This window comes from Cervus canadensis, chromosome 1, assembly GCF_019320065.1.
Source record: "Cervus canadensis isolate Bull #8, Minnesota chromosome 1, ASM1932006v1, whole genome shotgun sequence".
In the NCBI taxonomy this organism is placed as follows: Eukaryota; Metazoa; Chordata; class Mammalia; order Artiodactyla; family Cervidae; genus Cervus; species Cervus canadensis.
Window position 1 is genome coordinate 6,060,715 of NC_057386.1, and position 138,803 is coordinate 6,199,517.

The following is a 138,803-nucleotide window of genomic DNA, read 5'->3' on the forward strand; positions in this document are numbered from 1 at the left end:
CAGCCCCCTCCCCTGACCCCCGGCCCTGGCACAGAGTACGCTTGGCAGCATCCTGGCTGGAGCACCGTGGTGAGCCAAGGAGTGCGAAGGAAGGGCCTGGAACAGGAGGAGGCAGCAGCCCAGGCCCCGCCCTCCTCCTCCCGATTTGGGGTGGGCTAGCACCCCAGAAAAGAGGACAGGGCTCTAAGGAGGGGCCGTGGGGTAGCTGATGTCACTTTGATGTCCTGCGTTGAAAAATGTTCCTGGCGTGCTCTGAGGAGGGTGATGGGCCTTAGGGACATGGGGACTGTGGCCATCACACCCGCCCCCCCCAGGTCAAGGTGAGCTAGGATGGCAGGGCCGGGCATAGAGCAGCTGCACCCCAGCCTTTGCACCCCTGCCCCGGAGCACCCCCACCCAGAACCGGGCTGGCTGCCTCACTTGAGGCTGGTCCCCCGCAGGCATCCCACCCGCTGTCTGACCAGGAGCTGCCCTGGCACCTTCCTCTAATTCACCTTCTCAAGTGGCCTCAGGTCTCTTGGTTCACCTCCGTGGAAGCTTTCTCTTACCAGCTTCAGTCCAGCTTCCTACGGTAATTTTTCACATCTCAAAGTTCCAAGGAGGGGGCTTCCCTGGTGGTCCAGTGCTTAAGACTCCGTGCTCCCAAGGCAGGGGGGCTGGGTTCCATCTCTGATCAGGCAACTAAGATCTGGCTTGCTGCGACTAAGACCTGGTGCGGTCAAATAATAATAATAATAAAAGCTGCAAGGAGACACACACAGAGCCCGGATCCACCCTGGCAGTCGGAGACGCCGAGGCAGACAGCTAGGGGACAGTGTCGGCTGGGTTAGTTCAGGGGAGAGCTCCTCTAAGGACAAAGGAATGGAGAGAAGGTGGGGTCTGGAGCCCAGGGGGGTGGGTGGGCGGCACTGGTGGGGCCTCACCTTTTCCAGGAGCAGGTAGGGCCTGGCCCAGATCCTCACTGGAGGGAGTGCTTCCAAGTTGATAAACTGAAATGGTGTGTGTGTGTGGTGGGTGTTGGGGGGGGTGGGCGGTGCTCCAGGGAGATCCAGCTTAGCGTTTCTCCCGAGGCCGGGTCCTTCACTAGGACTGGGTCAGAGCCCGCCCTCCCTTGCTCTCTGAATCCCAGGGACCGGCTCAATGGATTGATCTCTGCCCCGGGCTGGCACAGAGAAACCCAACAGCTCCACCCCCCACCCCTCTCTGGAGCCACAGAGAGAGCTGGAATTGGGTCTGGCACCTGCTTCGTCCGGGTTGGCAGAGGCGCAGCTGTGCGGCCCAGCGGAAACCCCTTCCGGCTGTCCTGACCTTCACGCCCGGCTCCCTTCATCCAGATTCGCCACCCCCTGCCCACTGGCGGCGCGCCTGCCCTTCCTGGGGGCCGTACCACCTCCCTGACCCAATCCAACAAGACGGAGCCTCAGTGTGAAGGCGGGGGGGTGGGGGGTCAGAGCCAGTGCTGTTCAATAGGATGTTATTGATGATTTTTTACAAAGATGATGCTGAGAAAACCCACTAGTCAGAAAATGGTCTTTCAGTAAGAAAGTCTCCTTGAGGCTCAGAAGTGTGACCCACTGCGCTGGAATCTCCCACCCTCCACGTAGAAGCCAGGGCACCTGTGTCCTGTTAGTATCTTGACGATGGTTGTGTACACCCCCCAGCTAAGCTCCACCCGCTAGACTTAGATGGACGGCATTTCAAGTGTGCAGGAACTGGGGAGGGCCCAGGTTACCCAGAAGACCCAAGAGAGTCCCCTCTGACTCCCCATCTCTGAGAGGCCTTGCCTCTTCTAGCTCTAACTTGTCATCTCTGAAACTCCTCTACTAATTTAAAAACTGACTTTTCAGGCCACTGCCCTGCTGATCCAGTGGCCAAGACTCCAAGCTCCCAGTGAAGAGAGCCTGGGTGCGATCCCTGGTCAGGGAATTAGATCCCATATGCTGCAACTGAGAGTTTGCATGCCGAAACTAAAGAGCTTGCATGCCGCAACTAAGATCCAGTTCAGCCAAACAAATTTTTAAAAACAAACAAAAAAACCTGGCTTTCCAGGAATATGCATTCTCTGTTTTCGTTTTCTTAGTCTGAGGATTTCTGGAGTGTATGCGTGCATGTGTGTGTGTGCTGTGCATGTGTGTCCTCATATGTACGTATGTTCGGTCTGTAAGTATGTATGCATGTGTTTGTAGGTGTGTGTGTGTGTGGTGTGTGTGAGAGTCTTGGAGCTGGAGAGAGGAAGCGGGGTGTCCGCCCTGACCAATCTTGCAAATGGAAGGTCAGAGACAATCCATTTTATCTTGCCCTGTGCATCTGGAAGCTCCGTAATTCCTCGAGAGCAAGTCTGAGCTAGAACAATTCCCGGAGACCAGTGTAACTTCCCACCTGAGACAAGAGCATCCATGACCCAAGGGGCTTGTCTGAGGTCTCCTGGCCCAGAAGGGGCCGAGCCTGGATTCAGGTGTCATTTTTCTGCTTTTCTTTCCGCGCCTCCATACTGTCTCTTCTGGGAAGCTATTTCAGTAGCCACACGCGAGGCAAGGAATCGCTAGTGGTGGTAGAGCCTCTTGGGGCAGGATGCAGAGTGAATCTGCGGCAAGGGTGAGCAGACACGGGAGAATGGAGGGGTGGGCTTCCAGCACCGCCCCCCCCCGGCTGCAGCCTCCCTTGTACCTGTGATGTCTCACTTCCTGAGCTAGGGTGCCCCAGAACACTTAGACTGGGGACCAAGGAATAGAGTCTAGGTTCCAGGCCACTCGGGGTTGGGGGGGTAGGCACAACAGTGATAAACAGGAAAGAATCGCTCTTCAAAGTAACTGGCGTGACATGGAAAGCTTCGCCTGAAGCCAGGCTGACCCGCGGTGGCACCGACCTTCCAGCCTCAGCACCCTGCATCATGCTGCCCACCCACCCCCAGCTGGAGGGCCTTGTGCATCCGAGGGGTGAGTCTACCTGACCCACTTCCCCTCCCGGTAAAGCCTGCGCTCATGGGGGACTTGCGCTACCTGAGCGCCTGCTCTTCCAGTGGGAGGGAGTGGCCAGTAACGGCTCTGGAGGAGGGACAAGGCCAAGTTCAAATTCCACCTGCCGCCACTGACATGCTCTGTGGCCTTAGCCTACTTGCTGGACTTCTCTGAGCTTCGGTCCCCTCTCGCGTGAAATTGAGGTGTCCCATGTTAGCTTGCAGGGCTGCAGGGAGGGCCACCCGTGCGGATGGGGTGGGTCCTCAGGAGATGTCAGCAGGGACATTTACGCCTGGCTCTAAGTGGCCCCCTGCTCACCCACAGCCTCCTGGTGCCGGGAGTTGGTGGCCTGGGGACTTATCTCTGCCACTTGCACCCTCTGTTGCTGGAGTCCCGGACACTCTGCCTGGGGACCTGAGTGCCTACTGTGCCACCCACGGGACCTGGCCAAAGCCAGTGGACTCTTGGAGGCATGCAGTGCCGGACCTGGCCACCAGGGAGCAGCAAGGCTTCTGTGAGTTCCGCGGCTGGGTGTGAAGGTGAGGCTGGGGGTGGGCATCTTGGTACTTCCAGGCCCAGAGTGGGATTTAATTTTGTTGTTGTTCAGTCACTAAGTTGTGTCCGACTCTTTGCAACCCCACCAACTGCAGCACACCAGTCTTCCCTTTTGCTCAAACTCATGTCCATTGAGTCGGTGATGCCATCCAACCATCTCATCCTCCGTCGTCCCCTTCTCTTCTTGCCCTCAATCTTTCGCAGCATCGGTGTCTTTTCCAACGAGTCAGCTCTTCCCATCAGGTGGCCGAAGTTTTGGAGCTTCAGCATCAGTCCTTCAGTGAATGTTCAGGGTTGATTTCTTTAGGATGGACTGGTTTGATCTCCTTGCAGTCCAAGGGGCTCAGGTCTAACTCAGGGAGCCCAGAGACAGGCTCTTCAGCATTCCCAGAGGGTGAGCGTGGGAGGCAATTCCAGGCTGGGCCTCCGCTCGCCCCTGACTCAATCCGCACATGTCCCAGGAGCCCACTACGGGCTGCACTGGTGACTGTTCCCCACGTGGGATGGGAGAGCTGGCCAGGCTCAAATTCCAGTCTCTCCAGACTGCAAGCCACGCCGGATGGTGTTTATTTGCTAGTGACTGCTTGAAGGATGGTTCATTTCACCAGGGCTAGGAAAACAAGGGCTTGCGGGGTGCCGCTGGGTCTGGGTTTCCCAGAGCTGCTGGCAACTGGGTTCGGCTCCTCCTGTGGTCCCTGGCCAGCCCTGGGCATGGCTTCCTGCCATCCTTCCAGGCCAGCAGCCCCCCACCCCACCCCGGGGTAGCCTCCTTCTCGGTCCAACACCCGCAGCCACTGCACGACCGATTCCTTCCAGCCTGGCCCGGGGGCTCCTCTCCAGATCCGTGTCTGGCCCCGGGCAGCCTCAGCGCTCCCTCCCCAGCGCAGGTTGCCCCCCACTCCTCTCTGAGTCAGCTCCTGGGACCCTTCTGCCTTTCTTCAGAATCCTCGCCCCCACGGTTTCTGACAGCCAGACTGAGCCCAGGCCGGTTCCCAGTGCCCTTGGAGCATGGGGCAGGCCATCTAGAGTGCCAGTGCTGCCCTCCAGCCTCGCCCCTTCCCTTCCCAGGCTCCCTCGTAATCTTGCTTTGCTCCAGACGGTATCACTGCTCAGGCTCATCCTCCTGGGCCTCCAGTCTCCCCCTCCCCCTCCTCCCCCTCCCTCCTCCCACCACCCGCTGCCTCACAGCACGTACTGATCTCAGGCTCAGTGCTGCTGGAAGAATCGTCAGGCAAACAACTAAGAGGGAGCTGCAGGCACCCCCGGAAAAAGCCACACGGTGACCCAGGACCCAGGAGCATGCAGCTGGCAGGAGGAGAGACAGGTAAGGCGCCTCAGACCCAGGGTGGGCAGGGAGAGTGAGGTGGCAAGGCCAGCAAGGAATCCGGAGGTGCGGTGGGAATGGGGAGCTTGAAGGGGCAAAAATCAAAAGCTGGAAGGTGAGACCTAACATCCGAAAGTGTAGACTAGGCGGGGAGCGACCAGAGCATGTGTGTGGTCCTCATCCCAGACTGGCCACCAGCCAGATGTGTATGACGGCAGGCAGGTCACACCTGAGCCCTCTGGACCCAGTCTCCCCATCTGAAAACCAGGGCCTTTCCAGCTCCAGTGGTACTAGGAGACAGAGAGAGAGAGATGCTCTTTGGAGTAGAAAGGAGAGAACTTGGTTGCATCTCTCCTTGAAGAGGAGGCAGCTGTTTGCTACAGCAGCGGGGTTGCCGTGAGTCACGGTGGGTCCAGGCCCGTCACCCAGGATGCCTTAAGGACAAAGCGCTCAAGCCCCAGTTCAGACGGTCTGACTCAGGCTGCCTGGGAACAAGGTGATTCAGACATGATCACTAAGATGGCGAGAAAGGCCACCGAGTACTTCTTCCCATTGATAGGGGAGCCAGGCCCCTGAGCGGGTGGGCTGGGGTGGAGCAGACGTGGCCATCGGGCCACGTTTGGCTGGACCTGACTAGGGGCTCTGTACGGAGCCAAAATGAGTAAAGACCTCAGGGCCAAGGTCAGGGTGGGGCTGCTCCAGGCCAGGCTGGAAAGAGACCAACAGTTCTAACCTGCCATTCCATACTTCCTAGCTGGCCAGCTACGGGTGACCCTGCTGCCCACACCCAACAGCAGTGGGCTGAGCCAGGAGTTTGAAGGCCGTTGGCCCGAGAGCCCCGCGATGTCCCCATGTGTGGCTGGGGTCATCCCTGTCATCTACTACAGCGTCCTCCTGGGCCTGGGGCTGCCTGGTGAGTGGGGAGTGGGGTCTGGGGTCCAGGGCTGGGCCAGAAATTGGGGTGCTCCTTCGATGGGTGCCAATCCTCTGTGCTGACCCCTGAGACCCAGGGTCATAGAGTCCTTCCCCTTGCCTTGTGGGGGTGCTCTGGACCACTGCAGAGCCAAGCATAGTGGGGAGTAAAAGTGAGGGTGCTCAGTGGCCCACCAAGCTCCTCTGTCCATGAGATCTTCCAGGAAAGAATCCTGGAGTGGGTTGCCATTTCCTCCTCCAGGGGATCTTCCCGACCAAGGGATCGAACACACAACTCCTGGATCTCCGGCATTGCAAGCAGATTCTTTACCGCTGAGCCATTGCAGAAGCTTGGCGTGCTCAAGAGCTAAACCCGAGTTTTCACTAGAGCAGACAGCCCCCTTCTTTCCCCAGAAATGGGCATCTCCTAGAACAAGTTCATGCAGAACGGCCCAGAGCCTCACACTGAGAGCTTCTTGCACCATGCGCTGCCTTCAGAGAGCAGAGCAGGGGTGTGGTGGGATGCAGGAGACGACGGGTGGGATTAGAGAATGGCTCCTCCCTGCCTGTCGTCTGGTAAGGCAGTGGCCTGTGGTGCCATGGCTGGACAAGGCAAGGCTGATCTGGTTAACCTTCCCAACAAAGGGAGCTTTAAGAAGGTTCCGGAAAGAGGAAAAGAGAAGCAAGAAGCAGCAGGTGGGGAGGGATGATGAGAAAGCAAATCCAGGCAGCCCTTCTAACCTCTGACCTCTCCCCTCCCTGACCTCGGTGACCATCAGTCAATCTCCTGACCACAGTGGCCCTGGCCCGCCTCGCCGCCAGGACCCGGAAGCCCTCCTACTACTACCTTCTGGCGCTCACGGCCTCGGACATCGTCACGCAGGTGGTCATCGTGTTCGTGGGCTTCCTGCTGCAGGGAGCCGTGCTGGCCCGCCAGGTCCCCCAGGCCGTGGTACGCACAGCTAACGTCCTGGAGTTCGCTGCCAACCACGCCTCGGTCTGGATCGCCGTGCTGCTCACGGTGGACAGGTACAGCGCCCTGTGCCACCCCCTGCGCCACCGGGCCACCTCGTCCCCAGGCCGGGCCCGCCGGGCCGTCGCCGCTGTCCTTGGAGCTGCCCTGCTCACTGGCATCCCCTTCTACTGGTGGCTGGAAGTGTGGAGGGATGCGGACCCGCCCAGCACGCTGGACGAGGTGCTCAAGTGGGCTCACTGCCTCATTGTCTATTTCATCCCCTGTGGCGTTTTCCTGGTGGCCAACCTGGCCATCGTCCGCCGGCTGCAGCGGAGGGGCCGGAGCGGGCCGCGGCCCCAGGTGGGCAAGAGCACCGCCATCCTCCTGGGCGTGACCACGCTCTTCGCCCTCCTCTGGGCACCCCGCACCTTCGTCATGCTCTATCACCTGTATGTGGCCCCCGTCTATCACAACTGGAGGGTCCACCTGGCCCTGGACGTGGCCAACATGGTGGCCATGCTCAACACTGCCGTCAACTTCGGCCTCTACTGTTTCGTCAGCAAGACGTTCCGGGCCACTGTCCGAGAGGTCTTCCGGGACGCCCACCTGCCCTGGCCCCTGGGGTCACAGTCGACGGGCATGGTGGCAGAGCCTATGCTGAAGCCTCCGGGACGCCCCAGGGGGGCAGGGTTGTAAAAAGGAGCGCACGCAGGGAGCTTGGGATGGCTCACGCTCGGATTACCGGGGTCTCTGTGGTTGTGCCCACAAACCTTATCGACACCCTCCATGGCAACCTGCGGGTGAGGAGAGAGAGTTCTTGCTTCAGGCGTGGCTCCCCAGGAAGCCAAATTAATGCTGGTGGGCTGAATGAATGAATAGATGGATGAATGGATGAATATGAACTGTTCTATCCTGCCCCTTCCTGGAGCCCACCTCTCATTCTCTGCGTCAATTGCTTCTCTGGCTTCTGCTGGCAATACCAGGGAGACAGAGATGTCCCCAGGATTCCAGGCCTTTCCTGGGCTGGGGGAACCATGTGGGGGGCTGAACAATGAGAGAGAGCTGTCTGGGAAAGTGGTCTTAAGCAGACTCAATGTCCCAGCTCTGGGGCGACATAAAGACCTTGGGGTCTTGAGTGTCCTGGACTGATTTTGATTGACTCCCTGCCCTGGAGCCAGAACAGGTTCAGGGGCCCCAGACAGCCCGCGGCTGCAGTCTTCATGGTTGCCGAGGAACAGGACTAAGCAACAAAAGGCCCTCTGAGCGCAGAGGCCAGGAGAGGGGAGAGGCGGCCCCCGCCACGCTGCTGACCTCTGCACTTGGGGAAGAAGATTCTTTCTCCACCAAGGGGAGGAAGGGAGATGGCTCCGCTGACGTGAGGCCCAGGGGTCTCTGCCCGGCCCGCCCAGACTCTCTCCTTTCGGTGGTGCCAGCCTGGAAAGGCAGCTGGGAGAGACAGTAGACGGACCTCCCACCTGCTCCAGGCATCGGGTAAACACATTAGCAGTCTGCTTTCTGCTTCTTGATCAGGCTGAACTGACCTTTCCCCTGAACGGGAGGTCCAGGCAGGCCCTCACCAGCACCCAACCCTTAGTGGGATCACAGAAGTGAAGAAGGCAGATGTGCGCGGGGCAAACAGTCAGTGCAAAATAAATGCACTTGGCCTTCTCCCTTCCCGCCCTACTTCCCTCCCCACAGCAGGAATGTCCAGGAAGGCACTTTCAGCTGCACCCATAAGGAAGAAAAGACAGGTCCCCAATCCGTTATCCACAGTTCTCAATTCCAAAAAGCTCTGAAAACCAAGACCATGACCTGAGTTTGCCACAAACACATCGAGTGACGAAACCTGACTGGAACAGGCGCAGGTTCAGGTATGTCTTGGTGCCGGGAGCTGCAGAGACTGCATTTCAGACTCAGCGGGTTTAGTTCTGGGCGGACGCCCCACACCCTGCTAGACTGGAGATCTGTTACTTTGTCTAAGCCACACATTACCTTCCTCTATTCTGAAAAATTCTGAGACACCTCTGGTCCCAAGAGTTGAGAGAGAGGACGGAGGACCTCTCAGCAAAGTCTCAGCCTGCCCTGAGTCGGTCGGGGGCATGGCGGATTCCCCCATCATTACTGAACCAAACGCGGGTCCCCTCTCCCCAGCACAGTATAGCCAATCCACTGACTCCGTTGTGGTGAAGGAAAGCGTGGTGTTTATTGCAGGTGCCAAGACAGGAGTCCAGGCAGCTAATGCTCAGAAGGCTGCAACCCCTGATGGCTTTTAGGGAAAGTGTTTTGCTTTTTTTTAACATAATCTTATTTATTTATTTATTTATTTTTGGCGTGCTGGGTCTCTGGCTGTTGATGCGTGGGTTTTTTTCTCCAGTTGCAGGGAGCGGGAGCTACTCTCTAGTTGCAGTACGTGGGCTTCTCATTGCGGGGGCTTCTCTTGTTGTGGAGTACAGTTTCTAGCACAGGTTCAATAGTTGTGGGGTACGGGCTTAGTTGCTCCACGGCATATGGGATGTTTCTGGACCAAGGGTCGAACCTGTGTCTCCTCCCATGGCAGGCAGATTCTTTGCTACTGAGCCACCAGGGAAGCCCTGGGGAAAGGCTTTTAGACAGAGTGAGGGAGACGGTTGCAGGGTGAGTGATCAGCTCATGGACACTCTTCTGATTGGTGGGTAGTGAGGTAATCAGGAGTCAACATCATCAACCTTCCTGTTTGCAACCCATCTGGTGTCTACGTGCCCGCCGACCGCACACAGTTAACGTGTTCCACCTGGCGGGGGGTTTCAGTAGCTGCAGAAATAGCTCAAAGGACTTTGCACAGAATATTACCTATAGCTCTTGAAGAGGAATTGAAGTCTTTGACTTGGTTTAATGACTAAACTATTATGATTTTATCTTGTTTGACTGTTTTCCTTTCGTCCAACAAATGTATTTCCATGTAATTTAACATACCAAATGAGGAGTTCGGGCTTTTAGAGCACTAGGTGCCTGGACTTGTCGCTTGGCACCCTGCAATAAATGCTGCCCTTTCCTTCACCACGACCTGGTGTCAGTAGATTGGCTTTGCGTGCAGGCGAACAGGACCCAGTTCTTGTTCATTCACACTGTATGCACAAAGATGCGTCCGTGGGAAGAGCTGATGAACCAGAGCTTCATTCCTTGCTTAAGGAGGAAGGGGGTGCAAGTGCAGATTCCCCAAGAAGGGACACAAAACGTGATGCCTCCTCCAGCCCATCCCAGGGGCCAAGTCCACCCTACAGAGCAAAGTGCTGGGAAGAAGGGCATCTTTTGATGCAGAATCAAATGAAACATTGTGAGGGAGAGACCCCCCCTTCCCACTTTATAGGGAACCTGCAGGGTCCTGCAGGAGAGCTGTCCAGTATCAGGGGAGACCCTGGCCATGGAAGGCAGCTGCAGTGGGGTAAGAGAAGAAGCCTCTTTCAACTGGCTGGTGGGCTGTCCTCAAGGAGACAGAAAAGGACTTCGCTGATGGTCCAGTGGTTAAGAATTCATCTGCCAATGCAAGGGACATGGGTTTGATCCCTGGTCTGGGAACTGAGGGGCTTCCCTGGGGGCTCAGACTGTAAAGAATCTGCCTGCAGTATGGGAAACCTGGGTTCAATCTCTGAATTGGGAAGATCCCCTGGACAAGGGAACTGCTACCCATTCCAGTATTCTTACTTAGGAGAACTCCACGGACAGAGGAGCCAGGCAGGCTACAGTCCCTGGGGTCACAAGGAGTTGGACATGACAGAGACTAACTTACCACCACCATCATATTTGCCTACAAAGCTTTAGGTAGCAGTTCCTTTTTGATATCTTTATACCCTTTAATGACAGCAAGAGATCATCACTGTAATAAACAAGTCACTGAAATGGGAATGAAAAGTATTCTTAAAGTTGCTCATGTTTCCTTTGTGAATTTTTGTCATTAAACTGTCAGTGGCTTCTGCAGAACTACACTTCCTTCTGGGGTGTGGGTTGCCCTGCTCATTTCCACCCCACCTGCTGAAATACCTTGGCAGATGGAAATCCTTTTTGAAATTCCAAGCTTTTCCCTTACAGGTTCCCCCCATCCCACCCCACATTTTCCATCTTATCAGTTGATCTTATCTCCTATCTTTAACCCTTTGTTAATACCTGAGGACAGTTGTTTTTCATGTATTTCCCAGTCTCTCTATATATATATGATTTCTGCTAGTCTGGAAGTTGGTCAACAACTTGTTTTCTGATCTCTGTGTCCAAGTGTATTCATTCCCTAGATCTGCCATAACAAAATACCATAGTCTGGGAGGCTTAAGCAACAGAAATTAATTTTCTTAAGGTTCCGTGAGCTGAAGTCCAAGATTAAGGTGTCGGGCAAGTTGGTTGCTTCCGAGGCCTTAGCCTTTGGCTGCAGATGGCTCTCCTCTTTGTCTTCCAAAGCTCTTTCCTCTTTGCGGGCACATCCCTAGTGTCTCTATGTGTGTCCTAATCTTTTTTTCTTTAAGATTTTTTGATGTGGACCATTTTTATGGTCTTTATTGAATTTGTTATATTACTTCTGTTTTATGTTTTGGCTTTTTGGTTGCAAGGCACGTGGGATCTTAGTTCCCTGACCAAGGACCGAACCTGCACCCCCTGCATTGAATGGCAAAGTCTTAACCACTTGGTCCTCCGGGAGAAGTCCTCTAATCTCTTCTTAAAAGGACACCAGTCATATTAGATGTGTGGCCACCCTAATGGCCTCATTTTAACTCAATCATCTCTTTAAATTCACATTCTGATGTACAGGGGGGTTAAGGCTTCAATCTACCAATTTAGGGAGACACAATTTGGCCCATAGCACTGTGGTTATTTCAAAAAGAAATGTTCGTTTGGCTGCATGTCCAGTTTTTGATGAGAAGAATTTTTCCCTTAGCTCTTTAGGGAATGTCCCCCCACCTTTTTTTCTGGTTGGTGTAGCAGGATTTAACATCAGTCTTGAATCCTTAAATGTGACCTCCCCTTTCTTCCTGGATTCTTAGAAGATCTTGATGTTTTGGTTAAACCGTAATGAAGAAAGATGTGAGGGCAAGTGTCTTCCCTCAAGAAGTTTCCAGAAGTCGGCTATAGAGCTCTGAAATTCCACACTGAGAATATCTCCTTCTCGTTCAGAAGAATTCTCTACATTTTCTTAATTGTGACGGAGTTGCTGGCCCCCTTTTCCAGCTGCCGCTCTGATTTGTTCTCAGACAGGAGAATAAATTCGTTGTTTGCCATGTTTCCTGGGTTCCCTTTAATGCTCTCACCTCCAACAGCATTTTTTGGTTTTTGTTTTTTCCCATTCTGCAACGGGCTTAAAGTTTGCACAGGCTTCCCTTGTGGCTCAGCTGGTAAAGAATCCACCTGCAATGTGGCAGACCTGGGTTCAATCCCTAGGTTGGGAAGATCCCCTGGAGAAGGGAAAGGCTACCCACTCTAGTATTCTGGCCTGGAGAATTCCATGGACTATATAGTCCATGGGGTTACAAAGAGTTGGACACGACTGAGCGCCTTTCACTGAAGTTTGCACGGCTTCCCAATGCTGCCAAAGGTTCCCTCTTACCTGCATTCACTGCCTCTGCTCCCTCGCGTGGTTGTCAGTGGTCCCAGGGGCTTCTGCGGCGACCTCACTCCCCTAATCCCGCCATTGCCTCCTCCACCTCCCAGCTCCCACATCCACCCCCAGTCCCCCAGCCTCCACCCCATTCATGTCCATTGGGTAAAGGGCCCCACGGCTGTCCACGTGCTCCTGGGATGAGGAAGGGTGGGAGGGGGCATGCTGGAGACAAGGAACCAGCCTTCTAGAGGGTCTGCTATTTTCAGCAACCATGCCCAGGGGAGGGGGTCGCCTCCTGAGAGCAAAACTTTACTTATTTACCGGATTAAATGTTGAGCCCCTTGGTCTGCCAGGTTATAGATCTGTAGGCAGGGACAATGGGATGGTCTTTGGCATGAGGGTATGTTGGGGATCTTGGCGTCCCCCGCCCCCCACCATCCCCATCAAGGCCCTGATTCCTTTGTGAGCCATGAAGCTTGGGTTCCCTTAGAGGGTCTTGCAACCCAACTTCCCGCTTTGTCCCGTCACCATGGGCTCAGACAGCAGGGGGCGCTGCAGGATAGGCCGGAGGCGCAGACTGGCCTGGTAGCCAGGGGGCGGGCCTTTAAAGTAGATTTCCAGGCAGATCTAAGTTATTGCCAAGAAACTGCGCCTGCCCACCTCCACCCCCACCCCCCACCCCTCCACCCCAATCCACGCCCCCATCCCCATCACGTCCACCGCCAGCAGGGAGCAGTTGGGCAGCAGGGCTCAGCCGGTGCCCTAGTCACTCTTCTCCACGCTGAGGCCACGGAGTCACGACCTTCCTCCAAGCCGGGAGGTGGCGGAGACGGGCGGGTGTCACTGTCGCGGCGGTTTCCCCAGGTCCTCCTGGCGGCTGGGAAGGCTTGCTGCGCGGGGCAGTGTGCGAAGGGCCCGGTCCTCACCCTCGTCCCTCCCGCCTGGTCCGGGCAGCCCCTCCCGCTGATCCCACACTGGCTGCCTGCCCTCCCCGCGGTGGGCACCGGCCTACCCCCCGCCGCAGCCGCAGGGCCTCGGTCAGTGCCTCTAGGGTCCCAGGCTCCCCCAACAGCTCCTGCCCAGGGCACGGTGCCCACTCAGGGAGTGTGAGCCTCGGCTTCAGCCCCACACCGCCAGGATGAAGGGAGGGGGCAGGAAGGCAGGCCTGGCTGAGGGGTGCCCGCAGGGGAGGGAAGAAGGGAAGGGGGGTGGGGGGCTCGTCCAGAGCCTCCTCCTGTCTGATCACATCTCCCCTCAAGGAGCCGGAAAGGGGACGCCCCCGGGGAGCTGGACCGCCACCTGGCCCTCCCTCACCTTTTCCTGGAAAGGGAGCTCAGGCCACTGTCTAGGTGCCCCTGGAGAAAGCGGGCGGGCCTGACTCTGCCTTGTGGCCGTCAGGGGGTTTCCCGCCCAGGGCCCCCACCTGCCCTCCACCTTGGGGTCCTCTGGGCGGGGGCAGGGAGGGGGTGATGAGGACACTGTTGGTCCCCTTCCCACGATCACCCCTGACCTCTGACCCCAGGTCCCATCCCCCTGGCCAGGCCTGAGGGATCGGCTGGGGCCTCCCACCCCTCCAGCTGAGCCTGGGCAAGGGGTCCTCTGGTCTTGGGCATCCCTTCCACCAGTTTGCCGACCTGGCCCTGCTTCGCCCTGCGCGCCCCCCACCCCCCACCAACTCTCTCCATGGCTGCTGGAAGTGAAAGAGTTAACAAGATCTGTGGCGTTTCCCTCCCAGACTCCTCCTAGATGTATATTTAGCAGACAGGGCAAAGCCAGGGAGAGGAATGCCCAGCTGCCCTGGCACTGGGGCTCCTGATGGCCACACCACTCCCGGGAAGGTGGGGGCGGCTCTAAATGGAAGACTGTGGTCTCAGGCAGGACTTGGAGGCCCCTGTGGAGGAGGGCAGGGCATTGCTTATTTTCCAGGGAGAAGGACTGAGTGACTGAGTCTCCCAGGGCCAGAGGAAGCGGGACTGTGGGAAGGGGGCTGACATCAGAGGGCTCACTGTCGAGGGGCCCTGGGGCAGGGCTGGCTGGGAGGGTTCCTTTCACCTGCTGAGCCCGATGCTGGCCTGGGCCAGGGACCATGGGAACTGAGGGTCTCAGGCGGGGTGCCCCAACTGGTTCAGGTGCCCACCTGGCTGGCTGGACGTGTCTGGAGGGGATACGGCTGGGGAGCCCTGTGCCAGCAGTCACCTGTCCACTTTGGGACAGCGGGCATGGCCAGCAGACATCACGTGGGGTGGGCTAGAGCAGGAGTTTTTCTAAGTTCTCCATTGAGAGCGCTTCCAGGGGCCTGACTGCTGAGAAGTGACTGACAGGTGGGGTGATGGCACAGTAGTTTGGCTTTAATGGTGGGGAGGGGCTGGCACCAGGGCACCTGGGTTCTGGAACTTTCTCTGACACCAAAGCACTGCATGACCTTAGGAGAGTCATTTCCGGCCCCAGGGGTCTCAGTTAGCTCCCCTGTAAGACGTGGAGGTTGGACAAGACGGGACCTATGGTCAAGTCCGTTGGCAAACTCCCGAGTCCTGGATGAACCTCAGTTCAGAGTAGAAGGGTGAGACACAACCTGTTGGTTGGGAGGCATCTCACAGAATAAGCAGCAGCTTCTGAGAGTCTACCATGGACCAGTGTGTGTGTGTGTGTGTGTGTGTGTGCCCCTCCTGGCCTTCTGAGACCTCTGACCTCCCTCTTAGACCTGCTGTCTCCCCTCCAGGGATCTCCTCTGTGATGAAATAAAAGTGGACTCCCATCGAGTGAAAGCGTTAGTCGCTCAGTCGTGTCCGACTCTTTGCGACCCCATGGACTGTAGAAGACTGCCAGGCTTCTCTGTCCATGGAATTTTCCAGGCAAGAATACTAGAGTGGGTTATCATTTCCTTCTCCAGGGGATCTTCCTGACCCAGGAATCAAACCCGCATCTGCATCTCCTGCATTGGCAGGCAGATCCTTTACCTCTGAGCCACCTGGGAAGCCGCAGGACCAGACACTAGACTTAATATTTTGTTTGCTCCATCTCAGAGACTCTTCACAATAACCCTCAGGAGGTAAGAATTATTGCCGTTGTTCTTCTAGATGGACATGAAAAAAAATGGAAGAGTTAGTTGCTCAGTCATGTCTGACTCTTTGCCGCCCCGTGGACCTTCCCGACGGAGGAATCGAAACAGGGTGTGGATGAACCTTAGTCTTGATGAACGTTAGTCTTGATGAACCATGCATTGCCGGCAGATTCTTTACCATCTGAGCCACCAGGGAAGCCCAGAGATGGACATACACTGAGGGTCAAAGAGTTAAAGCAATTGGCCTGCGAAACATACCTAGTTGGTGGTGAGGCAGGACTCGGTCTGTCCATGCCTGGGTCCAGTGCATCTCACACTTGCGCACGGCTCAGGGGGGTGCTTGAGTGAGCGTGGAGCCCAGATCCGGGAGGGACGCAGAGGGCACACGTCGCTTTGCTTTCTTCTCGCTCTTGGAGTCAGGGAAGAGCAGAGAGCACTTTGCTGAAGCCTGGTGGGTGGGGCGGGAGCCGACGCCCGTGGGAAATGAATGAAGGCGGTCAGGTGGGCGGTGCCGGCTTGGAGGCCTCTCTTGGAGGCTGAGTTTCTTCCGATGGTTCTTAAGATCACGTTCCGGAAGGATCCCTCCAACTGCATTATAGACGAGGGGTTGATGAGGCTGGAGACCCCTTAGGAGACCATTGGGAGGGTCCAAGCATCATAGAAAAGGTGAGTCCAGGAAGGAGGGCCCAGATGCCCCTGCAGGGTATGCTGAGTTTGGAGGAGACCCGGGGACAGAGAGAGGGAAGGCTCACCCTCTCTGTGGCCCCTGGAGCCCTTCCGGAGGGAAGGGAGGTTTCGGAAGAGGCTGCACATGGAGACAGAGGAGGATGTTTGCCTGTGTTGTGACATAATTCCAGATAGGAACATCCCAGGACTTCACTGGCGGTCCAGTGACTAAGACTCTGCGCTCCTGATGCAGGGGGCCCAGGTTCAACTCCTGGTCAGGAAACGAAGATCCTGTAAACCCCACGGTGTAGCAAAAAAAAAAAAAAAAACTATTTATTAATATTGTTTAAATCAGTGTATATTAATAAATATTAATATATTTAACAATATTAATGATTAGCATTAATAAAGTGAAAACAATAATAGAAGTAGAGTGTGGGCTTCCATGGTGGTCCAGTGGGTTAAGACTCTGAGCTTCCAAGGCAGGGGGCACAGCTTCGATTCCTAGTTAGAGAACTAAGATCCCACATGTCACATGACATGGCCAAGAATAAATAAATTAATGTTTTTTAAAAAGTAGAGTGTCCTATGTGAGAGGTTAGAAGTGCATACCTGGTTTTCTCTGATTGGTCCTAAGCTGGAAGCAGGGATGCGAGCTAGGGCAACTGTCAATCATTAATCAAGCCCTGCCCACATGGGATGATTGCTGCAGGGGTTACTGTTTGGCTTTCTGGACCACTTGTTCAGGATAGCGGTCTTATTTCCTACAAGTCTGACTTACGGCAAGCAGGCCGGCTTCCTGGCATGGTTGCCGCAGATTGCGGGTCAGAGATCTATTTTTATAGATGCCCTGGCCATGATCCATCTGTCTATTTAGTGTCTCAACAACAACCCATGAGTATCACCCGTTTTTCAGGCAAGCAAACGAGGAATTGAAAAGGCTAACTACTTGCCGAAGTCATAGGGCCAGTACATTTCAGAACCTGGACAGGAAGCCACTGGTTTTGAGCTTATATTTCTTTTCATTTCAGTCTTCCGAAGGCAAGGGTCCTGACCCCTAGCCTCCAGCCCCTGTGCCAGTACATTGAGCTTGCTCTCAATAAATATTTACTAAAGTTAAGGTGTAGTAAAGTTTGAGGGAACCAGGTAGAAATGCAAAAAGAAAGTGTGTGTGTGGTGGGGTTGGGTAGTTCCCTGGTGGCCCAGTGGTTATGATTCTGGGCTTTCACTGCAGTGGCCCAGGTTCAATACCTCGTCAGGAAACTGAGATCCCACAGGCCACGTGACATGGCCAAATAAAATAACAGAATAGAATGAGATGCTGGGGGATCCTGGCCGGAAAGTCACCTGCAGTTAGAGCTGTCAAGCGTTTGACCATCTTCCCTCTCGGAATCCCACTGGCATCCCACGGGCGTCTCCACACTCCGGGCTTGGAAGCCAAAACCACAGGCTGAGACATGCGGGTCTGGGCCAGCTGGGTGGGAGGGAACTTGCCTCTGGGAGACAAAAGCCGTCCGCCCACCCGCCTGTCCACCACCCTGTTGTAATCGATGTATTGGGAGATCTGGTCCAACCTCGCTGAGTAATTAGGAGCAGTCAAGAGCTGAGAAGGACACTTCCTCCCAGGAGCTGGCCTGGGGGTCAGGTCAGGTGAGGGGGACGGGAGCCTCCAGCCCTGTTGAAGGTGGAATTCTCAGGTGGCCACGTGATCTCTGTCCTTGGGAGTTAACCGTGATTATATTATGTTACACAGTAAACGAGATTTCCAAAGGAGAGAACCACACTGCAGGGGAGGGCAGTGACCTGAGGTCAGGTGATGGGGTGGTCAGACAACCCCCACCCCGGGGTGGAGGCGGGGGCGTCAGGTGATCTGGCTGCCAGCGTGTTCTGTATTCGCCCTGAGATTCCACAAGCCCTAGTTTGTGTATCTCTGAAGGGAGCGGTTGGCCTGAGCAATCTAACGCTGCCAACTGTGATCTGGATTCCTCTGAGGCCAAGAGAGGCCAGGACGGAGGCCAGCTCCCCTGGGTGATGCTGGTCCGGTGGATGTCAGTGGCTGCTCGGTCCTGGGAGAAACCACATCCGGATGTGGGTGCAGTGTCCCTGAACCCTTGGGGTTCCCACCCCGCCCCCTGCAGCCTCAGTTCCTCTACGACCTCAGGTCGGAAGGGCTGCACCTAGAAGAACCAAAAAGCGTGGCTGTTGATCTTTCCCAGTCCTCAGTTCTGCTTTCTCCCCGGGGCCTTACAGGAGGGTGTGGTCACAACTGATAAAGACCTGAGCGTCCAGCCAGCCGGCTCAGTACACACAAAGGTTGGGCATCGGGAGCCTGAGCCAGGGCTGGGGAGGGGACTGGCCCCTCGCCACCGCCACTCACGGCCCTTCTGACTCTGCGTGGACGAAACTCACTGCAGGAGAAAGGCAGTGGGCAGGGAGTGCACGCCGCTGTGAGGCGCTTCAGTGGCTCTGCCTCCGTCAGCCTCTCTCTTTCTTCTTTTCCCCAGAAAGGCATCCACCAGAGGGCTTGGTTCCCTGAAAAACTCAGGGACGAGAAAAGCAACTAGGGATGATCACACCAAGGGAAGTAAGTCAGAAAGACAAACACCATATGATATCACTCACATGTGGAATCTGAAATATGACACAGATGAGCTTATCTTCAAAGCGGAAACAGACTCACAGACGCAGAGCCCAGACTTGTGGTTGCCAAGGGGGAGGCAGGTAGGGGAGGGATGGAGAGGGAGGTTGGGATTGGGAGATGCAAATTATGACATATAGAGTGGTTAAAGAACAGGGTCCTAGTGTATATTCAGTGTCCTGGGATAAGCCATAAAGAATGGATGCATGCTCAGTCACATCAGTCGTGCCTGACTCTGACACTATGGACTGTAAACCACCAGGCTCCTCTGTCCATGGGATTCTCCAGGCAAGAATACTGGAGTGAACTGCCATGGCCTTCTCCAGGGGATGTTTCAGACCCAGGGATGGAACCCATGTCTCTTACGTCTCCTGCACTGGCAGGTGGGTTCTTTACCACTAGTGCCACCCGGGAAGCCCACACAAAGCCCTCTGGTGGCTTCCTATTGCCTCGGGTAGGATCCCGCCCTTTGAGGTACCAGCTCCCAGGCTCTCAGCCTGTCTCTGCCCATGTCCCCCTCCCAACCATGCTCCAGCCAAGCTTTCAGATTCTCGGCACCTACTCAGTGCCTGACAAATGGATGTTATTCTCCATTAAATTGGTACCAAGTGCCTGAGTGATAACAGGCAGTCTGGCCAATCAGAGAGTTTCCTTTTAGCTTTGAAGTTCTGAGCGGAGCCGCCGGCACCTGCGTGCACACCAGTCTCAGCTCCCTTGCTATGCAGTGCTGTCCAGCGGCTCTGCAGAGAGATTCTGGGTCCCCTTGAACTGGGGGGACAACCTGGGCCTTTATCGTCCCCACCCCTTGCTGCCTGCCTGCCACTGGCTGCCCTCCGTGGGGCTCCAGGGGAAAGGAAGGGCTGCAGGCGGGGCAGAGGGCCCCTGGCGGGGGCTCTGGATCAAACTGTTTTGCCAGCAGCACAGGGGCCCCTTCCAGTCCTCCAGGCCCTGAAACTCACCCACAGGAGGGGAGAGCAAGGTCGAAGCTGAGGTGGGGCTGAGATGCCAGCTCCTGGGCGAGGAGGAGGAGGAATCTGCACAAAGGGTCCTTCTGCATCGAGGGGCCCCAGTGGGCAGGCCTGCAGCTAAGAAAACATCTTTAGTGGTTTTTACTGCAGGCACCTACATTCCTGAATAGCTGAAGGGGAGAAGGCCCCAGAAGGGGGTGGAGGGAGGCTCCCCACCTGGCCTTGCTACAAGGAACAAGCATTGAAGGGAGCTGGAAATGTGGTACATAAAGTTCTGGGAGCTTGTTAAGGGCAGACCCTCAAGGAAGCCAGGAGCCAACCAACAGACAAGGCCTGGCTTTCTTTCTCTCGGGGCCAGAGTGCTCAGTGCAGTGTTGAGCTTCTCAGGGGAGTCCTGTGTCCATGAGGCTTTCAGAGAAAGGAGTTTTCTCCGAGGGAGAGGAATGCCTGTTTTTCCTCTATTTGTAGATCTCCAGAGTGTATCTGGTAAGAGTTGGGGCCAGGGCTGCTGGTCACCCACCCACACGGGGTGGAACCAAGTGGGACAACTCTTCGGCCAGAAGACAAAAGAGTCTCTTTAGCTCCAAAGGACACCACTCTGGGTCTCAGACTCACAGTCCCAGGCACTGGGAAAGGCAGAATTCTAAGTGCGCCCTGAGAATTGCTCCTGTGATTGCGTGCTTAGTCGCTCAGTCGTGTCTGACTCTGAGACCTCATGGACTGTAGCCCGCTTGTCTCTTCTGTCCATGGGATTCTCAGGCAGGAATACTGGAGTGCGTTGCTGCTTCCTTCTCCAGGGGATCTTCCCGACCCAGGAATCAAACCCACGTCTCCTACATTGACAAGTGGATTCTTTACCACTGCACCACCTGAAAAGCCCCTAAGATTATTTTTTCATTAAATGGCAAAAGGGATTCACAATGGAATAAATTTACTAATCAGCAGACCTTCAAATAGAGTGGTTCTCTGGATGGGCCTGACCTAAACTGAAAGAGCCCTTTAAAAGCAGAGTTTCTCTGATGGCAAAAGGAGAATCAGCGACTCCAAGCACAAGAAGGATTTGATGCACCATCAGTGGCTTTGAAGGAGGGGGCAGGGTCGCCAGGGGGTGGGGGCTGCAGGGAAAGGATTTGAGAGCTGCCTCCAAATGGCAACCCACTCCAGTATGCTTTTGCCTGGAGAATCCCATGGATGGATGAGCCTGGTAGGCTACAGTCCATGGGGTCGCCAAGAGTCAGACACGACTGAGCGACTTCAATTTCCCTCACTTCACTTCCAGGAACGGAGACCAGCCAGCAGCCAGCAAGAACACAGAGGCCTCAGTCCTACAGCCGCGGGGAACTGGTTCTGCCGACAACCTAAATAAACTTGGGGGCAAATTCTCCCCCAGAACCTTCGGTAAGAGCTCAGCCTGGCCACCGCCTTGATTTTGGCCTCCAGTTCTTAAGCAGGGACCCAGTCAAGCCCATCCCAGACCTCTGACCTACAAAGCAGGGAGCTAATAGATCAGGCTTGTTAAGCCTCTAAGCTTGTGGTGACTTGTTACTTGGCAGCAGGGAACTATTGTGCCTACACAGTGAAGGGTTCTGGTCATCATGCATGTTGACCCAAGTGAGAAGGAAAAGGCATGATTCTGACTCACCCACAACCTGGAGGTGACAGGCTCCTCCTACCCTCTGTTTATGTCCCTCCTCCACACCGTAGCATCCAAATCTTTGTCCATTAGCCTCTGCCAGAAGCCCCAGGCTTCCCAGCTGATGCAGTGGGTAAAGAATCCACCGGCAGTGCAGGAGACACAGGAGACCCGGGTTTGATCCCTGGGTCGGGAAGATCCCCTGGAGAAGGGAATGGCAACCCACTCCAGTAATTCTGTCTGGAGAACCCCATAGACAAAGGAGCCTGGTGGGCTACAGTCCATGGGGTCGCAAAGAGTCCGACAGGACTAAAGCAACTAAGCGCGCAAGCACTCAGAGGCTCCAAGCTCCAATCACCCGACTAGGAAGTTTGGGCACAAACCACTTATCAATAGACTAACTGCAGGTGAATAGTATGGCTTCTTAGGCCTAATTACCCATGTTTCTTATATGGTCGCTTCTCTGTTAACTTTTCCTGTATTTCTGCCGAAACTATTGGATCACTCAGTCCTTGACAAAAGCTAAATCCCTTCCGGCAAGTTATCTAGGACTCCCTGATCCAGGACCCAGACTGTTCTTCCAGAGAGTTCCTTAAAGCTCAGAATGGATTGCTTTCTCTGTTGGTCCCATGATCTACGTGACTTGATTTCATTCTTTGGCACAGACGGTGAGCTGTTCATCAAAATCCCTGCTCCCCTTTCACAGCATAGCGCCGTCGCTGAGGAGCTGAGACTACATTTCCCAGCTGCCCTTGCAACCAGGTGTGGTCATGTGACTAGTTCCCACCAATAGTATGCGAGCCAAAGAGATACGTACCAATGCTTTAGGAGGCAGGGAAAGAAGCAGGTGTGCCTCCCCCATCCATCTTCTCTCCGGCCAGCCGGATGGAGGTGACAGAACAGCGGAGCCTTGAGATGGAGAGAGCCTGGGTCCCTGGATCACCGTATGGAGAAAACCCACTGGCCAATCAAGAATCCCGGCCTTGGTGTGTTAAGAGAGTAAGAAATAAATTTCTAAGATATTTAGACCATTATGCTTTTGGGGTGTATTTGTTGCTGCTTTTTAGCCCCCTTTTTATGATATGGATCCCTCTACTTGGCCCTCGGCCTGAATCAGATTGCTCAAGGTGCTGACTAAACTCCTGGTATGAAAACCTCCAAACATTCCCTGCATTTCACTGCCCTTGGCTGGCTCCAGTCCCCATCCTGGTTTATGCTGTCTGCTTGCTCCAGAGTCTGGCTGACTCAGCTGGCCTGGGCCACCATCCATCCGCTGTCGATGAGTGCCTGGCTCACAGAAAAATGCACGTTTATTCCTCCAAAACATAGGGCTCTTTTTTTTCAGCAAAGGTGGCAATATATTTGGAGAAGAGAGCACCCAGGCCTCTGGTACCCTGGGACACAGCCAGGAACACACGTCTTCAGGCTCAGCTCTCTGAGCCAGAGCTGCCAGCGCTGGGAGCAGAGGCGGCCCAGGCTGATGGGGGGAAGGGAGGAGACCAGAAGGAGGTGACAACTCTCTCGGAAAGCAATTAAGCGCTTCTTGGTGGCCTCAGGGACAACCTCAACTTTTTTGGACTTTCCCCCCTGGGACGGCTGAGGCATGGGGGAGGAGAGCCTCTATAACTGCAGTTCTGAAGGCTCTGCTTAGTGATGTGGCGTGCAGAAGACTCCGAGGAGTCTTGGCCACCCGCCTGCCGGGGGTGGCCTCTCCTGCGCCCGTGGCGGTCTCTGGTGTAAAGAACCCATCCTCTTGTCTGAAGCAGCCACGTGGGGAGCCTGGGAAGGGACTGGCGTAGGCACCAGGATCGAGAGCCCCAACCAGCTGTCCACACCTGGAGTACAGCTCCGGGTCTGCAGCCTCAGCAGAGAGAGGACAGGCTTGATTATGGATGGTCAAGCCACCTAGAACAGGTCCAGCAGGCCCAGGGCAGGCCCCGGTGGTGGCTCATGAATACCACAGCCCAGCTCCGGCTGGAATCAGGATGCCCTGGAGGGCATAGACTTAACACGGCAGTCCCTTGTTCAGACGGCTCCAGGAAGATGCCTCTGCCTCAGCAATTTCCAGGGCAAATTTGCTTTTGATTGAAGCCTGGAAGAAACAGTGGCAGACTCCCCAGGGCCCAGCAGTCTAGCCACTGGCTCCTGCTGGTTTTTCCAGTCTGTGAGCAAAAAATCCAACCAAATGCATAGGCTGTCTTGGAGGTTGCTTGGTCGCTCAGTCGTTTCCGACTCTTTGTGACCCCACGGACTGCAGCCCACCAGGCTCCTCTGTCCGTGGGGATTCTCCAGGCCAGAATACTGGAGTGGGTAGCCTATCCCTTCTCCAGGGGATCTTCCCAACCCAGGAATCGAACCCAGAATTCTCCTGCATTGCAGGAGGATTCTTTACTAGCTGAGCTAATGACAACAAGCTGACCTGGGCTGTCCCACAGATGCCCAGAACCCACTCAGAGAGGGTCAGGAAAGGTCTCTGGGCCTCCCCACACGTATAGGTGGCCACACAAGAGCCCTGAATCCTCCATGTGTAGCCAAGGGGGCACCCCCACTTCCCATCGGGGCAGATCTCAGCACTAACCCTGCAGTGGTGATGAGCTGAGGAACCGGTGGTGAGTGCATCTCGTTCAGGATGCATCTATAGAGATTTCATTCCTTTTTTTTTTTTTCATTCTTGGCCACACAGCATGCAAAATCTCAGTTCCTCGACCAGTGATCGAACCTGCACTCCCTGACGTGGAAGCCTGGAGTCTTAACCACTGGACCACCAGGGAGGTCCCCGTTTAGAGATTTCAAGTGAGAATCTTTTCCCAACATCCGCCCAATTCCTTCACCGTGGCTCACCACCCTTTCTGCCCCAAATCCTTTCCAACAGCTTAAGTCCTTCCCTCTGTACACCCAGCGTGGTTCCTCTCATTCCGCCACTTGTAACTTAGGACTTCGCTCTCATTACCTCCTTCCAGACGTCCCCTTTCTGAATCTAGCTGGGTCCTCTGCATGCCCACTTGGCACGCACATCTGACCTGATCCCCACCTACAAACCCCATCTCTCCCAGGGGATCCAGAGGTCTGCAGTTTGCCAGATGCAATAATCCAGTGCATGGTGCTGGGCACCCACAGTAATACCAGAGCCTGAGGTCCTCCCAGGACTGGCGGCTCAGATGGCTCCCAGAGCAGAATAACCTGAGCCGGCTGCCCTTTCCTCCTCGTGAGTGACTCAGCGGGAGGCTGGCCGACAGAAAACAAACCAAGTCCTGGATCTTGCAGAAGGGATAGCGAGCAAGGCCAAGGCCTTAGGCTGCGCGGGGCGAGCTACTGAGGCTAGCAGCAGAGCTGGACGCCGAAAAGATGCTCACCCTCACTTAGAACAAGAGTCGCGTGAAAACTGTACCCAGGTCCCATGTTCCACCAAGCTGACTGGCAAACATCAAAGGTTTGATCACGCACTGAGTTGGCAAGGGTGGAGAAAGGCTTTTTCATGCTTTGCTAGCAGGATTGTAAACCCACACAATGTCTCTGGAGAGTAATTTGGCACTGTCTACTAAATGCACAAATTCCTTGACCCAGCAATTCCACTTCTGGACATACAGCTTCTAGTTATGCCTGCACATCGGTGAAGCGACAGGTGGCATTGCTTACAAGAAGGACGAGACTTGGAGGTGTTCTCCGTAGGTCCCCCCTCATGGTATGCCCAGGTGATGGAATACAGCAGCCAGACAAAGAATCAGAACCATGGATGGACATGGAAACACAGCTCAGACACATGGTAACGTGGGAAGACACAAGAAAAGCAAAGCAGAAGAGCAGGTTATGGGGCTCACTGGTTTCCAGTCTCGATGAATGAATGAAACGGCATGCTACCATTTGGGTGAAAAGGGTAAGAAAAAACCATATATCTGCTTGTCTGGTTGAATGTGCTGAAGAATCTCTCTGGATGGATACCCAAAGAAACTGGTTTCATTGGTTTTGTTTTTTTTTAGGAACAAGCATTTTCATTATAGACCCTGTTTTATAACTTTAACCTTGTGAATTGTGTGAATATATTACATATAGAGGAAGAAAATATAGTGTTTAGAATATGTGCTCCCCACCTCCATAATGGAAAGGAATAACTCCCAGTGCTTGAGAGGCAAGCACTAGCTCCTGGATAACATGAGGTGATGGAGGTCTTACGTTCACATGGTGTGTTAGCTTCTAGTTTTTTAAAACATCTTTTGTCCATGCTGCCGGGCCTGTGGAATCTTAAGTCCCCTGGCCAGGGAACAAATCCACACCCCCCACAGTGAAAGCACAGAGTCTCACCCACTGGAGCGCCCAGGAAGTCCTGTATTCATTCACTCTCTGACAGCAAAATGATCACAGCACTTCTGACTTACCCCACATAGTATTACCCCTTGCAAACATGTTTTTCATCAAGGTCAAATAACCTTTGATGAAAGGTCATATCTTTTCTTCTAAAGGTGGAGAGGGAACCTGTGTGGTCTTGTTCTGTGATTGTCAAGTCTGCATACACTGCCCTCCAATGCCCTGGTTTCTAGAACAGACAAAGCTGTGACTCAACACGGAAGCTAAGAGCAGAGTTGATGTGGGAGTGGATTCCCCCGGCTCCCGCTGGTCCCTCCAGAGCCTGGAGTGGGGACCACCCTCTCCCCACAGCCTACCTGGGACCGGAGACCGTCCTGGGACTGGGGACCTCACTGTCCTTCAGCCTCATCCACTCCCAGGTCCTCTGCTCTTGATGCCAGACCTGGGGCCCCCACGTTGCTCCCCTGTAAACTGGCGACTTCGCTCTCAGACCTGCCCATCTCGTGGAATTGTGGCGAGGCTCCAACGAGCAAGCACAGAAAACATCTGGACAGATACAACCCAGACTGGCTTCTGTGGGGAGTGGCATGGGGACAGCGGAGAAGAGGGGTCGGAGCACATGTCTTATCTTCAGCCAACTCTGATCTTACTTTGAATGTTTTAACAAGTATGAATTCCTTTGTGTGATTGGAAAAAAAAAAAGTTTGTAAAGGTTCACAGTAACTAAATATGGTAATGCAATAATTTCAGCCCTGATAAGCTCTCCTATGCCTATGTGTGGGTCGCTTGGCCCAGCTATGGATGCTTTTAGTTCAAGGATGCCAATGAAATCGGCTGGGATGGAGACCTGGGTTCCAGGGGAGGTGGGAGACAGAGGCATGGCTCCAGGTGGCTGGCCGGCTCCTCCCTTCCCCCTCTGAGCCCCCACGTATGAGACATATGCTTCTCCCTTGCTCTCTGGCCAGACCAGCTTGCAGGAAGGAGCCCTGGTTCCAGAGAGAGGGATGCTACGGAAAGAGTGGAGTCAGCACAGAGCACATTTTCAAAAAATCAATCGCCAGGGCAGCAGCCCACCAGAGTAAGAGGGCTGGGCGCCGGGGCCATCGTCCCAAGAAGCCAGCTTGCAGCTGGGGGTTCTGGGCATTCTGATAGCTCAGCAGACACTGGGGCCAGCCTTGGCCAACTGTATTCAGTGCCCAAGGGCACAGCGCGGGCCGGCACACCTTTACCAGGCGGCGAGGAGGAATGGGGCTGTGCGCATTTGTACTTGTTTATTTGCTGTTTGGAGCTCCTTGCACGTGGGTGGGGGTGCACACGTCCCCATGGGGTTGGAGTCTGCCCAGGACAAACCCTCCCTTGCTCACAGCCCCTCCCAGGTCTGAGAAAGCAGCTGGGGGCACAGTCCATGGAGGAGAACCCAGGAGACCTCTGGAGCAAGAAAAGGGACCAAATAAGGAGACCGCTGTTGTTCCTAACAGGGGGTCTCCACACCCACTGTTTTCCCATGATGGGAGGGCGGGTCCCCAGGATGACTGAAGAAGGGGGAGATGGGATGGCGGAGATCCGGAGCTCCTGAGTGCACCAGGTCACAGCTGAGCTCACATTTCAGTGCCTCTCACCCTTCTGGAATTTACCTCCTGCCCCCAGGCTCCGGCCGCAGTTATTCTGGGGCAAGGGGCCGGAAATTCTTGGTGTGCTGGGAACAAGTTCTGTCTTTTCCTCCTGAGCTGCCCAGGCCCTGGTGGACCAAGGGAACCGGTGGTTCTCTGCTGGGGTCTGCAGCTGCCCAGTGGCCAATGACAGCCTGAGGGCAGGAGTGAAAAATGACCCGGGGCCTGAGTCAGCACGGCTGAGACCTCTACCCACTCTCACCCTGAACAAGTCCAGCCCATCAGATTGGAGAGACACCCACACGCCACCTCCGACAGACAGCCTCCTACTCAAAACCTGAATCTCCTCTATCAGCCCAAACAGAGATCATCATGCAGAGGGCAGGGAGAGGCCTTCCCTAATTCAGAGGCCAATGGGTTTTTTTTGGTAAAGGGCCAAAGAGCACAGATTTTTGACTTAAAAAAAATTATGTATTTTAATTGGCTGTGCCGGGTCTTAGTTTCAGCACTCAGGATCTATAGTTGCAGCATGTGAACTCTTAGTTGCAGCATATGGGATCTAGTTCCTGACCAGGGATCGAACCCAGGCCCATTGGGAGCTCAGAGTCTTAGCCTCTGGACCCCCAGGGAAGTCCCAAAGGTTTTTGACTTTTTGGCTACGTGGTCTCCATCACTGCCATTGCAGCATGAACACAGACAGACAATAATACATCAACACATGGGCGCAGCTGTGTTCCAATAAAACTGTATTTATAAAAACAGGCAGAGGGCCAGCCTTTGGCCTGTATGGTTTACTGACCCCTGTTGTAATTCACCAGACTCCTGCCCAGGCAGTTCAGAGCAGCCTTTAGGGCTAGCCGTCCTTCCTAAACCCTGGACCTGCTGTGGCTATCTTGAGTTCCCCAAGGGCCTGACTGTCCATCATTGCAGAGAGGACAGTTTTTGGTTTTTTTTTTTCAACACTTATTTACTTGACTGTGCCCAGTCTGAGTTGAAGCATGCAGGACCTTTAGTCGTGGCACGCAAACTCTTGGTTGCAGCGTGTGGGATCTAGTCCCCTGACTAGAGATCGAACCCAGGCCCCCTGCACTGTGTGCCGAGTCCTAGCCCCTGGACTACGAGGGACGTCCCGAGGAAAGTGTGTAAGCGGGGAGAGGAAGCAGATTTTTGCTGAACTGAGCCCCCCACGCTGACCCTGGGAAATCGCTTCCCCTTTGCTCAGTTTAATTCGACCTGATCAGATGCCTCCCCTGTGAACACGTGTTTGTGGCTCCATAAATCTCCAAGGTAGGCCACTGAAAAAGATGAACACGGAGTGACCCATCTTCAGGGGCATGTGAGTCTAGAGAAAAAGCGGGAAGCCTGGGGAGAGGCCATGGGGCTTAGGATCAGCCTGCTGTGGGGAAAAAATGGGTTCAAGTCTCCGAGCTGCCGTCACTTACTAACCGAATGACCTTGGGCAAGTTACTTAATCTCTCTAAGCTTTATAGTTTCTTTGCTTTATAAAATAGAGATAAAAATAGTCCTTGGTTCCTGGAGCCCTGAGGTTTAGATCAGATTACCCATGTAAAGCATTTAACACCTAGTATGTTTGGGGGGCAGGGCTGCGACTGTGGCTATGACTGTTAGCTTACTTCTTCCATGTATCAGACCTGTGCTAGAGACCGCCAGGTTAAATCTTTTCTTTTTTTTTTTTGGCTGCTCCAGGTCTCTGTTGCAGCATGCAGGCTTTCCTTGTTACAGAGCACAGGCTGTGGAGCACAAGGGTTTAGCTGCCCCGAGGCGTGAGGGATGCCAGTTCCCCGACCAGGGATCAAACCTGCGTCTCCTGCATTGGAAGGTGGATTCTTAACCTACTTATGGGACCATCAGGGAGGCCCCTCTATGAGATAGCTCTTATTATTTCTGCGTTACAGGTGAGGAAACTGGGGGTTGAGAGAAGCAATGACTCCCCCAGGGCGTACAGAGTTAGTTACAGTCAAAAGGGAAGGGTGAAAAAAAATCTGAAAAAATAAAGGTATATATGTAGAATAACTGAATCACTGGGCTGAACACCTGAAAGCTAACACAACGTTGTAAACAAACTATCTTTTTCTGTGTGTGCTCAGTGGCTCAGTCGTGTCTGACTCTTTGCGACCCCAGGGACTGTAGCCCGCCAGGCTCCCCTGTCCATGGGATTCTCCAGGCAAGAATACTGGAATGGGTTGCCATTTCCTTCTCCAGGGGATCGTCCCGACCCAGGAAACGAACCTGTGTCTGCTACATTGGTAGGCGGATTCTTTACCAGTGAGCCCCAGGGAAGCCCCAAGACCTTCATTACTCTGAACCTCACCATTTACCCTAAGACCATGAGACCCAGGCTATGTAAAGTCTCTCGGTTCCCCTAGGAGTGGAGCGCACAGTTCTTGAGGTGGTAGCCTATTCTGTTCTACCCTCTCCTGGCAGAGGATTAAAGCCTCTTCCTCTTTCTTCCAAACTCTGTCTCCGTATTTTTTATTCGCTGGGCAGAGAAAGCGGAGATTTTGGTGGCAACCAAAGGACCCAGGATGGGAGAAATCCGCTGGTGGACGAGCGTGGGTTGGGAAAGCTGGGGGATGTCATAGAGTTTAACACGAGCCACCGTGAGGACCAGGAATAGGGGTGGAGTCAGGAAATAAACAAGAGGAGAGGCTGGCCGAGCAGGGCTCCATTGCCTGAGAAGTGCACATACACGATGCCTGGTGACAAACTTTTTATTTAAGAGAGACAGGCCACTCGATGACGCATGGTTTGGTCGGCTTCTCCCTTCCACTTCAAGCTGCCCTCTCCGCCCCCACGCAGGAGTTTTGCCCGCACGGCTGTCCAGCGGACAAGCAGAAGCCACCCCAAGAAGCCATTCAACAGCTAGGTCAGGGCTGTGGTCAGACAAGGGCATGCGGCCAGGCTGGATGGTGGCCTCGTACAGGCCTCCGAACTGTGGCCCTGACCTTGCTGCCCCAGGGCCGAGCTCTACAGGATTCCCGTGGCCCAGGGCAAGCCAGCAGCACCCGGGGGACAGGTGCAGGGGCCTAAGGCTCCCCAGTAGGTTCTCCATTGAGGGGTTTCCCCCTGCCCCCCGACACTCCTCCAAAGGAGGAGTTGTCATAGCAACAGCCGATCGAAGCCAGGCAGCTCAGGAGTCTGAGTCGTGAGGACTGCCCCTTATTCTGGGTAGTAGCTTGTGTCAGAGACGGTGGCTGTCAATTCCCGCCCTCCTTATAGGTACACACCGCTCCCCTCTCAAGAGCTAGAGTCCATTTCTCCACGGGCTTGTGGCCACACTGCCTTGTGGCTGCTTTGACTGACAGGATATGGCACAAGCGATGCTGAGCCAACTCTCGAGAGGACTGGCCATTTCTTTTTTCTTTAAAAAAAAAAAATTATTTATCTGCCACACCTGGTTTTAACTTCGAGGTCTTCAATCTTTGTTGTGGCATGCTGGATCTTTAGTTGTGGGCATGTAGGATCTACTTCTCAGATCAAGGATGGGACCTGGGCCCCCTGTGTTGGGAGCATAGAGTCTTAGCCACTGGAACAGCATGGAAGTTCCAAGACTGGGTATTTCCACCTGCTTTTGGAGTTGTGAAAGTGAAGTGAAAAGTGTTAGTCGCTCAGTCGTGTCTGACTTTGCAGCCCCATGGCCTATAGCCCCCCAGGCTCCTTTATCCATCGGAGTCTCCAGGCAAGAATACTGGAGTGGGTTGCCATGCCCTTCTCCAGGGGATCTTCCCACTCCGGGGATCGAACCTGGGTCTCCTGCTTTGCAGGCCGAGTCTTTACTGTCTGAGCCGCCAGGGAAGCCCCTTGGAGCTGTGAGCTGCCACTTAAGAAGCTGGGCCGTCCCCCTGGACAGAGAGGCTACGTGGGGGTGGGCCCTGACCACCCGACATCCCGTCCAGGGGGGCCTTCAGACGACCGCGGCCCCGGCTGCTCCCTCATTACAGCTGCACAGAGGCCCCCACCCCATGGTCGAGTGAGAACGGGCCAGCGGAACCCTGTCAAGCCGCACAACGTTGAGAGATCAAAAGACTGCTTTAAAGCTACTACATTTGGGGGTAGCTTGTTTACAAAGCTCTCAGTGGTAGGAATACCCTGAAAGAGTCACCCAGTCTTATTCACTGGCTACTTCAGGGCAAAAGAAAGCCCCTCCAAAACACCCAGACTCCAAGCCCACGGTCCCTCACTGATGATTCCACCCACCCAATGGGCTCCCTTGGTGGTAACTGGCCTTGGGAACAGGGCTGAGTTGATGGGAGGTGCTGCTCTTTCTAGGGTTGGTAGGAAACCTTTACATTAAAATCAACAAATATTTGTCAAGCAGCTAGGAGGTTCATGGCACTCTGAAGAGCTCAGAGAGACATACGACACTGCTTATTTGAAGAGCATTAAACAGCTTAGCGAGCAAGCTACCTTATTGAACCTCATTTCACCCGTGACGACGGTGAAAGGAGAGAGGCTGGCATGATTCATTCTGTTATTGAACAAGAAAACACACACAAGACCACACAGATAGAAGTGGCAGGGCCAGGGCTGGGAGCCAGGGCACCTGACTGCCCATCCCCAGGCCGCCTTTGCACAGCACGTTATTGTCTGTGAACCTTTTGGATAGCGGTCTGGGGTGGGTCAGGCCCTTCTCAGGTCAAAAGAACAAAACACTGGAGAAGAGAAAGTGACCCCAGGTTCCCTGTTCATGTTATGATTACAGACCCTGAAGTCACTTTCCTGGGTTCTGCCCTTGGACTGCCCAGGTGGCGCTGGTGGTAAAGAACCCACCTGCCAAATACAGGAGACATAAGAGATGCGGGCTGCATCCCTGGGTCAGGTAGATCCCCTGAAGAAGGGAATGGCAGCCCACTCTGGTATTCTTGCCTGGAGAATCCCATGGACAGAGGAGCCTGGTTTGCTACAGTCCATGGGTTCGCAAAGAGTCAGACAGGACTGAAGCTGACTTAGCCTGCTCGCACATCCTTGGTTGTAACAATGTGGCAGTTGCTTACCTTGCTCAGCCTATCTCTCTGTGAAGGGGAATGCTCTCTCTCTTCTGCAGAGAGCTGCTGTGAGCCCGGGGAGAGGGCGAGCATTTGTGAATGGCAGAGCAGGAGGAAGCGGCCCCTGTAATGCTGGAAACTAAGTCACAAACCACAAGCTCTCTGCCTCACTCTGCATGAATGCACTGACCTCCCCCGGCAGCCATGCTGTGAGGAAGCCCAAACCAGCCCACAGAGGGGGAACTGCCCAGACAAGCCCTTCCTGAATTCCTAACCCAGAAGAAACACAGGAGATGCTTGTTGCTTGAAGTCACTATATTTAGGGGTTATTTGCTGCATAGCAACAGATAACCAGAACCGGTGGGGTTGGGGCTGGGGGAGTTAGTGGGTTGAATGGCATTTATCTCTCCCCTTCTCCTCTACTGGAAAAAAAAAAAAAAGATACGTCCATTTGGAACTTTTGGAATAAGGATCTTTGCAGATTTAATTAAGATAAACATCTTGAGGGAGTCCCCTAGAGGTCCAGTGGTTCCGACTTGGTGCTTTCACTCTGCCGTGACCAGAGTTCAATCCCTGGTTGGGTAACTGAGACCTCGGAAGCCCTACCGAATGGGCAGGAAAAAAAAGATAAAGATCTTGAAACGAGATCATCCTGAATTGGGATGGGCCCTCCATCCAGTGACAAGTGTCCTTCTAAGAGACAGAAAAGAAGACACAGAGAGTCAGGTCATGTGAAGCCAGAGTCAGAGACTAGAATGAGGCTGTCACCAGCCAAGGAGTGCCTGGAGCCCCCCGGAGCTATAAAAGGAAAGGGAAGAAAGAAAGATAAATAAAAATAAGAGTCAAGGAGGGATCCTCTCCCAGGAGCCGTCAGCGGGTGCCTGAGCCACAAGGGGTTACTTGTTGCTTTCTGAACCCACCAAGACCCCACAGCCTCCAGGTCTCCTCTCATGCTTGGAATTCCTTTCCATCCTGCCCTTGCATTCCTTTCATTGTTCCCAGTCCAGCTCAGATCTCACCTCTTCTCTTACTCTCTCCTGGATTCCCGCACCCTCGTCCCCAGCATCCGTGGAGTCCCCTGGCTTCATCCCCAAGGTCCTGGTGCACTTCTGTGACTATCACCCCGCATCTCAGTGACTGTTGTCATTGATCTCATTGATTAGATTATGCGTGTCTGAAGGCAGAGACTGACTCGGTTTCCTTTACACCCTGCCTCTTGCACACACTTATCCAGCGTGTATCTGAAGACACGTGCCTGAGGAATCAGGAGGCTAGGGCAGAAAGGGTCCTGAAGGGATTTGCTGGAGGAGACTAATCAGAGGCAGGGCTGTGACGGGAAAGCCCTTCCCTCCTGGCGTTTTTCTTGCACGTTGACCAGCGGTGGGTTTGGCTTCAGAGTCGGTGAGCCCAGGAATGAGGGACTGAGCTGTGTTTCTTGAGGGGCGCCGGGACTCTGCCAGGAGACAATTTTTAGAGACACAGTGGCTTCAGAAACAGAGGGAGGAGACGTGGGCTGCGGAGATGTGTGGGGAAGTCAGGAGAGAAGGTTCTGGAGTAGAAGCAGCCTCTGGGAAACGTTAGACACAAAGTCTGTGGCCAGAATCTAGAATCCACTGGAATCCATGAGGAAGTTCCAATGACAGGACCTGGGAAAATGGCCAAGACATCAGGGACTTTTAAAGTGACCTTGAGACTTCCCTGGTAATACAGTGGTTAAAAATCTGAGCTACCAATGCAGGAGATGTGAGTTTGATCCCTGCTCAGGGAACTAAGATCCCACATGCCATGCGATGCAGCCAAAAAAGTAAAATAAAATAAAAAATAAAGTGCCCTAAAGAATTGTCCCTGTGCTGACATCACAATGCTGACTAGGCTGGCCATTCTAACCACTGGCTCCCATCACTGTTACTCCCACCAGCACCACTGTGATCTAAGACGATGCTTATTCCTATGTACAGGGTTTTACACATTACATAGCATGTGCCGGGGGTTGAATTAAGCCCCTCCACACCCCAAAAAGAGATATAGTGAAGTCCTAATACCTGGCAGCTGTCAAGGTGACCCTCTTTGGAAACAGAATTTTGCAGATGTTATCAAGTTAAGATGAAGTTATATTGGATGAGATTCCATCCAATCTGGGCTTCCCTGATGGCTCAGTCAGTAAAGAATCCTCCTGCAATGCAGGAGATCCGGATTTGATCTCTGGGTCGGGAGGATCTCCTGGAGAAGGAAATGGCAACCCACTCGAGTATTCTTGCCTGGGAAATCTCATGGACAGAGGAGCCTGGCAAGCTATAGTCCACGTGGTCGCAAAGAGTCAGACATGACTGAAGTAACTAGATCACTACCACGTGTCAATCCAGTGTGACAATGTCCTTATAAGAAAACCATGTGGGGACTTTCCTGGTGGTCTAATGGGTACAACTCCATGTTCTCAATGCAGGGGTACAGGTTTGATCCCTGGTGGGGCATGGCATGCCCCAGCATGCCATGGGGCAGCCAAAACAAAAAAAAAAACTTCCAAAGATTGCCAGCGACCACCAGTTGCTGGAAGAGACACGGACGACTCTGTCCCGGGAGCCACAGAGAGCCCAGGGCTCACCTGACTTTGGACTTCCAGCCCCAGGACTGTGAGAAGACACACTCCTGTGTGTGAAGCCACTGTCTCTGTGATTCAGCAGCCCTGGGAAACTCACTCCGCACGTTGACATCAGTCTCTTAATTTGATCCTCCCAACCACCCAGTTCCTTCCTATATGTTACTATCTGTGATAGCCAGCCTCCAAGATGGCCCCAGTGGTCCTGCTGCAGCAGAGGGAACTCTTTCCAGGGCCTGAGAGTGGGCTCTGGTCTACCACTTGGAAATGAATTGTCTAAGGAGACACATGAGCTGACAAGAAAGAGACTTTATTGGGAAGGGGCCTGGGGCAGAGAGCAGCAGGGTAAAGGAACCCAGGAGAACTGCTCTGCCTCGTGGCTCACAGTCGTGGGTTTTATGGTGATGGGATTCGTTTCTGGGTTTTCTTTGGCCAATCATTCTGACTTAGAGTCCTTCCTGGTGGTGCATGCATTGCTCAACCAGATGGATACCATCGAGAGGGACTCTGGGAGGTGGCAGGACATGTGGCAGATAGGTCAGATGTAAAGAATGCCTGAAATGCGGGAGACCTGGGTTCGATCCCTGAGTTGGAAAGATCCCCTGGAAGAGGGGATGGCAACCCACTCCCGTATTCTTGCCTGGGAAATCCCATGGACAGAGGAGCCTGGTGGGCTACAGTCCGTGGGGAGGCAAAGAGTCGGACAGGACTGCGACTAACACACAGGACATGTATTATCTCCTGACCTTTCCTGAACTCTTCTGGTTGTTGGTGACTTATTAGTTCTGTGGTCCTTATCAGGACCTCAGGCAGTAAAATAACTCATGCAAATGATTACTCTGGTGCCTGGCCAGGGTAAGCAGTTTCAGTGACTGTGTTTCCCCAAACAGTCCCACCCCCTGACAGTCACCTGTCTGGGTAGTTCCCTTCCACACTGAATAAGGCTGACCTGCATACCTGTAAGCAGATAGTGTTAGGGTCCCTGGAGAAAGAGAACCAGGCCCAGCTTTCTCGATGGAAGTCTTTTTTTTTTTTCTTGGCTGGGCCGCCTGATATGGGATGTGGGATCTTAATTCCCTGACCAGGGATTGAACCAAACCTGTGTCCCCTGCAGTGGAAACGTGGAATCTTAACCACTGGACCACCAGGGAAATCCCAAAAAGTCATTTTTGGCCTAACCCATTTTGTGATCTACGCCTGGTCACAGTCCTTGCCTCTGAGCAGGTCTCAGTAATTAATGGTCTTCAGGGAACAAAGGAAAGCAGAAACAAAGGACTATTTTCAAGCAAGAGAATTAATAATAACAAAGATAATGCATCAGTTGTAAAGACTCCCAGTTCTCTTTCAATGGTAAAGATTAGTCTGAAGTATTCACAGATCAAGGGCCCTGAACTGAACTGAAGGGGCGACAATGACTTTTTTCTGACTGTCGTGACTTCAATCAACTAAAGCCTGGACTCTGTCCTCTGCTGCCCAAGCCCCTTCATGAATATGCATGTTCAGTTCAGTCACTCGGTCACGTCCCACTCTTTGCGACCCCATGAACCGCAGCCCGCCAGGCCTCCCTGTCCATCACCAACTCCCAGAGTCCACCCAAACCCATGTCAGTCGAGTCGGTGATGCCATCCAACCGTCTCATCCTCTGTTGTCCCCTTCTCCTCCTGCCCTCAATCTTTCCCAGCATCAGGGTCTTTTCCAATGAGTCAGCTCTTTGCATCAGGTGGCCAAAGTATTGGAGTTTCAGCTTCAACATCAGTCCTTCCAATGAACACCCAGCACTGATTTCCTTGAGGATTGACAGGTTGGATCTCCTTGCAGTCCAAGGGACTCTCAAGAGTCTTCTCCAACACCACAGTTCAAAAGCATCAATTCTTCTGCGTTCATGTACCCTTAGCTTAAAAAAAAAAAAAAAAACAAAAACCCTGTCACTAAGTCCTGTCTGACTCTTTGTGATCCCATGGACTGTAGCCTGCCAGGCTCCTCTGTCCATGGGATTTCCCGGGCAAGAATACTGGAGTGTGTTGCCATTTCCTTCTCCAGGTGATCTTACCTGGCCTAGTGATAGAACCCCTGTCTCCTATGTCTCCTGCATTGCAGGCAGATTCTTTACCCACTGAGCCATCACGGGAAGCCCACTTAGCTTAAAACTTCTACAGATTTGTTGTTCAGAGAGACACTGCTTTGGGAAAGATCCCAGGTGTTCTCTTTACCTGCTGCAAGTAATAAATTCTTTCTTCTTTGGCTTGGTTGTGTCTTTTGGCTCAAACACCCACCAAGAGGCGAACTCAGTTTTTGGATAACATAACCAATAAGATCTTGCAGAAATAACAGTGCATGCCTTCTCTGGATCAGTCACTGGGTTCAGTTTCTGCCTTGCTCTCTCTTGGAACGCTGGCACTGGGAAAAGCCCAGAGCCCAAGGCCACTCGGTCTGTGGCGAGTTCATGTGATAAGGAACTGAGACCTCCAGCCAACAATCAGCCCCACATGAGGGCACTGTCGTGGGAGCAGATCCCGCAGCCCCAGTTCTGCTGTGATGAAATAGGAAGGAAGGGGGCAGGGCACAACCTTTGAAAGAATGACAGAGCCCGAGGACACAACACAATACAGACTGTACACTGTCACCCTGCTTATTTAACTTGTGTGTAGAGCACATCACGAGAAATGTCGGGCTGGATGAAGCACAGCTGGAATCAAGTTTGCTGGGAGAAGTATCAATCACCTCAGATACCCAGATGACACCACCCTCATGGCAGAAAGCAAAGAGGAACTGAGGAGCCTCTTGACAAAAGTGAAAGAGGAGGGAGGAAAAGCCGGCTTAAAACTCAACATTCAAAAAGCTAAGATCATGGCATCCTGTCCCATCACTTCATGCAAATAGATGGGGACAGAATGGAAACAGTGACAGACTTTATTTTCTTAGGCTCCAAAATCACTGCAGATGGTGACTGCAGCCCCGAAGTTAAAAGACACTTGCTCCTTGGAGGAAAAGCTGAAACTGTTTACCGCAGATTGGGACTCGAACCCATGTGCTAGGATTGAACCTAGCCAAAACCCTGCTTGGGACTCAAACCCAGACAAAACCCACAGTACCTGGTTTCAGAACCTAATGAAGCTCAGGTACTTGATGTCTCATCATAGAAGGAATTTAGTGGGAGACAAAGTGATAGGGAAGAAATGGATTTATTCAGATACAGCGAGAAACACACTCCACAGACAGAGTGTGGGCCATCGCAGAGGGCGAATGCGGCCGTGAAATTTGCCGTGGTTAGTTTTTATAGGCTGGGAAAGATTGAAGGCAGGAGGAGAAGGGGACGACAGAGGATGAGATGGTTGGATGGCATCACCGACTCAATGAGTTTGAGTAAGCTCCAGGAGTTGGTGATGGACCGGGAGGCCTGGAGTGCTGCAGTCCATGGGATTGCGAAGAGTCAGACACAACTGAGTGACTGAACTGAACTGAATTTCATATGCTAATGAGCAGGCATGTGCCCCGACCAGTAACGCTGAAGAAGCTGACGTTGAATGGTTCTATGAAGACCTACAAGACCTTTTAGAACTAACACCCAAAAAAGATGTCCTTTTCATTACAGGGGACTGGAATGCAAAAGTAGGAAGTCAAGAGACACCTGGAAGAACAGGCAGATTTGGCCTTGGAGTATGGAATGAAGCAGGGCAAAGGCTAATAGAGTTTTACCAAGAGAACACACTGGTCATAGCAAACACCCTCTTCCAACAACAGAAGAGAAGACTCTACACATGGACATCACCAGATGGTCAACACCAAAATCAGAGTGATTATATTCTTTGCAGCCAAAGATGGAGAAGCTCTATACAGTCAGCAAAAACACGACCGGGAGCTGACTGTGGCTCAGATCATGAACTCCTTATTGCCAAATTCGGACTTAAATTGGAGAAAGTAGGGAAAACCACTAGACCATTCAGGTAGACCCAAATCGAATCCCTTATGACTATACAGTGGAAGTGAGAAATAGATTTAAGGGACTAAATCTGATAGACAGAGTGCCTGATGAACTATGGACGGAGGTTCATGACACTGTACAGGCGACAGGGATCAAGACCATCCCCATGGAAAAGAAATGCAAAAAAGCAAAATGGCTGTCTGAGGAGGCCTTACAAATAGCTGTGAAAAGAAAGGAAGCAAAAAGCAAAGGAGAAAAGGAAAGATATTCCCATTTGAATGCTGAGTTCCAAAGAAGAGCAAGGAGAGATAAGAAAGCCTTCCTCAGCGATCAATGCAAAGAAATAGAGGAAAACAACAGAATGGGAAAGACTAAAGATCTCTTCAAGAAAATTAGAGATACCAAGGGAACATTTCCTGCAAAGATGAGCTCGATAAAGGACAGAAATGGTATGGACCTAACAGAAACAGAAGATATTAAGAAGAGATGGCAAGAATACACAGAAGAACTGTACAAAAAAGATCTTCACGATCCAGATAATCATGATGGTGTGATCACTCTCCTAGAGTCAGACATCCTGGAATGTGAAGTCAAGTGGGCCTTAGAAAGCATCACTACGAACAAAGCTAGTGGAGGTGATGGAATTCCAGTTGAGCTATTTCAAATCCTGAAAGATGATGCTGTGAAAGTGCTGCACTGAATATGCCAGCAAATTTGGAAAACTCAGCAGTGGCCACTGGACTGGAAAAGGTCAGTGTTCATTCCAATCCCAAAGAATGATCAAACTATTGCAAAATTGCACTCATCTCACACGCTAGTAAAGTAATGCTCAAAATTCTCCAAGTCAGGCTTCAACAATACGTGAACTGTGAACTTCCAGATGTTCAAGCTCATTTTAGAAAAGGCAGAGGAACCAGAGATCAAATTGCCAACATCTGCTGGATCATCGAAAAAGCAAGAGAGTTTCAGAAAAACATCTATTTTTGAGTTATTGACTATGCCAAAGCCGTTGACTGTGTGGATCACAATAAACTGTGGAAAATTCTGAAAGAGATGGGAATACCAGACCACCTGATCTGCCTCTTGAGAAACCTATATGCAGGTCAGGAAGCAACAGTTAGAAATGGACATGGAACAACAGACTGGTTCCAAATAGGAAAAGGAGTATGTCAAGGCTGTATATTGTCTCGCTGCTTATTTAACTTATATGCAGAGTACATCATGAGAAATGCTGGGCTGGAAGAAGCACAAGCTGGAATCAAGATCGCCGAGAGAAATATAAATAACCTCAGATATGCAGATGACACCACCCTTATGGCAGAAAATGAAGAGGAACTAAAAAGCCTCTTGATGAAAGTGTAAGAGGAGAGTGAAAAAGTTGGCTTAAAGCTCAACGTTCAGAAAACAAAGATCATGGCATCTGGTCCCATCACTTCATGGGAAATAGATGGGGAAACAGTGGAAACAGTGTCAGACTTTATTTTTCTGGGCTCCAAAATCACTGCAGATGGTGATTGCAGCCATGAAATTAAAAGATGCTTACTCCTTGGAAGGAAAGTTATGACCAACCTCAATAGCATATTAAAAAGCAGAGATATTACTTTGTCAACAAAGGTCTGTCCAGTCAAAGCTATGGTTTTTCCAGCGGTCATGTATGGATGTGAGAGTTGGACTGTGAAGAAAGCTGAGTACCAAAGAATACTCTTTGAGAGTCCCCTGGACTGCAAGGAGATCCAACCAGTCCATCCTAAAGGAGATCAGCCCTGGGTGTTCATTGGAAGGACTGATGCTGAAGCTGCAGCTCCAATACTTTGGCCATCTGATGGGAAGAACTGACTCACTGGAAAAGACCCTGATGCTGGGAAAGACTGAAGGCAGGAGGAGAAGGGGACAACAGAGGATGAAACGGTGGGATGGCATCACCAAGCCAATGGACATGAGTTGGAGCAAACTCCGGGAGCTGGTGATCGACAGGGAAGCTTGGCATGCTGCAGTCCACGGGGTGGCAAAGAGTTGGACACGACTGAGCAACTGAACTGAACTGACCCGAGGGCACAACAGAAACTGATTAGAATCATATGAGTCCCAAGATGGCAGACAAGTCAACTTCAACTAGACCTCGATCCTCAATATATGCTCATCATAATGCATCAGCAAGCCAAATGACACACCCAAAGTCGCTTTGATAGTTCCAAGGCCAGCCATCAAAGACCAAAAGGTGGGCGGCGGCGCAATTCCCTGGAAATCTCCACCCCTTCCCTAAAATAGTTGGAATAATCCTCCCACTCATTAGCTTATGAGATTACCCAGACCATAACAGCTAACCACACCACATTTCAAGGCCACACTAACTCTCTGCAATGGCCCACACTCTGGCTGCTTCTCACTAAATAAATCCACTTCTTACCTATCACTCTGTCTCTTACTGAATTCTTTCTGCGATGAGATATCAAGAATCTGAGCTTCATTAGGTACCAAAATGTGGTCTGTGATCTCAGTCAGAAGACTGTAGGTTCTGGCTGGGTTCAAGTACCAGCCTCATGGGTTTGAGTCCCAAACCAGGTTTTGGCTGAGATCGAGACCCAGCATGTGGGTTCAAGCCTTAATCTGCGGTGAACGATTTCAACCAGATGAATCTGCCGCCCCAGCCAACATCTTGGCTGCAGTCTCATGAGAAACTCCAGACCAGATCTCCTAGGTAATCCATTCCTTGATCCCTGACTCCTGGATACAGAGCCATAACAAATACTTATTGCTTTTAAGCCACTAGATTTCACAGGACAGCAAATACGCCAGGCTCCTCTATCCATGGGATTTCCCAGGCAAGAATACTGGAGTGGATTGTCATTTCCTTCTCCAGGGGATCTTCTGGACCCAGAGATCCAACCCGCAGCTCCTTCGTTGGCAGGCAGGTTCTTTACCACAGAGCAGCCAGAGTAAGCATTAGCTATTGTTATTATCGAGTCTTCATGGCTGTACCACCAGCTACTCAGTGATCAGGCTGAGTCCTGGACCCGGGTTTCCTGACTCCCTGCCTAGCGCTCATAGTTTAACTGAAGGGCTGGGGAAGTCAGATGCTCTGTGAGTCTGTAATTTCTATCCCTCTCTCCCCCAGCAGCCGGTTGTTTCAGCTGCAAGCACCATCAACAGCTGGCTGCACACGTTGTGCGAGGGGTGGGAGACAGCCCGTGGGGGCCAGGCTGTAGCTCTTGTCCGGGGCCCTGGGGAGACCCCCTCAGTCTTTGCAGGAGAAGCATCAGAAACGCAGCGGCAGACTGGGCCCCCCTCTGAGGGGCTGTTCGAGGCCACATTTCACTGCCAGGGTGGGTCTAAGAACTGGAACGAGTCTTTGTTTTCAGCCCTGGTTAGGAATGGCCCGAGAGCGAGCAGGACAACTGTTTTGAAATGCAATACAGTATTAGGGCGAAAGGGCTGTCGGGAGGAAATCTCGGTGCCCGGCTGCTTTCGTTCAAGCAGATCAAAATGACCTTGGACGAGCAGAGGTCCGGGAACCACGGGCTCCCTCTAGGAGAAGTCCCCACTCCCCTTCTTCCCCCTTAAGTTAGTGGCTCCTACCTCCACCTGAGAGCAGCAAACAGCAAATGCTTGTAGTGAAATGAGGCAATGGGGGAAAAAAAAGAAATAAGAAAAAGCAGTGGCATTTGAAATTTCCTTCTGAATGAGCAGTATCATCTATGAAAATTGGATGCAAAGAATCTGCAGGTGTGCCTCCTCATGGCAAGTGGAGCCCTCTGGGAAACATCAAGGGAGGTTACTGGGCGTGGTTTCCCCAAGAATTTCACTAAAGAGTGGTAGAATATACCCCAAAATACGCCTCTCAGGCACAGGGACTATTCTGAGAAACAGCACACGCAGGAGAAACTCTGAAGGCAGAGCCACAATTACCCTTTGGCAAGGGAAATTCCTATTTATGAAAGAAATCGCCATTTGCAGAGGCGTCTTCCTCTCCCTGCCAGGAAGAAGATGGCAACTCTAAATCCTGACAGTCTTATCAATGGAGGAGGTGTTGACAGAAAACTGCGTAACCTTCCTCTTGTGGATCCTGCCTTTCTTGGTTACGTCCCCCTAAGCAGTCTCCCTCACACCGCTCTTTTGTCTTAAGCGGAAGACAGCAAGTCAGAATTCTGAGCTACCTCTTTGAGTTACTCACTTTCCCCTCTGGTTATGCCCACATGTGTGAGCTTCCCCGATGGCTCAGTAGGTAAAGAATTGGCCTGCAAAGCAGGAGATTTAGGAGAAGACGCAGGAGACCAAGGTTTGATTCCTGGGTTGGGAAGCTCCCCTGGAGAAGGAAACGGAAACCCACTCTAGGATTCTTGCCTGGAGAAATCCTATGGACAGAGGAGTCTGGTGGGCGACAGTCCATGCGGGTCCCAAAGAGTGGGACACCACTGAGCATGGACACATCCCCCGTGTGGACACAAGCTGTGCTGCTGCTGCTGCTAAGTCGCTTCAAAGTCGTGTCTGACTCTTAGCGACCCCATGGACCGCAGCTTACCAGGCTCCTCCGTCCGTGGGATTCTCCAGGCAAGAGTACTGGAGTGGGTTGCCATTGCCTTCTCCAGTACACAAGGTGTACATGTTAATAAATGTGTCCCGTGTGTGTGTCTTTCGTTACAGAGTTTACAGCAGAACTTAGGAGAGCGGAGGGAAACTTACTCTTTCCTCCTCTCTTTCACTTTGACCTAAGATGTCCCATGACAGCATCCAAGGCCTTCACTTGAGCTGCTTGCTTTTTCTCTGAAGCTCTACCAGGTCCAAAAGGAGGAGTCTAGGTGAGAATGTTACTGAATCCAAGCTCAGGGCAGGAGATGAGGTGTTGAGGCAAGAAATAGCGAATCCATTCGACTTTATTCAGAAAGCCAGGCATCCGAGAAGATGGCAGATTCGTGTCCTAGAGTACCATCTTATCGGAGTCTTTGATGCCAGTTTCTTTTATAAAACAGAGAGGGGGAGGAGATGAGGAAGTAAACAGGCTGTAAGTCTTGCAGAATATCTGCTGGCTTGGTCAGCATCGGGGACAGGATGTGTTAATTTCTTCTTTTCTGCAGTCATTCACAGGTGGGCAGGGTTCCCCAGGCAGGCCATTATGTATGGTGACAGCTATAGACAGCATCCTATCTAACAAAAGCCATCGAGAGCAAAAGTAAAGTGAAAGAAACGGATCCAACATGAAGTCAGATTCCATTCTCCCCTGTTTACAAGAAGGGGCAAGACCAGACACCAACAGAAAATAATTCAACCATAACTGCCTCTGATCTCCAGGGAAAGGAAGCCCTGAAAAGTATTTCTTTGGGGGCTGGCTCACATTTTCTTGCCTTCTGCTCCCTTCCCACCTCTGGGATCCTCATCTTTCAACAGGCAAGAGTCCAGGGGCTTCCGTTTATGGGTCAGGCCAATGCCCGTCATGACAACATCATCCCCCCAAGGGCTCCACGCCTTAACGCACTCTCCTCACTTCACTCCCCAAGAAAACTCAGCTCCCAGGAGGGCGTGCATTTAATCAGGCAGCTCTGCGATCATTTACTCTCCAGTCATCTGCTTCTCCACTCCTGAGCCCCAGTTCTGCTCATCGCTTATGTTCCTGGGAAGTATTTGCTTGTCTCCAAGACAGATTTGTATTTCAGTGGCTCTCAAATTCTATTAGACACAACAATCACTTGGAGAACTTCCTAAAATCAGAGTCTGAAAAAAAAAAAACACACAGAAAAATAAAATACAGAGTCTGAAAAAGAAAATACAGAGCCTGGGTAGATTCATAAGACCTACCTTTTTTTTTTTATATTAGAATATAGTTGATTAATGTTGTGATAGTTTCAACGGCAGAGCAAAGTGATCCTATACAAATACAAGTATCCATTCTTTTTCAAATTCTTTTCTCATTTGTTTAGTTGTTAAGTCCCACCCGACCCTCTGCGACCCTATGAACCACAGCACTCCTGGCTCCTCCGCCCTCCGCTATCTCCCGGAGTTTGCTCAAATTCTTGTCCATTGAGTCAGTGATGCTATCTAACCCTTACAGAATGTTAAGCGGAGTTCCCCGTGTTATAGAAAATGTATAGTCTTGATAGTACGCCTCAGGCTATGATCAACTCCAGGATAACTTTAGGTTATCTTAAACGCAGGAACCATGCCTCTAATTGGAATGATCTCAGACCTGGCTGGAAAATATTCGGGACAGGAGCACCAAACAAAGCGAGAGAAGCCCAGCAGTGACTTCCGGACCCTCGGTCACGCCTTCAGCACAGGAGAGCCAAAGCGTGGACGCGCCACAGCGGGACAGGAAGCTGCACCACTCTCCTTTTCTGGAACGCATCCCTCCTGGATGCCCTCTGCGCTTCCCACTCTGGCCCCAGCCTCCTGTTGCAGGAGGGGGACTCCTTCCAGAGCTGGGCTCCTGTCTATAATACTTGGAAATGACTTGCCCGAGCAGACCACACGCTGACAAAGCAAGAGACGTTACTGGGAAGGGGCGCCTGGGTGGAGAGCTGGCGGGTCAGGGAACCCCGAAGAACTGCTCTGCTCTTGGAGTCTTGGGTTTTATGGTGATGGGATTAGTTTGGGGGTTGTCTCAGGCCAATCACTCTGACACAGGGGCCTTCCTGGTGGCGTGTGCCCCGCTCAGCCAAGACGGACCCCATCCAGAAGGGTTCGGGGAGGTCGGTAGGACATATGGACTGGTGTCTCTTCTCTCCTTTTGACCTTTCCCGAATTCTTCCAGTGGTAGCTTGTGAGTTCCGCATTGCTTACCAGGACCTCCTGTTTTAAGGTAACTCATGCAAAGTGATTCTATCTTGCCTGGCCAGCGTGGGTGGTGTCGGTCAGTGGTTCCTCTAACACTTATGCTCATCTTCCAATGACCCTCATCCCCTGAAAGCAGGGAACCTGCCCCCCTGGCTGTGGCAACACAGAAGCCTCCACGGACCATCTGTGCTGTTTGCGTTTGGCCTCTATTCCACTTTCCTCTCCTCATAGCTGACTTGAACAATTCTTGACTTAACCTTGGTTCTCAAAGGCAGTGTGCATCATTAATCATATTTGGGGGTGGGGAGCAGAGATTTTTTAAAAACAGGCATTTAGTCTTCTTCTTGGTTAGAGACCAAAATTCCAGAGTTCAGAATGGGGCCCAGAAATCTGCTTTTTAAACAAACACAACAAACTCTGAAGCTGCGCGCTTAAGTTTGGGAAAGCCTAAAGAGCTTTGCCTCCATTTTCATGAGCTGCTTTCTCCTTACACAGACGGGCAGAGGAGGGAGATGAGCCTGGGACAAGAAGGTCCCAAATCACCGGACCCTCTGGCCAGGGGTGCTTAAATCTGTGGTTTCCTGTCATCTCTACAGCAAAGAGCAGGGGAGTAGGGGCAGGAATTGTGACCCCATTTTACATATGAGCAAGTTCTTGCTCTTTGGACAACTCTGATGGGAAAAATCTCCCTGCAAGGCGGGAGACTCAGGTTCAATCTCTGGGTCGGGAAGATTTGGAGAAGGGAATGACAACCCATTCCAGTATTTTTGCCTGGAGAATCCCATGGGCAGAGGAACCTGGTGGGCTACAGTCCACAGGGTCACAAAGAGTCAGACACGACCAAGTGATTAACACACACACTCATACATACTGCTCCTTCCAGCTCTAAAACTCTATGATCCCATGGCAGGAAGTCAGAGAGCCAAGCTTAAGCTGTATGTCCCTCACTTGTGACCTTAGGGAGGCTCCCCCAGCCTGGCCTCCAGTTCCCACACGGAGGCTGGGCATTGTTTCAGGAGGCTTCTCGGAGGGCTCTCCCCAGACAGGTTAATCACGGGGGCTTAACTTTGTGGTAAATTGGTTTCGATTATGACTCTAATCTGTTGTCAGCCAAACTCAGTCTTCATACTTGATTGTTTTACACTATATAAGCAAGTCTTCCAGGGTCAACTCAAGAAAGAAGGAAGGAAGGAAAGGAAGGAGGAGGAAGGGAGGGCAGGAGGGAAGGAAGGAAGGCGGCTTTCAGAGACCTACCACTGGGTTTAACCTGAGCCACTGCATCAGAATGCAGGGATGGGTTAACGTCGCGGGGTGGGTGGTTACATCGCGGACAAAAAAACTAACGGAAAACGACCACGGGTCGTGGGTGTGAGTGACAGCAAGAATGAAGGCCGTCGTCTCGGAGGGCTGAAGAATAGATCGTGTACGCCAGGCCCCACTTTAGCAAAACCACAGCTGCTATTAAGACCCTCAAATGCACCATCAGTGGTTCTGAACTTGGCGTCCTGACCGAACTCTGCCTTGTCATCAGAGGGGAGGCCAAGAGCGCCCAGACCAAAGGGGCTGAAATTCCAGCCGCTGCCAGGCGTCCCGGAGCTCCATCACCGTCCCAGAATAGCACAGCGCGGTTCCCAGAGGCCTTGGCGCACCGCGGCTGGGCTTCCGGCGAGCGAGCCGGAGTCAAGCCTCAAGCGGCGCCAGCAACAGCTGGGCCCAAGCTCCACCCAGATGCCAGCTGGCCGGCCCTGCCCCGGCAGCAGAGGCGCCGGCTCTGGTGAGTGCGGGCACATCTGGCTCTCCTGTGGCACTCTGGTTCTCTACCCCCACCCCGTCCCCTCAGGGTCCTGGCTGACTTTAAGAGTCAAGGGGCCCTCAAATCCCAGGCAAGGGGGTGCAGGCTGAGGCTGGGTCTTTGGAATGCTGGTAGGTGATCCAAGCTGGTGGCTGGGGAGGCTGGTGAACCTGGGCCCTGAAGGCGGGGCGGGCTGCAGCGCATGCAGAGAGGATGTGCCCACAGTGGGCCGGAGGCCACGGGAGAACAGGCCTGAAGAAGGGAGACGGGGCAGAGAGGCAGACCCAGCGCCCTGCTGCAGGCCGGGCACTTGCCTAGGGCAGCGCCCTTACGAGGCCGGCTTCTGAAGGTGACAGTTTTGTTGGGAGATGGGAGGATGGCTAAGAAGGGAGGCTGCAGGCTAGAGAGCAGGCCGGCTCTGTTGCCAGCGTCCCTCTTGTGATGGCCCATGCAGGTGCTTCGCTTCATCTGTTTATTCCCTCGCAAATACTGATCGAGGCCCTACAAGGGGCAAGGCACCAAGGGACGCAAGGAGGCTTGGGCACACATCTTTCAGGAGAACAGCTTACATCCTGGTGGAGGAAGGAAGACATATACGTAAATGAACGTTCAGAGCTCAGAAAATGAGCTACAGAGAGATACGGCAAAAGTGCTTTGGGGCACAGAACAGTGAAGAGCCAGTTCAGTGGAGTTAAAACCAGTGGATTCTAATCCAGGGCTAGTCACTTAGCCTATATGAACCTCAGTTTTAAATCTCTAATATGGAGATAATGTCTACCTTTTGAACTCCTAGGGTTGTTAAGATCAAATATATACAGAAGATTCTTGGGAAATTGTACAGTTGGAAGATCCCCTGGAGGAGGAAATGGCAACCCATTCCAGTATTGCCTGGGAAATCCCAAGGACAGAGGAGCCTGGTGGGCTACAGTCCATGGGGTCGCAAAGAGTTAAACATGACTTAGAGACTAAACAACAACAACACAGAAATAAACTATTATGGGTGTTGGGTTACCAGACCAGCTAGTGTTTGTCTGAGTATCTTGGCCTGGGATTCTGGGAGCCAGAGAGAGCCAGGGATCTGAGTGTGGGGCTCAGGGCAGCAGCAAGTCCAAGTCTAGACCCGGAGTCTGCCCCTTCCCCCGAGAGAAGGCCCCCAGCAACCCTCAGGTCTTGGCCAATCATTCCAATCATTCCACCCAATTTACTGTATGTACAGAGCCTTATTCCAGGGCTGCAGGGCAGCTAGGCATGAAATCCGTTCCCCACTGAGCCTATCACAGAATGAGGGAAGCCAGGTATCTATATATAAAACAATTAACCGTGCAAAGCAGGGCAGAATCGTTCAATTCGTGCTAGAGGGGAAGCTTTGGGAGAGCAGGGTGGGGTGGTCTATGCTATGGAGTGGGGTCACCGGCCAAAGTTTCTGGGAGAAGCAGGGGGCTTTAAAGGGGGATTGGTTCAGAGAGGACAGGCGTCAGTGTCCTGGATTGAGAGTGGGGGACAGCGTGAGTGAAGCCACAGGAAGGCCTGTCCCGTGGCCAGACTCAGAACTGACCTCAGGCTGGGATGGCTATTTCCTGTGGGGAATAGGAGGGATGGGACGTTGCAAGGGCCTTGAATGCCGCTGAGCAAAGGAGTTTGGTCTTAGTTTAGGGGCAGTGGGAGCCAGTGAAGTCTTTCCAGGTGGCCCGAGTGGTAAAGAACCCACCTGCCCGTGCAGGAGACATAAGAGACATAGGTTCGATCCCTGGGTCTCCCCTTGAGGAGGGCATGGCAACCCACTCCAGTATTCTTGCCTGGAGAATCCCATGGACAGAGGGGCCTGGCAGGCTACTGTCCATAGGGTCGCAAAGAGTCGGACACAACTGAAGCGACTTAGCACGCACGTCCGGGAGTCAGGGAGAGTTTGAGGAGCCAAGAACGCCAGGGAGACGTCAGTGACTGTCCCACAGCAGATGGGGGTTTGCAGGTGACTGGAGGTGTCCGGGAGTGGAAGGAAGGCTGCAAGCGGGGTGATCAGGTTGGGTGCATGTAACCCCAATGGGCGGGTTGCTCCCACCCTGAAATATTCTCACAACAGTGACGGGATTGGGGGGTGGAACGGGGGACGATGGGAGACTCTTTCTGAAGGAGGGAAGGGGGACAAAACACTGTGTACATTTCTTTTCTGTTTGGGGGACGAGTGGGGTGGGTTTGAGGGCTCTGAATGCCTGGACTCTTGGCCGCGACCCTGGTTCCTTGATTCACGCAGTCTCTCGGTGGGGGCTCTTCAGACCCGGGCAGCTCAGAAAACCTAGCTCTCTCTTTCCACCGGGAGCTGGTCAGTGGCCACTGAGCCGTGGGCAGGGAAGCGGGGAGAGCAGATTTCGCAGCCGCCGTGGATGGGCTCAGGACCACGTGATGTTCCAGCAGGTTCTGCCCAAGGCCCACTTCCAGGTCATCCACGGGCAGCGGGCTGTGGCAAACCCGTGTTTACCTGGCCTGTTCCCTGGCCCCCGGCTTCCTGCTTCTCAAAGGGCCATCTTGGTACGTGGGTCCTCTCAAAATAAAATACCAGGTGGTACCAGACTTTCCAAGCAGGCATTCTGAAGAGTTGGAGAGAAGAGGAAACTTGGCCAGACACAGCAGCTTGGGCAGTAACCGGTCAGCGTGAGCCCGGGAGCAAGGAGGGGTCAAATGTAAAATCTGTTTGCCAGCCAGCTGCGGGCACTCGGTCTCCAAGCACAAGATTCCAGGCACCTGCCTGTCAGGGAGCCCAGGGCCCAACCCTCAGCTCAGTGGGGACCAGGGGATGTTGGAGAAGCAGCTTCTGCAGGAGTTTGAGTGAAACACTCTTGTACTGTGCTGTACTTAGTCGCTCGGCCGTGTCCAGCTCTGCAATCCCAAGGACTGTAGCCCGCCAGGCTCCTCTGCGCATGGGATTTCCCAGGCAAGAACAGTGGAGAGGATTGCCATGCCCTCCTCCAGGAGATCTTCCCAACCCGGGGATCGAACCCAGTCTCCCGCACTGCAGGTGGATTCTTTACCATCCAAGCCACCAGGGGAGCCCTGGGCCTCTTTTTTGTTGTTGTTGCAAAGCAAGACTTGTGGGATCTTAATTCCCCAACTAGGGTCGGATCCAGACCCTCGGCAGTGGAAGCACAGAGTCCTAATCAATGGACTGCTGGGGAATTTCCACTGCTAGGCTTCTTTAACCAGCAGGGCTGAGATTGAAAGAGGATGGACTAGGAATGGAGAGGCTGACCTCTGAGCACCTGTGAGTGCCCGGCTTGTGTGAGGAACATTCTAGACGTGGCTTTATCTGGATGTGACAGCAAGATGGGGGGTGGTATTATCATGCCCCCTTTCCAGTAAAGCGGGGCTCAGAGAGGGGAAGTGGCTTGTCCACGTCATACAATTGGCAGGTGGCAAAGCTGCACTCCATCCTGGGCCTTGTCAGTAGCTTAGACTCATATGGCTCAAAAAAGGAAGTACTCCAGTGAATAAAGGTAGTTTCAGTTGGCCAGCGGCCAGCAGGAATTTGTGAACCATACTAAGAGGGAGGGATTACAGACACCACCCAGACAACCCATTCATCCAAGATCTCTCGGAACAGCCAGTGGGTAGTATCCTTACGAGCTATTGTTGTTCAGTCGTCCAGTCGTGTCCGATTCTTTTCGACCCCATGGGCTGCAGCACACCTGGCCTCCCTGTCCCTCACCACCTCCCGGAGTTTGCCCAACTTCACATTGCATTGGTGATGTCATCCAGCCATCTCATCCTCTGACGCCCTCTGCTCCTTCTGCCCTCAATCTTTCCCAGCATCAGGGACTTTTCCAATGAGTTATCTGTTCGCCTCAGATGACCAAAATACTAGATATATGGGACCACTTGTCAGAGTGTTATCTCTTGGTGAAGGCGGGTGTCCATAAAGGCTTACACGCCTGAAAGTGAAAGCGTTAGTCGCTCAGTTGTGTTGGACTCTCTTTTTTCTTAAATTTATTTATTTTCTGTCAGACTCTTTGCGACCCCATGGACTATAGTCTGCCAGGCTCCTCTGTCCATGGGATTCTCCAGACAAGAATACTGGAGTGGCTAGCCATCTCGTTCTCCAGGGGATCTTCCCGACCCAGGGAGCAAACCCAGGCCTCCTGCCTTCCAGGCAGATTCTCTCCTATCTGAGCCACCAGGGAAGCTGCTGTGGGTTGTTAAATTGAGTAAAGGGTATTTGGGGGCACTGATGGGCCTGTGGTCGGGGTCTCTGAGGCCACGGCACCTCCCGCAGAGGAATGTCTCTTCTGCTCACTGGCTGTGTCCAGCAGCGCCCACGTGGTCTGGCTCTCAGGGCCGGGGTGGAGTTCTCAGGATTTCCACTCCTGAGCTCTGCCCAGGGACAGGCCCTCAGGCCCTGGGGAACTAAAGCCAAGGGCATCAGGGACCCAGCAGCCTCAGAAGCCCCAGGACATCTGCCTCTGGGGCCTTGCTTTGTTCTGAAGGCAGATCCTGTTCCAGATGAGATGGGGTGGGAAGGACCTGAACAAACCGTTCTCAGAAACCGCCCCGCGTATCCACCACTGTGGCAGGCCCGGCTGAGGGCGGGGTTCAGCCGCTGAGGTGTCCAGCCAGTTTCCAGACCACCGTCAGCCGGTGGCCAGGCACCACCTACGCCAGCCTGACCCCTCCCTGTGCCCAGAGAGACCGAGGTAGACTTGCTTCATAGGAGAGGTCTCTGGAGGGTGAAGAGGTTCCCCAAATTCGGAAGCAATTGAGACAAATCTAGAATTCACCTGTGTCTCCCTGAAGTCACTTGTCTCCCAGCCTCCCTACTACTCCACCCCCACCCCTTTCCCAGACTCCTTAGACTGGCTTTTTAAAAAAATTTATTTTTTGGCTACCCCTCCCAGCATGCAGAATCTTATTCCCCCAATCAGGATCAAACCTGCTCTGCCTGCAACAGAAACACATGGATTCTTAAGCATTGGACCATCAGGGAAGCCCCAATAGTATATATATTATTTATATAAGACCCTGATGCTGGGAAAGATTGAAGGCAGGAGAAGGGGATGACAGAGGGTGAGATGGTTGGATGGCATCACTGACTCAACGGACATGAGTTTGAGCAAGCTCCCGGAGTTGGTGATGAACAGGGAGGCCTGGTGTGCTATGGGGTCGCAAACAGTAGGGCATGACTGAGGGACAGAACTGCACTATTTATATATACATATATGTATATGTAGTATGGCATATATTGGTGTTAATATAATGGTGTATGGTATATAATATATATATATATACATATTTGACTGCACCATGTGACATTGGTACCTTTGTTCCTCCCCCAGGATTGAAATCTGTGCCCCCTGAATATTAAGAGCCAAATCTTAACCACTCAGCTGCCAGGGAAGTCCTGAACTGGCTTTGTTGTTCAGCTGTTCAGTCGTGTTGAACTCTTTGTGACCCCATGGACTGTAGCCAGACTCCTTGGTGCATGGGATTTTCTAGGCAAGAATACTGGAGTGGGTCGCCATTTCCTTCTCTGAACCGGCTTTAAACATATGCTAATGAGGGACCCCTCCCAGCAAACTGGTTTCAGCACTGGTTGCCTAGTTAATGAAAACTTGCCAGAGCAAAAGGAGGAGGGGACCACGGAGGAGGAGATGGTTAGATAGCATCGCCAACTCAATAGACAAGAATCTAAGCAAAGTCCAGGAGATAGTGAAGGACAGACAAGCCTGGTGGGCTACAGCACACAGGGTCACAGAGTCCAACTGAACAACAACAAGGTCGGAGGCCAGAGAGGGAGCTCTGACTTTCAGCTCCCCGTTTCAGGCTGGTCCCCACTGTCTGGCCCTTACAAGCGGCTGCACACCCTCACTTTTGGGGTCCCTGAAAGGTGGGGTGGGAGAGGGAGCTGGGGAAAGGAGACTTAAGTCACAACTCCGCAGCCCAAATCCCTCTTCCTCTTCATACTGGAAAGAACTGAAACAATTCAGTGTTCACCCCATTCCCCAGGTCGGCCAGCGAAGGCCAGGCACAGAAAGAGACAGAATTCTAGAAAACCGGGGCCCCAACGCCAGCCCAGGCGGCAGGGCAAACCTAGGCTTTATCCCTCGGGGTGTTTCAGGGAGTTTGACTTCTGGCTGTCATAGATTGAGGCAGGCAAACAAACAGCCCGGGAGGTACCTCCCTTCTCCCTGCGCCCTCCCCTATCTTGCTACCCCCTGGCCCGCGACCAGCCGCCTCCCCTTCCCTCCCCGCCCCCTTCCCAGGCGCTCCGGGCAGAACCCACACGCCAAGCCAACCGCCCTGCCACCGGCTGGCTCCGACCCCGCTCTGCTGGCGATCCTCCAGGCAACTCGGCGTCAGGAGAACTAGCACCCCGGAGACCCGGCGCCCAGCCTTGCCTCCGCGGTCCCCTGGGCTCCGGCCAGGCCCAACAACCACTCCCTTCTCGGTGCGCCGTGGCCCCTCTGGGCCTCCCGCGCTTGCCAACTGGGCCCCACTGCGGCAGCCCACCTCCCGTGCCGCCCGTAGCCCCAGCGGGAAGGCGGCCGGGAAATCTCTTGTTTACTGGGCCGTGGCGATCCCAGATTGGATTCGCTTCCCCGTTTCTACAGTTCCCTTTCGCCCGATCCCTGACGCCGGAGGGGAAAGGGTGGCCACCAGCTGATCGGTGGATTGGGAGTCGGGTGGGGTACGGGGAGGGGAGGTGCTCGAACTCTCGGAAAAGTCCCCGGGCGGCGGGAGGGGAAGGACTCCGCGGTCAGGCTGGCGTGTCCCGGAGCGCAGAGGCCGCGGGGGCCGGGTGAAACACTGTACCTTGGGGAACTGAGCCGTGACGGCTAATGGGGACAGGTTGGGACGGGAACCGGGACGCAGGGAGGGGAGCGCGCGCTAAGGTGGACCGTGTCCGGAACGATCCCAGGAGACCAGGGGCGCGGGGCACTCGGACCCACGAATACTTCTGCCCGCTGTCCCCAGTGGTTCTGGGCCCGGCCCACCGCGCTTAGGGGCGCGCGGGGTGGAGCTCCCACGTACAGTAGGTGACCCAGGTGCGGGGGAAGGATCGCGCGTGCAAGACACTCGGTGTGTGTTGTGTCCACATGTGCAAGCTCGGATAGGGCAGGGGGCGCAGAAGGCGTGACAAAGACATCGACTTTGCGACTGAGTGTGCCCCTCGTTCTAGTCCGGGGCGGCGAAATGTGCCCCGCGCGCGTCTCCCGGGAGAGCCAGGAGGAAGGTGACAAAGGCTAGGTGTCCGCCCCAGAGAGACGCACCAAGGTGGCCCCCGCGCGTCGCTCGTGTGTGCGCGCGCTGGGACTCACGGAGACCGAGAGCCCTCGGGCGAACTGTGTGGGGCCGCTCCCCAAGCCGCTTTCCGGAGCGAAAGCCGAGTCTTCCAAGTGTGTGCGCGTGAGTGCGCGCGCGCCCGCGTGCGGGGGCGTGGCAGTAAACAGCAACAACCCACCCGCCAGCTGGGCCAGAAACTCCGATCTCGCTCCGGAGCCGGAAGGGGCGTCTAGTCGGAGCCCGGAGGTGAGTCGGGGATGGGCTGGGGGGAGGGCCGGCAGGGCTTTGTTACCTTGTGAGCGGACAGCCCGCACCTGGAGCCCCGCGGGCGCCCGATAAGCGCCTGAATGGAGGTGATGTCACGGCGATGCAGGCGTCGGCCCACCCCCGCCGAGAGAAAGGAGTCGAGCGCCCGGAGAGGCCAGCGCGAGAGCGAGCGCAGGAGCGCAGCCAGCGCCGGGTCCCGCTGAGGCAGGCCCTGCGCCCCGATCCCCCGCCGGTGCCCCGCCACCTCAGGCCAGGGTTGGGCCTGGCCCCGCGCCCTGCGCCGAGTCCCTCCCCGCCCGGCTCGCGCCCCGCCTGGAGTTGGCCCCAAACGCCGCGCCGGAGCTGGGCCGGCGGCGCGTCCCAGGTAAGGGCTGCTGCCCGCTCGCTCCGCCCTCCCGCCCGCCGCTGGGAAGAGTAGGGTCGGGTCGGGCTGGTGGGGAGTGGGCGAGGGTAGAGGCCCGGGGTTGGGAGAACCGGGGGACGGAGGGCGCCGCTCCGACTCCACTCGATCGCAGAAACTTTCCAGACCCAGCCGGCTGGGGACTGGGGGGTGCGGGAAGCCCGGCCCCGCGGCTCCGAGTTGGCGGCGAGGGCGAACTCCACGGTCGGGGTCTCCCAGGACCGCCCCCTCCGCCCTCGCAGCCTCGCTGCGCGGGGCCGCGGCCAACAGTGACCTGCGGGCCGGCGTCCTCTCCGCTGCCCGCGACCGTGGATCGGGAGGGCAGGTTTCTGGGGACCGGAGGGAACGGGAGAGAGGCTGCACCCTGCTCTTTCGGTTCCGCCATCCCGGGGAGTGTGGGTGTAGACCCCGGGGCCGGGGAGGATCAGGGAGGGGAGCGCTCGGAATCTTCCTGCGCCAAGTTCGGGATTTCGGTCCGTCGTTAAACTCTCGCATTTTGGCATCGTGGCTTCTAGAACCTTTCCCTTCGCCCGCCCCTCCCCCACCCGGGGGCTCTTCTGCGCCCTTCCCCGCCGCGGAGGTGGAGTTGCGGCGCTCCTGCCCCGACCCACAGTTTTAAACCCCGCCAAACGCGATCATTTGAAAACTCCACGCTCTCGGTCCTAAAACTCAGGGACCGGCCTGTGTTCAAATTGGGTTTTGTGCTCCTGGAAGGTCCCTCCTGGAGCCTTTTTGTGTGGCTGGGGGAGGGCGTGCCGCTGGGGGTGGGGCGCATTCCGGAGTGGCTCTCTAGAGCGGACCCTTGGGTTGTGGACTCACGTGTTTCTGAACGCTCAGGCAGTTGGGGGCCAGATGCTCACCCTCGAGTGTGAGGGTGTAGGCTGGGGTTCCCGGAAGCCCTCTAACCCCCCCTCTTCACTCCCCGCAGCAACTTGGGCGCAGAGGTAGCTCCTTACAGGCCTCTCTGACTCCTCCTCCGATTGGTTGGTTTAAACGCCAGAGCCCCCAGAGCAGAGGAGGAAGATGGCAGGACCTAACCTGGAGCGGGGAGGCGGTGGGAGGCTGTCAGCGGGCCATCCGTCCCTCTCCCTGGGCTGCTCAGTGGCTCTCTGCGCGGAGCCTCTACCTGGCCATGGTACTCTTGAAGGTAACCGCTGGCTGTGGGTCTGTATCTTCCTCTGCCCCCTTGAGCGGGGGAGACAGACCAGGCCGGCAAGGTGAGAGGCTCCGGTGCCTCTTTTCAGGATGTTTCTCGGGCTTGCTTGTGGCTGGCTGCCTCATCCTTGCCCAGTGAAGCCCACTCGGGGCTGGCTGGGCCTCGGAGCCCACCAGTCTGCGGAGGGAAAGAGGGAGGAGGGGTTTCCGGAACCCGACTGGGCCAACTCAGACCCGAGATGGGGGCAGAGTGACTGAGCCTGGGGAAAGGCCGATTTCAGAGGTGATTAAAAATATTTGTACAACTGATTCCAGGGAGGTGAAGCAAAAGGGCTCCTTTGTCCTGAAAATAATCTGCAGCGTGACTGGGCTGCAGCCATGGTCTGGGGAGCACTCACGGGGTGGAAGGGGGTCCCCCTCCTTGGTCCTACTGAGAACCTTAGAGCAGAGGCAGTCACTCTAAGAGGAGGAGGCAGGGCTGGGATGGGGGAGAAATGAGCACCCACTGTGTTCAGTGAACGATTTTCCAATGCCTCCTATGTTCAGTGCAAGACTCGATGTTGCAGGGGATGCTAAGATAAACACATCTTGCTCACTCTGGTAGACCTTAAAGCCAGGTGAAGGAGACACCGCACACACACGATTCTAACCATAGAGGCTCAGAAGATGGGCTAGAAATGCAGGCTCTAGGGACCCGCAGGGTGGAGAGTCTGGAGACGGAGCTGGTTCGTTTCATCCAAATCCTTTCCCCCTTGCCACCATCTTCAAAAATGGCATCCCTTAACTGGCTTAATCTGCATTCCTGGATGTTGAAGGACCCTGGGCCGAGCTCCTGAAGTCTCCCACTGGCCTCCAGGGGTCGCTGTCCCAGGCAGTGGACAAGAGCCAGGCCCAGCTGGCCCAGTCTTCCCACCTGAGCTGGTGCGAGCCTCTCTCCCCACTCACCCACATCCAGGTTCCCATGTTGCTGGGTCCAGCGGGCTTAAAGCATAAGATCGGGACCAACAACGAAGTGAGAAGGAAACTGGGGTGAGGGCTGTGAAGCTGCTCTGGCCCTGGCCCAAGTTCCTTTGAGGTGCTGGATTCTGGTGGGGTACCAGCAGGTATGGGCTCTAAGAGCAAGACAGACCGAGAAGAAGGGTTGACATAGGAGTCCCAGGACTAAATGGGAGCTGGCTTGGGTTTTGGTAATGAAATGACCGTTAGGAGATTTGAACTTGTAGCATGGGCTTAGTATCCTTTCCCCTGAATCCAACCAGGATTTAGATTTTTTTTTTAATCTTTATTTATTTATGTGGGTGCGTCGGGTCTTAGTTGCATGAGGGCTCTTCCATTGCGGTGCACGACTCTCGACTTACGGCTCACGGGCTCAGTAGTGGTGACGCCTGAGCACCAGAGTGCAGGCTTAGTTGCTCCGTGGCATGTGGGATCTTAGTTCCCTGACCAGGGATCGAACCTGCACCCCTGCATTGCAAGGCGGAGTCTGAACCACTGGCTCACCAGCAAAGTCCCCAGGCCTTGGGTTTTATTTGGGTAAGAACCTCCATTAGGCCTTACCTTTGGCCTCTGTCTTTAACTAGGGATGAATGTGTCCTCAGCAAATGGATTGCCAATGCTTTTTTCCAGACTCAGATCTTAAAGCACAACCCTGGTAATGCCCTCACTGTGCGAAAAACAGCCTTCAGTGGCCCCCACTGCCTTTAGAGTCATGCCCCGAACTCCTAATCTGTTCCTAATTAGAGCGTCTCTAATCTGTCGCCAGCCAGCTGCAACCTCCCTTTACAAACTCGGTTCATACGTACAAATTGGTGAATTTGATTAGAATCTGAATAAAGTGCTGTTGAGAGGTGTCTCCACCCTGGATCCTCCTCTGTGTTCCTGTATCACTTTTCCCTCTCCGGAGGTCGATTCTTTTGTGTGGCTCTTTACCTGATTCCTCCTTGGGTGGTTTGCTTATGGACCTATCTTTTCTCTCTTTTCGATTTGAAATAACATTATGGCAGGGATTGTGTGTGTTCATCTTTGTATTTTTTCACTGTGCATCTCAGAGAACTACTGGGCTTGGTCCCCGCAAGACGCACAGTGAATTGCTGATTTGGAATAATTGTTGTAAACTGGAACCTGGAGGAGGGAGGTGGGATGAGCAGTTCTCGAAGATGCACAGATTGCTGGAGGCTAAGTCTGAGTGACCGTTTTCAGGGTTCAGTACCACAGCTTCACCCCAAGTTCTAGCTGCTTGGCTGTGAGACAGAAACACCCAAGATGGGCTTGAGTGCTTAGAATCCCTTAGCATGTTATCCATAAATTATCTCCTGGAATGGTTCAATACACCTTATCCATTAGCCCGCTCCGATTCCTTTTTTCTCTTCCGAGTCATTGTAAATAAAGTACAGTGTGTGCCTTATTGATTTACGATTACGCAAACTCCCCTACAGAAGCTTATTTAAGTCATGATGTAGGGAAAACATGCTTTTGTGTTGAAGTCGAGCGAAACTAGCTGCGTTATGGTACCATTTATTTAGGAAAACAATATGGTAAATTCACATAAGATTGTTAATTTATTAAAAATTAATGGTCAGGGTTGTTTGGGGAAAAGCAAGCTTTAATTGACAGATGAGGTGGGAGCCAGGAACACTGAGAGACCTAAACTATTTTCAAAGGGCATGTAGGATATCTTGAAGGACTTTGAAAGTTGATGATCTTTTTATTATATGAGTCTCAATTTGTGAGTTTTATTTTCCCTGACTTAGTAGCAGTGTCCTTCCCCTTATCAATTATGGAGAGTCAGTTTTCTCTGCCTGTTAGACATTAATCAGCCAGGAACAGTGGAAACATTAAAGGGTTTTGTTGTTGTTTAGTCAATAAGTCATGTCCGACTCCTTTGTGACCCTGTGGGCTGTAGCCTGCTAGGCTCCTCTGTCCATGGGATTTCCCAGGCAAGAACACTGGAGCAGGTTGCCATTTCCTTTTCCAAAGGGTTGTGGTGTGTTAGTTGCTCAGTCGTGTCCAATTCTTTGCAACCTTGCAGACTATAACCTGCCAGGCTCCTCTGTCCATGGGATTCTCCAGGCAAGAATACTGGAGTGGGTAGCCATTCTTCTCCAGGGGATCTTCCCAACCCAGGGTTCGAACCCAGGTCTCCTGCATTGCAGGCAGATTCTTTACCGTCTGAGCCACCAGGAAAACTCCAAAGGGTTACTGAGGTACAAACCTACCCTCCACCTTCAAAGCAGAAGAAAGGTAGGGAGTAGGATCATGCCATTCCCCTCCCAGCCACTAGTAGTCACTATAGCCCAGGAAAGCTTGGTTGCTGTCCTGGAAAGTTCCTGGGTCGAAGAGGCAGGTTTACCAACCATATACTTGAGTACAGTACAAATAAAAGACAGCCTTCTTGCCTTCTAGCTACAGGGTCTTGATGTCTTCCATTACAGATTAATTCCTTTGGTTTTTGCTTTGCCCTTGCGTTGTTCTTGCTTTTAAAATGTTAATGCCTCATAGGAGGATTTTTGCGTTAAGTCATTAACTCCCTAACTGGGAAATTTGTTAAATTTTATCCTTGAGACTCTTTAACAACTTGAGCTTCCAAGGAACTTGAATTCCGAAGAGAAGTGTTGAAGAGACGCATTGGAACTAAAAGTGGGAAAGTGAAGGGCAAAAAGGGTCAGTGGTAGGAAGACATCGGGGCAAAGTGTTGATACATACAACCTTTCAGTCATCTCTTCACTTTCTGGTAGCAGTTTGTACCTGTTCCTGGCGCTTGTTAAATACTCACTGAATGAATGAATGCATGGCTGCTTCTCTGTGGACTTGGGTATCACAGGGACAGGGTGGAGGGGCAAGTGGCTGGCCATCTGAACTCTGGAAGTCCCGGGGCAGAGAGGAGCTGAGTGCTTAGCGAACATGCTTATAAACCTCACCCCCATCCTAGCTGCAAGAGCTTAGGGAATATTTGGGTCCAGGTTACAATTGGTGGAGGGAGGTGAAAATTTAGTACAGTTTCCTCCTCTTCCATGCCTGGGAAGAGGAATGACAGCTGAGCTTCATCTCGTTTGTCTCTCTGGTTAGTTGACATGAGTCCTGGGAGTCGTGTGTTAAGAAGGATTCTGGGAACTTCTTGGTGGTCCAGTGGCTAAGATTCTGTGCTCCCAATGCACGGAGCCCAGGTTTGATCCCTCGTCCGGGAACTAGATCCCACACGCTGCAATTAAGTGCCACAGCAAAGATCGAAGACCCCCGCACGCCCCAACTGGTGCAGTCAAATGAATACGTACATAAATAAATAAGAATAAAATAAAGAAGGATTCCGGGAAGTTGCCCAGTGGTCCAGTGGTTAAGACTCCACACTTCCACTGCAGGGGCCTTGAGTTCGATCCTTAGCCAGGGAGCTAAGATTTCACGTGGCGCTTGGCACGGCCATAAAACAGAGAGAAAAAAAGGATTCGGCAGCTCAGAGGGACAGACCCAAGATCAATGCGCCCTGGTCCAGGACTGGGGGGGAGCAGCACCCTGTGTGTCGGGGTCTGGCCCCAGGGACTGATTTTGCCTTTTCTCCCCTCTGCCTCTAGGGACCCAGCTGGAGCCTGGCCTGGCATCCAGGATGGCCATCCACAGAGCGGTGCTGACGTGTCTGGGACTGCCCCTCTTCCTGCTCCCAGGGGCCCGGGCCCAGGGGCAGGCCCCGCCCGGCTGCAGCCCCGACCTCAACCCCCTCTATTACAACCTGTGTGACCGCTCTGAGGCTTGGGGCATCATCCTGGAAGCCGTGGCGGGGGCGGGCGTCGTCACCACCTTCGTCCTCACCATCATCCTCGTGGCCAGCCTCCCCTTCGTGCAGGACACCAAGAAGCGGAGTCTGCTGGGAACCCAGGTGTTCTTCCTGCTGGGGACCCTGGGCCTGTTCTGCCTCGTCTTCGCCTGCGTGGTGAAGCCCGACTTCTCCACCTGTGCCTCCCGGCGCTTCCTCTTCGGGGTCCTGTTCGCCATCTGCTTCTCCTGCCTGGTGGCCCACGTCTTGGCCCTCCACTTCCTGGTCCGGAAGAACCATGGGCCCCGGGGCTGGGTGATCTTCCTGGTGGCCCTGCTGCTGAGCCTTGTGGAGGTGATCATCAACACGGAGTGGCTAATCATCACACTGGTGCGGGGAGCCAGCACCGAGGGTGATGCCCCGGGCAACGGCAGCGCGGGCTGGGTGGCCATCTCCCCCTGCGCCATCGCCAACGCGGACTTTGTCATGGCGCTCATCTACGTGATGCTGCTGCTGCTCTGCGCCTTCACGGGGGCCTGGTCGGCCCTGTGCGGCCGCTTCAAGCGCTGGCGGAAGCACGGGGTCTTTGTGCTGCTCACCACGACCACCTCCATCGCCATCTGGGTGGTGTGGATCGTCATGTACACCTACGGCAACCGGCAGCACAACAGCCCCACGTGGGATGACCCCACGCTGGCCATCGCCCTCGCCGCGAATGCCTGGGCCTTTGTCCTCTTCTACGTCATCCCTGAGGTCTCCCAGGTGACCAGGTCCAGCCCGGAGCAGAGCTACCAGGGGGATCTGTACCCCACCCGAGGCGTGGGCTACGAGACCATTCTGAAAGAGCAGAAGGGCCAGAGCATGTTTGTGGAAAACAAGGCCTTTTCCATGGATGAGCCAGCCTCAGGTGGGTCACGGGACACCCTCCTCGGGTCCCCTCTTGGTGGTGGCTTAGTCGCTCAGTTGTATTTGACTCTTGTGACCTTATGGACCGTAGGCCGCCAGGCTCCTCTGTCCGTGGGATTTCTCAGGCAAGAATATGGGAGTGGGTTGCCATTTCCTTCTCTAAGAAGCTTCCCTTTATTTCTCAAAAAAATCTTTTGAAGCTTTTTATTTTATATTGGGGGATATTCGATTAACAGTGTTGTGATACTAATGGTTTCAGGTGAAGCAAACGGACTCAACCATGCCTGTTTTCATGATTATTTGGCCATGCCATGTGGCTTGTGGGATCTTAGTTCCCCAACCAGGGATTGAACCCCAGGCCATGGTAGTGAAAGCCCAAGTCCTAACCCCTGGACCGCTGGGGAATCCCTGCCAGGTCCTCTTTTATTCCAGGTGACTTATTGCAGGACTGGGGACTAGTCTCCTGAGCAAAATGGGAGGTACCTGAGAATATCCAGAGTTCTCTGCCATCAAGTTCCTAAATTCCATTTTTTAGAAGATTTTTTTCTCTATACTCATGTAATTCATCAGTGTATTTTCATTGTAAAATCTGACACATTAGGGATAAAATTACCCTCCACTGTCTCCCTAATTCTACCCTGTTCCTTCCTCTTCTGTCCACAGAACTGGTCACTATTAACTGATATTTTCACTAGGTGCCTCAGTTTCCTCATCTGTAAAATGGGGATAATAGTGCTTCCTGTTTCATAAGATTCTTTTGAGGATTCAGTTAATGCATCTTTTTTTTTTTTTGAGCCATGCTTCGTGGCATGGGAGATCTTAGTTCCCCAACCAAGCATCAAACCCTTGCCCCGTGCAGTGAAAACACAAAGTTCTAACCACTGGAACTCCAGGGGATTCCCCAACTACTGCATCTTCCTGGCCCTTGGAAAATACTCCAGAAGTATCAGCCATCAGTTCTGTATTAGCTCTATCAACTTTGTGTATTACTGTTATTTTTCTGTCATTATTTTCCATCCAGAGCTTGTTCTTCTATTACATACATATCCATAGCCTTAGCTTCCTTTAAAAGCTTTTTCAGTTAAAAATTTTCCCTTTTTCATGAAAGTGTGTGTGCCACATGCTGACCTAAGCAGCACCCACTATTCCCATCACCAGCTTGTCCCCAAGCTCCTGCCCCGGCTCTTTGTTAATGGGATGGGGTTCTCCTCCAGAACCAGCACTCAGGGTGCCAGGCAGGAACAGAGCCTTGGGTTTTGGAGTTAAGGGCGCCCCGGAGGTGGAAGTGGGGGAGAGAAGCCCCCGCAGCCTGCGGCCAGGCCCCCCTCAGGAGCAGCCTGGGAGGCAGGAACAGTGGGTGGCCGTTCTCCGAGAGACGTGTCTGGACATGCTCCCCGCTCCCCGCAGAAGGAGCCTTCTGCGGTTCACCGTCAGGACCACTAGCGTTTACTGAGCACCAACCAAGCGCCAGGGCTGAGCCTTTACGGACGCGCCCTGTAGCCTGCGTCTTGTGTGCTTTCTTAGCTGGCTGGCTGCAGCCCCTTCATCCGCTGTGACCCGGAAAGCCTGGACTCTGACCCTGGCCTGTGCTGATCAAGGCGTTTGGGGGCTTCAGACTTGACCTGCCTGATTGGAGCACCGACCAGCTCTGGGGCTTCTGCCAGGGGTCAGAGGCCAGGGAGGTTGCAGAGTCAGAGCCCGCTGCCTTTTCTGTGCAAGCTGAGGTCCCTGTGATCCCAGCTTTGAGGAAAGGCTAGATCCTCACCCTGCCAAGCGCTGATCTTTGACCTGCCCGCCCCGGGGTGGCCCTGGCACATGCACAGTCTGGGGCCACGTCTGGGAGCGGGGCAGGGGGTGGTGGGTGAGGCTCACAGACCAGTGTTGGGAGGAGCCTTGGCCGCCCCCACCTCACCTCCCGCCCGCTGCCTGACTGTCAGGCCCAGGGTTCTCAGCCTTTGTCCTCAAGGTAAACACTTCTGGGGCTGTGAGAGGTTTTTTTCCTTTTATTTTTGTTTTTTTTTCCTAAATGGAAAAATCAATTGAGTGAGCCCGGCACTTAGGAGGCCCTATAGAACTGTGGTCCCTACGAGCCGCGGGGCCATCAGCTGGCCGGAGACTGGCAACCGCTGGCCCGGCCCCCAGGGCCCAGCCTGCTCCCCGGACCCCAGGAATGGTCAGCAGTTTTCCGCAGCCGCAGCGCCCAGGACAGGACAGATCGGGAAATTGACAGCCCCGATGGCACAGGGGAGTGTTTCTGAGGCTGGAAATAGTTCTGGAAACTTGCCAAGGGGCCATGGGGCTTGGATGTGCCTTCTGTCCCCTGGGGTGTGGGGGGCAGGCAGTGGCTCTGGGTCCTGGGTGGTCAGCACCCAGCTCTGCCCCATGGAGACTCTCGGGCGGTGGGGTCCCTGCTGTATTTACCCCGGTGCCTGGCAGCTGGCCCGCAGCGGGAGAGGCCAGAGCTGGAGGCTGGCCATCTTGGAAGGCCGCCGAAGGTCCATGTGCCCGTCTTGGCCTCTGGCCCCGGAGGGCAGACGGGGATGTGAAGGGTGCTGACGGAGCGTTTTTCGGTAGGAAGGGGTCTCGCGCTACGGGAAAACCCAAGAGGAAGGCAAACATCATGCTCTCTGTGCATCGAAACAAAGGGATGCTGGGCTGCAGTGGCGGGGGGGCCCACACCTATGGCCTCACCCCCAGGGCTGGCCCAGCCCTCTTGTCCCTCTTCCTGCTCCCTGGGGAGCCTCCCTTGAGAGCCGGAAAGGGAGCTGAGAGCCCAGCCCTGGAACAGCACCTATGTCTCCTTGCAGCTAAGAGACCGGTGTCACCATACAGCGGGTACAACGGGCAGCTGCTGACCAGCATGTACCAGCCCACTGAGATGACCCTGATGCACAAAACCCCGGTGAGTGGGGTCCCCGGGTCCCCCTGACCCTGCCGGAGCCGGGAGGCCAGTGCTGGCAGGGTGGGTGGAGGTGGTGGGGAGGAGGCTGACTCTGCGTCCGATGGGTCAGCCTTGGGGAACCCAGGGCCCCCGATGCCGTTTAACTGGGAGTGACAATCCCACTGCCTTCAGCCACACTGCGGTGGGGCCTACCTGCCCCGCATCATCAGGGTATCACACAACCCCCTGAGGCCAGATGCTCAGAGCGGTCTCTCTTCATGCTGGTGGGAGCCGCCCGCTGTCCCCCACGCAGGGACAAGGGGGCCTCAGCCAGGTATGTGCGTTCCTGGTGGACAGAGGCGCACATGGCGGGTCTGGGTGGATCCTGACTCCACAGCCACAGCTGTCCCAGGAGGGCCCCCCGCTCCCCTTCCCCCACCAGCAGGCAGCCACTCGCAGCTTCACACCTCCCCTGGGTTCTGGAAGCCAGATGCTCCGTTAGCCAAGGGAGGGGGGTGGGAACAGGAAGCCGTTGGGTTAGAGTCTTACTCACTCCATTTGTGTTCCTCCTCCCGGCTGGCTGGCAGTCACTGTGCGCAGAGGTCAGTGACCCCCCCTTGGCAGGAGGCTGGGAACAGGAAACAGGGAGGTCAGTGGGGTGGCGTCCTCATCCTCTCCCCGCCTGGAGCCGTGGGGGCTGGGTGCAGCCAGTGCACCCCACACTTCCAGGCCCGGGCCTGAACCTGTGGCCTGCAAGAGCGGGCTGTGGCCAGGAGCTGGGAGGGCAGAGGAATCTCAGAAGGGTGGGAGCAGGGTCTGCCAGCCCCCAGCCGCCCAGGGTCCCCCGCCTGGCCGCCCCACTCTACCCATGTGCATTGAGCACTGCTCCTTCAGGAAGGCTCTGGACGAACAGATGTTTTATCTAGCAGTGACTCCAAAACCATGGTCCCTCGGCCCCCACCACTCCCATCAGCTGTGTGTGTGTTCAGTTGGGTCCCCACTCTGCGACCCAATGAACTGTAACCTGCCAGGCTCCTGTACTGCACCTGGAACTTACTAAAAATACAAGGGCCGGTGGTGTGCTGGAGCCAATGGTTAGCATCGCTTCGGTGACGTCACCTTGATTACATGGAGTTATCCAAGTCACAGTGGGAGTGACCGACCATGGAAATCTGCTGACGTCACAGATCAGGGTCACTGAACAGCCACCAGCTCACCTGGGGTGGGGCTCAACAGTCCAGGTGATTGTGACCCACAGCCAGGCTTGAGAACCGAGGGTCTCGATTCTCTATTCCAGGAGCTACAAGGGAGGGGGGGGCAGACAGTAAACGGGTGGGGGGACCCACCCCACACCCCACACCCCAGGTTCAAGTACATGGAAGAGCTCCTGGCCCCCGAGCTACAGGGCTCTGGTGGCAGCTCTCTGCCTGGGGATGAGGCTGGTGGGGCTCAAGTTGCCCGCAGGGTGGGCCCTGGGACCAAAGCCTCAGCCTCACCCACCCAGGAACACCCACCCAGAACCACCGCAGCTCTGACCAGGATCCAGGCCACGAATTTGGGTTTTTACGTCTCCAAAACTTAAAACTCTCCAGCCCCAAACTATCTGGGTTCTAAGTCTCTAAATTAGACTGCTAAACACGTGACACCTGGGGCCAGAGAGAAGCGCATCCCGGGCCCTGCACACCAGCTGCGATGCCGTGGGGGATGTGGCCTCATTGGTGGGGCTCGGGAAAGACCCCCCAGAGGAACGGAGCCTGGGAGCAGAGCCGGACGGGTCACAGGAGCTCAGCCTGGCCCACCCTCCTTTGGGCCCCGCGGTCTAGGGAGCGAGATGGGGCTTGAGAGGAGGAGCCTCCCCCTGAGCGAAGCCCCCGACCTCATTTCCAAGCCCAGAGGCGTGGCGCGGCCCTCTGCAGGGTGAGATAAGGGGCTGGACGTCAGAGGGCAGCCCCTCCGGCTCCAGACTTAAGAGTCACCATCCCTGGCCCGGCTGGGGGTGGGGGCGGGCGGTGATGGGGAGGGGCGGGGGAGCTGGCAGGCACAGCCCCGCAGGAAGCAGACTGTTTGCGCATCCGCCCCGGCGGAACCCGGCTGTGAGACCGCCTGTTCTTCCTTGCAGTCCGATGGAGCGTACGACGTCATCCTCCCGCGGGCCACCGCCAACAGCCAGGTGACGGGCAGTGCCAACTCCACCCTGCGGGCCGAGGACATCTACGCGGCCCAGAGCCGCCAGGAGGCCACGCTGCCCAAGGAAGGCAAAAACTCTCAGGTGTTTAGAAACCCCTACGTGTGGGACTGAGCCGGCCCCGGAAGAGGCGGGCGGATGGGAGGACCTGGCCCCTGGAGAGGGTCTTCTCCCCCACCCCACCCGGAGCTCGCTCTCCCCATCCCCTCCCTCCTTGCTGGCCCTGGGCGGGGCGTGGGTCTCAGCCGGGAGACCCTCCCCGTCTGCCCGTGTTCGGATGGGCGTCCCGGCGCCCCCGCCGGCTCCTCGGTGTTTGCGGAGTCCAGGAGCCAGCTCCAGCTTCCTGCCAGGGTCACCTCCGGTGGCCACGCTCCAGCCAAATAGTGTTGTTCTTCTTGGGGTGGCGGCCGGCCAGCACCTACGTTCTCTGGAGTCTTCAGAGAGATTCCTGCAACCTCGAGAGACGTCGCAGGCGCTTCTGTCCTGCGCCGTGTTCCTCCGTGAGGAGCACGGATGCCTAATAAACACGTTTCTGCTTTGTTAACCCTTCCTCCGGGAATGTCGTGTCTGATCTGGGCTCACCGTCTCGGATGCCCCGCTCTTCTGCCCTGGCTAGTGGGTGTCCCCTCTTTCTCCTCCTCCCTCTGAGTCCAGGTCCCAGGAAAGCCACTGCCCATCTCTCCTGTCGAGGGGTGAAGGGGCTGACGCCTCCCTCCAGGGAATGGATCTTCAGCTGAGCCTGGGTCTGTGTCCTGTGTGATCGGGATGGCTCTCGGCCCGGCTCCCGTCTCGGGTCTCATCCGGCATCTGGGCTTGTCTGAAACCAGGCCGCTTTCCTCTGGACCCCGTCTACTGGGATGGAGGCCAGGGAAGGCCGGCCCAGCAGCAGCCGGTTCTATGGAGTGTTATGTGTAGGGGAAGACGGGCGACTTCAGCCCTTCTTCGTGGAAACAGTGGTGAAGCTGTCAGGGGATAAGGTGGAGAACCACTGCTCCATCTCTCAGGTCACTAGGTGTGTGTGTGCTGGGGAGTGACTCAGAGGACCAGCCCTTGTTTAGGAAGGTGGAGGGGGCGGGCCAGGTTCTGGTTGGTTTCACTCCTGGGCGGGAATTTAAATCCCCATTTGCTCAGTCCTTTGCGGTAAAGCTTGTCCACAGCAGTGTGTTTTAATCCTTGGAGCTGACCCTGAGAGATGGGTAGGATGGTACTTTCCCTTTTCCACAGTCAAATCCCAGAACCAGACTATCTTACGGTTACACAGGGTCTTGGGCCTGAGTGACCAACGTAGCTCTCCCGCCCCCTCCCCCGACAGGTAAGCAGACTGGCCCAGAGAGACCGCAGAGCCTCTAGAAGCGGCCATGCCTTCAGCTCTCAGGACTTTTAGCGGGTCCCAGTGGCCTGGGTTCAGACAAGCAGCGGTGCCCTGACTCTTGGACACCAGTTCAAGGCTTTGCAAGGGGTCTGCTAAGCGAACCCCTCCTGGGCTTGGGAATATTTCTCCCCAACTCCCCAGAAACTATTTTCTGACACCGACTGTAGGGAAAAAAATGTTTCTGTTGGAAGGGGGAGAAAGGTTTCCAGAAGAAAAAATAAATCAGACTTCTTCAATGTCAGATTATACCATCCCCCTGGGGACGCGTTTTTTTTGTTGTTCTTGTTCTTTCTTTAGTTCAAACACGTGTTCTTTCTGGTCATTTTAGGCTCAGTCCCCACAAAATAGCACGAGATGGTAGACGCCCTCTTCCCTGGACCGCACGGCGTTCAGAGGTCCTCTTCCCTGTGTGGGCTGGGCAGGGCCTTTCTCATTGGAGCTGGGAGGGCCCCGAGGTCACCCATCTGGAGTGGTGGAGTCGGGGGCCGTGTGAAGCTCTGAGGATGTGGCTGGGGCTCAGGGCACCCCCCCCCACCCCAATTCCGGCCTCTCCTGGTCTGGTCCCCGAGGGACTTGAGACGCAGGAGCAGTCTGCAGACACCCAGCCTGCCTCTGGACGCCCTCCCCCCACACACTGCTCCTGCGTCCCCCTGCTATGGCTCTCCAGATGACCATCCTTCAGGGCCACCTTTCTGTGTCCGTCCCGCTCTGCTCCAAGGTGAAGACAAACTACGGTGAAGCTGGCCCTGGCCTTTCTCACCAGAACCTCCTGCCACCTCCTGGCCCGCGGAAGGCCGTTGAGTTGGGCACAGCTCCCTCAAGGCCTGGACAGACTGTGCCTTTAAATGGCCTCTGAGCCCCTCAGCATCATCACCCCACACCTTCCACGAACTGGGTCCCGTCAAGACACAAGGTGGGGGTGGGGCTGCATTCTCAGGGATGAACTGGGGGCCCAGGACTCAGACTTGTGGGACTTGGGACAGTCCCTTAGATAAGTGACATCCACGACCGAAGATTGTGCCACTTCCCGATGAGCAGATGGCAGGGTGTCTACCTCACCTTGGGCACCTGGAAGGGCTGGTGCTACCGTCTTCACCTACAACTTGCTCCATCAGGGCCTGACGGCCACCGAGGGGAGTGGGAGCATCCTTGGGACCTGAAAGGGGCTGGCACCACCGACAAGGATGTGCACACAGCTTCAGACTCGGGGGAAGGAGATCTCCGTCGTGTCGTCTCCGTGGTTTCCTCCTGCCCTTGGGTACCGCCGCTGGCTCATCCAAGGAGCCCACGCCAGGTGTACCCGTGGAGCTCACCTCTGTGTGCGGAGATGGAGGGTGAGCCCGAGGCAGGTGCTGACTCCGAGGGCAGTCCCACAGCCCCCTGGTGCCACCCTCCTGCCCCCAGCATCTCTGCTTTCGTCACTGGGGTGTTTCTCCAGGGCTAAGTTGGGTGAACAGACCCTGCAGAGAGCAGGTCTGTACCCCAAGTGTGACAACCCCCTCGCCATCCACTGATCCTTGCACTGGGCTTTCCGGTTCCACGAAGGGAGTATAACTTACTCTGATGAAAAGGAAGAGGGGAGCTCTGTGCACCTAACGCCTCGCTATCTAGGTTAGTGGCCCCAAAACCCCTCGCCATGAATAAAGGCTCTGTCTTGCATTTCGACCTGATAGCCTTATGTGTGAGTCCTGGCAGCGCTAAGCGACCATGGGGAGCCGCCGGCAGTGAATGTGGGTTTGTTCAGAGTCTGCGTCCCCTGGGGGCTGGCGGCGGGTGAGGCTTGAGCAGGGATGGGCTCCTGATGGATTCAGACCTGCCTGGATTCGAGAGTACCCCATGACCCTGCTTCTTCCAGTCTTGGGCCAGGTGATCCAGCTGCATCACACACAAACCTCCAATGGAAAAAACCAGCATCGGCCCAAACCAGGTGGAGGGGACACCTATGTAAATTGCACACCCATCTCTGTCAAACCGTGTGGAGCAGTTATGGCTTCATCACTGTTCAGGATTAAATGAACTTATTCTCCGTTTGGGGACCGAACCCAGGTCTCCCGCATTGCAGGCAGATTCCTTACCAGCTGAGTTACCAGGGAAGCCCAATACTGCAGAATCCCTGTATGTTCATTGAGAATTTTTCTGGGACTTCCCTGGCAGTTCAGTGGTTAGGACTCTGTGCTCGCATTGCAGGGGGCGTGGGTTCAAACCCAGTCAGGGAACTAGGATCCCACATGCCTCGAGGCGGGCCCCCCAAAAAATAATTTTTCTGGGATTTGTTAATATTTTGAATTCAACTCCTTGCCTTCTAGACTAACAAAGACAGCTTGATTCTAATTGAATTTTTTTCTTGGTTGGGGATTTATTCTAAGGAGAGACCGGGCCTCCCAAACCAGCCAGGCCCAAGATCACTCTCTCCCTGCTCTCCCCTTCTCCCCCTAAACACAACAGGCAAGGCCTGGCGATGCAAGGATAGGGCAAGAGAGGGGACCCACCTTTGTCTTAATTCCTGCTACTCCTTGATGAGCTGCGGGGAGGGGGAAGCACTGGGTGAAATTCTGGGCTCATGGAAAAACAAGCTGGAGCCGGGGACGATCAAAACCTCCCCTGAGCCAGGAGGACCTGCCAAGCCCGACCGCCCGCAGTTACACACGTGGTCCCCAAACTCTTTCAGGGCACCTCACAGTTTCTGTTCGAGAAAGGCACAGGTTAAGTGACTCGCCCGTGGTCACGCGGCCAGTAAGGGTCCATCGGCCCTCCAATCCATTCTCACCCAGCCTAGCACTTCCAGCCCCAGGGGGACCCGGATGCTCAGCCACAGATGAGAGTGACCAGACTGTTTCCTGCTTGCCGTCTGCACTCTGGGCCCTCCCGGAAGCTGCAGCCCCGCTCACAGCAGTGCATGAATTATTTAGCACCTGCATCAGCCCGGTAATGCTCTGACCTCATCCTCCCCAGGCTCAGGGCGGGGCTCTGACCTTGGTCTCCTTGAGGGAAGGCGGCTGATGGGCAGAGGCTGGGGCGGTGGGTCCCTCTGGGATGTGGGTGACAGACAGGGGCATCAGTACCCTCCGGGAAGGGGTGGGGGCCAGGGGCCAGTTGCTCACTTGTAGCAGGAGACAACTGCAGAGGAGAGAAGCGTCCCAGGAGATCAGACGGCCATGGGTTTAGATCCGGGATCTTGCTCGCTGTGTGACGCTGCAGCTCTCCTGACCCTCCCTCGGTTTCCTCATCTGTAAAATGGAAGCGTAAACTCTGAGTTCGTATTTAGTGTTGAGCTCAAGTTCACTCCATGGAAGTCATGGCCATGTACGCTGGTCTAGTGTTCCCTGCCCAGACAGGCCGCTCTCTAGGCCAGATTTTGCCATCTTCTACCCTCAGGACGGTGCCTCTGCTGTCCCTCGTGGGCGCCCAGGGGGCGGGACAGCAGGCTGCTGAGAGTGGAGAGAGCCAGACCCCGGCAGGGCCCTGGGCACAGGAAGTCAAGAAGCCAGGTTGAAGAACTACGACTGAACAGCTTTCAGTCCGTAAGCAAATGCTTATTAAGCTCCTGAGGACCTCGAAAGATCTGGTCCCTGCCCGCTGGGGGCTCACAGCCTCACTCCTCTGTTCCCAGGTCAGACCCAGGGGCTGGCGTGGGCACGGGGACGGTGGTTCCATCCTGGCTCCATGCTGGTCTTAGCCGGGGAGATTACACTTCCGCCAAGCAGCGCCCTCCTGCCAGCCCCCCAAGTCGGCGCCTCTGTGGTCAACGAGGCTCCTCCTGGGGTGGGATGGGTTCTTCCTAGCTCCCCAACCTCGGGCAGCTCCCCTGACCCTGGTTGGTTCCCCTCATTTGTAAAATAGACCCCGAGTCTCCAGCTCTGCCTAAGCCCTGGCTGAGGGGACCCCAGCTGTTGAATTAGAGGACCCCGAAATCACAGGCTGCGCTGAAGGGGAGCCCTGGGACCTCGACTCAAGTCTGGAAACTGAAACCGAAGTCACTCCGTCGTATCCGCCTCTGCGACCCCGTGGACTGCGGCCCGCCAGGCTCCTCTGTCCATGGGGATTCTCAGGCAAGAGCACTGGAGCGGGATGCCATGCCATCCTCCAGGGGACCTTCCCGACCCAGGGATCGAACCTGGGTCTCCCGCATTGCAGGCAGCCGCTTTACCGTCTGAGCCACCAGGGAAGCCCTCAAGGTCTGGAGGACTGTTCAGATTCAGGGCCACCACTGCCTGGCCCTGCCTGGAGCGGAGGCCCTGGGTGCGGGGGGCGGGGGCGCTGTTGGAGGGTGCCCCTGGAATTCCAGCCGGCTCTCTGCCCCCTTGCCCCGCCTCTCCGGCCCTGCCCCCCTGGGGAAGGTACGGGGGTAGGGGGGCGCAGGGAGGCCGGCCCCCTAATTCCGCAGACGCCCCGCTGTCTCCCACGCACCTGGGGAGGCTGGCGGAGTGGGTGGGGACGAGCCTCGGGCGTGCCGACGTCACTCTCCGTGTGGGCCCGCCCCCCGCCCCCAGCCAACCCGGGGCGCCTCCGGTTCCCCACCCCCAGCCCCGCCCCGACACCCCTGCAACGCGATCGCCGCCGCGGGGGCAGCAGGCCCGGACCTGCTGTCTCCACCGGTGTCGTCGGCTGGGCGGACAGCCCGCCCGTCCGGGGCCGGCGGGTCCTGCCCCCTCCCCGCCTTCAGGGCCCGGCCAAGATCCGGGCGTTCCACTCAGCCTCCCCCGCTGGGCACCTTTTCTCCGTCCCCTCCCTGACTGCGAGCCCGTCACCCAGCCCGGCATCTGTGAGATACAGCGTTCATGCCTCTGTCTTTGGGCCCAGCGCGACGCGGGGGCTTGTTCCCTAGAGAAGAAGTCGCCTTCCTGGGCTCAGGAAGCTCGGACGGGTGGGTGTGATGAGGCCCGGGGAGCCTCGCCTCGCGCCCGCCTTGCCTCTGGGGCAGGATTTCTCAGACTGCCAGGACTACCGTTTGGGCCAGGTCATTCTCCGCGGTGGGGGCAGTGCTATCCAGGGAGGACTCGGGGCGCATCCCTGGCCTCCGCGTCAAGACGCCCGCCCCTCACCCCCCACCCCTCCCTCACCCCCACCTCCCACCTCCGCTAATGTCTCCAGACATTGCCCAGTATCCCCTGGAGGCAGACTCCTGGGTGGAGAAGCGCTCCTCTGGGGTGCCGCAGTGGGCGTCCAGCCAGGCTCCCGGGCACTGGCTTTGGAACTGGGGGTCTTCTCCTCCCCTCCCCCGCCCCCCAAGTCCAGGACTCTGTGAGTCTGCTGGGCTTCCCCTCCCCCATCTGGTTTACAGGCACTTCAGGCCAGCCCGGGGACCGGGACCCTCAGCTGACAGCGTTCAGGCAGCATGTGACCAGCCAGCTCTGCTTGCTCTGCGAGCCCTTCTCCTCTCCTCCCCTGAACGGGTGCTGAGCAGAGGGCGCTGGGGCCCGGGGTGCGGGAGACCCAGATGTTTTTTGGTCACCGGCAGTCAGTGTAGTCAGGGCACCAGGAGACTTAGGGGGCACGTCCATCGGGCAGCTTCTGGCTCAAGAGAGGAGCTGGGGAGGCTGAGCCCAGCTGTCCGGAGGGGGCGTCCCCGTTGGCAGGGACTTTGCTGTGGACCCCAGTCTTTAGGGTCAACCAGACGTGGCCGGGCTCAGCCTCTGTTCTCCTTCCACGTGTGTGCGCGTGTGTACTCAATTGCTCAGTCGTGTCTGACTCTTGGCGACCTGTAGCCTGCCAGGCTCCTCTGTCCATGGAATTTTCCAGGCAGGTATACTGAAACAGGTTGCCATTTCCTTCTCCAGGGGATCTTCCCCACCCAGGGATCAAACCCGTGTCTCCTGCACCTCCTGAGTTGGCAGGCGGGTTCTTTCCCACTGTGCCACCTGGGGAGCCCCTCCCTCCACAGGCAAAAAATAGGGCAACCTCTTATGCACGCCTGTTGACACACACACATGCACACACGCACACAGACACATGTGGAGGTAGAGGGTTGGGGAAAGGGGTTTTCAGGGGACAAAAAGGGGTTCAGTCCCGGCTGGAGGAGACTCTATTGGGCCCCTTAAGCAGGCCCCTTTGGGGCTGGTCGCACAAACAGAGGAAGGACAGAGAAGGGCGGGGACGACGCTCCTGGCCCGTCTCCCCCCTTCCCTCCCCACCCCGCCCACATGCAAAGTAGAATTTTCAAAAGGCTCCAGCCCCAGGCTGCAGAGGGGAGTTTTATTGGTCCCCGGGCTTCCCTGCTGGCTCAGCTGGTAAAGAACCGGCCTGCAATGCGGGAGACCTGTCTCTAGTATAGGCTACCCTCTCCAGGATTCTGGCCTGGAGAATTCCATGGACTTCTCCATGGGGTTGCAAAAGAGTCGGACACGACTGAGCGACTTTCACTTTTTTTCTTTCCCTGTATCCATATTTTCCTGTATTTGCATAAAGAGACAAAAGACATCATAGCAGATTAAAGAGGAGGAGTTGGGTCCCTGGGACCCGGCAGACGAAGGACAGGAAGACTTTCACTGTTTTCCTCTCTCTCCTCCCTGTCCTTCCTTTCCTCCTTTCCTCTCATTCTTTCCTTCCCCATGAAAATAAACTACATATTTTTATTTTTTAATTAAAATATTTATTATTTTATTTATTTGACTTCATGCAGCATGTGGGATCTTGTTCCCTGACCAGGGATCCAACCCGGGCCCCCTGCATTGGGAGCGCAGAGTCTTAGCCACCAGACCTCCAGGGAAGTTCTGAAAATAAATTGCATATTTTTAAAAAAATTGATCTGAAAGAAAGAAAAGATGTCCCAAAGTGAACTTCCCCTGCAGCAGCCTCTCTTCCCATGGGTCTGTGTGGTCCCTGCCCTGCCCTTCACGGAGGCCAGACTCTGCGATCCTTGGTTACACCCCAGAAAGATAAGCTTCTCTCACCCTGCCTACTTTTTCCATTACATTCTTCCCTGGGGAGGTTTTTTTTGAGGAGGCTGAGGCCCTGGGGAAGACTGCGTGTGTTCTTTGCATGTAGGGGCACGGGACCCCCCATGCCACCCACCCCTCCTTGCTAAATAATTGCAATTCTGAGAACTCAGGGTGAGATATTCATGGCACAGTTGATGTGCTCCCGCCCTTTGCAGTTTCTCTGCGTGCAGCTAGCTCATCATTATAAAACATGCCGTGTCCAGAGGGGAGACAGTTCAGACTTGGGAACAACATTTAGCGGGTTCATTCATTCATTCATTTTTTTTCAAAAATATTTTTATTGATTTATTTGGCTGTTCCAGGTCTTAGCTGTGGCACGCAGGATTTTTAGTTGTGGCATGTGAACTCTTAGTTAGGGCACATGGGATCTGGTTCCCCGACCAGGGATCCAACCCGGGCCCCCTGCACTGGGAGCGTGGAGTCTTGTCACTGGACCACCAGGAAGTCCCTCATTCATTCTTCAGTTCTTCATCAGTATTTGTGAAAGGCTCTCCCCTGCCATCAGGCTCACTGCCATCAGTTTCTGAACTGAACTCCGTCGTGTACACGATCCTCCTAACACCCCAGACCTCTGAACTCCGTCTCCGGGTGTCACTTCGGCTCCGAATCAGATGTCTCTGGGAGTTAAGCTATGGCCCACCACCTGTGTGATTTCTACAGCCGCCTTACCGTTTCTATAAGGTGCTACCAAACTCTTGGGCTGCAAGGATGGTTACCCGTAAGTGCGCAAGTGTCCGAGTACCTGTGTTGGGGGTGAGGGCTTCCCTGGGGGAGGTTGTCAGACCGGAAAGTGGAGCCCAGGGGACCAGCCTGGGTGGGGCGAGGGGGTCTCTTCCTTGGTCAATCACCAAGGCCAACAGGGGAGTTTGTGAGTCATCGGAAGGTCCCTCCTCCACGGGGACCAGTGACTAGCGAATCTGATATATTTGCTGCTTTGCCATCTGCTAAAGTAGCACAGACTGGGCAACTTAACAGAAATGTAACATCTCATGGTTCTGGAGCCTGGAAGTCCAAAATCACAGTGACGAGGGGCTTCCCTGGTGGTCCAGCAGTTAAGACTTCGAGACGCTACTGCAGGGAGTGCAAGTTCCATCCCTGGCGGAGGAATTAAAATCCAACGTGCTGTGTGTGTGTGCGTGTATGCTAACTCGCTTCAGCTGTGTCCTACTCTTTGTGACCCCATGGACTGTACCCACCAGGCTCCTCTGCTCAGGGGATTGTCCCGGCAAGAACACTGGAGTGGGTAGCCATTCCCTTCTCCAGGGGATCTTCCCGACCCAGGGATCAAACCTGTGTCTCTGGCGGCTCCTGCATTGCAGACGGATTCTTTACCCCTGAGCCACCAGGGAAGGCGACGCTGTGCAGGGCAACCAGAGGAAAATGAAGGTCGTCAGGAGGCCGGGTCCCACCTGAAGCTGCGGGAAGGGCCTGTTCCAGGCTCCCCTTGGCGGGCCGGCGGCCGTCTCCTCTCTGTCTCGTCATGTGTTCCCTCTGTGTGTGTCTGTGAGTCCAAATGTCCCCTCTTCAAGGGGGCGCCAGTCATACTGGGCCGGGGGTCACCCTCTCGACTTCATGTCAACTTGATCGCTCCTGTAAGGAGCATCTCTCCAAATCATGTCTCCTCCTGAGCCATGAGGACTTCCTTCACCATATGGATCCGGGGGTGGGGAGATGCAATCCTTCCCATACCCTCCTGGACCAGTCTTGGGTGAGGTTGAGGAGGGTGGGCTGTACACTGGGGCGGCTTGATGAGAAGGACCCCAGAAAGGGCCTGGGTGCATAATGAAGCCTTTTTGGTTTCGGATTCTAGTATGTTTTATTTGTAATCAACCATATGCAAATCAGTTATCCATAAAATAATGCCTAACAGCTATTCTCTAATTCACAAATATAGCACGAAACCAAAATTCTTCCCAAGAAAACCTCTTCATAAACCAAGACATTACTACTATTTAGCTTTAGGCTTTAACTCAAAGGTTGGCAATGAAAATCAGAGAATGCGTCTTTTATGAGTCAGTGTGGTCTTGCAGACACGACTACTGTTCTGTTTCAAGCACCCCCGTGCGTACTTCGCTTGGTTCTCTCTGGGATGGGTACCCCTGCCTGGAGGTTGAGACTCCCTGGCACCACCCTGCTGAGATTTTTTTCCCTCCTCCAGGAAAGCAGATGGCATTAATAAATAAAGGAAGACAATTATCTCTCTTGTCCGTGAGCCAAGAATGTTGAGATCCGTGTGCCTCTTCCCAGATACGGGCTACAGATCTGGGTCAAGGGAGGGCAGGCACTGAACACATCACATGGAAAGTCTCTGTTTAGGAAGCTGCATCCTTGCCCTTCATGTGTCAATAAAAGAACAGGGAAGGGGCTGCCTACCCACACCCCCCAAAGCATCCCAAGTGAGGTAAGAGAGCTGTGATTGGATACACCAGTGATCCACTGTAGCCTACAAGGAAAGCCGTAAAAGCCACGGGCATCTCCCCATCCAGAGCCCAGAGAACCTCGGTCAAGTGTGTCCCTCCCACACCAGGAGGGAGCATCATCCACCGGGCTCAGCCCGAGACCACCGGGGCGGGTAGTTAAAGACCCCGTCCTCCAAGGAGGTGAAACGTGTACACAGGGTCGTATTCCAACCAGAGGCCACAAGGGACCATGGTCCTCTTGACCGATTTGGGCTCATTGAGATTAGGAAGGAAGTTCCACCTTGCCTGGCAGGAGGGAGATCCCCCACCCTGGCATTTCCAGGGTGCAAGGCAGGGAGGAGGGGTCTTTTCGGACGAGATTGGGCGTGCTCAGGGTGGTATGGCTGTAGACAGGGGAGGGATCTTTTCAGATGACCATCCTGCCCCCAGTCTTCGCGGTGACCAGGGGAAGGTTTTCTGGCCACCCTTGGACCAGCAGGGAAGGGGGGCTCCAGGGACTGAATCAGGACCTCCTGGAGGAATCTTGTGTAGTTTGCTGCTGACCTTGGAAGTTCCAGGTTTTATCTTCCTAAGGGTCCTGAGTTTCGTTACAGACTCCCTCCTCTTCCAAGTTTCAAATCCTGAAATCCTTTCTGCCGCCATACGTTCCCTCCTTCCCCCTCCCCTGCCACCTCCTCTTGGGACTTAATTTCCTTCCCCTGGGGTCTCCCATCTCCAGCCCCCTCCTCCTCCCAATGCACCAGGACCCAGTTCCCCAAGTGCCCCTGGGCAAGCCCATCCCAGGCTGTATCTTATCTTCATGTATTTTTTTTTTTTGCATTTTTTTGCATTTTTGATAAACAGATTATATGAGTTTCTTTGCCTTTAAGTGACTTATATTTGATTTTGAGATCTCTGGTTACTTTGACTAAGGAATAAGTATTGTCCAATTTCTTTATCAATTTATCAGATATTTAACCATGACTTTTAAGTCTTTTGTCATTTATAGATACTTTTGTACTGTGGTGCTCTTACAAAAAAGGACTTTACAAGTCTCTGACCTTCAGAAGACAATACTGAACTGCGTAAAAAAAATTGAAGAATTCTATTGAGAAACCAGAGAAGGAAATGGCAACTCACTCCAGTATTCTTGCCTGGAGAATTTCATGAACAGAGGAGCCTGACAGGCTACAGTCCACGGGATCGCAAAAAGTCAGACAGGACTGAGTGACTAACCTTACTTACCCCCGTCTTTGGACCCAGCGCTTGGCATAGCATGGATCTCAGTTGAATAGTTGTCAAACAGACCAATAAAAAGTGCCTGGGCATAGAGCGCCCCCTGGTGGAGACGGATAGTACGGCAGGTTCTTGGCTCCTGGCTGGAATAGTTAAACCTGGAGGGACATGTCCTGGCACGCGGGTTCAGGGCAGCCTGTCCAAGCGCAAGGTCATGTGGCTAGGGAAGGGGTGGGGGTCCCTGGACAAAGTCTGAAGGGAAGGGATGGGCTGGGCCTTTGAAAGGCATGGGTCTCCTAGGATAGGCAGGGCTAGCCAGGTAGCGAGACCCAGAGTCTAAGCTCCTAAGCGCTTTCAGTATCCGTCCACCCATCCATCCATCCTTTTATCTGTCCATTCATGTTCAGCACCACCCCTGTGGATCTGACCCCGTGGAAGGATTGCGGTGGGACACCAGATCCCTCGGTCCCAGGTTTCACTGTCACGCTGAGTGCCCCGTTTGAGTCCCCTCCTTCCCAGGAGAGCTGTTGGGTGGTGGTCTAGGGGTCAGAGAGTGGCTCCTTGAACTGAGTCCCTGGCGGACTTCTGCGCTGCCTGCACTGGCTCCAGGGTGCATCCAGGGTCTGCCCGGGACCTCTTCTCTCTCTTGGCGGCATGCTCCCTCCTCCCACGTCCTTGGGGGCATGAATGCCCTGCCAGGACTCCACGCAGATCAACAAAGTCAGGATCTTGGGGCCCAGCTGGCTAGGGAAAACAGGGAGGGAGATGAAGGAGGTGGCTTAGGCATTTAGGCGTGGGTGTTTTCTTGAAAGCTCCCTGGGAGAGTGTAATACGCGTCCAGGGTGTAGACTCCCGCCAGCTTCTGTGTAAATGAACTGGTGAGTGGGACGGAGGAGCCCACTCAGGTTTATGCTTCTTTCTGCTTCTCCCCTCGCCCCAGGCCCCACAGTGCTCTGCTGGTTCTTCTACCCTCTCCCCTCCCTCCCCGAGCCATACATACATGCACTCTGACCCCTGAAATTGCCCATGACGGGAGCTGGGCCTCCTGCTCTCTAGAGCTAGAAACCTCAATGGTGTTTAAGGTCTCATGCTCTGGTCCCTGTGGCCAAAACACATACTCAGAAAACGGTTGCTGTCAGCAGGGAGCCCTGGGTGTCACCGCCTTGAATGCAGAGCCTGGTGGTGGAGAGCATTACCAGGAGAGCAGAGCGTGTGGGGGGCGGGGGGCTGAGACTAGATTCCCTGTCTCTGCTTCCCAACCTGCTACCCTCTACCACCCGCAGCCTCAGCGCCACCCCTCTTCTAGAACAGTCCATAGGTAGCTGGAAGTGGAGCACCAGCCTGCCCACCTTAATGGGGCAGCTGGACCACCCCTGGCTGACCTCAGAGGTGAGGATCTAGTTGGGTGTCTGAGTCGCTCCTGGTCTCACTGGCTGCAGACCAAGAGCCCAGGAGACCCCAGAGCCTGAGCTCCAGTGTCTGCCACCCCTCCTGGTCTGAGAGCCGGGCACTGTTCTCTTTCTAGCTCCATCCCTTCTGCTTTCATCTCCTACTCCTCCACCACCTCTCTGAAGGCCCTACATCCTCTTTTCAAGGGCGTGGAGCCTTCTTGTTGTTCCTGGGCTCCTGGCTGGGGGATCAGGAAGGATCAGTGCCACACCCCTGCATGCCTGGACAGAAGCCTCTGTCTGCACTTCCTGACTTGCAGAGACAGAAACAAAGTTCAGTTCAGTTCAGTCGCTCAGTCGTGTCCGACTCTCTGTGACCACATGGACCACAGCACGCCAGGCCTCCCCGTCCATCACCAACTCCCAGAGTTTACTCAAACTCATGTCCATCGAGTCGGTGATGCCATCCAACCATCTCATCCTCTGTCATCCCCTTCTCCTCCAGCCTTCAATCTTTCCCAGCATCAGGGTCTTTTCAAATGAGTCAGTTCTTTGCATCAGGTGGCCAAAGTATTGGAGTTTCAGCTTCAGCATCGGTCCTTCCAATGAATATTCAGGACTGATTTCCTTTAGGATGGACTGGTTGGATCTCCTTGCAGTCCAAGGGACTCTCAAGAGTCTTCTCCAACACCACAGTTCAAAAGCATCAAGAAACAGTTACCTGCCCCAGAGAGCCGGCAGTTCTGGCGACCACCGCCAGATGGCGACAGGGACCGCTCATGGCTGGCCCATTGCATCCTTGCAGGGGTGCTAAGGAAGCCTCTTTATTTGTCCCTGAGCGGGTCAGGCATGCTCAGCACTCTGCCGTGTCCGTCTCTTTGCGACCCTCTGGACTGTAGCCCGCCAGGCTCCTCTGTCTCTAGCCCCTGCTACACCGCTTCTCGGCTGCCTGACTAGTATTCCCCGGCTCTGGCCACCTTGGGAATTAGGCCCAGGCCTGTGGGACCTCCCAGCACTGCCCCACAGCCTGCCTGGTCCAAGGCGAGGCTTGGCCATCTGGTCCACCCCAGCTCGCCTGTCCAGCCCCTGCTCACTCCTTTCCCTGTCACCCTGAACCCCTGGGGCTCTCATGTGTCCCCTTGGGGCCGACCAAGGGGGCAGACAGGCAAGGGTGGAGCCCAGACACAGCCAGGAATCTGGAGCCAGGTGGGCAGATGGGAGCTGAAGCACAGAAGGTGCTGGACTTCAGAGCGTGATGGAGCAGATAGGCGTGCTTCGGGCACATGAAGTGGATGCCAGGCCAGGGCAGCAAGCCATCTTGCCTTCAGCTCTGCTGACAAGCGGCGCCCACACCGCAGCCCTTAATGAACTGTCTCTCCCCGATCCCCAGGAAGAGACAGGTAGACACCCATCCCCTCTGCTGAAAGTTTCTGATGACTTTGTCCGGGCCTGTTGACAGCCTCCCTTGTTTTCCTCTCACTTGGCAGGAAGGAGGCAATCAGCCCTCTGGCATAGGGACATTTGATCAGGAAGGGTCTGGTGGCGAGGGGCAGTTGAGGGGACAAAACCCAAGGAGAAAGACCTGCAGGGCCCAGGGCGGTGGATGGGGTGGGGTGGGGTGGAGGGAGGGTCTTTTGGTTCATTTTCACAACGGGCTTCAACTTTGCTTTTTTTTTTTCCCCTCCAGCAATCCACCCGTCCAGAGCATGAAGAAGGCAAGCCTGTGTGTTCAGTCGCTCAGTCGTGTCTGACTCTTTGTGACCCCATGGACTGTATCCTGCTAGGCTCCCCTGTCCACAGGATTTCCCGGGCAAGAATACTGGAGTGGGTTACCATTTCCTTCTGCAGGGAATCTTCCCGACCCAGAAGACTGAACCCACATTTCCTGCTTGGCAGGTGGATTCTTTACCTCTGAAGCTCCAGAAGTATCTGTATAATTTAGTAATTTCTAGTCCATTTACAGAGTTGTACAGCCATCACCAGAACCCAATTTCAGAACATTTCCTCAAACTTAGTATTGACATTATTTTCAGTGAGTTTCTCCATAAAGGCTCATAAATTATGGGACTTCCCAGAAGAGAGAGGGTGAGGGAGCCTTTCCCATAACTCTACACCTGGGGCCCATGACCAGCCTGCACCATGAATTAATATTTTTATAAATCTTGCCAAAGTCTAAAGAATAGTCCAATTTCTTGCTCTGTGTGTTTTGCAAAAACTCTGATTTGTTAAATTACCCAATTTTCACTTGTCCTTTTTTGTGTCTCTTCACGTTGTAATGTGCTAAGAGGCTCAGAAAACAGAAGTGGGCTAATTTCTCTGGGTATCAGGGTGGCACAGGAAACCAGAAAGAGATAAAGGGAAGACAAAAGACGCAGGGTCAGGTAAGTCAGCACGGCTGGCTCTTGCCTAACCGGCAGGATGTACAATACTCAACACGATGCCTGGGAACGTGAATGGAGACACATCCTTGTCTATAATTACTTCTTCTTTTTGCTAAGTCGCTTCGGTTGTATCCGGCTCTCTGGGACCCCATGGACTGTAGCCTGCCAGGTTCCTCTGTCCAGGGGATTCTCCAGGCAAGAATACTGGAGTGGGTTGCCATGCCCTCCTCCAGGGGATCTTCCCGACCCAGGGACTGAACCCGCGTCTCTTAGGTCTCCTACGCTGGCAGGCGGGTGCATTACTTCTTGCTCCACCTGGGAAGCTCTTATCTATAGCTCAGTTCGGTTCAGTCGCTCAGTCGTGTCCGACTCTTTGTGACCGCATGGACCGCAGCACGCCAGGCCTCCCTATCCATTACCAGCTCCCGTAGTTTATTCAAACTCCTGTCCATGGAGCCGGTGATGCCGTCTGTGTCTATAGTTACTGCTCTCCTAGGACAAAGCCCTGTAGCCTGCACTGGCCCTTTGAAACATACACATTCTCTCAGCTTCTGAAAAACGTCTGCAGGAAGGCTGCTGTGGTGTGAGGCAGATGAGCAGTGGGGTCAGGATGCATTTTTAAAATAAGTATTTACTTATTTTTAATTCATTACTTTGGCTGTGCTGGGCCTGAGTTGCGTCATGCAGGGTCTTTAGCTGTGGCATGTGGGATCTAGCTCCCTGACCAGGAATCCAGCCTGGGATTGGGAGCAGGGAGTCTTAGCCATTGGACCATCAGGGAAGGCCCAGGATCTGGATGCTTAGAGGAGTGCTGGGGGTGGGGAGAAAGCTTCTGACCTTCCTGAGGTCAGCCTTGGGAGCTAGGGTCACCCTCAGCATGAAACTCACACATTCAGGCTCAGGGCGAAGTGGGCCTCTCAAAGCCAAAGAACGGAAGTTTGTAAGTGGACCACTTCCTGGTTGATCCCTCAGTAGCACAAGGGAAGGTGTCCCCGTCTGGCACCCAGGCCTTCCCCTGCAGGCACAGGTGTGCCTCTGCCCGGGGCGGCCCGAGAAAGAGAAGGAGACAGAGGGAGGTGGTGATGATGGGGGCAGGGCCGGGGGGCGGGGACCCCCTGGCAAAGCCGTCAGTTTGGTTCCTGTGGCCTCAACAGCCTCTTCCCCACCCTGCTCCCGAGTCAGCAGTGTGGGCGCCCTCCAGGCCTTCCGGAAGCGCCCTCTCCCCGCCTGGTCCTGTGTGCTCACTGCCCTCTGAGTCACGGTCTGGTGGGCTGACGTTTCGGGTTCACCACGGACAGATGTGGGTTCTCACAAGTGCGTGGTCTCACCTTCCTGCCGGAGCAGAAATGAACACAGGTATACGGCGGATGTTGAGGAAGATGGATTCACATCTCTGAGCCCATTGTACGCCTCCCCGCCAAAGGGGCAGGGTGAGGAGTAGGGTTCCCGTTTCACAAAAGGAGAAGCCGACTGAACAAGGACATACAAAAAGCCGGAAAGCCGCTCAGGTCCCCGACACAAAGGCTGGCTCCTCCCCACTGTGCCACCCCCATCCTCACAATCCAGGGTCCTGGGGAGGCCAGCTCCCCTCTCCCACCCCTCAGCCTCCGCCCAGCTCCCTGCAGAGATCTCAGGCGATTCGGCAGAGACGCTGGAGGCCAGAGCCGGGAGAAGGCTGCCTACTTAGACACCAGCCGCTCGGTGGTCCCGGGTGCTTGGGAGGGGCTGCTGCTTCCCCCTTCCAGGCATCAGGCCGCTGGCGTCTGCTTGAACCTCATTTGCCAAGTAACCTAGGTGACACGCACACGCCTTAAGGGCTCGGTTGGACAGATTTAACAGTCCATTTTAAGTTCTGTCCCTTTCTTCTCCCTGGCGGTGCAGTTTGGCAAGAAGACAAGAGAGACCTCGGTGGCCCGGCCTTCTCTGGACCCACCTCCAATCTGGTTTTCCTTCCCCGGGAAGTGCGGAGATGGGGCGTGGGTGTGTGTAAGCCTGGAGTTGTTGGTGGTCCCTGCTTTTGTGAGATCTTCCAGCCTTTCCATGAAACGGAGGCACGCAGTGACACCTGGGCGGAGGTGATCTCATCAGAAAGAGGCATTGCGGGGCTCAGAGGGGCCGGGAGAAGGAAGGAGGGGGTCTTCTGAGCAGACGGCTGAGCCTGGCTGGGGGAGAGTGAGTGACAGGCATGGTGGTGGGGGGGTTCTGAGGATGAAGGAACGTCTGTGAAGAGCCAGCCACAGCCCTCCGGTTCGAGGAGCCCCATCCCTGCATCCGACCCTGGGGAGCGCTTGACCACCTGCGCAGAGGGGCAGGAGCGGTCACAGGTGGACGCCCCCCCTGCTGACCACCCCGCACCCACGGTTGGGGTGCGGGGTGAGCTCCACAGGCCCCTGCCGGACCAGGTGCAGCCCCAGCTCCCTCCCCGGGGTGGAGAGAGTGTCCCTGGGGCCAGGCCCCACGAGCGCTGGCTCTGCACGTGACAGGGAGCCTGGAGGGCCCCTCGGGGGCCGTGAGGGCTCTCAGGCCTCGGCTGGCACGGTCACCTGTCCGTCTGCCCGCCCACAGCTTCCTCTTTCTCTCGGCCTGGACCACAGCGCATCCAGACCCAGGCAGGAGAGCGTGTTGACGGCCCTCACATTGATCATGGACGTTGGCCCTGGAACACGGACTGGTCAAGCCGCCTGGGCCCCTGGAGGGTCAGGTCACGCTGGGGGAGTTTCCCTAGAGAAGGGAAAGAAGGTGAGGTGTGGCGGCCCCAGGGACGCTGGCAGGGCCAGGCGGAAACCATGGAGTCAGCAGACGCTGGTCTCACCCAGGCTCTGGCCGGAGGGAAACCAGATGCTCCCAGTTCTCCGTCTGTCCCTCCCAGTCCTCCGTCTGTCCTCCCAGTCTTCCGTCCATCCTCCGCTCCCGGTCCCCCTCCATCCTCCCGGTCCCCCGTCCGTCCTCCCAGCCCTCCGTCTGTCCTCCCAGTCTTCTGTCCATTCTTCTGCTCCCGGTCCCCCGTCCGTCCTCCCGGCCCTCCGTCTGTCCTCCCAGTCTCCCGTCTCTCCCTCCCAGCCCTCCAGACAGAAGCTGTGGAGTCAGCAGACGCTGGTCTCACCCAGGCTCTGGCCGAAGGGAAACCAGATGCTCCCAGTCCTCTGTCCCTCCCTGCTGCCCCTCCCCTGGCTGTTCCTCATTCGGAGTCCCTCCCCTTGCCCTGTGGATCCTGCGGTGATGAACCCCCGGTGGCGCATCCCACCACCACACACACCTCCGGAACATAGTAGGTGCTCAGTGGCTGTCAGAGGCATCGCCCTCAGCCCCGTCCCCCACTGCGAGCTCGCCCAGATGTCAAGCTCTCCTTCTCACCTCCCACCACAGGCACCAGCCGCTTCCTGCTTCTCATCAGCCTCTGGGCCGCATCTGACCCGCCATGGATGAAACACGCCGTCCCTGAGGCCCCCTTAGGTTTCCTTCCTGGGCAGGAGGAGGAAGAAGCAAGGCTGAGGGAGCCTCACCTCCCTGGGGCAAGGGTGGCGGCCCTGAGATTGTGATGCCCCAGGGAGAGAAGTTCTGCAGGGTCCCATCCCCAAATCTGGGTTCTCAGAGCTCAACAGGTGGCTGCAGGTCTGCCCAGGAACCCTCTACCCATCACCACCACATCACTCCCGCCCACTGGCCTCCGAGCACAGGCGTCCACACTGGAAAGAAGATCCAAGAGCCTGGGAAGAGACCACCAGAGCCTATGATGAGGGGCTCTCTGATTGCAAGACCCCCCCCACCACCACCACTCGGAGGAAGGGGATTCAGGCCTGCAGCTGGCTGGTTTCATTTTCCCCTACATCTCACGCACTAATGGTCTTTGAAAACCAGTGGGGAAAGTACCTCTTTCTTAATTTTCTGACATCATGGGGTAATTTTGCATCAATCTGTCTCTTGCTTGGGGTTTGTGGGCAGGTTAGGGTGAACAGGATGGGTGTGGTGGGGATCAATTGCCCTGGCCTTTCCTCTTTGCTGGCAGGAGGAGAAGGGGACAGCAGAGGATGAGGCAGTTGGATGTCATCACTGACTCAATGGACATGAATTTGGGCAAGCTCTGGGAGTTGGTGATGGACAGAAAAGCCTGGTGTGCTACAGTCCAAGGGGTCGCAAAGAGTCGGACATGACTGAACGACTGAACTGAACTGAAGTTCCTCTTTGCTGTAGTTTAAGTGTTTCTCTAGGTGTCTAAAGACAGGCGCATCTGGCAGACTATTTGTAAAGCATATGCCTTCCTATCAAACCCTATTTTCTGGGACGTCCCTGGTTCTCCAGCGGTGAAGACGCCATGCTTCCGGTATAGGGGACATAGGTTTGATCCTTATGTGCACGACAGGGCCAAAAAATAAATGAAAGAAAATCCTATTTTCCTATTGCCTTTCATTAGAGGAATGATATATTTCCTTGGGGAAAAAACTGGCTTGAGGACACTATTATCTCATCTTCAAGTGTTTGTATAATTATGATACTATTCTATTCCCTCCAATTAGCTATTGTTACTGACATTTTACAGGAGCTTCGGGTTTTGGTCAAGGCCACACCAGTGGTACGAAGGGTGGTTGAGGATGAGCCACAACCCAGCCTCCTGCTTCTTCTCTGGCCAGTGCCTCCCGCCTCTTGACCTTGACATTCAAGACCTTGACTTTTGGTGGTTGAAAAATACACATTTCTGGAAATGTTATAGGCAGAGCAGGAAGGGAAGGGCATTCAGGGGACTCCGGATGGTGGCATTTAGAGTTAACTATCTACAAGCTCTCAGGTGGCAGGTTAGGAGTAGTTTCCGATGCTCATGAGGCTGTTCTGTGCAACCCAGGGGCACATGTCACAAGGAGCATGTGTGTGTGTATCTGGAGCCTGAGCTCCACGTGGATTGGCAAAGGAGAGGTCCACACGGGCTTGCTGAGTCCCGCTGTGTGCTCGGCCCTAGGCTGGGTCCGGTGGGGGCTGCCTGGGAAGGGAGGTCACAGCCCAAGGACCTTCTGGCCCAGTGGAGGACAGGATTCCAAGGTGAGAAATCACTCAGGGACTCTGGGGGTCATGGTGCCACCTGGGGGTGCGGGCCTTGAGCCGGGGGGCTTGTGGAAGGGCTGCTCCCTGGGGCGGTCACACTATGGGACACACCCTGGGGCCTTGCTCCTCCCCAGGGCTCTCACCCCGACCACAGGGAAACCAAGGAGCTGGGCTAGACGGGAACTTCAGCCTATGGTCTGGGGGTGGGAGGGAAGGGGAGGTGAGCTGGGGGCTTGGGAGGGTCTCCTCACCGGAAGTACCTACAGAACCCGGCCCCGGGGGTCTTAGGCACCACCAGTAGGCTTGCTCCTCGGCCACCCCCATCTTCTCAGCAGCTCCAGGAACAGAACCGAAAAGAAGCCGAACAAGGAAGCAGCAAGGCTTGAAGAAAAGCGGAAGTGGGAGCCTGCAGCCCTGACTGTCCTCCTGGGGGGGGACTGAGACCTCAGGACCAGCTGGGCCGGCGCTGTTGCAGGCAACGTCCGTGCTGGAGCGATGGCCCAGCCGCACCGGGCTACGTGGCTGCCCCCTGCTCTGCTGCTTCTCTGGGTCCCAGGTGGGGACTGCCAGGGAATGGGGAGGGGGGAGAGAATGGGGAAGGTGGAGGGTGGGGATGGAAGCAGGGAGGGTGACTCAGACTGGGGCACGGTCCGTCCACCGCTTAAGATGGACCTCATCCTTGGAGGGCAGGGGTGAGTGTCCGTCTCTCCTTCTGCATCTGTCTAGCCTTGCAGGAGCCACAGTGGGACACGGAGGAGGGGCTTTGCCGAAGGTTTGGGGATGAATTATTAGAGGAAGGAGGGCAAAAGGCAGGGCGTACCAGAGTGGGTGGCAGGGTGACCGCCGGGCACACCCAGGACACGCTCGTTGACAGGAGGCGCCCTCTGGATCATGGGTCCAGGGGGTGGAGGAAGCATGGGGATGAGGCAGGGGCTGGCCCTGGTCTCAGGGTCATGGAGGTGAATGAATAGCCAGGGTGGCTCGGGGGACCAGAACCTAAGGACCACGGGGCTGGTGGTCTCCAAGGAAGGGAGACGGGGATTCCCAACCCATCGGGGAAGGCGAGGTGGAGGGGACAGGAGGTGGGAGGGCAGAGCAGCTTCAGGAAAGGGAGGAGGAGGCTTTGCTCCCTGGAGGAGAGGGCTTCCTTGTGACGATTTCTCTCCTGGGCCTCCAGAAGCGTTCTCGGCTCTCAGACAGCTCTTGCAATCTTGTTTCATCCTTGCACGCTTATTCAGTCGTGCCTGACTCTTTGGACCCCATAGACTGTAGCCCGCCAGGCTCCTCTGTCCATGGGGATTCTCCAGACAAGAATATTGGAGTGGGTTGCCATTTCCTCCTCCAGAGGATCTTCCTGACCCAGGGATCGAACCCATGTCTCCTGCGTCTCCTGTGTAGGCAGGTTCATTACCGCAGAGAAACTGGTCACCTTCTCATGACTCATTTTTCTACTGTCTCTCTCCGGGGTTCTCGTGTGTTCACAGGCTCTGCCTGGGTGGAGGGTTCACTGTTTCTCTGGTTTCCTCTCTCACTGGTCACGGGCTCGTCCCACGAGGCCCAGGACCGCGGCGGCGGTGGTCATGCCTGCCTGGTCCCTTCCTGGGCAGACGTGCAGTGTTTCTGTTTAGTGTAAAGGGGGCATCGCCTGTGTTTTTAAAAACAGCAGCAGCAGGAGCCAGGTGCTTTTTCGTGATCTATTTAGACGATTCTTTACTGTCTGAGCCTCCAGGGAAAGCATCCTCCTGCAATGTGGGAGACCTGGGTTCGATCCCTAGGTTGGGAAGATCCCCTGGAGGAGGGCATGGCAACCCACTCCAGTGTTCTTGTCTGGAGAATCCCACGGACAGAGGAGATTGGGGTCCTACAGCCCACGGGGTCACAGAGAGTCGGACACGACTGAGCGAATGAGCACTCACTGCAGCCCTGAGACGGTTACAGCCACACCTCGTCTTGCGCTTTGCTTTGTTGAGCTTCACAGACACTGCCTTTTCCCAGTTGAATTTTGAGGTAGCCCTGCTTCGACCAAGTCTATTGGCTCCATTTTTCCAACAGCATTTCCTCCCCTTGTGTCTCTGTCACATTTTGGTAATTCCTGCAAAATTTCAAACTCTCCACCAGAAAAAGATTATGACTCACTGAAGACTCAGATGATGCATAGCATTTTTTTTAGCGATAGAGTATAATATTTTTAAATTAAGGTATGTAAATTGTTTGTAAGACGTAATGCTATTTGTTGCACACTTCATAGACCGGAGTATAACGTAAGCATCGCTTTTTTCTTTCGGCTGTGCAGCATGTGGGATCTTAGTTCCCCAACCATGGATTGAACCCACACCCCATGCGTTGAAGCAGAGTCTTCCCCCTTAACCACCAGGGAAGTCCCCAACATAGCTTTTATATGTGCTGGGAAACCAAAAACTTCTTGTGACTTTCTTTATCGCGATATTCGCTTTATTATGATTGTCTGGATGGAGGAGGAGATGGCAACCCGCTCCAGTGTTCTTGCCTGGAGAATCCCACGGACAGAGGAGCCTGGTGGGCTCTAGTCCAGGGGGTCACAGAGAGTCAGACGAGACTGAAGTGGCTGAGGGTGCACAGTTGTCTGGAATCAAATCCACAATATTGCCACAGTGTGACTATAGTTTTCTTTTTCCTTTGAACTATTCAAGAGGTGAATTATATTAAGATATTTGGCCAGATTTTAGTCTTTGATATACATTATACTGACTTCATGATAAGAATGGGCTTCTCTGAAGACTCAGATGGTAAAGAATTTGTCTGCAATGCAGGAGACCTGAGTTTGATCCCTGAGAGAAGGGAATGGCTACCCACTCCAGCATTCTTGCCTGGAAAATCCTATTGACAGAGGAGCCTGGCAGGCTTTAGTCCATAGCGTCACAAAGAGTCAGATACAGCTGAGTGACTAAGCATGTATGATAAGAATTAGGACGTTTTTCCTGTTTTCTTATTCTCTGTAGATGTTTAAATAAAATTGGGATTGTTTGGTCTTTGAAAGTTTTGAGAGAATTAACTTGTGAAACTGAGTTTTGCTCCTCAATTTTTGGAACAGAAAGAAAAAAGAACTTCTTTCTTCTCTTTTCTTTCCAGTTTTATTGAGGCATAATTAACAAGTAAAAATTGTGTATATATATATGGTGTACAATTATAGTAATGTTTTGATACATGTACACACAGTGAAATAATTGCCATATCACTTCACATAGTTGTCTTTGGGAAAGGACTCCTTGCTGACACTTATAGGTACTGGTCTACATTTTTAAAAAATCTATTCTGGATTAATATCGGTAATGTATACTTTCCTAGAAAATCACCAGTCTGGGGGACTTCCCTGATGGTCCAGTGGCTAAGACTCCATGCTCCCAATTCAGGAGGCCCAGGTCCAATTCCTGGTCAGGGAACTAGATCCCACATGCCGCAACTAAAGATCCCAAGTGTGGCAACTAAGACCCAGCTGAACTACACAAATAAATAAATGTTTTTTTTTTAAATGAAGAGAAAATCACCAGTTTTGTCCAAGTGTACAGACATTTTTGTAGAGGCTTGCGGTTTACCCTATTTTTCTTTTCAATTGTTTATGTGTATCTTTTTATTTTTTCTTGATCTGGTTACACACAAGAATGTCTATTTTGTTGTTTGTTTCTCCCAAATGAAAAATCAGCTTTCCGGCGTATACACTAGTCCCATTGTTCTTCTGTGTCCTGGTTCAGTAACTTCGGCTCTGGTTCTCCTCTCTCTCCTGGGTGGGGTGTGAATGCGCCGGTTCCTCTCCACTTCTTGTGCTGGATGGTTCACTCGTTTGTCTGGGATTTAGGGGGATGAGATTTTGTGATTCTGAAGTAAAACACTAAGAAAACAGAGGAACATCCTGTTAGAAGAGACAGAGACAGATAAAGAGGCAGACAGACAGAGATAGTCACGTAGACAGAGGGACAGAGAGAGATAATGAGAGACAGAGAGACAGAAAGTGAGAGAGACAGATGGAGAGAGAGAAGGGCAGACGGACAGACACACACAGAGAGGGATAAGGTGAGATAGACAAAGACAGAGACAGAGGAACAGAGAGACACGGGGAGAAGGAGACAGACACGGTGCGAGGGGAAGGCAGACCCCGGACGCAGAGGGCTGGGTCCCGAGGGTGGAGGAGTGAAGGGGGGACCCGGGCCAGGCAGGGGAGCCGAGAGCCAGGCTGGAAAGATGAGGATTCACAGTCGAGGGGACACAGGGCCTGGAGTCTGGATGTGGGCAGCAGGAGCGACGTCTTAAACGAAGGAAGGGCTGGGACATTTATCTGTTGAGCACTCGGTATGTGTCGATTTTACTGATTTTTTGTTTTCTAGAAAACCACACATTCATCCAGATTTACACACTTCTCTGTAGAGAATGTCTTTTTTCTTTTTTTGGCTACACTGCATGGCTTGTGGGATCATAGTTCTCTGACCATGGATTGAACCTGGACCCTTAACAGTGAAAAAGCAGAGTCCTTACCACTGGACCTCCAGGGAATTCTCTGTACAGAATTTCTACAAAGGGCCATTTTTTTTTAATTTTCATTTTCTCTGTCTCTGTGATTATTTTATTTTCATGTCTTAATTCAGGTGGACAGAGGGTTATCTATTTTCATTAGACTGAATTTTCTGAAATGTCGGTTTTCTTGGTCAGAAACAGAGGAATACCAGCAACTTCATGTGGTTCAATCTGATATTATTCTCCAGGCTTTTCATGCCCATTATCTCATTCAATACTCCCAAATGTCCTGTGAGGCTTACCAATCATCACCACGTTACCAATGAGGCCTCTGAAGCTCAGAGAAGTTAAGTAACTGGTCTCAGAACACACAGCAGACTTGTCATAGAACTGAGACTAAAACTCAGATTCTTCTGATGCCCTTTCCACGCCACCCTGGCCCTGGCTATGGAGCATCTCAGGAAACATCACACCCATGATGGGGCTGGAAAAGGCTTCTCTGCGGGGCATCTGCCACCCAGGCCAGAATAAGACCCCCTGATGGCCTCCCAGGAATGGGAGGATGGGAGCTTGTGGTCAGCTTTGGGCAACTACCAATGGAGAGCTGTGTGGGCTGGGGGAGGTGCTCACACCCAAGTGTTTGCTGAGGGCCTACTATGTTCCGGGCACGTGTAGACCTTTAAGATACAAGAAGGCCCCAGGGGCTTACATTCGAGTGTCTTCAAGTGATTTAAGAGCCTGAAAAGCCAAGTCAAATTAAAGACGTCTAACTCTAGCAAAAGACAACAAGCCACACCTCCCACCACTGTGGGGGCCCCGTCACAGAATCACAGGGCTGGTGAGGAGCGGTATCCGCAGGGGCCAGGGCCGGGGGTGGGGTGTGCTCGGCTTGGTGGCCAGCATTAATGTCACACACGTCACCCTAGTCCCCCAGCTCCATAGCGGTGGACTCTCTGGGACAATGGCAGACCCCAATCTCAGAAATAAAACATGAGCTTCCTTGAAAATTAAGTCAACAGGAGCTGGGCAGGCTGAAGTAAGGCCCAGGATGAGATGAAGGCTGTCAGTAAACTGTGTGTGTGTGCGCAGATGATTTTTCATGCACGAAATTTGCCAAGCATGGCCGGTGCTTCTGTGAACCATCTGGCAGACCTCTCTCTGCCTCGGTCCACACCCTCTTGGTGGGAACACATTGGCCTATGAGCGGTTCTTAGGTGACTGAGCTGCTCCGGGCTGGGGGCATCCTGACAAGCTGGGAAGTGGGAGTTCCCTGGTGGGTGAGAGGTTGGAAGGGCAGAGGAAAGAAAGTTGGGGTCTGGAGGAAAGTGCAGCTGTGGTCTTAGGGGTGACAAAGTGGAAGGGGCAGACTCTCAAGGTGTTTTCAGGCTGATGCGGGGCAGCTAGCGTGAGATGGGGGAACTTTTGGGGGTGACTCCCAGGGCGTCCTGACCCAGGTCCACCTGGTGGAGTTGGACTCGGTTGTGTTTTCCAGGCTGTTTGTCCCTGAGCGGCCCCAAGAGAGTGACGGGCATCTTGGGGGGATCCCTGAGCGTGGAGTGTCGGTACGGGGAGAAATTCATCAACAATTCCAAATACTGGTGCAAATCCCCATGTATGTTATTGTGGAAGATCGTGGAGACCAGAGAGTCAGAGAGAGAAGTGAGGATGGACCGCGTGTCCATCAAAGACCATCCTGGAAACCTCACCTTCACAGTGACCTTGGAGAGCCTCAGAGAGGAGGATGAGGGAAAGTATGGATGTGGGATCGATGTGCCACTTTCATTGGACCCCACCTTCCAGGTGGAGGTGTCTGTGATCCCAGGTGAGCCATGCACAGCCCTAACTCCCCCTGTAGCAGCAGCAAGGTCACCTGAACAGTCTCAGGTTGGAATTGCCACGGCAGAAATCACATCAGAGAGCAAACTCTGTGTGTGTGCACGCACACGTGTGTGTGTACGTGTGTGTAGGTGTATGTATATATATTGTGTGTGTGTGTGTGTGTGTGTGAGACAGAGAGACAGGGCGCTGGCACGTTCCCGCGGTCTTGAGCGATGAGAAGGTGCTTGTCGGGAAAGGGGAGGCGGAGAGGTGGGGTGTACAACTGAGAGAGGAGGGCGCCGTGGGCCTCCCCGCGGAAACCCAGGAAGCCGTGCGGGGGAAGGTGGGAGCTGAGTGGGGAGGCGGCGGGCGGGGCGTAGCTAATGAACACAGTGGGAGCGCTAACAAGACCTCAGTCCAGGCAGCCGTCTCTGGCAAGCCGCATGTGGCTGGGACTTGGTGGCGGGGGGTGAAGATTGGGGGTGAGGGTGACTCCGGGGCCTCCAGAGGACCCTGACCTCATCGTGGGGATGGGATCAGGGCTGTTGCGGGTGATACCCGTGTCCTGTTCAGAAACGGTCACTTGCCCCGGGAGGGTCCTGGCTGCGGGGTCCTCCATCCTGCCCCCTTCCTGAGTGAAATCAACCAAGAAGGGTATCGGGGAGGGGTGTCGTGGGAGAGTCAGAGGGGCTCCCTGAGTCTGATTTGTATTTCAGCACCATCGGCACCACCAACGCCAAGGTCAACCCGACCTGCTGTCACAGCCAAGACCTCGACAATCACAACCAAAGTTTCAACTGTGTCGTTCACCACCCTGGCCACAGAGGGCACCACCCACAGTGCCAGCAGCCAGGAGGAACAGGAGCCCACGCAGAGCTGGAGGTGAGGTGCCCTAGGCCGAGTCCTGGAGGCGGGCCTCCTCTGCCTTGGGGTCTATTTGGTCAGGAGCCCTGTGCCTGTTGACTGGGGCCTCTGAATCCCTTTGCACCAAGGCTGGAAGCTGGTCTGCGTCTCCTAGCTTGGTCTGTAGGGGCCACACTGGACCTGCCCTGGGCTCTGAGAGGGAATCAGGCCGGGCAGAAGCTGGAGGTGGATGGAGGGAAAGCGATATTTAATGAGAGCTGGTGAGATGATGTCCTACCAGGCGCGTGCTCAGAGCTTCACCTGGATGTTATCTCCCTACAATCCTTCACCACCATCACCCTCCATTTATGGATGAGTAAACGGGTGCTCCGAGAGGTTAAGTGACCAACAGGGTAATATAGTCACAGAGGCAGGCTGGCTCCTGGGCCTAGTTTATATGATTCTGAAGTTTTAGATTCTTTCTTCCAAATATGTGATTCTCGACATTTTTTTTGGCAGGGGGAGGGAAAAAACCCCAGGAGAATTTGACGACATTTATGGTTTCTCTCCCTGGAAATATACATATTGTCTGAAGCCATTTCTGGGATTCACAGACTCCCTTTTCTGTTTTAAAAAGTAATCAATATTTATTTTTGGCTGCGCTGGGTCTTCATTGCTGCACTGGGGCTTTCTCTAGTTGCAGTAAGTGGAGGCTACTCTCCAGTTCCGGCGCAAGGGCTTCTCATTGTGGTGGCTTCTCTTCTTGCAGAGCGTGGGCTCTAGAGCCTAAGCTCAGCAGTTGCGGTGTGTGTTAGCTGCTCAGTCGTGTCCAACTCTTTCCAATCCCGTGGACTGTGGCCCGCCAGGCTCCTCTGTCCATGGGATTCTCCAGGCAAGAACACTGGAGTGGGTGGCCATGCCCTTCTCCGGGGAATCTTCCCCACCCAGGGGTTGAACCTGCGTCTCTCGTGTCTTCTGCGTTGGCAGGCAGGTTCTTTACCACCGGCGCCTCCTGAGTTGTGGTGCATGGGCTTGGTTGCCCCGTGGCATGTGTGATCTTCCTGGATGAGGGATCGAACCTGTGTCCCCTGCATTGTCGGGCAGATTCTTAACCACTGGACCACCAGGGAAGCCCAAGACTCCCTATTCTGACACCACCTGGTGCCCTGCAAGTCGATTCCAGAACTGACCACCTGCGAGTCAGCACAGACTCCAGCATCCTGTGAGACTCGTGAGGCTCAGTCTTATAAGACGGCCTGATTTCAGAGCACTTGGGGGATGCTCAGATCATCACATCTCTGATCAGCTGGATACATGACCCCCTTGGCCTTGATAATTGCTTAGGTAACTCACAGAATGTAGAGAAGTGCTATACATATAGCTTTATCACAAAGTATAAAGGTCAGGGCACTTCCCAGGAGGCCCTAGTGGTAAAGAACCCACCTGCCAATGCAGGAGACATAAGAGACCTGGGTTTGTTCCCTGGGTTGGGAAGATCCCCTGGAGGAGGGCATGGCAACCCACTCCAGTATTCTTGCCTGGAGAATCCCCATGGGCAGATGAGCCTAACCATGAAGGCTACAGTCCCTGGGGTCCAGCCTACGGCTGCAGGCTACGGCCCATGGGGTTGCGAAGAGTCAGACATGATTGAAATGACTCAGCACGCATGCATAAAGGTCAGGACCAGTCAGTGAAGGGGCACGTAGGGCAAGGTCTGGGAGGGTCCTGACTACAGTTTCTGTGCCTTTTCCCAGTGAAGTTGGGGGCATCACCCTCCCGGGACTTTGATGTGTTCACCAACCAGGAAGTTCCAAGTCTTGGTGTCCGTAGTCTTTACTTGGGTTTCATTGCACAGACATGACTAATTGAATCATTGCCCACATGACTGACATCAACCCCCAACACCCCTTTCCACTTCCCTGAAGGTCAGGCTGGCTCAGAGCCCCAAATCTCTCATCACATGGCTGGTCCTTCTGGTGACCAGCTCCCAGCCTGAGTCAGGCAAAATCTCAGGCAGATCCAAGGGGCTTGTGAATCACAAAGGTGCTCCTATTACTAGGAAAACCCCAAGGATTTAGAGCCTCCCTTCCAGGAGCCAGAGGCAAAGGCCAGTCAGATTCTTTATTATCCGACACCCCAAGACCCCTTCACTGGCTTCCTGACAATCCAGGGGACAATCTTTATATCAGGCAAGGTGAGATTCAGGCCCCAAACATGCCACCTCCAGAAACGATCTGCAGATGCACAGCTGGGGAATGGAGCTGGGCTTTTTAAACAGTAATTTTCTTTGTCTGTTTATTTATTTTTTCCTGTGCTGGGTCTTTGTTGCTGCACAGGCTTTTCTCTAGTTGCAGAGAGTGCTGCTCACTCTCTAGTCTCTGTGCTCGGCTTCTCACTGCAGTGGCTTCTCCAGTCATGGAGCGCAGGCTCTAAGCACAGGCTCGGTAGTTGTGGAGCCCGGGCTTACTCCCTCCTCAGCATGTGGGATCTTCCTGGGCCAGGGACCGAACCCTGCATTGGCAGGTGGATTCTTCACTACTGAACCACCAGGGAAGCCCCAGAGCTGGGTTTTGTATAGCTGAAGCCTGTGCAATTTGCAGGGGGTGGGGTGCATCTTTAAGAAAAAAGACTAGAACATTATGGAGGCAAGTTAGATATAAAAGAAGGGGCCCAAGCAGGGGAGTTGTGTCAGTTCCCCAGGAAAGCAGCTGCTGCTGTCCAAGTGTGAACCGGTAGAGTTTCAAGGAGATGTTTTTGCAGCCATGTTTGTACTTGCAAAATACTGGGAGAAATGCCCACGGAGAGGGAAGAGTTAAATAACGTAGGGTCTGTCCAAGCAATGGAATACTATGCAACTATGAAAAGAAAAACCCACAGGGAACTTCTCTATGTAGTGACATGGAAAGATCTTCAAGATGCATTGTGAAGTAAAAAACTCGTGTTTATCACCAACTCAATGGACATGAGTTTGAGCAAGCTCCAGGAGACGGTGAAAGACTGGGAAGCCTGGCGTGCTGCGGTCCCTGGAGTCGCAAAGAGTCAGACATGGCTGAGCAGCTGAACTACAGTGTTTATAAGAGCGGTCCCCAGACTTTTTGGCACCAAGGACCGGTTTTGTGGAAGACAGCTTTTCCACGGACGGGTATGGGGGTGGATGGTTCAGGCAGTAACAAGAGAGATGTGGGGTGCTGGTGAACGGGGAGGTGCTCACCTCCTGCTGTGTGGCCAGGTTCCTAACAGTCCTCTGATGGGCACTGGTCCATGGCCCAGGGGATGGGGACCCATGGTTCACACTATGCCTCTTTTATGTGAAAAAAGGACATACACAAAAATAATGTATATTCGTATTTTCTTGTATTGAATAAAGAGGCTCTGGAAGGTTCTTAGGTGTACCGTGTGTGTCTGTGGGGGGATTTAGGTAGACAGGGGATGAAAAGGAGGCTTTACGCTGTCTGCCTTTTTTTTAGTGGGAGCTCATCTACTGAACAAGCGCGGGAAAGCAGGACCTCCTGCCCCATGCAGCCCACCCTGTCTCCCCTCAGGCTCCACGCGCTGCTGATCTCATTAGCGCTTCTGCTGCTCCTGTTGGGGGGCGTCTCGCTGCTGGCCTGGAGGATGGTTCAGAGACGGGTCAAAGGTGAGTGAGCTCCCCACACTCGCCCACACCGCACCGCACCGCTCTGGTCCTAGAGGAAATGTGTCCGGGTTTCCAGGAGGGTCATCAGCTGTTTCTCCCCTGGGACTACATGGCCCGGGCGACCCCAGAGGGCTGGCCCCGGAGGGAGTGTCCCTGGTGTGGCTGAGAGGAGGTGACTTTAAGGCAAGAGGCCTTTCCCACGGCAGAGTCGGGGTAGCTGCTCGTGAAGCAAAGTCCCTCTTCCGTCTAAACCCTTCCGAGACTTCCTACAGCCTCCAAAGTCCAGGCCTGCCCAGCACGGTCAAGGCCCTTGGCAGTCAGCCCATCCTTACACTCTGCAAGGCAGCGGTTTCTCAACTTCCTCTGCGCTTGCTCTGGGCACTTGCCCTTCGCCGGCTCACTCCTGCGGCCCTACATGCTGCTCTCAGCTTCCTTTCCTCTAGGACCTCTTCCTGGCCCCCAAAGAGCAGCTCGGGGACCCTTTCTGGGTGAACCTCTGTTCTTCCGCCCTCAAAGCCCTTGTCTCACCAGTTTGTCACACCTGCTTCCTAGGCTGCCTGCCTACCAGCCCATGCAGCTCGTTAAGATCAGAGACCCTTACCCAAGGAGACACAGGAGCAGTGTGTGTTGAGTGAATATATTATTTAATATTATTTAGTATCATCACAGTGGGGCCCGGGGAGCTCTAGGCAGCCTGTGGTCCAGCCGCTCTCCTCTGAGCTCAGATTAAAAGAGAGAAAATAAGACACCCCCAGCATCCTGTCTGGCCCTCAGTAAGTAGAGGCTCAGTAAACACTTGAGCAAATTAAATACATAGGAGAACAGAGAAACCAGTGACCCTGTGACCTTGCTGGTGGGCGTGAGAGTTGCGAGCTAGGTTTTATCTGGGGCAAAATGGGGACTGCAGCCCGGGAGACAGCACCTTAGATAGCTCTGAGAAACTGCTCCAAAGATTCAGGAGGCGGGGAAAGGTCAGCGTATCAGTGATTTTGGTGAAGGGGGAGGAACACATGCAATCAAACACACGTTTTTCCAGAAGGTTTCTATTAGTCTCGAGAAGCTTCTGCTAGTCACAGGGAACACTTGTCACCATGAAGGATGTTCGTGCTTTTCTAGATATGGGGAGAGGCAAGGACTGGGCTCATAAAAATCAGCTCCTGAGAATATCTGACTCTCTGAAGACCAGTCCTGCCCGTTTACCTGGCACGCGGGTGCCTCATTCCCGCTCCCCACCCTGAACTCCTTTCAGGGGGTGTTGAAGGTTAGCAGCTGCATCAACACTGGATTTGGTCCTTGCAGAGGTGGACGGCAGGCGCCCAGGGCGAGGGCCGGTTTGTACTTGACTCCTATAGGAGAGCAGCTTTCTGCTGAAGTGGGTGTGAGCCTCAGGGTTCCTTCCTGGACTAAGTTCTTAATTCCATTTGCGCAGAGTACCTGGGCAGAGGGGATGCTTGTTCAGAATTACCGATGCTGAGCCTCTCAGGGCTGCAGTGAGACCCCGGTGGCTCTGCTCCACACCTGCAGAGCTAGACTGGGCATTGGTTTTTCCTGGGAGCAAAAGGGGGGACCCCGCCTGACTCGTTCACCTCCAGCATCCCCGTGGGGCCCAGCTCCTCCCTCCAGCACATCTCCGGCCTTTAGCCGCAAAATCAACCTCAACATACGTATGCTTGATGGATGGAAAGAAAACCACTTCCTCTTCCCCATCTGCTGTTCCCATATCGCTTCTGGGAACCATCTCCTGAAACTTTAGCCCATACTGCTTACCACATGGGCTTTTTCCCAGCCTGGGTTGCCTCAGATCTGTGGGTCCCAGCGATCTCCAAGGTGCCCTTTCACCTAAAAAGCGCCCCTCCCCTTTAAAAATGGGGTGTGTGATTGCTGTAGAAAATGGGAAAAAGAAGTAAAACACAGAGAAGGAAGGAAATTCACCCTAATAAATAAAAAGAAGAACTTGCACCGCCCAGAGAAAACCAGCCACAGACGGCTGAGTCACATCCTTACGGTCTCTTGCAAATCTGACTCCTTAAAATGTTTGCTCCATATGTAATTTCACTTTCATTTTTTTAACTAAAATTATGTTTTTTGTTGACTTGTGCTGGGTCTTCGTTGCTGCGTGCGGGCTTTCTCTCGCGGCGGTGCACGGGCTTCTCGCTGTGGCAGTTTCTCTGGTTGGAGAACTTGGGCTCAGTAGCTGTGGCAGGTCAAGCTCAGTTGCCCAGCAACATGTGGGATCTTCCAGGACCAGGGATCGAACCCGTCTGTGTCCCCTGCATTGGCAGCTGGATTCCTAACCACTGGACCACCAGGGAAGTCCTGTAATTCCACTTTTCAACCTTATGATTTTCCCTGCTAATAATCTTCTCCAAATCCCTTGAGTGCAGAGTTGACTTGTGTGGATGGGTTACACCTCGTCAAGGGATCTTTGTTTAACGGGAGAAAGGCTTTGTGTTCATGTAGCCTCTGTCTCTCCCCTGCTTGGCATCTCAGCACCTGTCTCCCGGCTGCCTCTGGGGTTAAGGTTAGGGTTAGTGACCCCTGGTGGCCCTGCTGGCCCCAGCCTGACCCCTGCTCTGTGCTCATCCATGGTTCCTCCCCTGAGCCCACTCTCGTCATTCCCTTATTCATTCACTCGATCACACAGCGAAGCTGTCCTGAGCTCCTAGTGTGTTCCAGGCCCTGTGCTGGGCGCTTGAGGACCCCGTCATGGCCAGGGTAGACTGGCGCCTTCAGCGGGCTCCCTGTTCAGCTGTCTGCCACCCAGCTCCCTCCATGTCACCTGCCTCCCCGGGGTGGACTCCCATCTCTTCCTCACCAGCCTTTTCCCTCCTTCCCATCAAATCTGTCTGAGTCGAGGAGACAGAGGATGGTAAGGAGCTGGCCCACAGCATCTGAAAATATGTCCATATCTCAAGTGGCGCTAGTGGTAAAGAATCTGCCTGCCAATTCAGGAGACGTGAGATGTGAGTTGGATCCCTGGGTCAGGAAGATCCCCTGGAGAAGGGAATGGCCACCCACTCCAGTATTCTTGTCTGGAAAATTCCATGGACAGAGGAGCCTGGCAGGCTACAGTCTACAGGGTCACACGGAGTCGGACATGACTGAAGTGACTTAGCACACACGCACATGTTCATACCTCAGCGCCCCTGGCTGCACAGCCTGTCGAGCCAATCGGTGAGGTTCAGCAGACGCCTCTGTCGTCCATGACCTCGTGTCTCCTGACTCTGGGAATCTCACCGCTGACTTTGGGACTCCCTCCCTGAGGCTGGACAGCGTCTCCTCCTGCAGCATCCAGCAGGCTCTGGAGCTGCCTGGCGGAGATCCTAGATCAAGGGCGCTCTGGTGCGTGGGCATCACCTCCCCCACCCTCAGCTCCCGGGGCCCCGGGTGAAAGCCCCAGGGAAGCGCAGAGCCGCGCTCAGAGGCAGGACCTGGACGCCACATTGCAGGTGCCAGAAACAGGAGGCTCTGCGACCTGAGCTGGGATTCCTCAGAGCGGACAGGGCTTCCTGTCTGGGAGGGGCTGACCCCGGGCCAGGGGGTCACAGCAGATAAACTTTGCATGGTTTGATGCTCTAGGTCTCTGCAAGGTCACTTCCTTTTTATTATTTTATTTAAAAAAATTTTAGGGTTTGTTAAAACACAGCTGGACTTCATCCCCAATGTTGATAATTCAGCACGGCTGCAGTGGGGCCTGCAAAACTGCATTTTTTCAATTGGTAAAAAAAGAAATACTTATCAAATTTGTTATCTTAACCATTTCTAAGTTTACAGTTCGGTAGTGTCAAGTGTGTTTATATTGTTGAAAAAAAGATCTCCAGATCTTGTTCATCATGCAGACATTTCCTGTTAAATGAGTGCCCTTACTTTCTCATCTCTCTCACCTGGAAGCGTGGAGTCTTAACCACTGGATCACCAGGGAAATCCCTGAGGAACATTTTTATGAGTGGCTGTTTTGGGAACCACCTTTGTTTGATCCCCTTTACCCTAGCTGGAGCCTTCCTGCTTGTTCATTCATTCATTTCCTCATTCACTAATTCACCCACTCAACACACCCTTGAGTTCCCACCGTGCTGCTGGCCTGAAGCGATAGGTCCCCCGGGCTGAAGTCTCTAGGGAAAGGCTCTCCTCCACGATCCGCATCCTGCTCATTCTAGGATTCAGTCTCCTTCCTCTTCTCTTGCCTCTTTAGCTGGAGAGAAACCAGAGCCGCCCCAGAGCCGTAGTCAGGTAAGGAGGGTTCACGCAGGGGGCGCATCCGGGTGGCTGCGAGGTGCACAGGAGATGCTGGGGACCCGATCTGTCCCGTTAGCCGGTGGAGGTCCGCGTGGATCCCACACGGATAGAGCGAGGTGCTCACCTAGAGCCGGAAGAACAACGCCTGGGCGGTCTGGTCGCTGGGTCATCATGAGCTCTGGCCAGTCTGTTCCCTCCCAGGGGAGGGGGAGGGAGGGAGGGTCCTCCAGCCCAGCTGTTGACCTGACCATTCTAACACGCCCCAGAGAGGACCTGCGTGGGGGAGGCGGAAGGCAGGATGGGAAGGCTGGGGCACCCAGAGCATAGAGTGGGAGGGGAGATGCTTGCAGGGACACGGGCCTCTCTACGCTGGGCTGCGGAGGGGCCTGTGGACACCCATCCAAACCCTGCACTCCTGTCCACTCCAGGCTGCTGAGCAGACTGAGCCCTGCTATGCGAATCTGGAGCTGCAGACGAGGCCCCTTTCAGGAAAGCCCATTCAACCCACGCGGGTGGAGGTGGAATATAGCACAGTGGTGAGTGCAAGGGCCCAGCTCCCATCCTGGGGGCTGTGGGCCGTGGCAGAGGCATCGCCATGTGGGGTCTGGCAGGCAGGGAGGGGAGAGGGGCTCGATCGATCCCTTGTGCTTCTGCAGAACGAGGATACACAGAAAACCAGCCAAGCGTTGGGGACGCCTCTGCCGGTCCAGTGGCTGAGACTTGGCCTTCCAATGCAGGGGGTGCAGGTTTGATCCCTGGTTGGGGAGCGAGGATCCCACATGCCTCTCGACCAGAAAACCAAAACGTGTAACAGAAGCAATACTGTAATAAATTCAATAAGGACTGTAAAAAAGGTCCACATCAAAAAAAACCTTAAAAAAGAAAAGAAAATGAAGAAAGTGTAGATTTCGCCAGACCTTGGTGTCCTTGTGGCTGAGGGGTCAGGTGGGAGATGAAGGGGCTTTTGGAATGGCCAGTGGATAATCAAGAGTCAATAAAGTACAGCATTTATTAAGCACCTATTATGAGAAACCTGTATGCAGGTCAGGAAGCAACAGTTAGAACTGGACATGGAACAACAGACTGGTTCCAAATAGGAAAAGGAATACGTCAAGGCTGTGTATTGTCACCCTGCTTATTTAACTTATATGCAGAGTACATCATGAGAAACGCTGGGCTGGAGGAAGTACGAGCTGGAATCAAGGTTGCTGGGAGAAATATAAATAGCCTCAGATATGCAGATGACACCACCCTTATCGCAGAAAGTGAAGAAGAACTAAAATGCCTCTTGATGAAAGTGAAAGAGGAGAGTGAAAAAATTGGCTTAAAGCTCAACGTTCAGAAAACTAAGATCATGGCATCTGGTCCCATCACTTCATGGGAAATAGATGGGGAAACAGTGGAAACAGTGTCAGACTTTATTTTGGGGGGCTCCAAAATCACTGCAGATGGTGATTGCAGCCATGAAATTAAAGATGCTTACTTCTTGGAAGAAAAGCTATTACCAACCTAGACAGCATATGAAACAGCAGAGACATTACTTTGCCAACAAAGGTCTGTCTAGTCAAGGCTATGGTTTTTCCAGTGGTCATGTATGGATGTGAGAGTTGGACTGTGAAGAAAGCTGAGCACTGAAAAATTGATGCTTTTGAACTGTGGTGTTGGAGAAGACTCTTGAGAGTCCCTCGGACTGCAAGGAGATCCAACCAGTCCATCCTAAGGCAGATCAGTCCTGGGTGCTCATTGGAAGGACTGATGCTGAAGCTGAAACTCCAATACTTTGGCCACCTCACACGAAGAGTTGACTCATTGGAAAAGACCCTGATGCTGGGAGGGATTGGGGACAGGAGGAGAAGGGGACGACAGAGGATGAGATGGCTGGATGGCATCACCGACTCATGGACATGTGTTTGAGTAAATTCCGGGAGTTGGTGATGGACAGGGAGGCCTGGTGTTCATGGGGTCACAAAGAGTCGGACTCGACTGAGCGACTGAACTGAATTGAATGTACCATATGGACTTCCCTGGTGGCTCAGACGATAAAAGAATCTGCCTACAATGTGGGAGACCCGGGTTTGATCCCTGGGTCGGGAAGATCCCCTGGAGAAGGAAATGGCAACCCATTCCAGTACTGTTGCCTGGAAAATCCCATGGATGGATGGAGGAGCCTGGTGGGCTACAGTCCATGGGGTTGCAAAGAGTCATACATGACTGAGAGACTTCACTTCAGTTTCATGTACTGTATGGGCTTCCCTGGTGGCGCTAGTGGTAAAGAACCCACCTGCCAATGCTGGAGACATAAGAGACACAGGTTCCATCCCTGGGTGGGGAAGATCCCCTGGAGGAGGGCATGGCAACCTACTCCAGTGTCTTGCCTGCAGAATCCCATGGACAGAGGAGCCTGGCGGGCTACAGTCCATGTCACACAGAGTTGGACACAACTGAAGCAACTTAGCAGGCACACACACACATGTTCCATACACCCAACTTAGCAGGCATGCACACGCATGTACCATACACCCAACTTAGCAGGCATGCACACGCATGTACCATACACCCAACTTAGTAGGCACGCACACACATGTACCATACACCTAACTTAGCAGGCATGTACACACATGTACCATACACCCAACTTAGCAGGCATGCACACACATGTACCATACACCCAACTTAGCAGGCACGCACATGCATGTACCATACACCCAACTTAGCAGGCATGCACACGCATGTACCATACACCCCTTAGCAGGCACGCACATGCATGTACCATACACCCAACTTAGCAGGCATGCACACACATGTACCATACACCCAACTTAGCAGGCACGCACACACATGTTCCATACACCCAACTTAGCAGGCATGCACATGCATGTACCATACACCCAACTTAGTAGGCATGCACACACATGTACCATACACCTAACTTAGCAGGCATGCACACACATGTACCATACACCCAACTTAGCAGGCATGCACACACATGTACCATACACCCAACTTAGCAGGCACGCACATGCATGTACCATACACCCAACTTAGCAGGCATGCACACGCATGTACCATACACCCCTTAGCAGGCACGCACATGCATGTACCATACACCCAACTTAGCAGGCATGCACACACATGTACCATACACCCAACTTAGCAGGCACGCACACACATGTACCATACACCCAACTTAGCAGGCATGCACATGCATGTACCATACACCCCTTAGCAGGCACGCACACACATGTACCATACACCCCTTAGCAGGCACGCACACACATGTACCATACACCCAATGTTAAAGCCGATGGTTTTTCACTGTTTTACTGCCACCATCTCTTTGGTATGAACTCTGCTTTTTAGATTTTTACCAATGAGCCCTTGTGTGTCAAGCTGTAGGCACAGCATTGAAAAGTGGAATAATGGAAGAGGTTGCCTCCCATCCCCACCCCATGCAGGGTCATAACTCACCCTTAAGTGGAAGAATTTAGGCAGAAGTTGAGGGATTGGTTGTCAGAGAAGACGAGATGGAGGTTTAAGCATCAGACACATGGCCCTGGGACTAGCAACATCCTAGCTTTTCTAACTTGGTGACTAATGACCTCAAAGCAGATCCCAGGCACTCCCCCAGCTCTGATGCTTGGACTTTGTGCTGTGTCTTTGAAAGTGATCAGGGCTCCTGGCCTTCCCCAATCAATAGAAATTGATCAGAGGCCAGACAAGACATTCAGGCGAGGTTCTGCTGGGGCCGCTGCTGCAGCAGGAGGGAGCAGGAGGGAGCGAGAACAAGCAGCAGTCTTCCTTGCTTGCTTCCCAAGGGGTGTGGCGGCCGGTGGTTCCTTAGATGGAGTGAGGGTAGGGGTGTGTCCAGGGGTGGGGCTAGAAAGGTGGCTTAGGTGTTTTGCCCACCTCTTGGGTGGTGTTCTATGCAGGGGGCATGCACAGTACCCCACTTTTGCTCCTCAAAAGCAGCAGTCGGGGTTCTTGGTCTCTTTGTATCTCTAGTCCAGAGTATGCCCCAACTGTACATGCATGCAGGAGAAGGCAATGGCAGCCCCCTCCAGTGTCTTGCCTGGAAAATCCCATGGACGGAGGAACCTGGTGGGCTGCAGTCCATGGGGTCGCTGAGAGTCAGACACGACTGAGTGACTTCACTTTCACTTTTCACTTTCATGCATTGGAGAAGGAAATGGCAGCCCATTCCAGTGTTCTTGCCTGGAGAGTCCCAGGGACAAGGGAGCCTGGTGGGCTGCCGTCTATGGGGTCGCACAGAGTCGGACACGACTGAAGCGACTTAGCAGCAGCAGCAGCAGCAGCAGCAGTGCCCGTACGCAGTTGTGTTTAGTCCCTTCGAGTTTCTTTGGATTTTGTTGCTCAAGGAGATGTTTGTCCAGGTGCAAGCCCTGCAGCAAAGGGTCCAGGGCTGGCACATCTCATCTCCATCAGGCGGGGGCGGAGCAGGTGGGTGGGCAGGATTTTGGAGACCCGCCTTTGCAAGAGAAAGTGGCCAGGACAGTGGGGAATGGTGGAGCCTCCCTCAGGTCGCCCCTCTGATGTCTCTTCCTTAATCTGGGATTCCCACTTCCCCGGCCTCCCCCTGAGCCTCTGGTCTCTGTCTCCGCAGGGCCCGCCCAGCGACAACCTTCAATACACCTCGGTGGTGTTTGACTCCCAGAGACAGGATTCCAAGGCCTGCAGGATTCCCTCCGAGACGCCAGTGTACAGTGTGATTAAGAAGACATAAGCTCATGTTTCCAGCCTTACCAACCGGAGGACTCTGCAGGTCACAGGAGGCCCAGGGCTCGGCCTTCACCCACGAACCTCCCTCCACCTGCTTCCCTTGATGGTGACTGGCAAGGCAGCTGGGCTCCCCAAGGCTGCCCATCTTGCGCCATCAGCCAGGCTGGCTTCACTGAGGATGTCTGGGAATGCGGTTCTGGATGGTCCCATGGGAAACCTTCCATCCCACTGGCTCTCGACATCTCTTTCCTCTCTTCTCTGCTTCATCCCAGCTCTAGGTGGCTCCAGGCAAAGGTGTGATTCCTGTAGCATGGTGCCTACAAATAGCTTTGTAAACCGCAGCCCCACGGAAATGTCTGGGGTTGCTGGGAAGTTGGAACTGGTGAAGAGCCAGGAGAACACAAAGGCATTGAAGACTGAGTCCTTCTCTTCTTACAGACAAGGAGACCAAGACCCAGAGAAAGGAGAGGCTTGCCCACAGCTCCAGAACGAGTGGCTCACTTCTCTGGACTCTTGGGATTATTGTTAACCTAAGAGATATTAATAACATGGAAATTATCTTAAGAGAGAAGAAAAAAATTATTTAAACTTTGCAGCTGTATGTCTGCAAAATTGTATTAAAAGTCCTTTCTTTTGAAGCCGAATAATATTTCATTGATGTATATATCATATCATGCTTATCCATCCATTCACCTGTCAAGAGAATGCTTCTATATTTTAGCTCTTGTGAAAAATCCAAGTTACGAACTTGGTGTACAAGTATCTCTTGGAGACTCTGCTTTCAATTCTTTTGGGTGTATACTCAGAAGAGGAATTTCTGAATCATATGATAACCTATTTTTAATTTTTGAGGAACTGTTCTACTGTTACCGGCAGTAGCTATACCATGCTACATTCCCACCACGGGTCTGCAGTTTCTTCACATCCTTTCCAACACTTTTTTTTTTTTTTTTTTTTTTAGTAGCGAACCTAATGCATGTGAGGTGGTATCTCATTGCAATGTTGCATTTCCCCAGTGATTAGTGATGTTGAGCACTTTTCACGTGCTTATTGGCCATTTGTCTATCTTCACTGAAGACATGTCTATTCAGTCTTTTTGCCCATTTTCAAATTGATTTCTTTCTTGTTGTTGAGTTGTCTATGTATTCTGGATATTTCAGTCTTATCAGATATATAATTTGCAAATATTTTCTCTCATTTTGTGTGTCAAATTTTTACTCTGTTGAAGGTGTCTTTTGAGGACAAAAATTTCAACATTTCATGAAGTTTGATTTGTCCATTTTGTTGTTGCTGCTGCTTGTGCCGTTTAGATCATATTCAAGACATCATTGTCAAATCTGAGGTTCTGAAGATTTTGTCCTATGCTTTATTCTAAGAGTTTAATAGTTTTAGGTCAGACTAGCTAACTTTTAGCTAAGAAAGGCAATCCCAAAGAGTGCTCAAACTACCGCACAATTGCACTCATCTCACACACTAGTAAAGTAATGCTCAAAATTCTCCAAGCCAGGCTTCAGCAATACGTGAACCGAAAACTTCCAGATGTTCAAGCTGGTTTTAGAAAAGGCAGAGGAACCAGAGATCCGCTGGGTCATCGAAAAAGCAAGAGAGTTCCAGAAAAACATCTATTTCTGCTTTATTGACTACGCCAAAGCCTTTGACTGTGTGGATCACAATAAACTGTGGAAAAATCTGAAAGAGATGGGAATACCAGACCACTTGGCCTGCCTCTTGAGAAACCTGTATGCAGGTCAGGAAGCAACAGTTAGAACTGGACATGGAACAACAGACTGGTTCCAAATAGGGAAAGGAGTACGTAAAGGCTGTATATTGTCACCCTGCTTATTTAACTTATATGCGGAGTACATCATGAGAAACGCTGGGCTGGAAGAAGCACAAGCTGGAATCAAGATTGCCGAGAGAAATATCAATAACCTCAGATATGCAGATAACACCACCCTTATGGCAGAAAGTGAAGAGGAACTAAAAAGCCTCTGATCAAAATGAAAGAGGAGAGTGAAAAAGTTGGCTTAAAGCTCAACATTCAGAAAACTAAGATCATGGCATCTGGTCCCATCACTTCATGGCAAATAGATGGGGAGACAGTAGAAACAGTGTAGACTTTATTTCTGGGGGCTCCAAAATCACTGCAGATGGTGACTGCAGCCATGAAATTAAAATACGCTTACTCCTTAGAAGGAAAGTTATGACCAACCTAGATAGCATATTAAAAAGCAGAGACATTACTTTGCCAACAAAAGTCCATCTGGACTTCAAAAAAAAACCAAGGCTATGGTTTTTCCAGTGGTCATGTATGGATGTGAGAGTTGGACTGTGAAGGAAGCTGAGTGCCAAAAAAGTGATGCTTTTGAACTGTGGTGTTGGAGAAGACTCTTGAGAGTCCCTTGGACTGCAAGGAGATCCAACCAGTCCATCCTAAAGGAGATCAGTCCTGGGTGTTCATTGGAAGGACTGATGCTGAAGCTGAAACTCCAATACTTTGGCCACCTGATGCGAAGAGTTGACTCATTGGAAAAGACCCTGATGCTGGGAGGGATTGGGGGCAGGAGGAGAAAGGGACGACAGAAGATGAGATGGCTGGATGGCATCACCAACTCGATGGGCATGTGTTTGAGTAAACTCCGGGAGTTGGTGATGGACAGGGAGGCCTGGCGTGCTGCAATTCATGGGGTCACAAAGAGTCAGACACGACTGAGCGACTGAACTGAACTGAACTGAAGCTAACTTTTTAGGCTAGCTTTGGGTTTATCCTTCTTTTTCTAACTCCTAAAGTTGTAAAGTTAGGTTTTCTTATTTGAGATCTTTGCCCTTGTTTTTAATGTAAGCATCTAAATATCCCACTTAGCACTGTTTCCATTGTGTTCCATAAGCTTTTGTAGAAGGTGTTTATGCTTCCATTCATCTTAAGTGTTTTCTGGTTCCCTTTATGATTTCTTCTTTGATCCATTGGTTGTGTATGAGTGTGCTGTTTCATTTTCACAAGTTTGTGAATTTTCCACTTTTGCTTTTTTCCCTTTTCGAGTATTTATTGAAAGATGAATAAACTCAAATTGATTGGTTACATAATCAGTGCCAATTAGCTTTTTAAATTCCATCTTATAATACCACGTAATATCTTGTAAGAAAAAAAAAAACTTTTTAAGCCTCAAGTAATGCCTTTACAATATGAACTGGGCCAACCATCAGACATGGCTCCTCCCCATCTCAATGTGAATAAAATGCTATTAAAAAACAATGAAGAGAATCCAGTTTAACTTTTGTTATTTATTTCTAATGTCAACCTGTTCTGGTCAGAGAAGAAACTTTGTATGATGTCTGTCTTTTAAAATCTATTAAGACCTAGTTTGTGGCCTCATATTTGGTTATCCTGGAAAATGTCCCATGTGCACTTGAGAAGAATATGTGTGTTGGGTTGAAGTGTTTTGCTTATGTCTGTGAGATCTAGTTAATTTACTGTGTTGTTAAGCTCTCTATTTCCTTACTTATCTTCTGTCTGGTCGTTCTGTCCATACTGAGAGTGGGATATTGAAGGCTCCAACTATTATTGTAGAACACTATGTCTCCCTTCGATTCCATGTGTTGTTACTTTGTGTATCTTGATGGTCTGTTGTGAGGTGCCGAATGGTACCCACGTTTATGTTGTATGAGACAGATAAACCTGAAGATCTTTAGGTTTGTTGGAGTTTCTGCTACTTACAGGAAGCTACATTTCAAACTGACATAGTGCTCTAGCTCACAATCTTTTCCTATTTTGCCAGGGATGTTTGCTAAAACTTCACCATTCTCGCAGACGGAGGGGATGTTGGTTTGGAAGTCCTCCAACATGTTCTGATCAGGTCTGTATACATCCAGCTAGTCACTGGCTCAACAAAAGTTATCTGAACACTCATGAAAGTCACAGTGTTAGTCTCTCAGTCATGTCCAACTCTTTGCAACCCCACAGACTGTAATCCAGCAGGCTCCTCTGTCTTTGGAATTCTCCAGGAAAGAATATTGGAGTGGGTCACCATTCCCTTCTCCAGGGAATCTCCCCGACCCAGGGAATGAACCTGGGTCTCCTGCATGGCAGGCAGATTCTTTACCGTCTGAGCCACCAGGGAAGCCCTTGGCTACTCATTGATACTACTAAATGCAGCAGTGAAAATATAGCAACGAACACAGTAGTGAAAAAGATGCATCATACCTGTTCTCAGAGAGCTTGCAGTCTAGTAGGAGTGATATTAAATTATGAAACGATCAGAGGAATAGCCAGATGGCCTCATGCAGCTGTGAAGCCTGGTCATGGCACACGGTAGTTGGAACCCTTCATATACAACACGGTGTTGAGTGTGTTCCCTGAAGCTGGGCGACGTGGAGTCCTGGCAACGAGACTTGAAAGGTGGACGTGAAGGAGGCTATATCAGTCCTCAAGTGCCCAGTCGCTCAGTCGTGTCTGACTCTGCAACCCCATGGACTGTACCTGCCAGGCTCCTCTGTCCATGGGACTTCCCAGGCAAGAATACTGGAAAGGGTGCCATTTTCTCCTCTAAAAGATCGTCTCAACCCAGGGATGGAACCCGAGTCTCCTGCATCTCCCGCATTGGTAGGCAGATTCTTTGCCACTGAGGCACCTGGGAAGCCCCAAAGGGTATCGAGAGACCCCATAATGTGAACAGGGACTCAGTCGTGGACTGTGCAGAGTAAGCACTCCGAAACATTTGTTGACATGAACTGAATCCAGTTCAGTCATATTCCAAGTCTGATCTAAAATAACCCTTAGAGACATTCCGTTTCTAATCACAGAGTGACCCCTGCAGGGTGGTTTAAGACACAGAAGGACATGGTAGAAGATAGAATCAAAGCTCCAAGAGATTATCTGCAAGACTCTTTCTCCCCAGGTGGGCTTCCCTGGTGGCTCAGACGGTGAAGAATCTGTCTGCTATGCACGAGACCTGGGTTCGACCCCTGGGTCGGGAAGCTCCCCAGGAGAAGGAAATGGCTACCCACCCCAGTATTCTTACCTGGAGAATCCCATTGACAGAGGAACCTGGCGGACTACAGTCCATGGATCACAAAAAGTTGGACACGACTGAGCGACTTTCACTTCTCCTCAAGTGGCGTGAATTTAAAATATTTATTTAGTCTGAGTTTTCACCAATTAGAAATCTTCTGTAGGAGGCAAATCTCTGAGTGTCAGTCAAAAAAAGTGATGCTAGCTGCTGAAACAGCCACAAAAGTGAAATTCGCTCAGTCGTGTCCGGCTTTCTGCGACCCCATGGACTATACAGTATCCTCATCCATCAGAGGGCAGACAGAGTGAAAACCATAATCACAGAAAACTAAACAAACTGATCACATGGACCACAGCCTTGTCTAACTCAATGAAACTATGAGCCATGCTATGTAGGTCCACCATAGATGGATGGGTCATGGTGGAGAGTTCTGACAAAACGTGGTCCACTGGGGAAGGGAATGGCAAACCAACTCAGTATTCTTGCTTTGAGAACCCCATGAACAGTATGAAAAGGCAAAAAGATAGGACACTGAAAGATGAACTCCCCAGGCCAGTAGGTGCCCAATGAGGTGGTTGGATGGCATCACCAACTCCATGGACGTGAGTCTGAGCAAGCTCCAGGAGTTGGTGGTGGACAAGGAAGCCTGGCGTGCTGCAGTCCATGGGGTCGCAGAGAGTTGGACACGACTGAGTTACTGAACTGAACTGGACTATACAGTCCATGGAATTCTCCAGGCCAGAATACTGGAGTGGGTAGCTGTTCCCTTCTCCAGGGCATCTTCCCAACCCAGGAATCGAACCCAGGTCTCTCACATTGCAGGAGGATTCTTTTACCAGCTGAACCACCAGGGAAGCCCAAGAATACTGGAGTGGATAGCCTATCCCTTCTCCAGCGGATCTTCCGGACCCAGGAATAGAACTGGGGTCTCCTGCATTGCCAGCAGATCCTTTTCCAGCTGAGCTACCAACCACAACCACAACAGTAAAACTGTGCGGCGTGGCCAGGGGGGGCAGATCAAGATGGTATCTGCCGTAGCCACACGCTGTCCCCCCTCCCTGCCCCCACCCCGTGACTCTCTAAGGGGTGATTTTCCCAGTGTAGACTGCCCATCGGGGTGGCGACCCCCCGGGAGCCCTCAATATCATTTCCTGACAGTGGGTCTCAGCCGAGACCATCCGAGAAGGTCTAACAGGGTGAAGGAAGGGGCTGGCTCTCCACATCTTCCCCCAGGAGTCTCGTTAATCTACACACATTTGCCCAACTTCCTTCCAGGAAGCTTTGCATACCAAAGGACATTGGGAAAGGCAATTTCTGCAAGACAGATATGTTTCTAATTTCCTTTATGGCTTTCCTCCAGGGACCCCGCGAGTACATTCCTCATAATTGCATCAGGAAGAGTGGCAACCTGGTGACTTGGCTGAACAAATATCTGCTCGAGGGTGATATGTCCAGAAATGCCTCAACCTACATTTGACTGGACTTCATATTTTAAGTTGTATTAATAAAAAATTAGGCAACATATTACATAATCGAAAACTCAAAGTTTACAGGAGAATATGCAGTGAAAATCAGGGTCCTTATTCTTCCTGTCTCTAGTCATCCAGAAGTAACATTAGTATTTCTTACATTTCTTCCCTTTTGATTATATAACACACATCCGAAGTGGTTAAGAATCCACCTGCAGTGAATCAGTGGGACTTATGATGTAACAACATATCAATATTTGACGATATTGGTACTTGATATCCTGTTAAGGAAAGTTTGCTCCAAATTTTAAGCTGGAAAGTCACTGGAATAACTGTTAAGAATCACAACTACATGATATTTTAGATTTCTGGTACGTATGTGAAGAATTGTGTACAAATTGAAATGTCTGTGTAGTGATCCTCAAAACAACCAATAAAATCTCGGTTATAAAAGAAAAAAAAAGAATCCACCCGCAGTGCAGAGACACAGGTTTGATCCCTGGGTCGGGAAGATCCCCTGGAGAAGGAAATGCAACCCACTCCAGTGGGAAATCCCATGGACAGTGGAGCCTGGTGGGCTGTAGTTCATGAGGTCACAAAAGAGTCGGATACAACTGAGCAACTAAACAACAATATGTATATAGATGATACAGACAATGATGTATGACATACATATACATATACGTATGTATGACATGATTATATGTGTCTGACCTTCAATTCAGTTTTCTTATCTGTAAAATGGGGAAATAGCCCTAGAAATCTTTGTTTGTGGTGAAGATAAAATGAAATAGCAGGGTACCTAAATGACATAACACAGTAATAATCAATGCAGCTGATATAAAACCCTACCCCTGCCCATAGAGAGTTAGTCCCCTGTTACCTTTCTCTCCCCAGTCCTCCAAGACAAACCGTCATCCCCTAAACCGGCCTCTGCTCATCCTTCTTACTTTGAAGCAAGTGATGCCGAAGATGCTGAAGAATCAGAGCCTTGACCTGAAAGGAGGACTCTGTTGACACTGAGTCATCACCTCCTGGTGGAACTGGAAGAGTCTGGGGGGAATCCTTTATCCACAAGGGAGCCAACCACTGCTCTTGCCTCCGCCCGCCCCCCCCCCCCCGGCCCCATGACACAGAGAAAACAAAATTAAAGAAAAAAAAATACTTTGCTGTGGGAAAATAGTTTTGAAATGCTAATTGATGCAGTCTTGTAGTTCCTGGTAGTTCCTTCTAATCCATTAGATCCACTGGGTTTACTGCCCTTAGGAAAGCCAGGGCAACGCAAAAAAGGAAGAGGGTAAAGGTTACTTGCCTTTGTGGTTCCAAAACAGTCAAGGCTCTGTTGAAAGAGGAAGAAATGTGCCCAGACCATAGATCTGAGGGAAGAGAGAGGAGGGAGGGAAAGCTTTCCAGCCTCAGACCAGAAAAGGGAGGCCTGGATGGGGGTGGGAGCAGGAGGATTTGGCAGGGGCGAGGGCGGGAGCCCGATTTGGGGCTGTCCAGAGAACCAGCAGCTCTGCAGTTCAAACTGAGGCAGCCATGGACCCACCGAGGCAGGGAGGTATGAGCTCTTGAAACGTGCTCGTTCTAAACTGAATTGGGCTGTGAGTCTAAGAAGACGTGATGCAAATAAGAGGACGTATTTAGAATATCTCATTAATAACACAATGATTACATTTTGAAATGATAATATTTGGGGTATATTGTGTTTAAACATATTACTAAAATCAATTTCACCGGCTTCTTGCTTCTTTTCCTTCCATCTTTCCTTCTAGAGGAACGGGTGAGCTGAGGATTACTCACACAGTGGAACGTTTTGCAGAAGTGAAAGCAAATTGGCTTCTTTGTTTTAGAGAAGAGGAGCCACAGGCCAGAGAGGTTAACCTGAAGTGACAAATGCCACTCGGATAGGCAACGGAAAATCTGAATCTTGCATCCAGGACTCCTGGGATCTTAGTGCTTAGAAAACAAAACCCTATATTATTTTAAAACAATTTCAAGTTTACAGAAAAATTCTGAAAACAGTACATAGTATTCCTATACATCCTTTATCCAGATTCACCCTTAAAAAAAACCATTTTGCCACATTCATTTTGTTCTTCCGTGTACACATAACTTTCTCCTGAATAATCTGTGTGTAGGTTGCTTACATGATCTCTCTTGGACTAAGCCTGTTACAGCCAGACGCCCTTCTTGTGTCTTGGGATCCCAGTGGTGTCCGATAAAGTCCTTCCCCAGTCGTGTCTTGCCTTCGTTTTACAGTTCAGATTCCCCTTCAAAATACAGCACTGTGTTTGGCACGGGCTACCTGCATGGTAAATATTTGCAGTATTAAATGTGAGTGAAAGTGTTCAGTTGTGTCTGATTTTTTTGAGACTCTATGGACCGTAGACCACCAGGCTCCTCTGTCCATGGATTTCTCCAGGCAAGAATACTGGAGTGGGTTGCCATTCCCATCTCCAGAGGATCTTCCTGACCCAGGGATTAGAACCTGGGTCCCCTGCATTGCAGGCAGATTCTTTACCGTTTGAGCCACCAGGGAAGGGGAAGGGAAGCAGTTTTAAATCATGTCAGGTTAATCATCTATTCAGGCTTCCCAGGTGGCGCCAGTGGTAAAGGCCCCGCCTGCCAATGCAGGAAACAAGAGAGACCAATCCCTGTTCTTGCCCGGAGGATCCCATGGACAGAGGAGCCTGGCGGGCTGCAGTCCAGAGTCACAAGCAATCAGACATGACTGGAGGCACTTTAGCACACGCAGCACACAATCATATATTCACAACTGGTCTAAGGGGTTGAAAGGTATTTCTAAATTAGCCAGAGTCCTTTAGAAAGATGACCCAGGGCTGACTCACTCAGGGTTAAGAAAATGACTTTAAAACTGTTTCCCTACCCCACCCCCGCCCCCAAACCGCGTCTGTTTTTAAATGTCTCTCCCCAGCAGATTGGTTGCATAAACCCTCAGCACCGGAGCAAGGAAGGAGGACTGGACAGCTGTGTGTCTCCACCTTGTGGCCGTATTTGGAGTCACACATTCTGCACACCAAGCCCATTTTCATCGCTCCAGCCAGTCTGTCAAGGCAGAAGAAATTCTGTATTTTCCGGATCAGTGCAGCTGAGAAGGGGAAGGGCTTGAAGGAGGAGACAGGACAGGACAACTCCCACTCAGCTTCACAATGCCTCCTTTGCCACTCCCATCCCTCCGATGTCACTGTGCTGAAAGGAAAGTCGACTCCTCCTCAACTTTGGCTTCTCCTGTTTGGTACCCAACCGCCTTTTCCTAGTCCCTGGATCGTCCCCAGCCTGACTTCAGCAGGTCAAAGGGAAGGGCAGTCACAGCTCCTGTGGCTGATACAATGGATCTGGGGTCAGATGGAGCAGGTCTTAGGTCTCACCTCTGCCCAGACCCACTCCAGGATCTGGGGCTGTCACCCAGGGTCACTGAGACTGTTTTCTCATCCAACGACGGCCCAGTGGCCCTTCAGTGCTTTCACCCTCACCAGGCTCAGACGCAAGCTCTTCTTTCTTTTTTTTTTTAAATAATAATAATAATTGTTTATTTATGGCTATGTCGAGTCTTCACTGTAGCTTGCGGGATTTTAGTCCCCAGACCAGAGATCCATCCTGTGTCTCCAGTATCGGAAGGTGGAGTCTTAGCCACTGGACAGCCAGGGAAGTCCCAGCAAGCTCTTCTTAAAGGTTCATTCCACCCTGCCTGTCTGCCATCCACTTTGTTTAGTTGCCTCTGAGACTCCCTCCAGGTGGCCTTGACCTGGATTCTCAATGTCTGAAAATTGTTGTTGTTCAGTTGCCCAGTCGTGTCCAATTCTTTGCAACCCCATGGACCGCAGCACGCCAGGCCGCCCTGTCCCTCACCATCTCCCGGAGTTTGCCCGGGTTCATTTCCATTGCATGGGGGATGCCATCCAGCCATCTCACCCTCTGATGCCCTCTTATCCTTCCACCCTCAATCTTTTCCAGCATCAGGGACTTTTCCAATGAGTCATCTGTTCACATCAGATGCCCAAAATACTGGAGCTTCAGCTTCAGCATCAGTCCTTCCAGTGAGTATTCAGGGTTGATCTCCCTTAAGATTGACTGGCTTGATCTCCTTGCTGTCCAAGGGACTTCCAGGAGTATTCTCAGCGCCACAGCTGGAAGACAATTCTTTGTCGTTCTGCCTTCTTTCCGGTCTAGCTCTCACAAGAGTACGTGACCACGGGGAAGACCACAGCCTTGCCTAAGTTACTTGTCTGAAAGTTACTGGCTGCCATTCCTTTGCTATAACGCTCTTCCCAGAGCCTTTGAATTTGACCCTCAGGACTCTTGCCCTCTCTTTACAGGCTGCGAATCCAGGCCACATGGGGCAAATGAGTCACGACACACCCTGAAGCCTAAGCCGGGGGCAAACCCTGGGTTCCTGCGTGTCTGGAGGAAAAGTGTAAAAAGCAAATGACAGTGCTCCCGGGGTTGTTGAGGGCCGCCACGTGGACCCACCGCATAGAGGCCTGAACCAAAGAGCGTTCTCCCCGTAAGAGCCTTACCTTCCTCCCTCTCCCTGTCCTCCCTTCCTTTCCTTCTGTCTTCCTTTCTCTCTCTCTTTCTTCCTCCTTCCCTCCCTCCCTCCCCTTCCTTTCTCTTTATCAGTAATTGTTAAGCAAATCTGCAAGGCACCAAGACCTTTATTTTAATAGTTACAGGTGGGAGCATAGCTAGTCGCCCTTGAAAAGTAAAACCCAACAGCCCAGGTTGGTTGACTTCTATGATGAAACAGCCCAGTCAGCCTCAGCTGCCTTATGCAAGCTGTAATAACAAGTTGTGTATTTACAAGTAATACATTAAAACAAGCTGTAAGCATGCTGGCTGCACCAGCCGGACACGTAACTGTTCACTTACTAGTGACATGAAGTGAAGTGAACTGTTTAATGAACAATGTTGGCGTCGGTTTGTTAGTGCGTTGGTTCAGTTCAGTTCAGTCGCTCAGTCGTGTCCAACTCTGTGACCCCATGGACCGTAGCACGCCAGGCCTCCCTGTCCATCACCAACTCCCAGAGTTTACTCAAACTCATGTCCATCGAATCAGTGATGCCATCCAGCCATCTCACCCTCTGTCGTCCCCTTCTCCTCCCACCTTCAACCTTTCCCAGCTTCAGGCTCTTTTCCAATGAGTCAGTTCTTCACCTCAGGTAGCCAAAATATTGGAGTTTCAGCTTCAGCATCAGTCCTTCCAGTGAACACCCAGGACTGATCTCCTTTAGGATGGACTGGTTGGATCTCCTTGCAGTCCAAGGGACTCTTAAGAGTCTTCTCCAACACCACAGTTCAAAAGCGTCAATTCTTCGGGGCTCAGCTTCCTTTATAGTCCAACTCTCACATCCATACATGACCACTGGAAAAACCATAGCCTCGACTAGACGAACCTTTTTCAGCAACGCAACGTCTCTGCTTTTTAATATGCTGTCTAGGTTGGTCATAGCTTTCTTTCAAGAAGCAAGCATTTTTAAATTTCAAGGCTTTAGTCACCATCTGTAGTGATGTTTGGAGCCCCCCAAAATAAAATCCCTCACTGTTTCCATTGTTTCCCCATCTATTTGTCATTGTTAGTGTGTGCAGGTGGCTAAATCTGGAAGCAAGTGAAAAGGAGATATGACGGTTATAAAGGAGCGGGGAGCTTGGGTTGACGAGGGTCTCCAAGCATCTAACACTCAATAAACTGAACTCAAGGTGAAAGTCACCATCAGGACTCATAGACGCAGAGAACAAACAAGTGGTTACCAGTGGGGAGAGCGGAGGGGGGAGGGCAAGAAAGGGACAGGGGATTAAGAGATACAAACGTCTACGTATAAAATAAATAAGCTACAAAGACACATTATACAGCACAGAGAGCAGAGCCCCCACTTTATAATAACTATGAATGGAGTATAACCTTTAAACCTCATGAGGCACGGGTCTCGCTGGTGGCTCAGCGGTGAAGAACCTGCCTGCCAATGCAGGAGACACGGGCTCGATCCCCGATCCGGGAAATCCTGGATTCTGCTGCATGAGCGGCCGCCGCCACAAGAAGCCCGCACACCGCGAGGGGAGAGTTGTCCCCGCTCGCCGCAACCGGAGAAAAAAGCCCGCACCGCAACGATGACCCAGCACAGCCAAAGATAAATAAATGAATTTTGAAAAAAAACTTGGGAATCACTATATGGCACACCCACAACATATAATATTGTACATCAACTCTTCTCCCTAAAGAGGAAGTCACTTGCGGATAGTCAGTTTGACTAAGCAGCTCTTCACTTCCGCAGAAGCAGAACCATCCTCACAGAGTGGGGTGGGTCAGACACGGGCCACACGCCCCAGATCATCAAACTCGGGGGCTGTCAGCTGACCCAAGGGATGTGGGGTCAGGACAAAGGGCTGCCTAAAGTTCTCTACAGATGTCAGGGAAAGAGCTCTCCGGCTTTCTGTTCTTGTCACAGATGAAGTTGAAACAGTATCATCCTCACCAAGACCAGAGTTGGCCACTCAGCATCTCAGGAGCAATTTAGTGGATATGTGTGGGGGGGGTGTGAGAGAGAGACAGAAGGAGAGACAGACAGAGACAGACAGACAGACACACACAGAGGTTCAAGACGGGAGAGATCAAAAATCCAAACATCCGTCCTTGGCCATCGCAGACCACGTTTGTGTACCCACATATAAAATATATCTGTGACTAGCTGTTGGGAAAAAATCCCATCAATGGAACTTTTTTTAAGTCTTTACTGAATGTGTTACAATACTGCCTCTGTTTTATACTTTGGTTTTTTGGCCTTGAGGTACATGGGGTCTTAGCTCCCCGACCAGAGATCCAACCTGCACAGCCTGCATTGGAAGGCCAAGCCTTAATTACTGGACTGTCAGGGAAGTCCCTGGGAACTGTTTATTTCAATAGATATTGACAGGTAGACCTTCAAAAGGCCTTGCCCTCTGACTTTCCCATTAAGAATACCCAGCAGAGCCCATTTCCCTTCACTCTTGCCCATCTTAGATATTTTCAAACGTCTATTTTAATTTTACTGTGATTGGAGATAATACTATCAATTTGCATTCCCTTCCTTAGGAGTGACGTCAAACCCATTTTCCCGTGTAGGGACCGCTTTAATTTCTTTCCCTGTGGTCTTTGCACCCTGCTCCAGGGCGGCAGACCCGTGCATGCAGAGAGCAGAGCCCAAGTTCACATACCCAAGGAAACAGTCCAGTCTCCTTCGGGAGCTCTGGACAGAACCTGGCCAGGAAAGAGTGCTGATCGCAGGACTTCCTGCCTTTCTGGAGCTCTGGCTTAGGGACCAACGTCTGCCCCCACCCTTGTCACTGAAGCATCTTTGTTCCTGGGTACAGAGCTCCAGGGGGTCGACCTCAGAAGGAACCACTCTCTACCCACAGAAGTTTGAGGTACTAAGTCCTCCAATTCCAAATTCTTGCCTGGCAGAGGCAACACAGCCTGGTCAGTGATTAGAGAGGCCCAGACCAGGTGTCAGGAAATGGGCCTCCGCTCCCAGCTTGGCATCATGTGGGAAGTCGGGGTTGGCTAGGGTGGGATAGATCATGAGTCATCCATTTCACAGATGTTAAAACTGAGGCCCAAAGAGGTAAAAGGATGCACCCAAGCCTGCACTGCTTGCCTGGAGCCTGGATTCTGGACCAGGCTCTAAAGATACCTGAGTCTATTCTTTTTTTTTTTCTTTAATTGAAATACGGTTGATTTACAATGTTGTGTTAGTTTCTGGCGTACAGTATACTGAATTCCTTCATGTATGAAGTGGGGCGGAGACTGGCCTTGCCCAACAGCCAGAGTTACTGAGAAAAATGGGGCAGCGGACGTTGTAAAATGGGGTTTGCACTGTTTGCACACGCAGTGCGTGTGTGTGCCTGTGTGTGTGTGTGACAGAACGCTATCTCTGACCTGTGACGTAAGTTCCCTTCCCACCCCTGATCAGTGGGGTGGGTGCTCTCTGACCTACCTCCTTGAACTTTTCTCCTTGCTGCTGAATTTTAGGCTCAGCACAGCAATTTAGGTCCATCTAGTCAAAGGTCTGTCTGGTCAAGGCTATGGTTTTTCCAGTGGTCGTGTATGGATGTGAGAGTTGGACTATAAAGAAATCTGAACACAGAAGAATTGATGCTTTTTGAACTGTGGTGTTGAAGACCCTTGAGAGTCCCTTGGACTGCAAGGAGATCCATCTAGTCAATCCTAAAGGAAATCAATCCTGAATGTTCGTTGGAAGGACTGATGCTGAAGCTAAAGCTCCAATACTTTGGCCAGCTGATTCAAAGAACTGACTCACTGGAAAAGACCCTGATGCTTGGAAAGATTGGGAGGTGGGAGGAGAAAGGGATGGCAGAGCATGAGATGGTTGGATGGCATCACCGACTCAATGGACATGAGTTTGAGGAAACTCCGGAGATTGGTAATGGACAGGGAAGCCTGGCGTGCTGCAGTCCATGGAGTCGCAAAGAGTCAGAAACGACTGAGCAACTGAACTGAACTGACAGCAGTTTAACCGGGAAGTGTGGGAGTGATGCTGAGATGAGATCGAGGAGAATGCATGTGAGCAGCTTGAGGATCCAGACCCCAGCAGACAGAAGGACGCACCAGTCCGCTTGGGATCGCTCCACCTCATGAAGTGGGCCACGGGGACCCTGAGGTTTCGTCTGGTTGGACCAATCTCCCCACGTGCGTCTGAAGAGGATGGATGTAGGAGACAGTGAGGAGGCCTCCTCGTGTTACATCCCTTGGGTGAATTTACCCAGGCCTGGTCCTCATCCTTGCAAATCTAGAACCCAGACTCCAGCCAGACAAGCAGAGATGCTCAGACTCCACCATGACTCAGCTCAAAGGATTCATTTTGGGGATAGTCCCTTCTGGAACCTGAATGTCTTGACCCCACGTCTCCAGGCAGGCTTCAGGGCCCCTCTCCAGTTTTCTGGTCTCAGTTACCTGGGGGGTTGCCTAAATCATGAAATAGGCAGAAGGTAGTTCATAAGCCTGGGTTAGAACTGGTGTCATTCCGCTGGGGCATCTCCTCCTGCAGCCAGGGTGGCCTCAAGCGGCCCTCATCGTCTCTATCTTTCTTTGTATTCCAAATATTCTGCAGTTGGCATCACGTTCTTTGTTCAAATAGAGTTTCTCAACCTTGGGTCTGTTATTTCCTTTGAGTGACTCATTTTTTATCTGTCTCCCAGGGTTAGCCTTTCTTAGCTAGATTTTTATTATTTTTCTTTTGTTTTTCCCTACTTACAAAAGTAATAATATCATGAATTCTTTCTTATTCTTCACCTTCTTCTTCTTCATATTCTCCCGTCTCTTCCCCTCCCCCCTTTTTTTTCTTCCTTTTTTTTTTTTTTTTGGCCACACCATGCAGCATGCGGGATCTTAGTTCCCTGACCAGGGATCGAACCCTCGCTCCTTGCACTGGAAGTGTGGATTCTTAACCACTTTGGTTTTCATGACAACCAAAAGCATCTTGGACATTGACAAATGTCCCCTCATTGTCTCTGGTTGAAAACTTCTGGTTTAAAGGGTTTGCTTGATTTATTAAAGTTTGAAGTTGAGACTTCCCTGGGAGTCCAATGGTTAAGACTCCGTGCTTCCACTGCAGGGGGCCTGGGTTCGATCCCTGGTCAGGGAACTAAGAGCCCCACAAGCCGTGCGGTTTGTTTGGAAAAAAAGTGAAGTCAGATCATGACGTTGGTCCTTTGAGCCTGGCAAACATTCCATGTGTCTTTCTATACTCCTCCTCCCTGCCGTCCAACACTGAGTCTTATTTTAAATGAATTCCTCCCCACCGGGGCAGGCCCCCTCTCTCGTACTGACACCCCCTATATTGTCTGTCGTTTCCTCATTTATTGACTATTTACTAGATACCAGGGGGTGTCCACACTGGGGATGGAGAAACAGACGAGATAAGCACGGTTCCTGCTTCACGGCTTCCCTCTTCCTCATTCTGCTCATCAGCGCGGAGAACAAGCACGTGTGGGTGCTGCCGTCAGGAGGGAGGGCTCAGGCTTTCTCGGGGTTTACAATGAAAAAGCTGTTAGTATCTGCTAACAGCTGCGTCTGTATCTCCACTGCACACAGGACATTAGGAGGAGAGCGGCAGTGAAACCAGAGGCAGAAGGTCATAGCCGAGCAAGGAGCGCAGTCAACACACCCTGACCCGGCTGCGACGCCCTCTCCTTTAAAAATATTTATTTAGTTTTGACACTGTCAAGTCTTGCTTGCCACACGTGGGATCCTCGCTTCAGCGCTTGAGCTTCTCTCTAGTTGTGACTCGTGGACTCAGTAATTGTTACTCACGGACTCAGTAGTCATGGTTTGTGGACTTAGCCACTATGGCGAGTGGGTTTAGTTGCCCCAAGACGTGTGGGATCTTAGCTTCCTGACCAGGGATCAAACGTGTCTCCCCTGCATTGGCAGGCGGATTCTTAACCACTGGACCACTAGGGAAACTGCTCCCATGTTTTTTGGCCCCCATTATTCAGGATTGGATGTGTTTGTCCCTATAAGATCAACTCCCAGACTTTCTCAGGGCACCTTAGGAACCCAGGCTTATCAAATGATGTGCAAATCCAAGGTTTTGTTTTTTTTTTTTTTAAGTCTAAAATCTTTGCTTTTTAATCTGAAAGGGCCCAAAAGGGTTACCCAGGAGAGGAAAGACTAGAAAATCCTTACAGGATCCATCCTGATTTATCCTCAGAAATTCTTGTCTTCTGAGTACGATGTTTGATCATCTTAATTCTCTGACCCAACCCTGCCCCTTTATTCTCATGTCCCCTCTTCCCGCCCTCCTGAAGCCCAGCCCTCTCCATTTCCCCAAGCAGGGCTGGGGGCAGCCTCAGAATACTCCGTTTCCAGCTCTTGCGTGTCTTGATATAAAAACAGCAGCAAATTCCAATCTTATGTGGCTTTTACCCCAGGGCTATTAAAATTTTCCTATTGGCCACCTTAAAAACACTTTAAAAAGTTGAAATTAATTTTAGTAGTATTACTTGATATACTGGAGAAGACTCTTGAGAGTCCCTTGGGCTGCAAGGAGATCCAACCAGTCCATCCTAAAGGAGATCAGTCCTAGGTGTTCATTGGAAGGACTGATGTTGAAGCTGAAACTCCAGTACTTTGGCCACCACATGCAAAGAGTTGACTCACTGGAAAAGACCCTGATGCTGGGAGGGATTGAGGGCAGGAGGAGAAGGGACGACAGAGGATAAGATGGTTGGATGGCATCACCGACTCGATGGACATGGGTTTGGGTGAACTCTGGGAGTTGGTGATGGACAGGGAGGCCCGGCGTGCTGCGATTCATGGGGTTGCAAAGAGTCAGACATGACTGAGCGACTGAACTGAACTGAACTGACTCGATACACTCAAAATATTATCATTTCAGTGATATTGGAGATATTTTAAATTCTTTCTTCCATAGCAAGTCTTCAACACCTAGTGTGTATTTGACACTTGCAGCACACCTCAAGGCAGACCATTCACAACGTCACGAGCTTGGCAGCCAAATGTGTCCTGTGGCCGCCATATTGGTCTGGATGCTGGTTATCCAGCTCCCAAACCTCCAGCCCAGATCTCCTCGGTGTTTGTCTTTCCTCTACTTTTTTCTCCCACCTCCTCCAGCTGTGTCTTAATTTCAAGTATTAAAAGAGGCAGCAGTGGCAGAAAACTCCTCGTAAGGGTTAAGAGCCTGATGCACATCAGACCATGAGCTTTTGCCTTGGTAATGAAATAAACAGAATGCACGCAGAGTTGTATTTAAACTACAGAAAGTGTCAGTTCTCCCGACTCCCCATCATGGCCCCCGTCTGCCTCTGGCCAGCTGCCCTTCCCCTCTAAGATTCTCACTTTTTCTCTTTCTGATCAGGGCAATGTCCTAAATAAAAGTCCTCAAAGCGAAGATTCTAACCATCTTTCTGGTTTGATGACTAGGGTATGATTAGTGTCGGATTTTTTTTTTCTTCCCACATTCCCTTTATCGAGATTAGTTTGGGACTTCCCTGGTGGTCCAGTGGTTAAGAATCGCCTTGTAATGCAAGGGCATGCAGGTTCGATCTCTGGTCCGGGAACTAAGAGCCCACATGTTGTGGAGCAACAGAGATGACTGGCAGAGGAGGAGTGGGGGGGAGGGTAGTGCTCAGCAGCAAGGGGATGGGAGAGGGCTGCCCAGAGGGACCCAGGCTCCAGGTCCCCTCCTTGCTAACTCTCCCAGTGTGAGTGTCGGGGGAACTCAGGAAAGCCCCCAGAGGTGCATCTGCACGCCCCTTCTGGGAGGAAACTTGACTCCCAGCTTCATAGGAGGCAGGGTCCACAGATAAGGACAGAAACAAAGCCAGCCATGAGGATCTAGGAAGTTTGGGGCAGGTGGAACAAAGCCAGGCGGACAAGCCAGCTGTGGAGAACGAAGCTTCAGAGAATAGGTGAGGGAAGTGCTGAAAACTTGCTCTTTTCGCCTCATTTATTAAGAAAACAGGGCTTCCCAGTGGCTCAGATGGTAAAGAAGCTGCCTGCAATGCAGGATACCCGAGTTCCATCCCTGGGTCAGGAAGATCCCCTGGAGACAGGCATGGCTACCTGCTCCAGTATTCTTGCCTAGAGAATCCCACGGACAGAGGAGCCTGGTGGGCTATAGTCCATAGGGTCGCACAGAGTCAGACACGACTGAAGTGACTTAGCACGCACTCATTAGGAAAACACCATTCAGGGAGCATCCGTCATCAAGAAGAAAGCTCCCGGAGTCCTGGCTTGGGCTCCTGTTGCTTCTCTCGCCCCTCACTCGCTTCTCTGCTCTGGGTGAACTTCCTCTGTGGTTGCACAGAAGCTCAGAAGTAAAGGCCCGTGAATAGGAGCTCACAGGAAAGGAGAAGTGCTTTCCTCTAAAAATAGCAATCCGCATTACAGAACCCGCTGAAATCACACACGAGGAACCATCTGAGTCTCCAGCTATTGGAGAACATGAGGGCTTGGTTACCAGGCTCCTCCTAGAAACACATTAGCTGGGAAATACCATCCCAGCTGTAGTGCTGACCTATTTCATTTCTGTCTCTCTCCCTGCCCTGGAGAGTGGGCGTATTAGTCAAGTGTTGCCTGACAACTTTCGTTGGAACCCAAGAGGCAATTCCCAGAAGCATGAGTGTGTGTGTGTGATTTTATGTGTGTGTGTGTGCGTGAGTGGGTGAGTGTGTGTGTGTGGCAGAGATGGGGTTCAGGACAGACAGGGGATGCCTACTCCAGTGGATTTTCTTTGATGACATTGTGTGAGTAACAACCCACCCACAGTTTCTCCATAGAGATCCGGGGCTAAGTGAATATCAGCTGCAAAGAACGGTGGGAAAATCACTATCACCAGTGATTGGCCCCTCAGCCACCTGAGCCAACGAGGCAGCTGGACTCTGGCTTTGCCAGAGCAGAGCTGCTGTCACCTGAAGCTAGCTGGCCGGATCTTTGGAAGGCTGGATCCAGGAGGTATCCACAGAGGAGGGGTCTTGGGAGCTGGAAGACTGTGGGTTCCCAACAGGGTGACTTGGAGAGTCTTCAGTCAGTTCAGTTCAGTCTCTCAGTCGTGTCCCACTCTGCGACCCCATGGACTGCAGCATGCCAGGCCTCCCTGTCCATCACCAACTCTGGCTCAAATTCTGTCCTTTCTGAAAATGTGCAGGCCCATCACTGACCAGAACGCTAAACCAAGTGTAAAGTGGGAGGTTTCTCATTGGCCAAAGGACAAAGAGAGGGGATTACAGTACCCCAGGGAGGTGGCGGAGGGGGGTCCCAGCCCACCTTACTGGGGACGGGGAAGATTCCCTTCTCCTTTCCCCCAAAGTGAGGCATTTTCCGGTGGCCTCTCCGGGCTGAGAACCAGGGCCCACCTATTAGGATAAAGGGTAGGATGGACAGGTCTTCACAGGTGTTCAAAGAGAAACATTCTGCACAGAACTTGGGAGTGGAATCTGGTTGGTGGGGGAGTGGGGAGGGCAGGGCCAATGGGAGGGCGCTGGGTGGGGCACAGAGGGGAGGAATGGGAGAGGCTGACCAGGGGGGACAGACTTCCGGGTCTGAGATGAGTAAATCTGGGCTCTAAGAGTACGGGGACTTCAACTCATCAGACTGCTGTATGCTGGGGATTCGTAAGAGGGTAGATCTCATGTTCTCACTGCACAAAAAATATTAAAACTGATTAAAACAATAAGTGTGTAAAGCGACTGTTAACTTATTGGGGTGCTCATTTCACAATGTATATGTACATTAAATTATCACATTATGCACATTTTTAAAAATCACATTTATACCTTAAATATACACGGTTTTTATTTGTCGCTGTTGAGTCGCTTGGTCGTGTCCAACTCTTCAGGACCCCATGGACTGTAGCCCGCCAGGCTCCTCTGTCCATGGGATTCTCCAGGCAAGAATATTGGAGTGGGTTGCCATTTCCTTCTCCAGGGGATCTTCCCGACCCAGTGATCGAACCTGAGTCTCCTGCGTTGGCAGGCGGGTTCTTTTCCACTGAGCCCCCAGGGAAGCCCAGTGAAGCTGGGGGAACAACCAGAGGGAAACTTTCCAAAGGTGTGTCTATCCGCAGGCTTGCCTGTGTAGGTGTGGAGGCACACATCTCAGGGGGAGCTGTTTCTCCTCAGTGAAGTGAGGCTGCCGCTGGTGTGCGGACCGTGACCGAGTGAGAGAGAGAGACCGAGTCCCAGGGCGTCCCCGACGCACGCGAGGCGCTTCAAAGAGGCGACTTTCCCTCAGATGTTTTAAATTATTATGATGTTTTAAAGAACATAACTTTTTCTTTTTTTAACTTTTGAGCCACACAGCATGTGGGATCCTAGTTTCCCAGCTGGGCATCGAACCCACAGCCCCTGCAGTGGAAGCTCAGAGTTCTAACCACTGAGCCAGCAGGGAAGTCCCTAAAGGACATCACTTCAGAGAGGCAACAAGATTTCCCTCAGACAACTTTAATTAACCTGATGCACACGTTATTTAAAAGAGACACCACCCCTTCCCTCAGACAACTTTGACATCACCCTCCCTGACCTTGACGTACTTTCTGAGGGTCCCCAGCCCCATGGAGACCCTGCAGTCCAGCTGCTGGGAGGAAGTGAAGGGCGGGCTCCCAAGTCTCAGCCCCCGGGGAGCCCAGCCCCCCGAGAGGTGGGGAGCAGGGAGCTTGGGGAGCCAGAGCAGAGTGGGGAGGGGGAGGATGAAGGGGGAAGAGAAAGGCCAGTCCCAGGGCCCCACCTCAGCCCCCTGGACACAGAGCAGTGTCCTCCCTGGGCAGAGGGGACGTCATCCTGTCATGGTCCAGAACCAGCACTCTCCCCAGAATCACCCTCCTTAGGGTGTGTGTGTGTGTGTGTGTGTGTGTGTGTGTGTGTGTGTGTGTGTGTGTGTGTGTGTGTGTGTGTGTGTGTGCGCACGCGCGCCCACAAGTGCATCAAGTCAAGTGAAGGTCACGAGCCTTCAAAACCCAGCTTGAGATTCATGTTGGTGTTTGACAGAAAACAACAAAATTCTGTAAAGCAATTATCCTTCAATTAAAAAATAAATAAATTAAAAAAAAAAACACCCAGCTTAAGGAAAAAAACTACAAAATCCCATATGTCGGAAGCCCAGTCAGGGAGCGCGCTGAGCCAGTCTCAGGAAGGAGGCCCCTCGCCCTCTCCCCTGTACCCCTGTGGCTTCTCTCTGGACTTCGGCCCCCGGCCCTGCTCCCAAGCTCTCCCAGCAGTGGGGACACGATGGTCTGAACCGGGGCTCCAGCCCAGCAGCTCCCAACTGTGAGCCCTGAACCCCGAGTGTGGGTCTAGGCAGGGCACTTGCAACCTGGAGGAGCAGGAACAAGATGCTGGCCCTCCAGGTGGGGACCGCACATCGGGAGCGGGGGCCCTGAGCCGGGCGGGACGGCCATGACTCCGCGGTGTTTCTTTCCACAGCCGAGTTTCCTCTGGAAACGGGGTGCGGTGTTGGAAGGCTCCGCTCATCCGTCTATCTAAACGCGGGTGTCTCTGGTCAGAAGCTCAGAGGACAAGTTGGCGTAGATGGGCTGACCCTGCGGCTCTGCAACGTCCCTCCGACGTTCCTCCAACCAGAGCACGGCGCCGACCAAGCCGAGCAGGAAGGGCACCTTCAGGAATGCCAGGAGCATGTAGTGGGTCCTGGGAGGGGGTGGGCAGAGCAATCAGAGCCCCGGGCCCCTCCATGTCCACCCCCCAGAACTCGGACACTGGGGAGCCTTGCGGGGAGCAAAGCCTGTGACGCTGGGCTCGGCAGCCCCATCCCCCAGGGACCTGCTTAATGGCTCAGTCCCGAGGGCCCTAGGAATAGCTCAGCTTTGTGGCCTTGCTCTGTATCATGCTCACTTCCCTCTCCAATTTCACCTTTGTCTGAGTGCATCTCAGCCCAGGAGATGCGCCTGCAGGTCACCCACGGCAGGCTGGCTCTGTGTGTTCACGGCTCCCACGGCCGCCAGCTCCAGGCTGCTAAACCACCCTCCCTGAAGCCTAGAGGTTTGTGTCTCCCTCGGCATCCACTAGGTCGTCCGTGCTGTTTTGTTGATTGGGCAGAGGACCCGCGAGCTCCTCTCCAGCAGGGATGCTCACAGAGGAGGAGTCTGCAGAGCAGACATCTGGCTGGGGCTCCAACGGGAAGATAGAGGATGAGGAGGGGCCTGGGCGGAGGGGCACGGAGGGTGGGCCAGGGTCCTTGGCGCTGACCGAGGTGGGCTCCAGGGTCAGGTGACTGACTGCATGAGGGTCGACAGCCCCACAGGAGAGGCCCCAGGTCGGGGCAGGAGAAAGGACCACAGCTACTCACCTGCTGTGGGGGCGGGAGGACGCGGCTGGACGGCTGGTGTTCCTCGTCCTGGAGGCCTGGCTTCCTAGTACGGTCAGAGCAGCTTCCCCTACACACGGGCGAAGTCGGCCCAGGTCATCAGCACAGACCCGGGGTGCCTGCTCCCCTCGCAGTGCCCCACCGCGCTCAGCCCTCTCAGGAGACCCGCTTCCCCTGGTCCAGGGGGCTTCCTCTCTAGCTGCAGTCCCTCTGGTTTCTCCCCTTTCTGCCAAGTCATCTGAACCACAGTACACAGTCATCTCCCGCCCCCACCCCACCATCATTTCCAGGTGTGGCCAAAAGGAGTAAAATTAAACATGTCAATCCCAGTCTCCCAGTTCGGCCCATCCTCCACGTGTAAAGATAGCTAGTGGGAAGCCGCTGGGTAGCACCGGGAGCTCGGCTGGGTACTCTGTGATGACCTAGAGGGGTGGGATCAGGGGGTGATGGGAAGGAGGTTCAGAAGGGAGGGGATACTTGTATGCATACGGTTGATTTACTTCACTGTACAGAAGAAACCAATGCAACATTATAAAGCAACTATTCTCCAGTTTTAAAAAAGAAAAAGAATGTATATATATATATATTAATATATGACTAACCCTATATGAATCCCTTTGCTGTATAGTGGAAATTAACACAGCATTGTAAATCAACTATGGAGTTTGATCCCTGGGTTGGGAAGATCCCCTGGAGGAGGGCATGGCAACCCACTCCCATATTCTTGCCTGGTGAATCCCATGGGCAGAGGAGCCTGGCGGGCTACAGTCCATGGGGTTGCAGAGTCGGGCATGACTGAATAACTAACGCTTCCACAAATCAACTGTACATCAAAAAAATAAATTTTTAAGATGAAAAAAAAATTTTACATTCCTATTAAAAAAGAATTCAAAAGAAAATGAAATAAAAGTAAGCACTGCATTTTATTCTGGGGAGAGAGAAAAATCACACCGCAAGTGGAACTTTTTGGTTGAAGGTGGTGGGAACCCCTGGTCCTTTCTGCTCAAACAGTGCCCGAGCAAAGACAGCTCAAGGACAGACGTTCTGGAAACAGGGCGTCTAGTTACTGGGGCGGAAATGAGCAAGGGGGATTCCAGAACGCTGGTGGATAAGAGGACCCCTTCCGGTGAAATAGTGAACAGTGACAGTGATGAAGGAGATATACATCTCGTTAAGAGAAACTATGGAGATGATTTATGTGAGCAGCCCGGTCTCCAGCGAGCAGAGGCCCCAGAGCACCCTGGGTTGGCCGGGGTCCTGGGGTTCAGCGCTGGGACGCACTGGGTTACCCCAGATGTCTCTCTGTGCCCTTCTGCATAATGACAGGTTCCGGGTGTGACGACCGGAGGTTGGCCACTTCCTAGAGTGATGCTCTGGGACATCACCGCAGGGGCCTCGGAGAGACCTCCGGGATGCGGTAGGCAGCCGGGCTGGGAAGTGATGCTTTGCCTTGGTCTCTCCCGCTTCCTCCCCATCCGTCTGTCCCTTGCTCTCGCTCACGCTCGCTCTCAGACACCCCGACCTTTCTCTTCTGCCCTCGGGGAGGGGTGGGGAGGGGACATCAGTCTTCCAGTCCTGAGCACCAGGGCCCCATAGTGGAGACAAGAAAGCTCTTACTTGGACCAACAGTCACTTTAATTTGCGCCCCCAGGTCGGTTCCAGGCCTCTCAATCCCGCACCAGTAAGTGTCTGCGTCGTCCTGCCTGAGCTCCTGCAAGGTCACTGTGAACGAGCGGTTTCTCTGGTCGTCCCTGATGGACACGCGGTCTCCTTTCTCTTCTCGCCCCGATCCCTGGGTTTGCACGAGGATCCGGCATGAAGCCCACCACGCCCCCCGACACCACCACTTCTTATGGCTCTCCCACTTGGAGTCGTATCGACACTTCACACTCACCGACTCCCGCTCCTGGCCCCGCACGGACTCTGGGCCTCGGATGGACAAACAGCCTGGAAAACAGAGTCCAGAATCCAGCTCCTGCCTCTCCGAGCTGGACCAGACTGATGTCCGAGATTGCACCAGCGTCCCCGGCCTTCCCCGAAACCCCCAGCTGACGCCTCAAGTCCACCTTCTCCTCCGTCCTTCTCCTCCCCACCAGCTGCCTTGGTCTCCTCGGTCCCCGTGTCCCTACGCCTGCTCACCGCATCTGCTTTTCTGGCACTTTCTTTCCGTGTCCTCTCAACACTGTTCTCAACTGGTTCCTCCTCTTCTCCAACTACTCGGTCCCCAAGGCCTCTACGGATTCTCTTCTCTCTCTTTCTCTTTAAATCTTGGTGTAAACAGTGGTGCTGTGTTGGTAAATACCTAACAACCCGTCCTCGGGGGTTAAAAACAATCTCCGGTTTGGAGTGCTTTCCAAATTCTGGCGTGTAAATAGCCCCACCACGGCTGACTTCAGGCTATCCACGTGACGTCACTGGGCACCAAGGTGGGAAGAGGTGTCCCCAGTCTGAGCCAGCTCTCCCGAGGAGGAGCCAGGGTCCCCCCTCCAGCCTTTATCTCATCTCACTGTATTACGCCCCCAAAGAGTGACTCTCCATTCCTATGGTTTCTTGTCTACATGATGATGATTCCCAAGTCCGTATTTGTAGCCCCAGTTCTCCCCTTGGCCCCAGCCTGACTGTGCGCGTGCTAAGTCACTTCAGTCGTGTCCAACTCTTTGCGACCCCACAGACTGTAGTCTGCCAGGCTCCTCTGTCCATGAGATTCTCCAGACAAGAATACTGGAGTGGGTTGCCATGCCCTCCTCCAGGGGATCGTCCCAACCCAAGGATGGGAGCTACATCTCTTAGGTCTCCTATATTGCAGGCAGATTCTTTACCACTCGTGCCAGCTGGGAAGCCCTGGCCCCAGTCTACCACTTACAAATACACACTGGATGTCTCTTTCCCAGAGTCAATAGTTACAGAGATATGACGCTTTTGAGGGGAGCTGGGTCGCACAGCTTTGGGGATCTCAGTTCCCTAACCAGGGACTGAACCTGGACCACAGTAGTGAAAGCTCAGAGTCCCAGTGCCTGGACCACAAGGGACGTCCCGACAGTCACAGAACTGAATACATCGCTTCTTCCATCTGGACTCACTCTCCTTCAACACTTCCTCTCTCTCGTAGAGAGTTGGAATGGATGAACCAGCAAGGGTCTGCTGGGAGTGTAACTAGGTATTCTGCTTTTCCGTGGACTGAATGGTTAAACTCACTGTGTTCAGATACACAGATACTTTATCCTGGGCCAGGACCATTTTTGCATTGACCACGGGGCAATATGCCAAGAGAAGCTCACAGGAAGCCTCTCTTGACCATCTCATGGCCCCAGAGCGCCAGGGCCAGGGCGCGGGCTGGGGTCTGTGCAAGACGGAGGGAGTCAGGTCCGTTGCCCCAGGTGTCACCTCTCACACCTCGGACCTTCTCCCTGAAACTATTTTAGTTACTTGGGGTTTGCACTTATGGCAGCAGAATAACTCCCTCCCAACATGCTCACGTCCTGGGCTTCCCCTGTGGTTCTGTGGCAAAGAATCTGCCTGCAGTGCAGGCGATATCAGTGACGCGAGTTCGATTCCTGGGCCAGGAAGATTCCCTGGAGAAGGAAATGGCAACCCACTTCAATAATCTTGCCTGGAAAATCCCATGGACAGAGGAACCTGTTGGGCTACAGTCCATGGGGTCCCAAAGAGTCAGATACAACTGAGCGACTAAGCACAGATCCTAATTCCCAAGAATTCACAGATGTGACTGAAATAAGGCTCTCAAGACGGCAAGCTTATCCTGGGTTATCCAGCTGCGTCCAATGTAATCACAAGGGTCCTTAAAAGTGAAAGCAGAAGGGACTTCCCGGGCTGCCCAGTGGTCAGGACTCCACACTTCCACTGCAGCCCTGGGTTCAATTCCTGGTCAGGGAACACAGATTCCCACAAGCCATGTGGTCAAAAAAGAAAAAAAGCGAAAGAGCTGAAGGAGAGTTAGTATCAGCATCAGAGATTTGAAGGCAGAGAAAGGGCTCTCGAGCCAAGGAATGTGGGTGGCTTCTGGAAACTGGGAAAGGTGAGCAGACAGCTCTTCTGTAGGGCATCTAGGAGGGATGAAACCTTGCTGACTCCCCAAGTGTAAGCCAGTGAGACCACTTTGGACTTCTGACCTTCAGAACTGTAAGAAAATAAAGTTGTGTCATTTCAAGCCCGAGGCTTGTGGTAATGTGTTACAGCAGCCACAGTGAAATGGAGCAGAACCCTATGGTGCCTGACCCCCATGTCCTCTGCCTGCCTTTCCTCTGTGGAAAAACTGTAGCCCATGAACAAGTTTCATTAGAGAAGTGAAAACAGGCAGAAGCCAAGAAAAACAGTCAGAAGAGACCAAACGATAGCAATGCCGTCCTTAAGCATAGTCGGAGACCTTTAGTTCCGTCCCAAGGGCTATAGATAGTATTCTGAGCCCTGCTCTCTGAGCAATCTTACAGAGATGAGCCCCTCGCCAGGTGGAAAAGTGAATTACAGATGACCAGATTATAGCCGTGACATAAGCTACCACAATTCCAAGAACTGGCCTCAGGGAAATGGGAACAAGCCCACCCTGGAACTGAAGACTAACTGTACTTAAAATAATACGATGACGCTGGTCAGACCGCTGATGACCAACTTCAGGATGACTGTCGGAGCTGATTGTGCTGTTTCTGCCTGGAGCCCCCGCAGTCTGTAAAACTCTGGCATCTTGACTGTCAGTGGGAGGGGAGACAGCCTTTCGACAGGCGTCCGTGCCCAGCACCCACCCCGCCCTGTTGCTGGCATCCAGCTAAAGCAAACGTCCCACCAACCTGCTGTCTTTAACGGCTTTTGAGCAGCGAGCAGTCTGACCCTGCTTTCGATTATGATAAGAAAGGAGTGTGGATTTCAATCAGCAGAACTAATGCTACTCTCCTCAAACCAGCACCGCCACGAGCACATCTAACTGGAGACCCTGGCATCCTCACTGCCGTGTTCCCTCCCTCCCCCTCCACAACTAACGGGTAACCAATTAGACAACTCTCCCTCAAAAATGGGGGCTTCCCTGGTGGCTCAGTGGGAAAGAATCTGCCTGCCAATGCAGGAGACTCAGGTTTGATCCCTGGGCCAGGAAGACCACTGGAGAAGAAATTGGCAACCCACTCCAGTAGTCTTGCCTGGGAAATCCCATTGACAGAGGAGCCTGGCGGGCTACAATTCATAGGGTCGCAAAGAGTCAGATAGGATTGAATGACTGAGCATAGCACACCTCAAAAATGCTTGTCCAGATGATTGTCTTGTTTCCTCTGCCATCAAGGTCCACGGGGACAGCCTGACATGCTAGAAAGAACCTGAGCTCTGGACACAGAAAGACCTGTCGGCCACAGAGTAGTTGGGAAACTTTAACTTGCTTCCTCTCTGAGCCTTGCTGCTGTATTTGCAAACTGGCTAGCTACTTTCCACCTTGCAGGTTCTTCTTGGGGATGTGTGTAACCCTCAGCATTCAGGAGTTGCCCCATCAGCGGTAGCCCAGCCACACCCCTGCTCTGCTGCCTGGGTCACAGCAGCAGCACACCGCGGGGTTCCCCAGCCCCCACTGCACCCCTCCTCCTGTCTCCTCTGCACATCGCCACGGGAGTTTTGTACCAAAATTGTCCCCAGATCGTCCTCAATGACACTTGCCACAAGCACTTAAAATCTTTGAGGACCTCTCCCGCAGCCACTTCCCACTGCCTTGGAATGATGTTAGATGCCTGAGTTTGCTCTACTTAAAATGGATAAGCGAAGACCTAATGTACAGCACAATGAACTCTGCTCCATGTTGCTGGCAGCCTGGACGGGAGGAGAGTTTGGGGCAGAATGGATCCATTGTGTGTACGGCTGAGTACGTACGGCTGAGTCCCTTCTCGGTTCACGTGAAACTGTCACAACACGGTCAACCTGCTCTGCTCCAATACAAAATGAAGTTTTTGAAAAATGTCTTAGTTTGGTAGTTAGTTCTTTTACAATCCTGATCCAGTTCTCTGTCCAGTGTGACTTCCTGCGGCTCCCCGCCTCCCACGCTGCCCACCCCCACTTTCCTCTTTCCCTGACTCAGACGCTGCCTCCCAAGCGGCTGTGTCACTGCCCTTCTCCTTCCTTCCAGCTAGAAACCCCTGCTCCCAGCCCTGCCTGTCTCCTGGTCATTCTCCAGGTCTCCTTCAAAGTTCCGCCTTCTCTGCAGCCTTCCTCCCCTTCCCCCCACTGCTCCACAGCCCTTTACAGGAACCTGAATGCTGCACTAGTGTCTTATCGTCCTCAGCAGTCTTTCTCTCTGCCTCCCTTGCTAGGATGCTCTGTTTCAAGGAGCAGAGATCTTGTGTTTGTTTTTTCTCTCTCTTCCCCTGTGACTTACACACTGTCTGGATCCTGGTTGGGACCCTTGAAGTATATGATTTATGTTGAAAAGAAGCTAGTTGTTATGATCTCAGACAGAGTCATCCAAGTCTAGGATCAATTATAGTTTCCACACCAATGAGAAATGAAGTAAGGGAGCTAGCTGCATTGCTAACCTAACAGTGAACACTGGAAACAAATCCAAATGCCACCAGTGGGAGACTGGGCTAATAGATTGTGATCTGTCCGACGCATGGTTAGAAGAAAAAGACAGGGACTTTGCTGGTGGTCCAGTGGCTGATTCCCACTCCCAATGCAGGTGACCCAGGTTCGATCCTGGGTCAGGGAACTAGATCCCACATGCTGCAGCTAATACCCAGTGCAACCAAATAACTAAATACGTGTCAAGAGAAAAGACAAATCATAATGATGGGAAAGATGTCCCAGACATATTACCATTAGGTTAAAACAAGTTGCCTGACAGAGTGTGTGTGATTTCTCTTCCTTAGTTTTTCGATAGCACATGCTTAGGGGAAAATAAGTGGTTTGGGTTGAATTTGAGGATTTTGAGGGGAAATTTCACTTTCTAAGTCACACATTTCTATTTTGTCAAAATCTTCAAAAATTTAATTAACTGATGAAACAACAGCTTTTTTTCATTAAAAAGGAGTCAATTGGAAGAATTGCTAAAAAGACAGGAATTGATGTAAATTAAAATCTAATGTAAGAGTCAGCAGAAAGAGTCATGTTTTTGCCCCTTAAAAATAAATAAGCTATAGTAGGAAGCAAAAGCACAATCAAAACATATTCTATCTGCCGGTGATCATAAACAGCAAAAAACAGGTGTGGGTACTTGGAAACAGAAATGCCATCCACCCCAGCCTTGGTAATTTAACAGAATGGTCAAGCACTCATAATGTCATGGGGCTTGGTTTTTAAAAATACATGGGGGTTTTTTACAAACAGAGATTATGATGGATGATAAACTGTTCATTAGACCTGTGTATTTTCAAGAGATTTTTGTCTTTGCTGTTTTTAGTTTTTGCTTTTTGGCCGTACCACTGCAGTTTGCAGGATCTTAGTTCCTGACCAGGGATTGAACCCCGGGGTCCCAGCAGTGAAAGCGAGAAGTCCCAACTACCGAACCTCCAGGGAATTGCCCCAAGAATTGGTCTGAAGGAAGAGAGAAAAATGATACGACACTGCTGACCTGGGAGCAGAACTCTGGAAAACATAACTGATGGGTTTTAAAAGCCTAAGCCTGTTTGGGGCTTCCCTGATGGTTCAGATGGTAAATAATCTGCCTGCAATGCGGGGGACCCAGGTTTGATCCGTGCGTCTATCACGAAGATCCCCAGGAGAAGGGAATGGCTACCCAACCTGGTATTCTTGCCTGGAGAACTTCATGGAAGAGGAGACTGGCTGTTTGAATTTCAATTTTTTTTTTTTTTTTTGCTTTCATGAATTTTAGATATAAACTTTCTTTTTCATGTCAATCATTCAGGGAAGTTTGCCCTCTGTGCAAAATTCTTGGGTGAATGGTCTTGTCTCAAAATCGAGAGCATGGTTAATCTCCACATCTAGGCTGATAG

General features: G+C 53.0%; 4 protein-coding genes and 3 long non-coding RNA genes across 18 annotated transcripts in view; 4 read left to right on the forward strand and 3 right to left on the reverse strand.

The window, feature by feature from the left end:
• The first annotated feature begins 2,981 nt into the window (after positions 1-2,981).
• On the forward strand, positions 2,982-7,399 carry GPR142 (G protein-coupled receptor 142). Its single transcript, XM_043442742.1, has 5 exons — positions 2,982-3,035; positions 3,282-3,488; positions 4,701-4,836; positions 5,591-5,749; positions 6,528-7,399. The coding sequence occupies exons 1-5, from the start codon at positions 2,982-2,984 to the stop codon at positions 7,397-7,399; spliced, it is 1,428 nt and encodes a 475-aa protein (XP_043298677.1).
• Positions 7,400-15,175: 7,776 nt separating this feature from the next.
• On the forward strand, positions 15,176-22,107 carry LOC122433403. 2 transcript variants are annotated; one of them, XR_006267093.1, is made up of 3 exons: positions 15,176-15,312; positions 20,876-20,994; positions 21,895-22,107. It is a non-coding gene; the product is annotated as an uncharacterized LOC122433403 (long non-coding RNA). The 2 variants fall into 2 exon arrangements; XR_006267095.1 differs by lacking the exon at positions 15,176-15,312 and adding an exon at positions 15,910-15,990.
• On the reverse strand, positions 15,311-54,922 carry LOC122433298. Of its 4 annotated transcripts, XR_006267080.1 has the most exons (4): positions 54,784-54,922; positions 43,346-44,371; positions 22,047-22,211; positions 15,311-16,281 (listed from the first exon to the last, which is right to left on the reverse strand). It is a non-coding gene; the product is annotated as an uncharacterized LOC122433298 (long non-coding RNA). The 4 variants fall into 4 exon arrangements; XR_006267085.1 differs by lacking the exons at positions 15,311-16,281; positions 22,047-22,211 and adding an exon at positions 29,775-30,730; XR_006267078.1 differs by lacking the exons at positions 15,311-16,281; positions 22,047-22,211 and adding an exon at positions 30,862-33,793.
• Positions 47,180-70,066, forward strand: GPRC5C (G protein-coupled receptor class C group 5 member C). Of its 5 annotated transcripts, none has more exons than XR_006267062.1 (5): positions 47,180-47,204; positions 60,879-61,964; positions 64,771-64,865; positions 66,668-66,761; positions 66,964-67,097. XR_006267062.1 is itself a non-coding variant. In XM_043455706.1 (5 exons), the coding sequence occupies exons 2-5, from the start codon at positions 60,911-60,913 to the stop codon at positions 68,760-68,762; spliced, it is 1,332 nt and encodes a 443-aa protein (XP_043311641.1). In that variant the 5' UTR covers positions 47,180-47,204; positions 60,879-60,910; the 3' UTR covers positions 68,763-70,066. The 5 variants fall into 5 exon arrangements, 4 of the variants coding, with proteins under 4 accessions (XP_043311641.1, XP_043311810.1, XP_043311725.1 ...); XM_043455706.1 differs by lacking the exon at positions 66,668-66,761 and adding an exon at positions 68,730-70,066 and having other exon boundaries at positions 66,964-67,113; XM_043455875.1 differs by lacking the exons at positions 47,180-47,204; positions 66,668-66,761 and adding exons at positions 47,330-47,353; positions 68,730-70,066 and having other exon boundaries at positions 66,964-67,113.
• Positions 64,444-66,140, reverse strand: LOC122433451. Its single transcript, XR_006267103.1, has 3 exons — positions 65,902-66,140; positions 65,398-65,472; positions 64,444-64,551 (listed from the first exon to the last, which is right to left on the reverse strand). It is a non-coding gene; the product is annotated as an uncharacterized LOC122433451 (long non-coding RNA).
• Positions 70,067-87,980: 17,914 nt separating the features above from the next.
• Positions 87,981-109,063, forward strand: LOC122433491 (CMRF35-like molecule 8). Of its 2 annotated transcripts, none has more exons than XM_043456552.1 (7): positions 87,981-88,333; positions 93,755-94,084; positions 94,797-94,962; positions 98,391-98,560; positions 102,753-102,790; positions 103,225-103,332; positions 107,418-109,063. In XM_043456552.1, the coding sequence occupies exons 1-7, from the start codon at positions 88,273-88,275 to the stop codon at positions 107,535-107,537; spliced, it is 993 nt and encodes a 330-aa protein (XP_043312487.1). In that variant the 5' UTR covers positions 87,981-88,272; the 3' UTR covers positions 107,538-109,063. The 2 variants fall into 2 exon arrangements, with proteins under 2 accessions (XP_043312487.1, XP_043312546.1); XM_043456611.1 differs by having other exon boundaries at positions 98,466-98,560.
• A 20,345-nt stretch (positions 109,064-129,408) lies between these two features.
• The window catches only part of CD300LB (CD300 molecule like family member b), an 11,683-nt gene continuing 2,288 nt past the window's right edge, over positions 129,409-138,803 (reverse strand). Inside the window, exons 2-5 of one of the 3 annotated variants that reach the window (XM_043456778.1) lie at positions 132,761-132,813; positions 132,484-132,658; positions 130,849-130,936; positions 129,409-130,190 (exon numbers count right to left, since the gene is read on the reverse strand). In XM_043456778.1, coding sequence (XP_043312713.1) covers positions 130,025-130,190; positions 130,849-130,936; positions 132,484-132,658; positions 132,761-132,813 — 482 coding nt within the window. In that variant the 3' untranslated portion in view covers positions 129,409-130,024. Of the gene's footprint in view, positions 130,191-130,848; positions 130,937-132,483; positions 132,814-138,803 lie in introns of all 3 variants that reach the window. The other 2 variants (XM_043456734.1, XM_043456757.1) reach the window with 2 other exon arrangements.

What these genes read in the sequence shown, in the direction of transcription:
- GPRC5C (XM_043455706.1), top strand. Translation starts at nt 60,911, where the DNA reads ATGGCCATCCACAGAGCGGTGCTGACGTGTCTGGGACTGCCCCTCTTC. An exon ending in CATGGATGAGCCAGCCTCAG is followed by an intron (nt 61,965 to 64,770) that starts GTGGGTCACGGG and finishes GTCTCCTTGCAG; the next exon opens with CTAAGAGACCGGTGTCACCA. An exon ending in CCCTGATGCACAAAACCCCG is followed by an intron (nt 64,866 to 66,963) that starts GTGAGTGGGGTC and finishes TCTTCCTTGCAG; the next exon opens with TCCGATGGAGCGTACGACGT.
- LOC122433491 (XM_043456552.1), top strand. Translation starts at nt 88,273, where the DNA reads ATGGCCCAGCCGCACCGGGCTACGTGGCTGCCCCCTGCTCTGCTGCTT. An exon ending in CGCCCCAGAGCCGTAGTCAG is followed by an intron (nt 102,791 to 103,224) that starts GTAAGGAGGGTT and finishes TGTCCACTCCAG; the next exon opens with GCTGCTGAGCAGACTGAGCC. An exon ending in AGGTGGAATATAGCACAGTG is followed by an intron (nt 103,333 to 107,417) that starts GTGAGTGCAAGG and finishes CTGTCTCCGCAG; the next exon opens with GGCCCGCCCAGCGACAACCT.
- GPR142 (XM_043442742.1), top strand. Translation starts at nt 2,982, where the DNA reads ATGGGGGACTTGCGCTACCTGAGCGCCTGCTCTTCCAGTGGGAGGGAG. An exon ending in GCTGGCAGGAGGAGAGACAG is followed by an intron (nt 4,837 to 5,590) that starts GTAAGGCGCCTC and finishes CATACTTCCTAG; the next exon opens with CTGGCCAGCTACGGGTGACC. An exon ending in CCTGGGCCTGGGGCTGCCTG is followed by an intron (nt 5,750 to 6,527) that starts GTGAGTGGGGAG and finishes GGTGACCATCAG; the next exon opens with TCAATCTCCTGACCACAGTG.